At 39.7% G+C, this 144,179-nt stretch overlaps 8 protein-coding genes and 2 long non-coding RNA genes across 15 annotated transcripts; 4 read left to right on the plus strand and 6 right to left on the minus strand.

The window, feature by feature from the left end:
* Positions 1-9,029: 9,029 nt before the first annotated feature.
* Positions 9,030-25,185, minus strand: LOC122048435. Its single transcript, XM_042610002.1, has 3 exons — positions 24,613-25,185; positions 13,621-13,740; positions 9,030-9,259 (listed from the first exon to the last, which is right to left on the minus strand). Exons 1-3 carry the CDS (start codon positions 24,644-24,646, stop codon positions 9,030-9,032), a joined length of 384 nt encoding a protein of 127 aa, XP_042465936.1. The 5' UTR covers positions 24,647-25,185.
* Positions 25,186-28,005: 2,820 nt separating this feature from the next.
* On the plus strand, positions 28,006-29,374 carry LOC122046269 (FCS-Like Zinc finger 8-like). Its single transcript, XM_042606879.1, has 2 exons — positions 28,006-28,799; positions 29,021-29,374. The coding sequence occupies exons 1-2, from the start codon at positions 28,285-28,287 to the stop codon at positions 29,103-29,105; spliced, it is 600 nt and encodes a 199-aa protein (XP_042462813.1). The 5' UTR covers positions 28,006-28,284; the 3' UTR covers positions 29,106-29,374.
* An 8,505-nt stretch (positions 29,375-37,879) lies between these two features.
* LOC122046271 lies at positions 37,880-48,562 on the minus strand. 3 transcript variants are annotated; one of them, XR_006130245.1, is made up of 3 exons: positions 48,430-48,562; positions 45,512-45,603; positions 37,880-38,151 (listed from the first exon to the last, which is right to left on the minus strand). It is a non-coding gene; the product is annotated as an uncharacterized LOC122046271 (long non-coding RNA). The 3 variants fall into 3 exon arrangements; XR_006130246.1 differs by lacking the exon at positions 48,430-48,562 and adding an exon at positions 47,250-47,317; XR_006130244.1 differs by lacking the exon at positions 48,430-48,562 and adding an exon at positions 46,817-46,902.
* On the plus strand, positions 41,225-44,740 carry LOC122046270 (protein indeterminate-domain 7-like). The gene is made up of 3 exons (XM_042606880.1): positions 41,225-41,602; positions 41,699-42,101; positions 43,946-44,740. The coding sequence occupies exons 1-3, from the start codon at positions 41,428-41,430 to the stop codon at positions 44,553-44,555; spliced, it is 1,188 nt and encodes a 395-aa protein (XP_042462814.1). The 5' UTR covers positions 41,225-41,427; the 3' UTR covers positions 44,556-44,740.
* Positions 48,563-60,743: 12,181 nt separating the features above from the next.
* Positions 60,744-84,440, plus strand: LOC122046272 (protein SPIRRIG-like). Of its 3 annotated transcripts, none has more exons than XM_042606881.1 (19): positions 60,744-61,385; positions 62,925-62,994; positions 63,079-63,164; positions 67,850-67,982; positions 68,077-68,133; positions 68,898-69,074; positions 69,707-69,928; positions 70,009-70,074; positions 71,357-71,471; positions 71,613-72,769; positions 72,926-73,613; positions 73,699-73,801; positions 73,884-74,983; positions 75,058-76,702; positions 76,827-79,826; positions 80,786-81,094; positions 81,189-81,495; positions 81,618-81,764; positions 82,739-84,440. In XM_042606881.1, the coding sequence occupies exons 1-19, from the start codon at positions 61,180-61,182 to the stop codon at positions 83,909-83,911; spliced, it is 10,761 nt and encodes a 3,586-aa protein (XP_042462815.1). In that variant the 5' UTR covers positions 60,744-61,179; the 3' UTR covers positions 83,912-84,440. The 3 variants fall into 3 exon arrangements, with proteins under 3 accessions (XP_042462815.1, XP_042462816.1, XP_042462817.1); XM_042606882.1 differs by having other exon boundaries at positions 69,707-69,898; XM_042606883.1 differs by lacking the exons at positions 60,744-61,385; positions 62,925-62,994; positions 67,850-67,982.
* A 135-nt stretch (positions 84,441-84,575) lies between these two features.
* Positions 84,576-87,681, minus strand: LOC122049267 (meiotic recombination protein DMC1 homolog). The gene is made up of 14 exons (XM_042610675.1): positions 87,440-87,681; positions 87,092-87,183; positions 86,945-87,016; positions 86,803-86,841; positions 86,671-86,728; positions 86,562-86,607; positions 86,411-86,456; positions 86,271-86,332; positions 86,104-86,170; positions 85,913-86,005; positions 85,755-85,823; positions 85,593-85,671; positions 85,152-85,318; positions 84,576-84,854 (listed from the first exon to the last, which is right to left on the minus strand). The coding sequence occupies exons 1-14, from the start codon at positions 87,519-87,521 to the stop codon at positions 84,810-84,812; spliced, it is 1,017 nt and encodes a 338-aa protein (XP_042466609.1). The 5' UTR covers positions 87,522-87,681; the 3' UTR covers positions 84,576-84,809.
* Positions 87,682-87,812: 131 nt separating this feature from the next.
* On the minus strand, positions 87,813-98,335 carry LOC122046275 (neo-calmodulin-like). 2 transcript variants are annotated; one of them, XM_042606886.1, is made up of 4 exons: positions 97,861-98,335; positions 97,630-97,769; positions 97,482-97,562; positions 87,813-88,167 (listed from the first exon to the last, which is right to left on the minus strand). In XM_042606886.1, exons 1-4 carry the CDS (start codon positions 97,943-97,945, stop codon positions 87,988-87,990), a joined length of 486 nt encoding a protein of 161 aa, XP_042462820.1. In that variant the 5' UTR covers positions 97,946-98,335; the 3' UTR covers positions 87,813-87,987. The 2 variants fall into 2 exon arrangements, with proteins under 2 accessions (XP_042462820.1, XP_042462819.1); XM_042606885.1 differs by having other exon boundaries at positions 87,817-88,167; positions 97,630-97,787.
* On the plus strand, positions 90,353-101,714 carry LOC122046276. Its single transcript, XR_006130247.1, has 2 exons — positions 90,353-91,329; positions 101,345-101,714. It is a non-coding gene; the product is annotated as an uncharacterized LOC122046276 (long non-coding RNA).
* Positions 98,448-101,231, minus strand: LOC122046273 (protein LONGIFOLIA 2-like). The gene is made up of 4 exons (XM_042606884.1): positions 100,948-101,231; positions 99,583-100,872; positions 99,301-99,505; positions 98,448-99,212 (listed from the first exon to the last, which is right to left on the minus strand). Exons 1-4 carry the CDS (start codon positions 101,212-101,214, stop codon positions 98,590-98,592), a joined length of 2,385 nt encoding a protein of 794 aa, XP_042462818.1. The 5' UTR covers positions 101,215-101,231; the 3' UTR covers positions 98,448-98,589.
* Positions 101,715-129,174: 27,460 nt separating the features above from the next.
* Positions 129,175-132,368, minus strand: LOC122046277 (10 kDa chaperonin 1, chloroplastic-like). Its single transcript, XM_042606887.1, has 6 exons — positions 132,130-132,368; positions 132,001-132,051; positions 131,450-131,515; positions 131,319-131,366; positions 129,968-129,997; positions 129,175-129,465 (listed from the first exon to the last, which is right to left on the minus strand). The coding sequence occupies exons 1-6, from the start codon at positions 132,298-132,300 to the stop codon at positions 129,397-129,399; spliced, it is 435 nt and encodes a 144-aa protein (XP_042462821.1). The 5' UTR covers positions 132,301-132,368; the 3' UTR covers positions 129,175-129,396.
* Positions 132,369-144,179: the final 11,811 nt, after the last annotated feature.

Below are 144,179 nucleotides of genomic sequence, written 5' to 3' on the forward strand. Positions count from 1 at the left end.
CGAGTGGTATAAACACCATCATGGTTTTGATGAAGGTTGTTATAGAATTCAGATATTAGGTCAAGATTGATGTCCCTTTCTAGGTAGACTACCGAATCAAGTTTATAATAGGCTATGGTTTTGGATACAGAGGGACAAAATTCATCCATCCACTTTCGATCCACAGATCGACATGGAAGCAGCTTGAATGTCCTCTGTTGAAATGCTAGCTCAAACTGGCGGTTTGGTAATCTACTGGAACTAGCTGGTTGGGGTCGAGAGGGAGCAGGAGCTTTGGATTTGGATTTCTCAGCTGGGGACTTAGAAGAACCCTCACCGGCTGCTTTCTTTCTAAATAGATAAAGATTTGGACACGGTCGGGGCAAATAGGAGTCCACGGGAGCCACACAGAGAGAACCGAGACAACACACATAGAGAAAATGTGAAAAGAAGCTAAAATGCTAAGAATGAACAAATCTCGGGAGGAAGAAGAGTTACCTGGGCGCCATTGTGACCTTCGGCTTTTAGAAGATGATGGGTCGAGAAGACGGGAGGAAAAGAGGGGCGTCGGCTAGGTTATGAGTCGGTCGGCTAGGGTTTTGAGATGGAAGAAGATCGGGAAGAGAGGAGGTCGGGAGGTTTTAATAAGGGGATAGTGCACAGTGTGATCTGATCGGACGGCTGTCCGAACAAAGAAATCCTGACCGATCAGGAAATATCCTGATCGGTCAGTGATCGTCCTGATCGGTCGTGGGGACCGATCAGGGATCTTCCTGATCGGTCCCTGGACCGATCAGATGTGGATCAGTGGGCTGCGATCTGTGCCGGTGTCTCCTGATCGATCCAGGGATCGATCAGTGAACCTTCTGTGTCAGGAATTTCCTGTCCTGATCGGTCGTGGAGACCGATCAGGTATCGTCAAATCTCCTGATCGGTCGTGGAGACCGATCAGGCATCATCCTGATCGGTCCCTGGACCGATCAGTGTTTGATATAATTTTCAGTAACTGAAAATATGAGCCGTTATCTATCGGGAATTTTGAAAATTTCAGAATTCAGAATCTCCCAAATCCATAACCTAGAATCAACACCCACAAGTATATTAAAAAAAATGAGCTCTTATGGTCTTAGCTTGTGTAGAGCTCGAAAGTTTCAAAAACTCAGACATTTGGAATCTTAGAATTCCAATCTCAGAAAACCTTATAAAAACCATATAGTGAAACAAGGTATTAATTAAGACCTAGGATTGCTATGATCAGTTTCAAGTTTGTCAAAATATAAACAACTTGTCAAAATATGAGCCGTTAATCAAGGCATGTTAAGTATCAATCAAAAATATCAATCAACAAATCACCCATAGTTAGACATTTTTTAGACAAAAGTCCAATCAAGATTCCTTGATTGGAATGTATGAGTAAGATCAAGGAACCAATTACACATGAATTATGTAATGGTGTTCCCCATACTCAATTAATGTCTCTTCAACCTAATTATTCAAGGGATGCATGATACATTTTGAATAATTTGGTTGTTCCTAGCATCTCACCCCATTTCTAGCAAACAAAAATATTTTGTTAAACCTTATAGTTTGTGTGAGATGTTCCCAAGTTGCCCAAAATCATTCCCAATTTCTCTTGTCATTTTAATTTGTCCTTATTGATCATGATGAAGTCCTAAGGACCTAAGGAGCCAAACACATTCCCAACTCCCTCCTTAAATGACTAAATTCATTCTCCGGAAGGGGTTTGGTGAAAATATCAGCTAGGTTTGACTTTGACTCAACATATGTGAGTGCAATGTCTCCCCTAGCTACGTGATCTCTTATGAAGTGATGACGCACTTCAATGTGTTTGGTCCTCGAATGATGGACTGGATTTTTAGTTAGGTTGATCGTGCTAATGTTGTCACATAGCACTTGTACACCCTTATAAGAAAGTCCATAATCCTCTAGGGTGTGTATCATCCACAACAATTGTGATACACTCTCTCCCATGGCAATATATTCGGCTTCGGTCGTGGAGAGAGCAACACAATGTTGCTTCCGACTCGACCAACTAACTAAAGATGAACCTAAAAATTGGCAACCCCCACTAGTACTTTTCCGATCCAATTTGCATCCAGCATAATCGGAATCGGTATAGCCTATCAAATCAAAAGACTCCGTACGAGGGTACCACAGTCCTACTCTCATTGTGCCTTTGAGATATCTCAGAATTCTCTTAACTGCAATTAAGTGAGATTCCTTGGCACAGACTTGATACCTAGCGCACATGCCCACAGCAAAGAGTATGTCCGGTCGACTAGCTGTGAGATATAGAAGACTACTAATCATGCTTCTATATTGCGTTAGATCAATTGGTTTTCCACTCTCATCATTGTCAAGGCGAGTGTTTGTCGCCATTGGAGTGGACACTTCCTTAGAGTCACTCATATTGAATTTTCTAAGCATCTCTTGAGTGTATTTTGTCTGATGGACATAAATTCCATCTCGAGTTTGTTTGATTTCAAGTCCAAGGAAGAATGTCAATTCTCCTACTAGACTCATCTCAAACTCACTTTCCATGTGAGAAATGAATTCATTCAAATAGCCCTTGTTATTTGAGCCACAAATTATGTCATCGACATATACTTGGGCTACAAAAATGTTTTCACCATCTCTTCGTAGAAATAGTGTTGGGTCTATTTGGCCTCTTACAAAACCCTTTTCTAATAGGTAAGTTGACAACCTTTCGTACCAAGCTCGAGGTGCTTGTTTAAGCCCATAAAGAGCTTTCTTGAGCTTGTAAACGTGGTTTGGAGCTTCGGTACTCACAAACCCCGGTGGTTGCTCAACATAGACCTCTTCTTTGATGAGACCGTTTAAGAAAGCCGATTTAACGTCCATTTAATAGAGCTTGAAACCTCTATGTGCAGCAAAAGCTAGCATCAAACGAATGGACTCTAATCGGGCCACGGGAGCATAAGTCTCATCATAATCGAGACCTTCGACTTGACTATAGCCCTTGGCTACAAGTCTTGCCTTGTTTCTTACAACTTCTCCCTTTTGATTTAACTTATTTTTGAAGACCCATTTAGTTCCAATAATGGTGGTCTTCTTAGGTCTAGGAACTAAGTCCCACACTTGGCTCCTTTCAAATTGACCTAACTCATCTTGCATAGCTAAGATCCAATCAGGATCGTGCAATGCCTCATCAACTATTTTTGGTTCAATCTCTGAAATCAATGCGACTTCATTAGATTCATTTCTAAAGAATGACCTAGTCCTAACCCCTTGTTGGATGTCTCCCACAATTTGATCTTGGGGATGACTAGTGGCTAACCTAGACTGCCTTGGTGTTGGCGGTGTCTCATGAGTGGTCTCACTCGGCACAGGCAAGGACTCAATATCAGGCAAAGGATCAGATTGAGTTCTTTATTGCCTTTGCTCATCAACATCAGAGTCAACTTCGACTCGTTCTTCATTTTGATCATTCAAACTTAGATTTCTAAGTTCAAATTGAATTTCTCCTATATCCCTTGGTTGATCATTTAAGTTAGGGATTTCTTCAAAAGCTACATCAGAGGACTCTTCAATCAATTTAGTCCTATTGTTGTAGACTCGATAGGCTTTGCTGGTAAGAGAGTACCCGACCAGTATCCCTTGATCAGCCTTAGCCGTGAACTTCCCAAGATGATCCTTGGTGTTCAAGATAAACTCCTTACAACCAAACACCCTAAGATGTTTAATTGTAGGCGGTTTCCCAAACCAAAGTTCATGGGGAGTCTTTCCTAAAAACCTATGTATTAAAACTCTATTTTGCACATAGCAAGCTGTATTCACAGCTTCAGCCCATAAGTAGCTCGGTAGTGAGTACTCATTGAGCATGCTTCGTGCAGCCTCTTGTAGGACTCGGTTCTTTCTCTCCACAACCTCATTTTGCTGTGGGATCCTTGGAGTAGAGAACTCATGCCTATATCCCTTTTCTTGACAAAACTCTAAAAACCTATGATTTTGAAATTCCCCACCATGATCACTTCTAATGGTTTTAATTGTTATCGATTTTTCATTTTCAGTTCTTCTACAAAAAGAGATAAAAATATCTATAGTTTGGTCCTTATGTTTCAAGAAGAAAGTCCATGTGTATCTAGTAAAATCATCAACGATTACCAAGCAATATCTACTTCCATTCAATGATATTACACTACTGCAATCAAATAGGTCCATGTGCAATAAATCTAAAGCAGTAGATGTACTTACAGTGCTTTTACCTTTATGAACACCTTTTGTTTGCTTACCCTTTTGACATGCATCACATAGTTTGGTCTTGTGGTACTTGATGCTGGGTAAGTCTCGCACTAATCCTTGGTTGGCCAACTTCTGGATGTTCTTCATGTTTACATGTGCCAACCTTCTATGCCATAGCCAAGACTCTTCTTCTTTCGACATGAAACACTTAATCAAAGCATTAGTAGCACTTTTAAACGATACTTGATAAATATTATCAACCCTTGTGCCTACTAGTACCGTGTCAAGTGTGTCAATGTGTTTAACCAAACATTGACTTGAATGAAATTCAATTGTGTAACCCGTATCACACAATTGACTGACACTTAGGAGATTAAAAGTCATCCCCTTGACTAGAAGGACATTCTTGATATGGAGACATTCGGATATATGAATGTCTCCAACTCCTACAACCTTAAGGTTACCATTATTACCAAAAGACACATTACCTCTACTTTTGTTTTGAATGGTTGTAAACAGTGATCTGTCCCCGGTCATGTGCTTGGAGCATCCACTATCAACAAACCAAGTTGATAGATGCTCCCCCTTGACCAATGCCTACAAGACACGGAAGATAGAGGTTTTAGGTACCCAAATCTTGGGACCTAATGCTTCTACAACGAAAGACCTAGGAACCCATGCCTTGGTCATACCTTTCCTAGTTCCATGAGCCCTAGAAACATGTGATCTACTATGTTGAGTTCTAGATATTAGAGAAATGAAACTCGACTCCTTGGGTTGGTACCCTAGCCCGGCCTTGTTGTAGACTGCCCTTTGGGCATTTAGAATCATGTCTAGAGTCTTAGAGCTAGTTGAGAATTTCTCAAGCATTTTCTTGAGTTTCTCAACCTCACCCTTTAATGCCTTGTTCTCATCCTCAAGGACTTCTAGATGTAGGTCATCGACCTCATCTTCCCTAAGGGTCCTTAAGGTTTTTACTTCTTCTTTTAACACTTTATTTTCTATTTTCGACTTTTTAAGCAATGTAGATAGGTGAGTGATAGTCTTATAACACTTTTCTATATGAGAAGAGGTTACCTCTTCATCATCCGACGATGATGAAGCCGCGGTTGAAGCGTCGCTCGAATCTCCCTCACTTTCGGAGTCGGAAACCTCCCTTGCCATGAGTGCTAATTGTCGTGTGCTCTTTTCCATCTTCTCTTCTTCCTCCGATGAGCTTGATGAGGACTCATCCCAAGTGGCCTTGAGAGCCTTCTTCTTCTTGCCTCTTTCCTCCTTCTTTTTGGCTCGTTCCTCCTTCCTTTTTAATTTCGGACACTCGCTCCGAATGTGTCCTTTCTTGCTACACTCATAACATACAACATTAGATTTATCAAAATTTTGATCATTAGTTTTACCTTTTCCTTTGTATCTTCGGCTTCTTCTCATAATCCTTCTTACGAAGTTCGCCATCTCACTTGATGATGATCCACTTTCATCATCGGATTCGGAGGAAGAGGTGGATGAGGAAATCTCCTTTTCCTTCTTCTTTTCCTTCTTCCTTCTTCCCTCCTTGCTCTTTGGTCCTGCAAATAAAGCAATACCCTTCTCTTTTTGACCTTTGTTAGCAAGCTCATGAAGTTCCATCTCACAGAAAAATTCATCTAGTTTAACAATGGAAAGATCCTTGGATACCTTGTAGGCATCTACCATAGATGACCACAAGGCATTCCTAGGAAAAGATTTAAGAGCGTACCTTACTAGATCGCGATTCTCCACTCGTTCGTCCACAGAGTGTAGACCGTTGATGATCTCCTTGAATCTCCCATGAAGCTCACTTACCGTTTCATTGTCCTTCATGGTTAGATTTTGGAGTTGATTCAAGAATAGATCCCTCTTGGCAATCCGAGAATCTCGAGTTCCCTCTTGGAGCTCGATGAGTTTGTTCCATAGGTCTCTTGCGCTCGAGAACGGACCTACCTTGACGAGTTGGTCCTTGGCGATTCCACATTGCAAGGTGACCATAGCCTTGGCATCGGCTTGTGCTTTGCGGAGTTGTTCGGTAGACCATCTTGACGAATCGAGTTCCTTACCTTCTTCATCCTTTGGTGGTGTGAAACCTTCCTTGACTGAGAACCACATGGCAATGTCGGTCTTGAGGTAATACTCCATGCGGCCCTTCCAATATTGAAAATCTGCTCCTTCGAAGTAGGATGGTCGATTTGTGCTAAAGCCTTCCTTCATAGCCATCCTTGTTTGCTCTTTTGGGTGTTAATCCGAATCAAAGAGCCCCTTGCTCTGATACCACTTGTTGGGATCTTAGATGGCTAGAGGGGGGTGAATAGCCCCTTGAAAAACTTAAACCAAAACTTCTACACAGATAATTGTTAGCACAGCGGAATTAGACAACTAAAGAAAGGAAAAATACAAGCACACTAACACTAGGATTTACGAGGTTCGGGGATAACTTGCCCCTACTCCTCGGCGTGTCCGTAAGGTGGACGACTCCTTGATCTTCGGTAGATCGCACCCCGGATAACCTCCGGCTACAAATCCTCCTTCTCGGTGGAGCAACCTCCCCACAACGTCTCAAGAAAGATCTAAGTTAAAGCACGAGACTTACAGAAGCTCGGTGGCAAAGGAGAATAGAAATGCTTACAACCACGCGAGGATCAGTAGCAGAAAACAGAGATCGCAGTTCACCCGAGAGCTCAAGAACTTCGCACAACAGCACAGACTTTTTTTTCAAGCTTTCTTGTTGTTGTTCTTGTTCTCCTCTCGCTATTTTTACTGCTTCTCAAAGCCTGATCTCTGCTGTCACAAATCTGGTCCAAACTGCGCAAATCAGCGCTGCAGCCAATCCCTCTTCCTCCTTACCTGGTTCCCTGAACTCACACCAATGATATCACAGTCAACACTGGCGTCTTCTGAGCTCGAACCAATCCCCAGGAGTCAAGCAGATCGCAGCCAGATCACAGCAGTATCTGTTGATGCCTGAAATGCACCATGCGCCGCTGAAACCAGCAGAAAGACCATTTGTCGCATTCCTCTTATGAACTTAATTTGAAATTAGGCTTGGAATGATACCTGTTAACCTGCAAACTCAAAAGCTAACAGCACAGAGGATTACATCACATAAATGAATGAGATATATCAAAAGCAGTGAAGGAATCGTGATACGAACAAATCGAGTGTGTGGATCGGTCACCGATCACGATGCTGGACCGATCGAGCAACGATGCGATCGGTTCGAAAGGTTATCGATCGTAGTGACCGATCAGATTGAGTGTGGATCGGTCCACGGACCGATCCACCTCTTTCTTTCTTTGCGCTCTTCTCCCGATCGGTCTCACGGCCGATCAGATTGCACCTCGATGTGCTCGAGTGTTCTCGTCGATCGGGCCGATCGATTGAGTGGATCGGTCCACGCACCGATCCACCTCTTCTTTCTTCTGCAGGCTCTTCTCCTGATCGGTCTCACTGACCGATCAGTGACCTCTTGGACCGATCAGGATCGACGGTCTTCCGACCGATCCATGGAACTCAGTTTCACTGGATCGGTCTGCCGACCGATCCACTGATTCATGTGTCACTAGATTGGTCTACCGACCGATCCAATGTGCCATGGAATGTCCACTTAAGTCTCTCTCTGACTTAATCCGGAGAACGAGCTACCGAGCCCTCTCCGACTTCGTCCGGTCCAGAGAACGAGCTACCGAGCCCTCTCCGACTTCGTCCGGTCCAGAGAACGAGCTACCGAGCCCTCTCTGACCATTCCGTGCCAAGTCACCATACTTGGACTTTTCCCGTGCCAAGCTCCCTGCTTGGACTTTTCACCAGATGTCTTGACCCATCTGGATTTCCCTTGCCTGGCTTTACTCATCAGGACTCTCATCTAGCTTCACTCACTAGGGTTTTTACCTCGCTTCACTCACCAGGATTTCCAACTGCCTAACATCCCAGTTAGGACTTTCTCAATCAGGTCAACCAAGTCAACCTAGATTAGTAATCAATCTGAGTTAAATATCTGATACAAACTTAAATCAGTGTTAACAGCAAAACAACATCCAGGTCAGACTGTATCAACAATGTTTTGGTCCTTCCAATAAGCAACTAGGGTCTTCCATTGATCATTTGAAACACGACTATCTGGACAATCCATAGGTACACTATCAGTGGCCACAAAAGGAGCAAAATACTTTGTCTTCAAACGACTCTTGAAGTCCTTCTACTTCACTGCCACATCCATTAATACTCTTACTTTTGCCTCCGGATGCAAAGTAGTATTGTCCTGAAATAATAATATTTCATGAATATTTAAAATAATAGATTATTATAATAGTCTATCAATAACCATTTAAATAAAATTATCTTAACTTGAACTTCCTCCCAAATATCATCAGTCAAGGATGGTGGTATATCTGAGAATGATGGATATGTGAGGGGGAGCTTGGAACCATTTCTCGCCAACACACCAAGAGTGGACTGCAATTTCATCTTGTCCAAACCAACAATCTTTCCATTGTTGCCAAGGTGAACCTCCAATTTCCTTGATGTACCCCACCGTAAACAAGGGTGAGCACCACCACGACCTCTCCTAGAGCCTTCAGACGTAGAACCTATACTAGGTACTACAAAAATTTTAATTCCATTAATAGTAGCATACAAATTAAATTATAGAAGAAGAGTTGAGAAAAATATAGATAGACAAATGTATGGTTGCCTTAACTAAATAACTAAATATATGGCAGATCATAACCTGAAATTGTAGCATCATTAGTAGCAGTAGATCCTTCTTGTTGCTGATGCTCTAGTTGACATGCTTGCAGTTGTAATTGAGGTGCTTCCTATTGTGGTTGTGGTCGTGGAGGTGGTGGCGGCTGTGGTTGTGGTGGTGGTGGTGGCTGTGGCTGAACCTCTAGCTGTGTTTGAGGCTGTGTTTGCCTTCCTTCTTCATGTAGTGATTGTTGCCCGGGCATCGAACTTTGTCCAAGATCCCTTGATGATCTGATAACCCTCTTCACAATAATGTCAACCATTGTAGTGCCACAAAACTTTCTTTTTCCTCCCATGCTCCCTGTCCAATATTGGAACGAAATAACATAAGCAATTACAATTGAAGGTGCAGTGATTAAATATAATGAGGAAAATAATCAGAGAAAAAAAAAACAACAGACAAAGATGGTAAGTTTTGGAAACATGCTATTCCATCAGATACATATAGGTACACATTACATGCGTAACCAAATTTGCATGAAAAGAGACTTACATTCATATAATTATGATAAGCGTATATATATCAAGCATCTTCATTTTCATTCATTTGTCTTTCAGTTTCATTCATGTTCAGCATTATGTCAACAGCAATAGCCTCCACCCCTTGTCTCACCCAAGTGACATCTTGCTCACGAGCAATTGGGCGATCATCAAGGGGTTGTGGAAAGTAACCATCAGTATCATGGAATCTTGAGTAAATGTCAAAATTATCTCTAAGTGACATTCTCATTCAACATTCCAATTTGAATCAATCGGATCAGCCACATACCAACATTGTTCTGCTTGGCTAGATAAAATGAATGGTTCATCCCTAATATTATTACCACCATACATCAAGTGGCTAAAGTTCACCAGTGTGAACTTGAATTCATCTTCCATTTTTCCTTTCTCATTGTCAATCCAATAACACTTGAATAGAGTGTACTGAAGATCATTCGTATATCTAACTTTAATGATATGTGTTAGAACCCCATAATATATAACTTGTCCCTCATGTGGAGTTCTATCTCTTGCACTAGCAAAGCTTAAAGTGCTAGCTCTAAGCATAACTCCACTATTTTGAGTTGCCTTAGACTCTTCATAGCTCTTTGTTCGAAATCTGAAACCATTCACAATGCAAACATTGAAGCTACGAGCCCACTTGTCAGGACCACACACCAACTTTTTAACCACATCAGAGATTTGTGTAGTGGAATTACTTTGCAAATCACGTATCTGAAAGTTTATAGCAAATATTAGTTTTTCAATTAGTAACCGTTACTATATAGAGTGACAACATCCATGCAAGTTTAGTATAGCTTACATGGTTCTTAAACCACTCGTGGAATGTTTCATTGTGAATCCGTTGGATATGGTTCCTTCCCGCACGTGGATATTGCCCCGCAAGTAATGACATGTGCATTCTGTCCAATTCATTTCATAGTTAGTCCTATGAGTAGTTGTTTAATAGTAGTAGTAGTATTCGTAGTAGTAATAGTATACTTACTCTTGATAAGGACCTATTTCATCCGTGTTAACAAGCACATATCGATGTGCTTGAACCCATGTGACTTCATCTAGACATATTTGCTTGCCCTTTCCTATAAGCCGACCCATCTCGATATCTCCACCAAAATTCCGTGGAGGTCTATTTGACCTTGTTGTTACGTTATTGAGATACCTTGAGCAAAAGTTTAAACATTCTTCTAACAAGTATCCTTTAGAAATTGAACCCTCTGGATGAGCTCTATTTCTCACATATTTCTTCAATGTGAGTAGATATCTACAAATTATGAAAGTTAGACATATTTTTAGTATAAAATAATAGGTTCAAAAAAAAAAGAAATGTGACAACATATATAAGATTATTTGACGGCTAAATAAAAATACCTTTCAATTAGATACATCCACCTAAAATGCACAGCTCCACATATTAAAGCCTCTTCAGCCAAATGAATGGGTAAATGTTCCATTATATCGAAGAAAGATGGAGGAAAAATCCTCTCAAGATTGCAAAGCGTAAGTGCAATGCGTTCTTGAATGTCTTCCAATTGAGCTCTTGTGTTCACTTTCGAGCATAATTGCCTAAAAAAATTGGATAATTCAATCACCACTTGTACAACATTTTTGGGTAATACTCGTCGTATAGCAATTGGGAGTAGTTGTTGCATAAATATGTGACAGTCATGACTTTTGAGACCCCATATACTCCGATCATTCAAATTTACACGCCTTGATATATTAGATGCATATCCGTCAGGAACCTTCAAATTTTTTAGGACCTTACAGAATATCTCTTTATCTTTTCTACTCATTGCAAAAGAACCAGGCTGCAAAATAATCTTAGTGGAACCACTTGATTCTTGGGGGTGTAATGGACCCCTAACTCCCATATCTTTGAGATCACGTCAAGCATTCAAATTATCCTTTGTTTTGCCAGGAGTACTCATGCATGTAAAAAGCAAGTTATCAAAATTATTTCTCTCAGTGTGCATCACATCAATATTGTGCCGGCCTAAATTGTGCTGCCAATATTCTAAATCAAAAAATATGCTCTTCTTTTTCCAATTGTGTTCCTTTGGAATCCTTGAGCTTTGTCTCTCATAATCATCCCTTCTTCTTTTCTTCAAATCCTCTTTTTTGTACTCAGTCAAGATGCCATATGAATCTAACTGCCTTAAAGAATCAACTCCAGATAATGTTGAAGGCTTAGAATCCAATTCTATTTTGCCATTGAACGACACTTTATCTCGACGTAATCTATGGCCAATAGGCAAGAAACGTCGATGATATGCATAAGAAAATTTTTTGCCATGCTTCAACCATGTTGACTTAGTTGCATTAGCACAACATGGACAAGCAAACTCTCCCTTAGTGCTCCAACCAGATAGCATTGCATAGGCAGGAAAATCACTAATGGTCCACAAAAGTGTCGCATGCAATTCAAACATTTCATTGGTGGATGCATCATAAGTTGGTACACCCGTGGACCATAGTTCCTTCAAATCATCAATTAATGGTTGCATGTAAACATCTATCTTGTTTCCTGGACTTTTGGGCCCATCAACTAGGATAGATAGAATGAAGGAAGATTGAGTCATGCACAGCCATGGCGGTAAGTTATATACGACAATCACAACAGGCCACGTGCTATGAGCGATGTTCATCGTTCTAAAAGGGTTGAACCCATCTGATGCAAGTTCAAGTCTAACATTGCGACTATCACTTGCAAATTCAGGCCATTTAACATCAAACTGTTTCCATGCAAGGGAGTCAGCAGGATGCCTAAAAACTCCGTCATCCACCCGTTCTTTCGCATGCCATTTCATTTCAGAAGCTGTCTTTGAAGACATGAATAGTTTTTTTAGCCGCGGTTTCAGTGGAAAGTATCGCATTTGCTACGCGGCTATTTTATTCCCCCCTTCTTTATATCTAGTCGCCCCACAAATCTCACAACTAGTAAGACCTTTGTCATTTCCTCTAAACAACATACAATTATTAGGGCAAGCATCAATTGTCTCACAAGTGAAACCCAAATCATCATTCAGCTTTTGGGCTTCATAGAATGAGGTGGGAATTTTTGCCTCTGGGAATACCTCTTTCAAAAGTTGAAGAAGCATATCAATGGAAGTATCAATCCACCCGTTCGTTACCTTCAAAAGTAACAAACGAATAATAAACGATAATTTTGTGAACTTAACACATCCAGGATACAGTTCAGACTCTGCATCTTTCAATAATTCAAAAAATCTATTAGTTGTATCATCAACATTCTGTTCAATATTCTCGGGTGATGATTGAGAATCATTGTCTATATTTCTATAGACGTTAGGAATTCCCATTGCTTCATGAAGCATTCCAACCATATCATCCCTAACATTTTCATTCCCACTATGTGAAGTATCCCATCTTCGCCTACATACATAAGGTTCTCCATGGTATGTCCAATTCTTATACCCTTTAAGAAAACCATTAAAAAAACAATGCTTTGAAACCTCACTTCTGTTTTTAAAATATCGATTATCACACATGTTACAAGGGCACACAATTTGTGAATAAGAAGATTTATCCCTAAATGCAAATTCCAAGAAGCTATTAACTCTAGAGACATACTCAGCTGATTTTGAATCACATAAATCTATCCAACTCTTATCCATCAAATCAACCTAAGATAAAACACATATATACATGTATAAAATGGATATATATCAAAATAAACATAATGTTAAGCTCCAAAAACAACAAGCCCAATAGAAATTAACAAGAAAAATAAAAAATTCAACAATTTCCAGCTTGTTAACGCACCTTTCAAATTTAATATTTTAAGCCATAAATTTAAGGATTGAATAACTACATTATGCAAGAAGAGCTCACACTCTCACCTCCACAAATCAAATACAATTTAGCGCATCCAAACCTCAAAATTTTTGTGTAATGCTCAAAAAAACAAAGCCTAATCATGCTCTAGAGAATTCAACATTTCAAGTACAAGGACTCTCACAATTTAAGCTTAAGTTTCAACAACAAACAAGACTAACATTCAACTTACATCTACACATGTAAGCCTAAAAAAAATTCATGCTCGCAACAAACAAGACTAACATTTACCAAGAATCAACAAAATCTAGCTTGAACTTTTCAAATCCAAACTAGCCGACAAAGGAGAAAGAAAGGGAAAATTACCTTGTAAAAAGGGTGAGAGTGTCCTTCCCAAGCCCTTTTCTTCCTCCAGCCAAGATTTTCCGCGATTAAAAGCTCTTAAAGCGGCCACAACAAGAAGTGAAGATAGAGGAGAAGAATCAGCTAGAAGATAAAAAGAAAATTGAAAGGAAAAAATGCTTAGTTGGATGGTGCAAACTCAAATATTTGCAGCTCAAATAGTAGACATTTTAGGTGCAATTTAATTCATCCAAAATCTAAATAACAAGGGAAAATAGCTCATGTAATGCAACAATTAAAACTCCAACATTTTACTAAGTTTTCAGCCCCCCAATAATCCAAGTAATAATTAAGCCTCACGTTATCATTAACAAGCAGTCAACTAAATCCAATATTTAGCCATCAATTTCAGTCCCAAAATATCATTAATATGCACCAAAATCAACTAAATGCTGCTTATAAACAACCATGTGATTTCCAGATTTTCTAAAAAAAAAAAAAGGTAGCTTAATTCAGCCCAGGATTTAAATGTATCAACAAATTCCACCTAGATAAGGATAAAGCTCCTACATATATCATGCAATACAAGCCATTAAACATCAAGTGTCAAAAAATGGAAGAAAATGAAAACCCAAAATAGATAAAGAACAATAAGAATTGAAAGAGGGGTAATTTGACCTTTCTAGATACTATAGTCAGCAAAGTTGCGATGGGAATGGGAGGCGTACTGTGAGGGGAGGGCTGAGGGAGAAAGAAAGAAAGTGAGGGGGGCAAAGAAAGAAAGCAAATAGATGCAGCAAGGGGAGAGGGGATGATTGTGAAAGAGGCATCAGGAGAGTAGGTCACCAGTCACATGAACACCATAAGCCACAAGACAATCGTACGCCGCCACTGCTTCACCATACGCCGCAACTGCCACCGCCGTAAGCCACACTTTCAATCAATGAAACAAGAGCTACAACTCTAGTACATCCTTCTATTTCAGCCATTGCTCCACCGGATGGGAAAAGGGTTTGGGGAGGGCGAGTTCGGGAGGAAAGGGGTTTGGGGAAGGCGACAATGGAGGGAAAGAGGCTTGGGGAGGGTGAGTTCGGGAGGAAAGGGCTTTGGGGAAGGCGACAATGGAGGGAAAGGGGACTAGGGAGGGCGAGTTCGGGAGATTAGGGCTTGCGATGGTTATGTTTTTTCGCGAGAGAGAGAAACAGAGAGGGAGGCTCCTAGGGAAAATTTGGCGAGAGGGAGAAAAGAAGGGGGCTCAGGGTTTAGATCACGGTTTATCATTTGCGTCCCATTAATATCAGTCGTATTAAAAGAATTTACTCATCGCAAATATATAACTAAATACAACGGTCAATTAAGCGTCGTAACTAATCTTATTTTCGGTCGCATATAGTAATGATATATGTGATGGTCAGATATGCATAGTAAATGCTCAAAATATCCATCGCAAAAGATCTTATTATATGCGTCGCTGTATTTTTAGTCGTAAATAAAGATTCCATACGCAAAAAAAATTATGCTACCACTTTTTTGCGATGGATAATTTTATCAACGTAAATATTAAGCTTTTACGATGACAAACTGGCCATCACAATTTTGCTTGACGCAAAAGCCACATTTTCTAGTAGTGATCATTTGCTTAGTAAACTAGCATATAATCTCTAGTCCTTCCCAGGTACTTTAATATATGCTTTACAGCAGTCCAATGTCCTTGTCCAGGGTTACTTTGATATCTGCTAACCATGCTCACGTCAAAGCAGATATCCGGTCTCGTGCACAACATAGCATACATTAGGCTTATGACAGCCGAAACATAAGGAACTGCCTTCATGTCCTCTATCTCGATGTCTTCGGAGACATCTCTTTAGATAAAGCTACTCCGTGCCTAAAAGGTAGAAAATCTTTCTTGGAGTCTTGCATGCTAAAACGAGCAAGGATTATATCTATATATGAAGCTTGGGACAAGCACAGTATCTTTTTCTTGCGATCCCTTATAACTTTGATCCCAAGAATATGTGTGCATTCTCCTAAGTCCTTCATATCGAATTGTTTGGACAACCATACCCTTACTTCCGACAACACTTTGATATTATTTCCAACTAACAAAATGTCATCTACGTATAGTACAAAAAATACCACCACGTTTCCATCACACTTCTTGTATACACAAGACTCATTCGGACACTGAATAAATCCATATAACTAGATTACTTCATTAAATCGGATGTTCCAAGATCTTGAAGCTTGCTTCAGTCCATAAATGGACCGATTGAGTTTGCACACTAGATGCTCTTTGCATTTTTCAATGAACCCCTCTGGTTGCTTCATATGGATGTTTTCTTCAAGACTTCCGTTAAGGAAAGCTGTCTTAACATCCATTTGTTAAACCTCATAATCTATATGAGCAGCAATAGATAAGAGTATCCGGATAGACTTAAGCATAGCTACTGGCAAAAAGGTTTTCTCATAATCGATTCCCTCTTTCTGAGTATACCCCTTTGCAACAAGCCTTGCTTTGAAGGTTTCCACCTTCCCGTCTGTCCCTCTTTTCCTTTTGTAGATCCATTTACATCCAATAGCTTTTACACTATTTGATGGTTCTACAAGCTCCCAAACTTTATTAGAATACATAGATTCTATTTCAGAATTCATCGCTTTTTGCCAAGATACTGCATCTTTATCTTGGAGTGCTTCATCATATGTTCGGGGATCAGGTTCATGTTCACTAGAGAGTGTATCCGGACAAGAAAAGGAAGCAGACAGGTCAGACATCAGGGCAGATCCAGCAGGCATAGGCGACCGGACAGCAGTAGAGTGGTCGCAGTCGACCAGGTTAGGGAACTTCTGGGGCATCTGGTCAGCCTCAGAAGTTAAGGCGATCTTCATCAGGATGTTTCCAGCCTCCTCAGCAGACCCGAAAACAACCCGCCAGTGACATCCATTGCGCCCGGTGTGGATCCAGAGAGCACGCCACATCAGCATGCACCCTCGGACAATCAGTTTGCTATTATTGCAAACTGCCTGGGCACATGAGCAGAGATTGTTCGTTGAAGGCTCAGCATATTACTTCCAGAGTTTCTGGTCATGGATTTCATCTCAGTCAGCCAGGAAGTCAGCGAGGAGGGCACAGAGCCCAAACTTCGCATCATCAACAGAGGACAGCTCCCCCTGTAGCAGCTGCATATGGAATGCATGGACAGGAGCACCCCAGTGCCCTCATAGTACCACAGAGTTCTGTCGTGGGATCTCCATATCAGCTGCAACCTCAGCCCTTAGTCCAGTATTGGCAACCCCACCCTCTGGTTCAGTATCAGACGCAACCACAGCCACTGGTTCAGCACCAGACGCAGTCACAGCCACCAGTACAGTTAGGGATGTAAACGAGCCAAGCCAAGCCGAGCTTTGGGGTGTTCAAGCTTGTTTGATAAGATAACCGAGCCGAGCCGAGCCGAGCTTAAAATGAACCAAGCTTTTGAAATGAGTGTTCAAGCTTGGCTTGGTTTATTTTTTATGAGCTTGAGCTTGTTTGAAGCTTGGCTTGAGCTTGGTTCGTTTAGATATTATCAAGCTCTCAATTCAAGCTTGGCTTGAGCTTGGCTTGGGCTTGGTTCAAGCTTGGTTTGAGCTTGGTTTGAGCTTGGTTCGTTTAGATGTTATCAAGCTCTCAATTCAAGCTTGTTTGATTGTTTGAAACTTTTAATTGTTTGATTGGTTATTAAGATTGATAATTTAAATTTATTTATTTTATTTTATTATTTATTTAGCATATTGAAAGAGTTTTATTAATAAATATGGTTCGTGAACATTGTTCATGAACGTTGTTCATGAACATTGTTCACGAACATTAACGAGCTGAACACATATGTGTTCAAGCTTGTTTGTTTAGCTTAACGAGTTGTTCAAGCTTGTTTGTTTAATTAATCTTATGTATATTGAACGAACATAAACAAGCTCTTACCAAGCCGAACACCAAGCTTGTTCACGAACGCTTGATTCATTTACAGCCCTAAGTACAGTATCAGTCGCAATCCTCTCTTCCACCTCTGGCCCTGTATCCAGCACCATCTCCGTGGCCGGCTCCTGCCCAGATGCAGTAACCGCTGGCAGCACTACCACCTCCACCTCCGCCAGAGACTGGACGGATGCATGCGATCACCAGAGAGGATGCGCAGCGGGCCGACGGATCTGTTTTCCACGGTATGATTTCCATTTATGCCTTATCTGCTGATATGCTGATAGATATTGGTAGCTCGCATTCTTTTATATCTTGTACCTTTATGAGGGAGATTGGTAGATTATCCACTTTTAGACCGCAGCGACTGACCGTCTCTCTACCATCCGGTGATACTTTGGATGTCACCCAAGAGGTCAGAGGTTGTCCGTTAGATTTTGGCAACATGATACTTACGGTAGATCTTCTAGTACTGGAAATGGTCGAGTTTGATATTATTCTTGGCATGGATTGGTTGTCAGCATATCATGCCACTGTTGATTGCCAGACAAGGGTGGTCACATTCCGTCCTCCGAACCAACCCTCGTGGGAATTCACTGGCATCAGAGACGACGGTATATCAACTATTTCGGCGATTCAGGCTCAAAAGTTGTTGTCACATGGCTGTCAGGGTTTTCTGTTATCTTTGATTCATACTGAAGATGGCAGTAGTTCTCAACTCTCCGACGTTCCAGTAGTCCGAGAGTATTCGGATATATTTCCAGAGGAGCTACCAGGGTTGCCTCCTAGAAGGCAAGTTGAGTTTGCTATTGAGTTGATTCCGGGAACCACGCCAACATCGAAAGCTCCTTACCGTATGAACCAAAAGAGTTGAATGAACTGAAGGTTCAACTCTAGGATCTTTTAGATAGGGAATTTATACGCCCTAGTGCTTCTCCGTGGGGTTCTCCGATATTATTTGTCAAGAAAATGGATGGTACTCTAAGGTTGTGCATAGATTATAGACAATTGAATGCAGTGACCGTTAGAAATAAGTACCCCTTACCTTGGATCGAGAATTTATTTGATCAACTCAGAGGTACATCAGTGTATTCTAAGATTGATCTATGGTTCGGATATCATCAGCTGAGAGTCAAAGAATCTGATATTCAGAAGACAACATTCTTTACCAGATACGGCCATTATGAGTTTTTGGTAATGTCATTTGGGCTTACCAATGCTCCAGCGATATTTATAGATTTGATGAACCGCGTCTTCCTGAGTATCTTGATCAGTTTGTTATCATTTTCATCGATGGCATATTGGTCTATTCGTATTCCGAGGAGAAACATCCGCAGCATCTTCGCACAGTCTTGGAGACTCTTCAACGACATCAGCTATACGCAAAGTTCAGCAAGTGTGCTTTCTGGCTATCTTCAGTCGGTTTTCTGGGACACGTGGTCTCTAGCCAAGGTATTTCAGTAGACCCTCAGAAGATCGAGACTGTCACTAGCTGGGAGCAGCCGAAATCGATACAAGAGATCCGCAGTTTCTTGGGACTAGCAGGATATTACAGACGTTTTGTCGAGGGTTTCTCCCACATAGTTATGCCACTGACACGCCTGACCAGGAAAGGCATGAAGTTTACGTGGTCCGAGGCCTGTAAGACCAGCTTCCAAGAGCTGAAGCGAAGATTAGTGTCGACTCCAGTTTTGGTTTTGCCTTCTAGAGAGGACGGATTCGTAATCTACACCGACGCTTCTCTACAGGATTTGGGCGTTGTTCTGATGCAGTATGGCAAGGTAGTCTCCTATGTTTTTTGTTAGTTGAAGGAGCATGAGAAGAACTACCCAGTACATGATCTGGAGCTAGCTGCCATCATCTTTGCTTTGAAGATTTGGCAGCATCATCTGTACGACATTACCTTTGAGATTCTCACAGATCATAAGAGTCTCAAATATATTTTTCACCCAGAAGGAACTTAACCTCCGACAAAGGAGATGGATGAAGTTCCTGAAGGATTATGATTGTATCATTAGCTACCCCTCGGGGAAAGCTAATGTAGTTGTTTATGCACTCAACAAGAAGTCCAGAGGGATTTTGGCTTGCCACCGAGCTTCAATCATGGACTTGATTCAGGATTTCTTCGAGTTGGGCCTTGAGGAGCAGAGACAGATAGAGCGAGGTGTTTTGGTTACTATGGTTGCTCAGTCGTCGATCAAGATGAGGATTCAAGAGGCTCAGGCCGGTGATCAGCATTTTCAGTTCATTGGTAGCCAGATAGCTTCCGGGCAGTAGACAGGGTTCACCCAAGATGATGTGGGTATTATATATTCCCGAGGTCGATTATGTGTACCTTCATCTCACCCGATCAGGGAGGAGTTACTTCAGGAGGCTCATCGCTCCCGATTTGCTATCCACCCAGGCGGGACCCACATGTATCGAGATTTGAGACATTCCTATTGGTGGAATGGCATGAAGAAAGATATCGCGGAATTCGTAGCTAGATGTCTTATCTGTCAGCAGGTGAAGGCTGAGCACCAGAAACCTGCCGGATTACTTCAGCGGATTCCTATTCCTGAGTGGAAATGGGAACATATTACCATGGATTTTGTGGTGGGTTTGCCTAGGACACACCGAGGCCATGATGCAATTTGGGTAATCGTTGATCGATTAACCAAATCGACGCACTTCTTAGCGATCCGGAAGACTGATTCCCTGGATCAATTGGCAGATCTATATTACCAAGAGATCATCAGATTACATGGTGTTCCTTTAAGTATTATTTTGGATAGAGATCCACGGTTCACGTCCCGGTTCTGGCAGAGTCTGCAGCAGGCCTTGGGCACACAACTCCGATTCAGTATAGCTTTCCATCCGCAGACTGATGGACAGTCATAGCGGACCATTCAGACTCTAGAGGACTTGCTGAGGTCGTGTGTATTGGATTTCGGAGGCAGTTAGGAGGACCATTTGCCATTGGTAGAGTTCGCCTACAACAATAGATTTTATTAGGCTATCCAGATGGCATCGTTTGAAGCATTGTATGGTAGGTCTTGTTGGACACCTACCCTTTGGGAGGAGGTTGGGGAGGCCTAGTTGCTAGGGCCTCATAGAGCTCAGCAGGAGACAGAGTTGGTCCGTACTATCAGACGGAGGATGTCAAAGGCGCAGGACCGCCAGAAGAGTTATGCTGATCGGAGACGGAGACCCCTGGAGTTCTCTACTAGCGACCATGTTTTTCTGTGAGTCTCACCCACGAAAGGGGTGAAGAGATTTGGCCTCAGAGGTAAGCTAGCTCCGCGATACATTGGACCTTTCCAGATCTTGGAAAGAATTAGAACGGAGCTTATCGTCTGGCACTACCACTGTCCCTAGTAGGCGTTCACGATGTATTCCATGTGTTTATGCTGAGGAGATATATATCTGACCCGGCACATGTGCTAACAGATGTCTCAGTTCCTATTCAACCTGATGTTACCTATGAGGAGGTTCCGATATGGATTCTGAACCACAAAGAGCGTCAGCTACGGAATAAGACTATCCGACTGGTTAAAGTCGGATGGTAGTATCATTTTGATGAGGATGCTACTTGGGAGCTCGAGGATACAATCTACGCTCGATACCCCCATCTGTTTACCTAAGGTATGTAGGTTAATTTTCGTTCAGTATTTATACTATTATTTATTGTTAGTACTTGCTGATGGTAGATAACGAAATTTGAGGATCAAATTTTTATTAGTGGAGGAGAATGTAAAATACTAAAAAAGAGTGAATAACCATAAGGGAATTTCTCGAAATTTTTTAAAAAATTTCGGGAATTTTTCAGAGCTCGTATGACGAGTTTAAGGGGATCAAATATTGGGCCCCGGGAAAATCTGTTTAGGCTAGCTACCCCAATTTAAATAAGGAAAAGTTGAATTTTCCTTTTCATTTTCTTTTCCTTTTTCTTTTATTTTTCTCCCCTTTCCCCGCGTGCCCGAGTCGTCCCCGACACCGTCCATTCCTTTTCGTAACCGGCGCCGCACGTGACGGTTTCCTCTCCCTCACGGATAAAAATCGCTGGCCAATGGAAGCTTCGCCTATGCCAATTTCCCTCCTCTGCCCGTCGCCCCTTGCCGTGGAGATCACCTGAAATTGAGCCTCTCCCTCGGGTTCATAACTACTGGCCAAAGGCAAGCCCTGAAACCCTAGCTTTCCGCCCGAGCCTTCTCTTTCCTGCTCCGACGCCAACACCTCCCGTTTCCCCTTCTTCATTGCGTAGCCGCCACCTACTCCCGAGCCTTAACCCCCTCGCGATCTCTCCCTTGCCCTAATTTTTCTTTCCGATCTTCTGTCGCATCGACGCCGTCTCATGGAGCAACATGACGCTCTACAGCCGACGCCTCACCGAAGCTTCCTCCCCCCTGCCGACATCTCATCGTCGTGGAGGTCCTTACCGTACTGATCGCCACAGAGAGCACCAGCGATAACAGCCTTTCACTCTGCCCTAGTTTCCGATCACTGTAGTCGGTCGGTGCTTTATTGCTGGCGAACATGTGCCCTAGATCGTCGGAAGCCGAGAGCATGAGTAGGCGATAGAGAGTTGTGGAGATCTGGTGGTATGACTGGGAGGTAAGGGATTGGATCTTGATTTTATGCTCTGTACTTGTCCAATTCTGCCGTGAGCATCATTTGTGTTGGAGTGGAAGGTTATGCTAACTTGGGAATGGTGGTTCTGGTTTCCGCAACAGCTTCTTCTAATCCCGACCACCGTTTTCCGATAGCACGCATCTCCTCCTTTCCGATCAATTGAGCGTCAATAGGAGCTTTGGTTTTGGAAGATCAACAGTGGCTGTGAATTGAGGTAAGGAGTAGGGTAATGAAATGAAAATTATTTATGTGTTTGAATTAGGTATGAGGTAAACTTCATGATTAGTATAATTGATTTAGGTTTGGATTATTAATCTAATGGGTTGATTGGGGATTAGATAACTAACCCTAATTAACTATTGGATTTAATTTAGGTAGGTTGAGGTTTAGGGTTTAGGGTTTTTCCCTAAATTGTTCTTAAGGATCTTTATTTAGCTATTTATTTGAGTTGTAGCTAAATAAAAATGTATATATATTTGTGACACAGGACTTTGACACGAGACGAGCATCTCAACGTCGGATTTGGACTGGATTGGACCTTTCTATTGGAGGCGGGTACTTTGACTTATCTTTTTAGATATGTCATTTGATATGCATAGTAGTTTTTTTTAACAAGTAGTAATGATTATATTTCATATCTACATCGGTTGGTCACTACTCGATACATGTTACATACTTGTTTTTGTTTACCTGTTATGCATTTTATGTTAGTACTCACTTGATTATATATACTCATAGAGGTAGTGACATACCATGCCTGATTATGTTCAGGACATTGATTTATTTTACCTGACCTGTGTACCTAGGATATTATTTGATCCATATATTTTTTGGTACACATTTTGGTAGAGATGGATAGGATCAGGATATTTCGATGCTTAGTTTCCTGCATCATCTCGCATAATTGCATGTTGTGCGATTGTTGACTCCATTATTGTTGAGCACATCGCTAGTTATATGAATCTACACACACAACTACTCATGGGTTAGTGATTTTTATCAGGCAGGATGTGTTGCAGCAGGTTGCTCTGTCAAGGGCTCCGTTGGTCCACTCATGGGTAATGTGACGCAGCGTTGTAGTAGGACAGGGATCCCTCCTCTAGACTGGCTCAGGGATATGAGAGCATTGAGCTCCCCCACTTATGATTTGGGGTAAGGAGGATAGGTGTACTCCAACAGCATCCCTTCCACTCGATCACTCAGGAGCAGTGATGACAGAGTGCACGGTTGTCACAGCCCTACCCACTCGGTCTCATCATCGTGTGTGAAACGACTGATTGGCAGTAGGGGTGACCAGGACATGTCATTGGCATCATACGCATTGATGCATTTATTGCTTATGTTTGCTGCACTTATTTGCTGCATATTTGGTGGATGCATATGTTTGACATGCATACAGAATATCTATACCTCTCGGTCTATTATCCATACATCAGGTCCTGGTTAGTACAGATACTCCCGATTCCTTTCAGTTTGCATTTATCATTCTTATATCAGGAGACTGTATGCATAATTAGTGTTATTTGTTATTTATTTTTTACTATGCATGTCAGTAGTTACCTGCTGAGGAGTTGACTCGCCCCGTTGATATTACCATTTTCAGGTTGAGGCTGTCTGGAGATCTCCAGTCACTAGTCCCCCTGCAGATCGCAAGGATGTTTGTTTGGTCTTTTGGTTTGCTTATTATACTATCTAAACTATGTTTTAGACTTGTTTTGGTTTTGCTTTATGGATATTGTATGGTTTTTCCTTTATTTGTCGATGGGTTTTATTTGGATATGTTCTGTTACATGTCTGCCTGGACGGCAGAAGAGGTGAGTTGATTGTATTTGCATTGTTGTGATTTGAGTTTTATGGGTGTAGTTGAGTAGGATATTTGAGATGATTTTCTTATCGTTGCTTTAGTTTGGTTTGTTTACTATTATACTGCGTGGTTGTCACTTTTATTTTATTGTATATTTCTGGCCGTGTTGACCGTGTATGGATATGTTGTAGAAAGTTTCAGATTGTCACCCGTACAGGGTAGATGCTGTCGAAATTTCTTCTGGTAGAAACTCTCCCGGGACAGAATCAACAAGAGTATCATGTTCTTCAACATCCATCGCTTCGACTCTCGGACAGGATCAATAAATATAATTTTTATAGTGGGTATTTTTAATTAAACTAACCAAATTGGATAGTACAATTTAAGTTGTTCAATGAGCTTTAATTAGGAAGTGCATGCCAAAGGGTCGAGGGCAGATCCTCTGGTCCGTAATTTGCGGACCAAGGGATGGTCTACTATTATAGACCCTTAATTTGGATGGACCTTACCAACTTAAAGATGGACTCCATCTAAATCAATGATCTATATACAGTGGACCATTCCTTGGTCCGCAAATTACGGACTAGAAGATCCGGCTCGAAAGCTCCACTAGTAATCACCATATCTCCTTAAAAAAATAAATACTCACACGCTCTCACAGCTTCCAAGGAAGGCATCGGCATCAGTCGTGCCACTAATGTAAACCATATTAAGCCCTCCAATGCCAGCTCTCCCGTCGCCACCGCTCTAGCATCCTGAAAAGCCTCCAAGAAAAAGTGACAGACAACCGGCACTCCTGGTATATTCAAATCGTGAGAGTTTAATTGTTGATTAATCGATTAAATTATATATTTTTATTAAAAAAATAGATCCTGAAGCAGAGGTGGTGTTGTCATTGCCGTCTCGCCAAGGATACTGATGGAGTCAGATGCAACAGCGCCGACACGAGGTGCCTTGGAAGCTGATGCGGTGGTCGGAAAGTGGAGGAGGCGGCTCGTCGGCAACGAGGAGGAAGTGTGTGTCTGTGTGTTTGGAGCAAAGCTGTCAACACCTCAAGAAAATAAAAATTTGGGTGGACTATAGCTCAGGATAGGCACAACATGAATCCAATCTCTGGACCCATGTTAGAGAGAGTCGTATATATTCGTAACATTTTTTATGTTATGATTCAATATAAACCAATTATAAAGTCATAAAATTTTTAACGTGAGATTAAAATCATATTCATAATAAAGTCCCCTTTTTTCCATTACTTTTTCATTGGTATTTTTTTCAAAATTTTAATCACCATTTTACTTCCCCATTGTTTGCAAAGTTGTAAATAAATCAAATGTTTATAAATAAATTTAATATTCTACTTAATAAGAGTTTATTTATTTTCGTTCATGAACAAATTTAATAGTTTATGTCCTAATTATTTGCATTGAAAATTCACTTGATAACTTTTGATCATTCAATTAAAAACAAACCCTACTATCCTTGCTCTTCGTAACCTAATAATTTATTTTAAAAAACAAACCCCTCAATTTAAGGTGTTTACTTTACTTAAATAAATTACCTACCTACGCTAATGCAAGTCCCTGTAGTGCGTTGCCATGATCACATCAAGCACGAGATAAGGCTGAAGGGATGTCCCACTTTTGACTGTGACCAGTTAACGAGCCATTAAGAAAGATTCATCATTTTGGCCTTTTTCTATGTCACCAATAATTGAAGGCCATAACTCACTGTTTAATTCTCTACCTTATCACAGTTAACGAGCCAAGTTAAATTTAGCTTCCTGATATTCGAATTTATTTAATAAAATAATTAAGTGAAGCCAATATAAAATGAATGAAATCATTAAAATAGTTATTTAAACTTGACTTGATTTTTTTCATGAGCTTAAACGTTATTTAAATTTGCTCCGGACTTAATTTGTTTAGATGCTCCGTTCAATCTTATTTAATTATTTAATTTTTTATCATTAAAAATTTATTTAATTAGCTATTAAGTTTAATCATATAAATTTATTTATTTATTTTAAAAGTTTTTTAAATTATTTAGAATTTTACTTTCATAAATTTTTAAACGAGCCGAGTTGAGCCAAACCGAGTCGAGCCGAGCCGAGCCGAGCCGAGCTTTAGGATATTTAAATTTGTTTGATAAAATAATCGAGACAAGTCGTGTCGAACTTAAAATGAACCAATCTTTTAAAATTATTGTTCAAATTTAACTTGGTTTATTTTTTTTTTTTTAGCTTGAACTTGTTTGAAATTTTGTTTGAGTTTAATTTATTTAGATGTTATCGAGCTCTCAATTTAAACTTGGCTTGAGCTTAGTTCGAGCTTAATTCATTTAAATGTTATCGAGCTCTAAATTTAAATTTGTTTGATTGTTTGAAATTTTTAGTTATTTGATTGATTCCTAGTAGGATAAATTTTTAGTTATTTGATTGTTGAGCTAGTTCTTTATGATAGGATAAAGATCAATTTTTAGTAGGTGCATATCTTTAGAAAAAAACTCCTTTTATCCTGTAGTAACTTATCGGTCGATTATAAGCTAATCTCATGATTTACTTCCTTCTACGTAATCTGGAGATGAATTGTAAAAAATGTCTAGTATAAACATAATCATTTTTTTTTACTATAATTATTCATTTACTTTAACAAAATGATCAAATTTACTTATTTAACTAATTTTATGTATACTGAATGAATTTAATAAACTCTTATCAAATTGAATATTAACATTTGATTCATCTACCGTCTCTTATCATTCCCCTTAATCTTTATTATTATTATTATTATTATTATTATTATTATTATTATATTTCTCTTTTTATTTTAATTTTTAATATTTATTGCTTTTTATTATAAATTTTAACAAGTTGTGTTTTTGCAAGCCAAGTTGACACAACTGTTTATGATTTAATAATTTAAATTATCATCACCCTATAACTACTGCATAATATTGTTTTATTGGACATGTTTACAATGCCACTATTCTTTTAAGTGAGTTTATAGAGTTGAAATAGACCATTAGTTTGTCATTTTCAAATTTAAAAAAATAGAAGGTAAAAAAGGAGATAAATTTACAGGGGGCAAAACGAAACTTTCCTTTTATTTTCCAATTATTTTAAACTTTTATTACTCGGACACGTGTCCCGATCCGGTAGGCGAAGTGTACGCACATCGGTGTGTGGCCCATTGGAGGGAGAAAAAGAATAATATTACCGAAGACGAAACCCGGTACGTAACAGAGTCGCGTATCAGCCCGGTGAGAGTACCGCTGCTCGAAATTTTATTCTAAATGTCAAAATAAATACTATATTTTTAATAAACAGCGCAAGAAAAAAAAATTCACTGAGGATCTTGATCATATTAAAAATACTGTAAATCAAATTCATTATATTTCTCACATGATCTTGAATGTAATCATGTTCATGGATTTCAAAATCTAAATGGATAACTATGAATTTTTTAAATTGACAGTCGATTAATAAAAATTGACTGCGAATAAAAAATTTAGTAGAGTAATTTAAAAATTAATTGATCCACTCGATTATTTATAATAGTCTGATAATATATATATATATATATACGGAATTGCTATGCTGCGGACAAAGATCGTGCGGACCGCTGCGGACATGCTTCCTGATCGGTCTGGTGATCGATCAGGGAACCTCCTGATCGGTCTCTGGACCGATCAGGGAACCTCCGTTTAACATCTCTCTCTCTCTCTCTCTCTCTCTCTCTCTATATATATATATATATATATATATATATATATATATATATATATATATATATATATATATATATACGTTTTCATAATTATAAAACTACCACAGGCATCGAAATTGGAATTAGGGGCTCGTAAAATTTATTGATACTCCAAATCTCGAAATTAAATTTTAAATTGAATTTATTACCTCCATTAATGAATCCGAATCGGTTCGATTACACCAACAACTGTAATCGCTCCCGATTGAAGCGTAAGTTCACCGAGTGTGAGTGCATTCTCGGAATCATTGGCGCTACCCTTTTAAAACTTGCCACAGCCAAAGAAATGAAGCCAGTTGAATTAGAAACAGAGAGTGGCAATGGAAAAAGGGAGAAAGGGATGTTCTTCATGAAGCTTTGGAGCTCATTACCAACTGCTATCGACTTTTGGCCTTGGATTGTGTGAAAGATAGAACCTTTTCCCCGGGTTTCATGCTGATGTCTAAAGTGCTGCATGCTCCATTTTGTTCTGCACAGCTAGCTACTGATATTGCTTAAATGATAATTTCATATTCTCCAATCACTCCATCTCTGTGAGATCAAAGATTCATGAAGCTATGCCGAGGAGGAGCACCAGTGACACTGAAGCAGCAGCTGTGAGCCCAACTTCCATTTTGGATAGCAAGCCCTTCTCTGCCTTCAGGAACCCCTTCTTCTTCGGCAAAGACAAACACCTCTCTCGACGAAAAGGGGTGCCGATGAAGACCGCTGGCCTTGGCCTTCTTGATGCCCTCACCATTGATGAAGTCTCTGGCAAGAATTCTTCCATGCAGGATCACAGGAAGGTGGTGTTTGGGTCTCAGCTCAAGGTCCAAATTCCACCTCCGGTGGAGTTTGACATCAGCTCTAGGAACTCTCAGATGCCTCCTAATGTTTCCGGCGAGCCTGTGTTCGTTGGTTCGGAGATTGAACTGTCTGAGGAGTACACTTGTGTGATCTCACATAGACCGGATTTGAAGACCACTCACTTTTTTGACGACTGCATAGTCGAGAATCGCAGCGATGGATTCTTGAGCTTCTGCTATGGTTGCAAGAAGAAACTTGGCCCTGGGATGGATGTGTACATATACAGGTTAGTGATGATAACTATATAATTACTTTGTAAAGATCTTTCATTTATCTACATCTCATCCATAAGAATCATAAGCAAACTAACAAATTTCAATCCTTTTGAGTTCTTTAAAACGAAGAAATCTCTTTGCCAACCAGCGTAGCATGATTAAAGCACCACTTAGTTTTCCTCACAGAACTATAGAATTGTTCTTTAAGAACCATTTTTCTTAATCCTTTCAGAGACAAATCATTCTGCAGCAATGAATGCCGGTGCCAAGCGATGTTGTCTGATGAAGACGGCGAAGAAGGAGAAGAAAAGTTTTGAGTTCTAACTATCCATCTCAAAGAATCCTTTAGAAGGAAGCAAATAAATTACTACTTGTGCTTTTGGAGGCTTAAAGAGTCTGAGAAATAATCACTTGTATAGTTTGTACTACATTTTCTTGCTCTCTTTTCTATCCATTTTAAATAGGTCCTTACTAGAGCTTTTTGAGGTGTTGATTTCTTAGATCCAGAGTCTGTATGATAATTGTCCGACCGATGTACAAAGTCCAGTTTAATACTTTGTGCCGTGCATGCTAGTTAATGGTTCAAGACTTTGTTACTGAAATATTCTGCTAGTCTGTTAGGGTATAGTAATCCTCATCAAGAAGTTATTGTTTCAAGGTGAAAAGGAAAAATAAAATAGAACAAAGAATCAAGGTTGGAACAAATATTGCATGATCCACTGTTGTCATCTACAGAATAACAGAGAATGCTTTATGCCTTGCTTTATGTGATTTTGTGCTAATAATATATGCGAGTACAAATTCATGTAGAATTTCAAAGAATGGAGGATCATGCACACGACAAGAGATTGAACTCACTTACAGTGAGGCCCATGGAAGTTTGTGAGACCGCACGTGTGGCAATCGTATAGACGCATGAAGTCAATGAGTGTGACAGGAATCAAAGACATTCGAGTGTTGACCAGTAAGGTCAACATCTGAGAGCATCCAAAGGATGCAATTGATTGTTGGCTGTAGAATTCCTAAGAAGGGGAGTCCAATTAAGGACTTCTCTAATTAAATTCCATTCGATCTTTGAAACAAAAGGTTAATCGGTCCAATGACGATCTTTGGAATGCCATTTCTTAAACTCTAGTTCATTTACTTCCAAGACATTTGGAGAAACACTCTTCTTTTTTTAAAAAAAAAAAGGTTTCAAGACATTCAAACTTTGGAGAGTCTTCAAATTTAGGGTGTTTTTTATTTTGGGACGAATGTTACTGCATCTTAGAAGATTATTGTTAACAACTATAAATAATATTGTTTTAAAAGTGAGAATCTAACTTTCATCTGGACTTTACTATCAATTTGAAAATGTATGATTATAATAAAAGATAATTATGCTCATCCCATGTGTCCTCACAATCCGTGACCATATTATGTGAAGGGAGCTAAATCACGAAGTTAACTTATAGCCAACCGTCAAGTTAGCTAAAGGATGGGAGGGGTTTCTTTCCCTCGAAGACATGGGCCGTAAGGAATTGATCTCTTGTCCCATTTATAATAAATCTGACACCATAATTAATTGGACATCCCGTTGAGACATGACTTTATATAAAAAGATGCAATAAATAAAAATCTATGATTTATATTATTATTTTGATCAAGCTAAATAGCCAACGACAAGAAACATATAAAATATTTTTATATGAGAATAATAATTTCTATATTTTTTCACAGATATTTAGTTACTCGACTAATCTGGGGTGGGCGACCCAGTGTCACTAAACTACCAAGAACACAGCAGCTAACAAGAAACATATAAAATATTTTTATACAAGAATAATAATTTTTGTATTCAGTTACTTGACTAATCCTAGGGTGGATGATTCGGCTCCACATACTGGTAACCAAGTAAATCCGGAAGTACAAATGGATTTATGACGTGCGACCCAACATCACGAGTGGTTTGAACACCACATAAGTTGAATATGTCTTGTGTGAGAATCATAGCCATGTTGCAGGTGTATACCGCCCCATCACTTACCATCGCATCGAGTCCGGGGGCAATAATAATTTCTACAGTGGTCTTATACATTATGCAAACCTAACATTATGGATGATTATTTTACAATTTAGTATTTCTTCGACTGCTTAAAATTGTTGGATCGTTATGGACCAACTAGAGGGGAGTGAATAGCTCTGAAATAAAAGTTAGAAGATCTCTTGCTTTTTATTATAGAAAAGATATAATATTAGATAATCAACAATAACATAAACAGAGTAAGAGACGTAGTAAATTTATTTGGTTTGTAATTGGGGAGGTTGCTAATCTAAGGCAGTGGAATTTCAACTAGAAAGGTCTCCTTCGTTGAAGGTGAAGTAGCCTCTTACAGACTTTGATAGCTCAAAAAATAGATAAGAAAATAATTACAAGTTGTGTTTTCAGACTCCTAGCTTTAGGATGCTATTTATAGCATTCTAGAAAAAGTGAACATTGGTTGATGGGAGTATCCAAGTGGATAAAGTTTATCCACACTGTAATAGTTACGCAACGACTCTGCTTCGTTAGAGGCACCTCCGAGCATTTGAAGGCGCATGGGCTACTCTTCATCTGAGGCGCCTCCAGTTCATCAGAGACACCTTCAACACTATTCATCCGAGGCACCTCCAGTCTGATCCGAGACGCCTCTATCACTATTTATCTGAAAATAGTTAGCTTCCATTGTCAACCATTTTTGCTCTGTTCGCTTTGGTGATGCTCCGGTCGTTCAGAGTTGAGCTCACCTGAGCCCAACTCCGACCTTCTCTTCGAGCAGATTTCCTCTCCAACTTCTCATCCCTCGGATGGGTCATGCATGTCCTTCTCGTCCATCGGTGTACTCTTCCACATCTCCTCTTCCCTCTAATGCACCGAGCCCGTCGATTTCCTTCCCGTGGCATCATTCTCGTTCGCTGCGTCTTCTACTCGACTTCTTTTGTTCCTAAGTTCATGCATACTCAGACACAATAATCAAATACACAGGGTCTACCTTAACTTGGTTGATCACATCAAAACTAACATGGGGTACTTACAATCTTCCGTTTTTTGATGTGCATCAATCCAAGTTAAGATTAGGGAAAATATAAACATAATAAAGTGTTTATAATTAATTAAGTACAAGATTAAACATTTAAGACAATTTTAAGACCTCCCCTAAACTTAATATCTATCTTTTCTCCCCTGTTGATGGCATAAAAAATAATAGAAAAAATAAAAAATAACATTCGAAATTTATAAGAAATTTCCCAGGGGTTACTCACATATTATTAAATATTTTGTATTTTTATCAAAATTATTTTACAAATAAAATAATTTGTAAGAATTAATCACCATATTTTCTAAAAATAATTTGAAAATTATTTTTAAGTTATGAAAAATATTGAAAAGTTTTGTCAATGATAAACAGAAGCATTCGGGTCAAGGAAAAAAATCTAAAGAAAATACTATTTTATTTATAATCAAAATAAATATTTTGAAACAGAATTATGTATTTTTAAAATTCAACAATTAAAAATATATTTTTACTTCAAAAAATCTTGCTAGTTTTTCTGAGCATATAAAATATAATGTTTATCCATAAAAAAAATAAATTTTTGAGAATTTTTAATTATAAAAATATTATTTTTGATAAAAAAATTCATAATAATTTATGTAATAGTAAAAAAATTTTGAAATATTTTCTAACAATAGATAACACTTTTATCTACCAGAGAAAAAAATTAAACATTCCTTTTTCTGAAATAATTAATTTTGCTGACAATATAAAAAATTCAAACAAATTAAATTTCTAGCAATTTAAAAAAAAGAAAACTAATAGGTTAGTACAGATTTTGGGATTCAATATAAATTTCTATATACTAGATTAAATAGGTATTTCTAGGTATCTCATTTTTTGATATTTTTTTAATTTAACCTCTATGGTTTCTGATATACCAATTAAGTCTTCCATTATATCTAAAATTTGAAGCTCGTAAAAACTTTGAATTTAAGAATGTAGGACCTTTTCTAATAATTATATTTATTCTTTTAATTTTATATTTACACCCTTCAGTTTATCAAAATTTTCTTTTAAACATTCATAGTTATTTTTTACATTTATATACTTTGTTCTATTTTTACATAGACTCCAAAACAACATTTTAATAACATGGTATAATTGGTTGGGAGGTAAAAAAATGTACCTCACTTACCGGGTTGGACTTGTAGTTCGAAACTCCCCCTTCATCAATGGTCTCAATGCTCATTTGGAACGAGCTTTCTTCTTTTTCTTAGTGACTTGTCATTAGTGCAAGTCCAACGTATGCCTCGATTTCAGACTCTGATGACGACGATTCGTCCCATATCACCTTAAGGTTCTTGTTATTTAATCGTCTTGGCCCTTTGTCTTTATCCTTTCCTTTGCTTTTTAGCTTTGGATAGTTATCCTTGATATGTCTTTCTTCTTGGTAGTTATTGCACCGAACCTTCCTTTTGCTTTGAAGTAACTTTGTTGCTTGTTTCTTATCAAGATTGTTAGATTTAAAGAACTTTAAAAGTTTACTTACCATATAAGCTTCTTCATTTTTATCGAGCAATGATTTTGAATCCTACTCGATCTTCTTAGCTTTGAATGTTAGGTTTTGGGTTGACTTCTCTTCTTTATTTCTTATCCTGCACATCTCGATTCGTGTAATTCAAAAGTAGAAAAAAAAAAGAATTTCTAAACTACTTACCTCGAGGTCCTTGGAAATATAATAGGAGTTTACTATATATGTCCATTCCGGTGTTCTTAGGAATGCATTCAAAGCATATCTTAATGAATCCCAATTTGTTACCATATCTCTGAGGTTCGTGGATCTGGTGATCAGCTTCTTGATCTTTGCGTGTTGTTGGGCTACCATTTCTCCCTTTTCCATTTGGATGTTGCTAAGTTGGTTCAGGAGCAAGTCTCATCTTGCGAGTTTAACCTCCAAGGTTTCTTCATGTAACTCCAAGAACTTCTCTCAAAGTTGTTTAGCAGAGTCGTAAGCATCAATTCGACTGACTTCTTGGAGTACAAGTACGCTCAGCAGGTGGAATTCTACTTTCCCATTTGCTACGAAGTCATTCTGCTCTTTATTCTAAAGATGCTATTCTTTTTCTTCTCCGTGTTGATCTTTGGGTATTATAAAATCATATTGAATTATTAGTAAAATATCAATATCTGTTTAAAAAGTACCTCCATTCAGCGCTTCCATAACGCTTGGTCCGACCATCTGCTAGTTGCTTGAGTCGACGATTAGTCCATCGAAATAGTTGGGCTCTGATATCAATTGTTGGATCATCGTGGACCAGCTAGAGGAGGGTGAATAACCCTGAAATAAAAGTTAGAAGATCTCTTGCTTTCTATTATAGTAAAGACACAGTATTAGATAATCAACAATAACATAAACAGAGTAAAAGACACAACGAATTTACTTGGTTTATAATCGAGGAGATTGCTAATCTAAGATAGTGGAAGTTCAACTAAAAAGGTCTCCTTCATTGAAGGCGGAGTAGTCTCTTATAGACTTTGACAGCTCAGAAAACATATAAGAAAATGATTACAAGTTATGTTTTCAAACTCCTAGTTCTAGGGTGTTATTTATAGCGTTTTGGGAAAAGTTACCGTTGGCCGACATTGCTTGGAGGCACCTCCAAAGGCATCCAAGGTACTTCCAAGTGGATAAAGTTTTATCCACGTTGCAACGAATATGCAACGGCTCTACTTCGTTGGAAGCGCCTTCAAGCATCTGAAGGCGCCTTGGCTACTGTTCATTTGAAATACCTTTAATTCATCGGAGGTGCCCCACTATTCATCTGAGGCACATCCAGTCTGATTCGAGACACCTCTAGCACTGTCCATCTGAGAATGGTTAACTTCCATTATTAGCCATTTTTGCTCCACTCGCTTGGGTGATATCCGATTGTCTAAAGTTGCGCTCACCCGAACCCAACTCTAACCTTCTTTTCGAGCAAGCTTTTTCCCCAGCTTCTCGTCCTTCAGATGCGACACGCCCATCGTTCTCGTCCACCGGTGTACTCTTTCACAACTTCTCGTCCCTCGGATGCACCGAACCGGTCGACTCCCTTCACGTATCATCCTTTTCGCTCGTTGCGTCTTTCACTCGACTTCTTGTGTTCTTAAATCCTTACACACTCAGACACAAGGATCAAATATACAGGACCTACCTTAACTTGGTTGATTACATCAAAACTAACCCGAAGTACTTATAAAAATGACTTCTAACATGTTCATATTTCATTTTTTTCAATCGAAGTATCCAGCTCTTCGAACCGACTAATTCTAAAGATGATCGATCCGACACATGGAAGTTTACCACCGGCTATTATGGTAAATAGGAAAGTGCTCATAGAAGCATATCCATAAGGCCAAAATTCTTAGGTCCACTTCTTACGGGAGGGAAAAATCCGCTACAGTGTGCCGTAGCTGAGACTCGAACCTTAAATTAAATCCCTTAATTATTTATTAGAGGACTTAATCATTGTACTATTGCCCCAGAGGCAACCTGTTCATATTTCATGAAAAAGGAAAAGATGGATGATGTTGAATGTAATTTCTATAATCTTTCACCCATTTTACCTTCAGTAGCCTTCAGCAAAGCAAATAATAGAGCAATGGGCTTACTGGCCGGCCGAGCCACTTTATGTGCCTAGCGATTTGAATTTTCAAGCCATGGTTTATGCCATTCAGTATTTCACTGTTCAATGTGCAATTTGTTTCTAGCAACAGGTTATTAAATTAGTTTTGTCCAAAATGTATTAGCCAAATCTGAGAATGATTAGGGTTGATAGATTTGATTCTGATCTAAAGATGAAGTTGAAGATGCCAATTACAGTTCCTTAAAGTAGGAGGGATTTGCAGACGCGCTAAACAGAAAGCTCCTATAGCTTCCTATAAGGGGGATTTGCAAGCCAACCAAAGGAAACAAAAACAGCATGAAATGCTTTGCAAAAACTAAAATTAGAGATCAGATATGTAGCAAATTCACACTTCCAGTTACTTCTATTACCCTTAACTACGTGAGACTGGATGTGCTCCGGTAACTTTTGGTTCGATGATGCAAATCCTCTTTCGTTTTTTTTTTATTGACACCAACTATCCAACTTACATCAACTAATTTCGAAGAATGACTGATCCGATCCCATGAATATTTCCATCAGTCACCAGAATAAATCAGGAAACGTTTGTAAAAAGCGGCCTATCAGTTCAACGTTCTTAGTTTAACCACTAATTAAGAGAAATACATCCGTTAATTCGTTGAAATTGGAACACAATCCTTAAATACCTAAGCATGTCCTAGTGCTGCACCATTGTCCGAGAGCAATACAAATACATTTATTTAGTTGGCACTAGGTATCTAGTTTATGCCTACTAATCATGGGATGATCGGCTCGGGTCCATAGAAGTTTTTCATCCAGTAAATCAGAAAACGTTCGCACTGAGCAATCTATCAGTCCATTTTTTAAGTCAATCGCCCATTAAAATAAATTCATCTATTAATTCGTTGGGATTTGATCTGCCTGAGAAACTAAGAATGCTTGCTAAATCGTCTCTAACACAAGTACTCTTTCAACAAAACAGGGAGGAAAAAAAATCAACAGAAAATTAGAGAAACCTATTAGTTGCCCCTAAATTACAAGTTGGCAAAAGGTGACTGCACTTGTTCCAGCGCTCCCGCCATCCTGTCTCAGGGCCAACACAGAGAAAGTAAATCACGGGTGACTTCCAAGTGACTAACGCATGAGGGAAGTATTTACCTCGTTTATGTTGAGATTCGAACCCCAAACCCCAAGTTGACAGTACCTCATAACCATTAGACCGTAGCAAGGGGACACCCCCAAATTACAAGGCTTATAGTTTGGGGTTTTGCAACTGGGAAATCCTTTGTCATAATTTTCTTTTTATCACAACTTCTTCCTATATGATGTTGCAGCGTGCTAACCAGATCATCTCGGTTGTGTCAAGAGTTCCTCCCCAAAATATGACTTTGCGGCATGCTAACCAGATAAAATACAATCATGCTTACACTACTATTGTGCTCCCTAAAGTTTACATATGCTTAAACCCCCAGCTAGCCATAGATGAGTGGCCAAATTGCTCTGATGAAGCGAGAGAGAGAGAGAGAGAGAGAGATGGCCGGAGATTACTAAAAGCTATGGATTTGTCCTAACAAGCAGAAAAAGGTTGAGCCAAGGTTCCACTAGAGTGATATTGCAGCAAAAATATCACACCGAAATGGAAGACCACCAACTGTCGACATTGGAGAACGAGCGTCCAGTTCGACTGCCTCGGGCAAGCAGAGCTTACAATTTTTGCCCAAACCGCATCCTGATTATTAAGCAATGCCTACTACCACCACCTACAATCTAATGCAAAATTTAACATCTTAAGGTTAAGAATACCTACACCACCTAGCGTCAAAGGTTTGCAAACAAAGACCCATGAAACTAGGCATGACTATTTAAACTTCTCCCATATCTTACTGCCAAAAAAAACTGCCTTTCCACCGCGTCAATCTCGTTGGTCAGCTAAACTGGCAGAGTGTACATCAAAAAAATTGATTAACTAGGTCAGAAAACATCAAAAGACCACCCACAGAGAGGACAATTCCTAAAAACTTACATATGCTGTTTCCCAAACTTCCGAGTTTGGTAATTTATCTAAGTTTCCAGAAACAAGATTATTTTGGCAGTCAGGATTACATTGTTCGTTGCTAGAAGATTGACCGAACCCCTTGTAATTCAGTCATGGTTAGAAAGAGCTATACTAAAGTTGAAAAGAAAAACACGTACAAGATTAATCGAAGCACCTACTTAATATCAGTAATGCCTAAAAGCTAAGCTTGTAACAAAGCTATAGGTGCTTCTGAAACTACTTGTTTTGGGGTAAGCATCTCGCTATCTTGGGCTAGAGCGATGTAATTCTGAGCTCTCTTTTTGATCAAAGCTTTGTAACTGAACTATTACTTAATTTAATTTGGTGGGTACAGCTTACCAATATTTCTTTTTCAAAAAAAAAAAGGCTAGATCAAAATGAGAGAACCTGCCAACGATGTTTAATATTGCCCTCTTTAGTAATGAACACAAAAATTCAAATGCAAATTAATAAGCAATTTGCTTGTCCTACAAACAATAACCATTTATATTCCAGTCTCCTAACGTAAGCCTGTGTAATACGCTGATACGCTGTGTTTTAAGATTAAAACGGCAGTGTGCCCACTGGTTCTGAATCTCTCTGGTTGAATTGGGGTAGAAGCCATTTCAGTCAGAATTTTTGCATTGTTCGGAAGAAATTGCTTTTGCTTTTGCCTTTTTGATTCCTGAATTAACAAGTTAAACCATCTGGTTTGGTTCGGTTACAATAGAATACTGATAGAGCATCAACAAATTACATACATATTGATCATGGTCTGTTTCTGATGCCCAAAAACTTGCTTAAACATAAGGTTTCAGCTGACTGACAAATATTAACAAAACTGCTAATTAGGTTTTAATTAAACTTATGGTTTAATTAGACAAAAAACATACGTGCTTAAACATAAGGTTAAGATAGAATGCAAGCCGATAGACTAATAACCACGCTATTAATTAACATACTTTATACTTACATATCAGTGTGTGTTTGTGTGTGTATATAATTTTGATTTGTTTTTAACAGAGAAGACAAAACACCAGGGGCTATAGATGCCTCTCAAAAGTATCTGCTGTGCATGTTCCACTGTCTGCTTGCAACTCAATTTGTAATTTTATTTCTATATTTAAAAAGATATAAATACACTTTGCCTGAAAGAAATTGAATACTGTGAAGTGTGGACCACTACCCACCTACGTTCCAATCATACAGAACCATGTTATATAACTCAGACGATCTTAATGGTCATTTTGCTCTGTGTATGAGCTAGCCAGTAATGAAATGCCATTTAATGCCACCCACTTGTATTCATTCCATGATGTATTTCTGTTCGAGACTAGTACTAAACTACTAAATCAATTATGATCATTAAACCGAATTCATGCAAGCACATATTCAGAGCACAAAATATTCCAAAGAAGAAAAGAATAAAGAAGCAAAACCAAGAATTTAAAACCAAATCCAGAGAATGAAAAGAGAGGTCTAATCAGTGAAGCAATAGGCACTAAATTGTAGTTGAGGCAAAAGATGAGGGATTGATAAAAAGGAAATCTGAGGATCACAATCAATGAGCAATAATGGGTGTTGTGGCTATAAGAAAGGCTGTGGAGTGAATACTTAGAGCAAGCTTTTAAGCCAATTTTTTGCATGGTTCAACGTAAGCACTATATGCTTTCATTATCGATTTATTCCAATTAAAGCATCTTTGGTGTTTATTTGATACTTGATAAGACATAAATCAAAAAATCCTCCAGTTATGGACGACAAACAAAAGAAGAAGAAAGAGAAAAAAAAAAGTAAAAACTGAATCAAAGAGATGGATTCCCTGTGCTTTGTGGGCGTAAACCTCATCTACATCACTTTATAGTTTATTCATGAATCCCTCTCACATTTTTATTAGTTCTCTGACTGCTTTGCAGTCTGAGTCATCCTCTAATGTCCCTGACCTTCTCTGATCAGCCTTCAACCGTAATTATACCCCTATGCTAGTATTAGAAAAAGAACACTGAGCACTTGAGAGCACAGTTCCTAGAACCTCCCTACTCCCCTCTTGTCTCTCTATCCTGTCTTTTTTTGACACGAGAGAGAGTTGAATAATTGGAAAGTACTCATTGACACACCTTGAATTCGGGACTTCAATGAAAGTTTTCTTTCTTGTGTGACCAGCATTTAGTGAAAGGGTTTGAGGAGCAGGGCAAATGGAAACACCGAAGGCAACTTAAGAAAATCCCATTTCACGGGATTATGACATGGTAGAAATCACAATGGCAGTATGGCACTGTATATTTCATTATCATTAAAGAAGTATCAAAATTATCGAATAAATATCTTATTTTTTATTTTAATCCAATATGTTTCCTTCAACCAATTTATCAATTTAAGAAAAAATTTTAACCGAACAAGACGTTTCAGATGAGTTTTGGTTTGTTTCAATTTAACCAAAGACATTTTACAAACAATTTACAAATCTACTGAGACAGTAAAATTTATTGTTTATAAGACAACCAAGTTGCAAAAATAATAAACTATGCTTCTATTATGAATAATAATAAACTTGTAAAATGGCAATAAGAAAATCAGCTCGTTTAAAAAATAAGACCAAGAACAAATAAGATCACATTCCAAAACTGGCTATATAGTTTATACTTAAATAAATAATCATTTTAGTAGTTTGATAATTTTCTAAATTTTCAATATTATTTACTGCTTTCAAACTAAAAATATCTGCTCCTAGTTTGCACCAACTATAATTCAAAAAAGAAAAAAATCTAATAGCGTAATTTTATTCCTTGAAGTTCATCTCTTTTTCTTTTGCCGCTAGATATCTTAATGACCATCTTTATGTTACTGCGTCGAAGCCCACTTTTAGTCAAAGTTTTCTCTTACTCAAGGTTCTATTTGTTGATCGTTACTCCCTTCTCGAGGTAATAAGGTAATATCCTGTGTCATCAAGTCTCTTCTCTCTCCCTATACCTGTGGTCCTTCGGTGTCTCCAAGTCATTTCCTTTCTTTCACAAGGTCGTCTCTATCGCCAAGTCTCCTTTGAGCATGTTACTATGAATTTGTAATCAAAATGAGGTATGCTGATGAAATTGTTATAGTTTCACTACTATCATCATCAAAGGGAAAATATAGGATTCAAGATTATTTTTTTCTTTTAACCGTGTCATTTGTAAAACCTATTTGTTTAATATAGATGACTAGGAGAAAATTAATGTTTTATTGAAACTGTCTACTTTTAATTATTTACTAGTATAAGGAAACTATATAATTTCTAGATAAATATAACCCTTTTAACGAGCTATTTTAATACTGTCCTTATTTATAGAGCATCTCGAGGAGAGAGTTTTATTCCGACACAGCAGTGGTGAAGAGCTTGAGAAGGATAGAACATCAAAATAGTGACTGTGGAGATGGCCACAGGGAAGAGGTCAGTGACGCCAAAGAAGAGGTCAAGAAAAAGAAAATTGAATAATTCTAATATTTTTTAGCACTGTAACTAGTTTAAAATATTTCGGTAGGCAATAAAAAATTTTTGCTGTTTGTTTTTCTTTTTGCACGTAACAAGTGCAAAATAGTTGGATAGCGATATCAAGGATAGCAAGGAACAAATAGGGTATCTCTTACATAGTTTTTTCTTTAAAGGATAAACATCTATTGGATGATAATACAAACAAGCCAGTAATTATAATTTTTCCCTAATGATATTACGACCCTTAGCTTCTAACATGCCTTTTCCGATTCTATAACTTAGTGCCTCCAATCCCACTCCGTTCAGCGTATCCTGATAAAGTTTGGGTGGGTTTATTCTCTCCAGCTCCCTTCACCATCTGAGCCTCTTTTTCTTCTACTCAGTTGGAAGCTTTGGACTTAAGATAAGAACAGAATAGAGACTATATACCACCACTATATGGTCCCTTTTCATTCCCACCATTGGTGATAGAAAACAAACAAGAAGACCTCTATGTTCTTATTAGAAACTATGTCAAATTCCACCTCCATCTCAGAAGAAGCCAGTGTTTCCTCGGAGACAAGAGTCCATGACCACTTCAGCTTGAGCTCTTTGCTTACATCCATATCACCTCATCAACAGCCACTACCTAAGACCAAGAAGAAGAGAAACCAAGCAGGGAATCCAGGTAGAGTCCTTAAAATATATCAACTAACAGCATGTATTCTTGGTTGTTCTTAAATTTCTGATTTTTTTGTTTGTTTTTTTGGTTTTTGTTCCAAAGACCCTGAAGCTGAAGTTGTAGCCTTATCACCTAACACACTGATGGCCACCAATAGGTTCATTTGTGAGATATGTAACAAGGGTTTCCAAAGAGATCAGAATCTGCAGCTGCATAGGAGGGGGCACAACCTACCGTGGAAGCTGAGGCAAAGAAGCAACAAAGAAGGAGCTACAAGGAAGAGGGTGTATGTTTGCCCAGAGCCATCTTGTGTGCATCACCATCCTTGCAGGGCTCTTGGAGATTTGACAGGGATCAAGAAACACTTCTCCAGAAAACATGGAGAGAAGAAGTGGAAATGTGACAAGTGCTCTAAAAGATACGCTGTGCACTCTGATTGGAAAGCCCATGTTAAGACCTGCGGAACAAGAGAATACCGATGTGACTGCGGCACCCTCTTCACTAGGTTTGTGATATTAATTATGATGTTGCATAATTCAGTTTTTTTCCGCCACCACAAGACTCCCCCATCACATACTGTCACTCTAGTCCTCTCTCAAGCTCGCTTTATTTCGTTCTCTTGTTCATCTTGATCAGTTTTAAGGCATTCTTCTTTTCGTTATACTTCCTTGCAAGAAGAATGAATTTTTCTCCGTCTTGAACTGTATAGAAAGAGATAAAAAATAACACGCATAGGATATAATAAAATTGTTGATTTTATAAGATTTGATTGTAGTTGTTGTTCTAATAGTAGTAGAATTTAATAAAATTAAATTAAATTAAAGAAGAAAAGTGGGGTTTTTAACTACTTTTAACACAATAAGTCATATATCGTATGTTTTTAGGAGAATTCTTCTCATCTTTATCATAATGCATATAAGAAAGTATTCATATAAATAGCAGAAATCTTAATTAATTGCTGTATGCCAGTGTTAGAGGTAATGCATGGCTTTAGCTGACAACCATACAGTATGATTGTCATGTCTCAACCACGTGTTCACTTGCATGAATCTTTTTGGTTTCACCGGTAAAGTTGCTGTAAGGCTGATAAACAATTAAACTATAGTTTATGAATAGTCAACTGCTCCTAAAACGGGTTAAAGGATTAATTTTGAACGTACATGTATTCTCGAAAAAAAATTCCTCACATCTCCTAATTAATTTAACAGTCAATTATAAATTAACCTAAATTACAATTTGAGAACAAACTATGAGTCCTAAAATGAACATAATTAAATTTTTTTACTCCAATGAATGGTCAACTGCTCGATATTCGATGCCTATGACCTAAGTGAAACTCGTGATCTTCTGCGATATAATTTGTACCTAAGAATATATATCCTAAGCTATGCAATATTGAGGGAAAATTAGAAACTGCGTATTGTTTGAGTATATGTCAGTTCATGATGGCACCCATATCTACTAATCTAACCATAGGTTTTACGCCTGTAGTACCACAAGAGAGAAAACCAACCTAAAGTATAGATTAGGCCATTGTGGATTAGCCACCAATTGAGATCTTAGCTAGATCTCTTCTGTTTTGGCATCAGTTTAGCATTTTATGAATTAATGAAAGGAAAAGGAAGAGAAATCAATATTCAGAACCAAGGATAGATCTCATGGATCCGAAATTTGTTTCACTTATTATGAGTTTTAGAATTTTTTTTCTTTGTATTTGAGTAGAAAAACTAGGTCAACAACTAACTTTTTGGAGAAAAAATCAACTTATAATTTAGTTTATATGAAACTCATAAATCATAGTGGGTTGATAGTAGAAAAATAGCAACATAATAATAATAAGACTATGAAAAGAATTCTTAGAAAAATATTGGTAAATTTTACATAATCAAAATATTAGAAGCTTAGCCTATATATATATATATATAGAAAAATCTTATCGAGTATATCTACATCAAATACAACAAATACAAATCGACAACTATACTTTACATTGGAACTCATGGCTGATCCGAATATAACTCTATCTCTACCTTGTATAGAAGAATAGTCATAATATATTAAATATCTCTCTGTATATAGGTGTATTTTTTTCTCAACCTTTTGTCAACTGAACTGTAAGAAATATACTCAGTGCACAGCCAATGATAAAGGAGAGAAAAATGTAATAGAATTCAACCTTATAATATCCTCTTTTCTTATAGCCATACTAATCTCCTTCATTGGAATCAAAACAGGAACTGAGCAATTAAATGATATGCATAGTGTACAGCTTTTATCCATATATCCAACTCCATGATAACTTGATAAGCTGATAACCGTGCATGGTATTTATACTTTCATTTCTTGCAGAAAGGATAGCTTCATCACCCACAGAGCATTCTGCGATGCCTTGGCAGAAGAAAGTGCACGAGTGATGGCCGGCGCAGCTGCCACCCCTACATTCCCACCACTGCATCAGCCTCTCTTCCTTCCCTCATCATCCTCCTTCTGGGACCCCTTTACCGCTGCTAACGCTAACTTATTGATTCTTAATCCTAGCCCTGACGACTGCAATCTCAGAGACTTGGAGGTAAAAAAGCCTGAAGACAACTTTCCTTCCCTCCTTCACCACCTTCCCACCAACCCTCGCCCTTCACCTCATCTCTCAGCCACTGCGCTGCTCCAGAAGGCCTCAGCTATGGGCCCCATAAGTATGACCAACACCTTAAGCGGCCCAGGTTACACTGATGCAACTGCCGGAAGCACTGTCGCTGCCAGTTCTTCCTCCAACGTCCAAGACCTTGTGATGTTGCAGAAAACCAGTGATGGCTGGACTAGGGACTTCCTTGGCGTAGCAGCCGGAGAGTCTGGGAACGATGAGCTACTTCTGGATTTGGTGACTGCTTCTCCATGTGCCCCCATGGGTCACCCAAACAAACAGTTCGCTGGGTTCCATCCGGTGAGCGGAACGTGGAACTGAACCTACTGGCATTCCCCAAGTCCAGTTTTCTTTTGATTTTAATGCATTACTATTGTGCTGCTATAGTATTAGTTGTCGTTATAAATGCTGTTGCTTTGCCCCTATTGTTAATATCTTTATCTCACTGCCATCAATGAGTATCGTTGGTATCGACCAAACTTAATTATATTTATATTGGGTCTTCATACAGATGGACTTAAAGGTTTAAGTAGATGTTTACAAGAATTTAAATGATTCAGTATGCATATTCAAATATAATGTATGATGGTATACAGAAAAAAAAAACACGAGGGTTTAATTAGCTTGGTCAATTAAGCTTTTTATAAGACCTTTCAAACATTCTGTTATGAGCAACTTGTTGAAAAAGTTTAGTCGGGAGTTAAAACACTAGAGTGAACTCCAATAATCAGCGGGCAATTAAAGAATCTCTATCCTTATTTCGGTATTGGTTCTGTGGGACAATTAAAGAATCTCTATACTATACACACACACACTGAAACCAGTTTGAAATTTCAATTTGTTAGACATCCCCCTGCTAGCTAGTTGTTAGTTTGAATTATCTTAAATTGTTGGGAACAAATGTAATCTGGAATATACCACAAACTCAACGAGTTAACTAATTGCAAACTTCATGGAAAAAGCTTGCTCAGGAGATTAACTATTATTCGGATCATTAGTATTAAAACTTTCTGCGAGCAAGAAACCAATGGCTTTTGCTCAAAGCAAAAAGGTGAAGTTTTAAAATGTTTGAATTCAATTTATTGGGATTAGAAAGAGGCAGGTGGCAGGGAGGACCAAAAGGCTCTTCAATTGTCCCATCAGTTAGTAGGAAATGTCAAATAGTGTCTAAAAATAGTGGAAAATGCTTAAGAGAAAAGAAGAAAGGGCACTGTAAGAAAAGTGGACAGGAAATGTCAACGCGTGAGGAAAAAAGATGTTCACGGATGCATACATACCTCGGCCAACTGAATCCTCCAGTCTTTTTGATCACTCTGCTTTCTCGATTTGAGCTCTTATTGGGATTGGAGGAAACCAATCAAGACGCTTTCTGAAGAAAAATGCACAAGTATTACAGTCGGATTGATAATCATCAAATTGTGTAAAAGATAACGATTAATTGTTAAAAAAGACGATGAAGATCAAGCTTAATCAGAAACATCGCTTTGGCGGTTCAAAGATTTTCAGCATTTTGATGTTAACATACCGTTCTGCACTATGTTGTGAGGAAGAAAACTAAATGTAAATTTGTTTACGTTGAGACAGGTTTGGCAACTCTTTCAAACACAAATATCGTGCTTAATTAAGTTGCTTGAAATATTAGAATGTCTGTGAAAGAAAATTCCAAGCCAACCTTTAGTCTTGGTTTTGTGATCAGCCTGAGACCTCCATTGTTTAAAGACCTTAATCAGGGCACTTCAAATTCCCATCCCCAATCTTTCCCCAGATTTGAAATATGTTGAAGATAACCCTTCAACAGTTCTATTAATCAAAGCATCTTTTTTTATGAGAAAAAGAGAAATTATATCTTTCTTTTTTTTGTGAGAAAGGAAAGAATATGGAGACTAGCTTAGGGATTCATGTATTTTGCATGAATAGAGAGCAATCTCTGACCAACTTTTCAAAAGATTTTTGTGAAGGAAAACAAATGCATGTGAGATGCCGGTTAAGAGTACAATACAGTCATCTTGCCTGCTAAAAAAGCCCGCTCTGGTCATCCTTTTCCTTTTTTTTTTTTCCTTTATTCCTTTGCTTTTTCACAAGTAGACAAACAAAAAGGCTCTCTCGCCAGTGCCTCCCCCCTTGGGCTTCCAACTCTGAAATCCCATCTTCCATGACCTAATTATTATTCGCCTTGTTCTTCTCCTTCCTTTGGATCATCCCCATCTCCAGGCTCATTTACTTTTCTCTTTTCCTTCGTTTTTTCAAAAAGATAATAACCCAAAGACCAACCAGTCCAATCTTGTTACCTTGTTCGTGTTATGAGAACATCATCCTACTATCACATCGCACCAAGGAAATGAAACACGACTCCTGTCTAAAGCTTATTAGCTAAGAGACCGATCTCGTTCACTTTTCAGTGTTCTAAACAAGTAAGAATAGCACAACAAAAAAGAATTGCTAACTAGAAATTTATAGGTGCCGCAAAATCGTTCAAATCATCCTTATCCAATGGAATTTGAAACTAATGCCTCGTACTTCTTAAGCAAAAAAAAAAAAAAAAAAAAGGTAAATATACTGAAAATGGTCCAGGGCGGGCTCACAGTTCCTAATGGCTTTCACAGTCGTCCGCTCGCCAAGAGTGAAGGGCCGGTAAACAAAGGTGCTCATTTTGAGATCCGAGTAAAACAATGGACAGCTTGGGAGATGATTGATGAAAAGGATGGCGTGGGAGCCAAGGCCCACTACGGATCATTCTCCGTATTCTAAAGCTCTCAGCAAATTGAAATCAAATTGAAATCAATGTTCTAAGTGAATTCTATTTCGCGACATTAGATCAAATGCAGTCAGCGAGACCGTCCATCACGCTTTACTCCATCATGGAATCATCGTTTTCTAGCCTAAGGTTTGCGGAGCACAAAGCCATTTTTTAGCGGGAGGGGTTGTGAAAACACCTAGTAAAGCATAGCCGATACGACAACCAATTGCAGTACAATTAAACTAAGATTAGGTCAGATGAAAGTAAGATCAACCGACCTGCACTTGTCATCTGATACGATCGATGGAATGCGCCGGAGTCTAGCGGAGCGGCCGCCGGCCGGCGTTTGAAACTAATGCCTCGTACTTCTTAAGGAAAAAAAAAAGGTAAATATACTGGAAATGGTCCAGGGCGGGCTCACAGTTCCTAATGGCTTTCACAGTCGTCCGCTCGCCAAGAGTGAAGGGCCGGTAAACAAAGGTGCTCGTTTTGAGAGCCGAGTAAAACAATGGACAGCTTGGGAGATGATTGATGAAAAGGATGGCGTGGGAGCCAAGGCCCACTACGGATCATTCTCCGTATTCTAAAGCTCTCAGCAAATTGAAATCAAATTGAAATCAATGTTCTAAGTGAATTCTATTTCGCGACATTAGATCAAATGCAGTCAGCGAGACCGTCCATCACGCTTTACTCCATCATGGAATCATCGTTTTCTAGCCTAAGGTTTGCGGAGCACAAAGCCATTTTTTAGCGGGAGGGGTTGTGAAAACACCTAGTAAAGCATAGCCGATACGACAACCAATTGCAGTACAATTAAACTAAGATTAGGTCAGATGAAAGTAAGATCAACCGACCTGCACTTGTCATCTGATACGATCGATGGAATGCGCCGTGCCTCAAAATCGTTCAAATCATCCTTATCCAATGGAATTTGAAACTAATGCCTCGTACTTCTTAAGGAAAAAAAAAAGGTAAATATACTGGAAATGGTCCAGGGCGGGCTCACAGTTCCTAATGGCTTTCACAGTCGTCCGCTCGCCAAGAGTGAAGGGCCGGTAAACAAAGGTGCTCATTTTGAGATCCGAGTAAAACAATGGACAGCTTGGGAGATGATTGATGAAAAGGATGGCGTGGGAGCCAAGGCCCACTACGGATCATTCTCCGTATTCTAAAGCTCTCAGCAACCACCGAGTCCCACCAATCTAATTTATCAAATTGAAATCAATGTTCTAAGTGAATTCTATTTCGCGGCATTAGATCAAATGCAGTCAGCGAGACCGTCCATCACGCTTTACTCCATCATGGAATCATCGTTTTCCAGCCTAAGGTTTGCGGAGCACAAAGCCATTTTTTAGCGGGAGGGGTTGTGAAAACACCTAGTAAAGCATAGCCGATACGACAACCAATTGCAGTACAATTAAACTAAGATTAGGTCAGATGAAAGTAAGATCAACCTACCTGCACTTGTCATCTGATACGATCGATGGAATGCGCCGGAGTCTAGCGGAGCGGCCGCCGGCCGGCGTCGCTTTGTTTCGCCCCTCTCAGAGTCGATCCAAATAAGGACTGTTCATGAATCACGATGCATTGCTGTTGGGTTTCAATCAGAATGAGCCCATGCTTTGGTAGGCCAAACCACTTGAATAATGGGCCTTCTAAGTTCTCGCGGGATCATTATCCATAGGAGCCCCTTTATTATTATTATTATTATCATTATTAATAATAATAAGTTCGTAAGTTTTTTAAAAAATAAATAACAAATTAAGAATAGTTTTTATAAAAAAAAAGGGTATTATGCAAAACTAATGTCTTTCGTGTGGATGACAAAAGATGAATTACATATTTTATCTCTTTAAAGAATAATAGGTAATCATATTTTAAATACATCTATCGATTAATTTTGATATAGTTTTTGTCCACTTGGACAAAATGAATTTTTCAAACATTTTGATGATCAATAGCCGTATATGGAGACTAAAGATGATCTTGATTAATCCATTTAAATAGTTGAATATTTGGATTAAAAAAAAATCTTATCTAAGATTATTGGATATATGATGTCAACTAAAAAAAACTAGTCATATCTAGAGTTATCCCACGAGCTAACACAATTGATTCATGTAAAGATGTTACTATCAATAAATCTCAGGTTTATTTTTTTACGAATGTGAAATGCCTAGCTCATTGCCTCAACTCCTTTTTGCATGCTTTGTTATTGCTGGGTAAAGTCCTCATGATTTACCTCCCTTACAAATAGTGGGGACACCTTGGAGGGGTTGCCGAGGTAACAATTTCACATTTTATTGTTAATAGTCATATCTCGATCAATTCCCAACAGATGCGGAATGTTCTGTTAGTTGTCTCAACCCCTCTTTGCAAGGGCGTAGCCACATATATATATATATATATATATATATATATATATATATATATATATATATATATATAATATTCCAAGTATTAAATTTTAAAATTAAAATATATAATAATAAATGGATGAACTAGATTATAAGATACGAAGTAAGGAAGTTAAATTAAAATTGAATCGGGTTTGAACTAAATCTAATTGGTGGATACGAAAATAAGGATTATGTTGGTTTAAATCAGGATTAATTTGAAGTTGAGTTATGACCAAACCAAATTTAATGTTTAAATAAGTTTGATTGATTTAAAAGGAATTAGGATATTTTTGACAAAACCTTTCATTTTTTTCTCCCTCTCCTCCTACGCACATTGCAACCCCTTCGTCCATTCCTCGATTTTTTTTTTCTTTTCTTTCTCTTCTTCCCCATTTGCTTCTTCTCCTCTTCTCCAATGTAAATAAACATACAATTTTTGCCACTCCTCTTCTAAAGCACAAGAACTCTCTTTTCTTCTCCTTTCTCTTCTCCGATAAACAAGAAATGCAACACCAATTGCTGCTCTCTTCCAACAACAAGATTGAGTATATTCTTCCTCTTCTTGTATTTTTTAGGGTTTTGTTGACACCACAAGAATAGTCATGTTTTATCTTACCTTGCTCTCTTTGTGTCATTGTCGAGCTCACTAAGAAATTGCTAACGATGAAGGTAAAGTTCTCTTTTTTGCTTCTTTCTCTCTATCTTATATTTTTAAATTTTCTCAAAAATAATGGTCTTCCAAGAGGAGCAAGTTATTTCCTTCTTCTTTTATAAATTTTTAAAAATTGCTCCTCCTGATAAAAAATCCTAGCTACGACACTGCCTCCTTGCATGCATTGATGTTGCTAGCTGAAATCCCCCTTTGATTTATCTCCCTTATAGACAATTGGGGGGGGGGGGGGTCATTTTGGAAGAGCCGCCAAGGTGATAATTTTACATTTTGTTGTCAATAGTCATAAACTCTCTTGGGGTACTCAACGGGTGTAAAATATCTCCTTGGATGTCTAACCTCTCTCATACAAAAGGTCGTCGTGCTAGGGCAAAATGTCACTCATGATTTATCTGCTTGTATCTTGCTATAGGGTCGATGATATTGGATCGCTTGGCACAAGTGATATCACATTTTACTCCAATAGTCATAAACTCGCTCCCGTGGATTAACGCAGTTGATATTTGAATGAGTGTTTGCTCCAATAAGTCTTGGGGTCAATTTTCAGTGGATACAAAATACCTCGTTGGATATCTGACCCCATGTAAAGGGTTGTTACAATCTAGCAAAATGTCACTTGTAATTTACTTACCTATATCTTGTCGTGGAGCCAACGACAATTGTAGGACCATTGGCACGTGAGGAAAGGGGGGGGGGGGAGGTGAATCACATGTATTTTGAAAACTTATCTTTTTCAGTTTTATAAAAGTCAAGTACACAGTGGAATAAATAAAAGTTAAAAACATAGAATGTGGTCGATTTACTTGATTCGAAGCTTTCAACGACTTATACTCTAAGACCTAGGTCCTTTGGACCTATCGACGGGTAAACCATTAATATTCTGTACTAGTAAACTCCTAGTAGAGTAATCAAATACAACAATAAAGAGAGAGAAAAGTATAGCAATCCTACACTTTTCTTTTACAAGTTTAAAAGATATGTGATAAATGAAATTGTTACCAACACTTAGAAGACTAGAATTTGATCGAGCTCATGTATTGGTATAGGTTTGCTGGCAACGGTCAGGCGTAGTAAAGTTGCAACAGTTGAAGAATGAAGTGGCAAAATGATAAAAAATGAGCATTGAGAAGTTGTGTATAATTGGTTGGACGAACTCTGCTTTTAAGGAGTGTTGAGGGCACCTCCAACCCTACCCAAGGCGCCTCCAATCTCAAGTTTGATCTTGTGAACTTCGGCCTCCATCATCTCCGAAGCTTGCGATTTTTATCCGCGAAAGGATGCCTCTAACTCACTCCAAGCCGCCTCTAATGCACTTTGAGGCACCTCCAATGCACTTTGAGGCGCCTCCAATGCGCTCCAGGGCACATCCACGTCACGAATGTTTATCCGTAAACTTTATCTCCTCGAGGGAACCTCTGCCCTATCAAGGGTGCCTCTGCGTACCTTCAAGGTGACTTTATGCACCTCCGAGGTGTTTCGAGCATTGTTCATCTGAGGCTGAATTTTACACTTAACTCTTACAAAGATTCATTAGTCTAAATAACAAATATACCCTACAATATAAAGTTAACATAATAAAAATAAGATAATATTATTAATTAGATCCTGTCCTACCAAAACTAGAATCTAGTCACGACCTCAATTTAGACATATGAAATGGCTATAAGCTAGACCAACACCTACAGTTCCACTGGGACTCGTCCTCACTAGATCACTCTCCTCCAATAACTTACCATTTGCAATCACTTGACTTTTCTCTTAACCCACCAAGTCTTCCTGCCAGTTGTTAAGTCCATATACCCAACTGGACTTCAGCCAACTATCATGTCTTGCAGATCTAGCTAGACTTCTTGCCAGATATAAGGTCACATCTCGACCTATCTAGACTTCGTGCTAGTTATCAAGTCCTCAGATCTAATTAGGCTTCGACCTGTTGTTAGATCCTCTAGACCTGTTAATTCCTACACACTCAGTAAAAATATCAGATTACACAAAATCTAACTTGAACTATTTGTCAATTATCAAAACCAAAGTTCAATTATTGGTGTCAATTGCACTAACAATACTGACTGCTTGGTGTAAGCGATATCACTTTTTACTCTAATAGTCATAAACTCGTCTTGTATGGATGATTGCCCTAATAAGTTTTAGGGTCAATTCTCAGTCAGTACAAAATATCTCATTAGATTTCTAACATCCTTCATACAAAAGGTCGCTGCATTATTACAAATGCCCCCATTATTTACCCCTTTCATAGAGTGTGGGGTCACCTTGGAGGGACGCTATGGTAACAACTTCACCTTTTGTTTCAATAGTTATAAATTTGTGCCTCCACAAATTGGCGTAGTTGATACTTGCATGAGTGGTTGCTCCAATAAGTCTTGGGGTCAATTTTTAACGGGTATAAAATACTTCACTAGGTGTTTAACTTCCCTCATACAAAGGACCACTATGCTAGAAAGTGTAAGATCGCTATGGAGGGGTCACTAAGGCGACGACTTTACATTTTGCTTCAATAGTCATAAACTCGCTTTGGATATATATTGCCAACTATATATATATATATATATAAGTCATAAATTAGCAGAGTTATGATGTAGTAGTTAAACCTTCCAAATAGCTAACTAGACATTTAGAATTTCAACTGTGGGATACTATAGGGATTTTCCTTAGTGGGATAATAAATCTAAAAATGCTCACTGTTTGGATGGGCCTCCGGGTTTACCCTGATGGCCAATGAGAAACTTCCGAGGGGACCAGGCCAACCACCTCCATGATTAATCGATTTGAAGAGTTATATACCTGGATTCACTACAAGAATTCGGACTTTTAGCAACGCATAGCACGGTCAACATCGCAAAATATGACCTTTTGGCGATGTGTGGAATGTTTCGCGTCGCTAAAAGATAGAACATTAGGAGGGAATTTTCTCACATTTATTTTGTATCATTTAGCGACGCATTAAACAATATACATCATCAAATGAAGGCCTTTGGCGACACGCACATCACTCCACGTCGCTAAAAGATAGCGCAAATTTTAAACTTCCGAGGGGGCCAGGCCAGCCACCTCCATGATTAATCAATTTGAAGAGTTATATACCTGGATTCACTACAAGAATTCAGACTTTTAGCAACGTATAGCACGGTCAACGTCGCAAAATATGACCTTTTGGCGATGTGTGGAATGTTTCGCGTCGCTAAAAGATAGAACATTAGGAGGGAATTTTCCCACATTTATTTTGTATCATTTAGCGACGCATTAAACAATATGCATCATCAAATGAAGGCCTTTGGCGACATGCACATCACTCCACGTCACTAAAAGATAGCGCAAATTTTACCTGAATCATTTGACGACACGACATAGAAAACACACCATCAAATGTGACACTATGGCGACGCATTCTGCACTCAATGTCACTAATAGTAGTGAAAATTTTTCTCACCTCAAATTGTGATTATTTGGCGACGTAGATACATTAATCGTCGCTAAAATAAAATTTGAGATTAAAAATTTTCCAAAATTTTTATAAATTATAAATAAAAATAAATATCATTTGAAAACGCATTAGAAAGAAATTTATTAAATAATTAATATTTAAATTTATTTTAATAAATTAACTGCTCGTATTCTCTTTTAACAAAATTATAAATCAAAATAAATATCATTTAAAAACAAATCAAACAAATTATTAAATAATTAATATTTTAATTTATTTTAATAAATTAACAGTTCGTATTCTCTTTTAACAAAATTATCAATCAAAATAAATATCATTTAAAAACAAATCAAATAAATTATTAAATAATTCTTATTTTATTTTATTTTATTTTATTTTAATGCATTAAAACCCTACCCTATTCGTTCACGCTAAACCAAATTTCACCCAAAAGCCTTCTTGTCTGTCGATTTCTTCGTTCGTGCTTCTCACCATTGTCGATTTTTCTCTCCTGTGCATCTTGCTCGCCGAGAATCTCTCTCAACAGGTAAACCTTTTCGCCTGCCGATTTCTTTGTTATTGCTTCTCACCATTGCCGCGATTTCTTCTCTCTTGTTCATGATACTCCATGGCGTCCCTAGCTTCTCTACAATTCTAAGACATCCATGTCATCATCAAGCAAACTCAGACCTATGCTCCATTTATTCTTGTCCTTTCTTTTCTTTGGCTTTTAATCAATGTCTGAACAGTGATTCTAAAGTTCTTCAATGAACTGAGGAACAATGACAAAGAAAAACTAAGAGAATTGCCTAAATTCTAATCTATTATTGTTTTCAACTAGAAAACAATATGCGTCTATTCCGATCCTTTAAGCTTTTATAGATTTAAACTTAAATGGTTAATTTGTCAATCTATCTGGAAGCTGAGTCAACTGATCTTTAAGCTTTTCATTATGTTTGATATTATTTTATCAAAAATTGTTCATAGAAAGTAATTTTCTTTTATAGGATTTTCTCTTTAATAAATTTCATTTTATTTTATCCTTTAATAAACATGCTTGTGTACAGATTAGATGTTACCTGCATCTTAACTTTTTTCAATTGCTTTATATATATTTTGAATTAGCTCCAGTTTCACAAAATGACGGTTGACAAAAGTTGGATGAGTTTGACGAATTGAATCTCTCGTGAATATAAAAATGATGTTCGGATGTTTGTAGCACGTGCTGTTGAGTACATCAATGAAGAGGGGGAAAATAAGATGTCCATGTAATAATTGTTTGAATCATCGGCTACATCCACCAGGCTTAATAGAGATACACCTAGTACGATATGGCATACAACAATCATACAAAGTGTGGGATTATCATGGTGAGCAATATGAACATCCACCAATAAAAGCATGAAGATTTATCTAATACTGATACCCCAGATGAAATGACAAATGTTCTAGCTGATTTGACAGGACCAGTAGAGATTGGAGAATCCAGTGAGCCTATTCAACAAAAAGGTTTCCAAACTGAGAATTTCGATGATATGTTGGAGGAAATTGAAAAAGAACTATATTCTGGATGTGTAAATTTCTCGGCACTTAATTTCTTGGTAAAATTAATGCATGTGAAAGTACTCAACAAGTGGAGTAACAAGTCTTTTGATATGTTACTTAGGTTAATGAAGCAAGCATTTCCTCAAGCAATATTACCCGACTCACACTATGAGGCAAAGAGAAAGCTCCGTGAATTGGGACTAGGGTACGAGTCAATCCATGTCTGTGAACATGATTGTGCTCTTTTCTGGAAAGAAAATGTTAGGTTTGAGAATTGTCCTATATGTGGCTCGAGTAGATGGGTTGATAAAAATGCAAAAGGGAAAAAGGTACCAAAAAAGGTGATGCAATACTTTCCCCTAACTCCTAGATTAAAGCGTTTGTATAGTTCTAGGCATACCGCAAAAGATATAAGATGGCATGATGTTGAGCGACCAAAAGAGAATGGTGTTTTAAGACACCCAACAGATGGTTCTACTTGGAAGATGTTTGATAATAAATTTTCAGTATTTGGCATGGATCCTAGAAATGTGCATCTTGGTTTGGCAACAGACGATTTTAATCCATTTGGCAGCATGAACACTACTTACAGTATGTGGCATGTTATAGTTGTTCCATATAACATGCCACCTTGAAAGTGTATGAAGTCTGAAAACATGATGTTGTCTTTATTAATACCTGGACCGACATCTCCTGGAAAAGACATGGATGTGTTCCTTCAGCCACTTATAGAGGAGTTAAAAAAAATTGTGGGAAGGTGTGAATACTCGAGATGCAGTAACTAGTGATACTTTCTTAATGCGTGCAACAGTTTTGTGGACCATCAATGATTTCCCTGTGTATGCTTTAATGTCTGGATGGAGTACAAAAGGGTATAAAGTATGTCCAACTTGTAATGAAGAAACTCCTTCAAAAGGCATAAGGAGTAAGATAGCTTATATTGGACATAGACGTTTTCTTCCTCTAAATGATCCAATGAGACGAAGCAAACAATTTGATGGTCAGACGGAAACGAGATCTCCTCCTAGTGAAATAATTGCTAAAGAAATATTAGCTCAGTTAGAACATGTGCATGTTGGTATTCCGGGAAAACATAAGCAATATGGAGGTATAGAGCGCAAGCGTTCTCCCATCGAGCTTAATTGGTCGAAAAACAGCATATTTTTTCAGCTTGAATATTAGCAAGACTTACCACTTTGACATAACTTAGATGTAATGCACATCGAGAAGAATATAAGTGATAATGTTCTCAATACGCTGTTGAATATAGAAGGAAAATCAAAATACACGGAAAAGGCAAGATTAGATCTTCAAGACATAGGGATTAGGAAAGAGTTGCATCTCTATAAAGATGGAAATAAATGGAAGAAGCCACCAGCAACATATACATGAAGGGTTTAGGTCCATTACCTAAACTATCTGTAGTGGGTGGTTCTAGAGCCACAAACATCAGTTCAAAATATCATGATGATTATGGAAAATTTGTAACTATGCAGAAAACAATCGATGAACAGAATCTGACTATACGTGAGCAGCATCAAAACTTTGAAGCATTATTGCACCAACTTCAACAGGTCATTCCTGGCTTCTCATTCCAGCCTCCACCAACATGCTCTTCAATTCGACCTCCTCCACCACCTCTCCCGCCTCCATCATCGACTATGTAGTTTTTTATTTTGCAACATTATGTAATGCACATTTCACTACTTATATGTTCTTTTGGATAATATTTGACTAGTTGTGTTTATGTTTTAAAAATATTTGACTAATTAATAGTAAATTGTACTTTTATGATGTATTTTAGACACATTATAATGTTGTGACTGAATGAGCAATATATTTTGTAATATATAGACTGCGTCACAAATAATAAAAGAAAAAATATAGCAAAAATACATTTTGTGACGCATTTCATGTGTCGTGACATGTTAGAACCTATTCACGACGCATAAAAGAAGGTGTCGCCAATATTAGCGTTGCGAAATGACATCACCTTTGGCGACGTAATAAAAGAAGGTGTCGCCAATACTTGCGTCGTGAAATGTTGTAACCTTTGGCAACACGTACCTTAATGCGTCGCCAAAGATCATATTGACATTTGCATACGAACCAATTGCGACGCATGCTGGCGACGCATGTTTGCGCCGCAAAATGTTCTGCGACGCATTTTACATACATATGGAGACGATAAAATGTGTAGTTAAAAGTCTGAATTCTTGTAGTGATTATAAAAGAAAATTAGTCATAAACTCATGTCCCGAGGCTATGGTACAGTGATAGGGCATCCATGTAGTCTCTCAAGCTTCCATGATTTGATTCCTAACTACGGCGCACTGCAAGATATTTTTCTCTCGTGGGATGATAAGCCTAGGATATTGGACTGGTGGGTCGTCTGCTACAAGCGCTTCTGGATTTACCCTAATGGTCAGTGGAAAATTTACATGGGGTTAGACCGGTCATCTCCAAGTTTAATCGGTCCGAAGGGCTAAATACATGGTACTAGGTTAATAATAATAATAATAATAATGATAATAATAATAATAATAATAATAAACTCATCCTAGGGCCTTGGTGTAGCGGTCAAGCACTCCAGCCATTAATCAGACATGCAATGCTCAAATTTGAGTCACGTCGCATTGCAGGACATTTTTCCTCAAATAGGATAACAAACCTAAGGACATTGGACACTCTGGATGAACAATCGCGAGTATTTCCCAATTTACTTGGTGGGTGGAATGTGAAGTCAGACACTCTACCCCAAGATTAAAAGAATAATCATAAGCTCATTTTTTTTTTATAATTTAGGTATTCAACTGTTTAAATCGACTAATCCTAAAAGTGATTGATCTGACCCACTGAAGTTTTTCATTGGCCATTAGAGTAAATTCGAAATTGTAAACAGCTCGTCGCTCCGCAGCTAGAGTTCCAAGGTTGCCTTCCCACTAGAGTGAATTAATCTGCAGTGCGTCTCAATTAAGGTTAACTAGACATCTAAGATTTAAATATCAGTTGTGACGTATTATAGAACATTTTTCCTCCAATAGGATGGCAAACCTAAGGACGCTAGCCGCTCTAAATAGACAATCGTGAGCACTTTCATATTTACTTGTGGGCGAAATATGAGACTGGACTGTCTACCCCAGGATTAATCAGATGGTAAGATCTAGATACTAGATATAAAAAAATAGTCATAAACTCACAATAAAAATGGATTAAGAGTGAGAGGTGGATTGAGCTTTGAGTACAGAAGGAAAGAAGGAATGAACTTTAATAGACTAAGTAAAAAAAGGTCAAATAACTTAAGTTCCCCTTATTAATATTCAAGTAGTAGTTTGCCCCTTATTTAAAAAACAACACCTAACCCCCTTTGATCTAAAGTAAAAAGGAAACAAAAATCATAGATGACCAAAACAACTCATTACTTTGCTGACCTAAATCCTAATTTTGAATGTTGAAATTATTTTAACTGAAACATCCTTACTAAAAGGTAACCTCAGACTTCTAGATAAAAAATGAAAAACAAAAACAAAAAAATCTCACGTGACTGTTGAAAGCTTAACCTTAACTTGAACTTTTTGGAAGGTGAAGCTATTGAAGTCTTATGCTTCTTCTATTTCATCTATCCACCAGAAGAACCCACATCTGTCATTTTCTACATGCAAATGATAGTTGACATCCATTAGATGTTTATGATTTTGGGTGATGTGGTATATTAAGATATTTGAGCACTAACCTTGTAATCACAATAGCCTATAAACATCTTTCATGGATTTTTAATGTCTTTGATGTGAGTATTAATGTAATTTTGTCACACCAACACTTCACTTCTATTATATTGTATGCCACATTTGATGACGAGGAGGAGAATTTTAATGATGAACTTTGTTCCATCTTCATTTGATTTTGGTTCATCAATTTTAAATTTTGACTCTTTTTTAGTTTAATGAGAGTAGTGGAATGAGTTTTGGGATAATTGTCTTCTGTTGCTACTTTTTGTTGTTTATATTGGTGTGTGTATAAATTTTATGAGGATTTTTTTTAGGAACAAGTGAGATTTTTGACCTATATATAGATCAAGTTTAGTCAAGCTTAAGCTTTCAACGGAATGATCGTGTGAGATTTTTTATTTTTAGTTTTCATTTTTTATCTAGAAGTCTTAGGTTACTTTTTAGTAAAGATGTTTCAGTTAGAATAATTTCAACGTTCAGAATTAGGATTTAAGTCAGTAAAATAATAAGTTATTTACTATTTTTTTATATTTTTGACTATAGGTTAAAGAGGGTTAAGTGTTGATAAAAAAAACAGAGGAGGGCAAATTGCTACTTAATCGGGAAAAAATTTACATAGATAATTATACTTTTATCATTATAATATTAAAAAAAATACAATTAAGTATTAAACTGGGCTAGGCTAGGCTAGGCTAAGCCCAGGACAGCCCGGTTTAAGATCCGTTTCTGGCAATCTCCCCCGAGGCCATGAGCCCATGACCTCGTTGTGTAACTCACAAGGTCGCGTCGCAAACTCACAATTGTGGTCACTGCGGGAGGATTCCATTCCCTTGTTCAGGGCATAAGGTCTTGTAATTAGTATCGACGGCCCGTGCATTCGGATTGATAGTACTTACACGCTAGTTAATATGATCAGCTTCAGATGTCAACCGCCGTTGTAAATTGTTTACATATTCATCGAGCTAGAGACACTGTAGTTATTAATAATGTCAAATATTATTAACAGTTTCTTTTCCACAAGCTACGGCATGACTCCTTCAAATTAGGCATCCTTCCACCGTACACTAATACAACAGCAATCAAACCCCACAAAAATTATATTTAAAGTCAGAATCTACGCAATTGAAGAAGATGGGGTGATGATTGTCAAGCAACTCAATTAGACTCGGTGCAGGAGGGCATGAGGCGGTGCGAACAAGTCAAACTAATGGAGCAGGTAAGATATGATTCCACCGCCCTTTTTCCTTAAAAGCGTGCTTAATCTGCGCTCTACTTCAATCATCTCCTTCCAATTTGTATTATTAAAAGAAAATAAAAAGAGTTTTGTCGTGTAAATGCATGCCTTGTTCTTTGACCTCTTCCATTACTCGCATGGAGGTCAGCTTCTTGGGTTTGTTCCATGCTTAATCGCTTGGAAGATGAAGACGTACGATGAGCTGAATGTTTGCAAATAATTTGCTAAAGAACAATATTTGCCACCAGCTTCATTAATTCCACACCAAGAAATTTCCGCCATAGGTCCATTTCATCGCGCCCCTACGCAACGAGACTTGACTTGTTCTCGCCCGCGGCAATAGCAACCTCATCGATCCTAAGTTCTAACCTCTGGTCGCCACTCCAGAGGAAGAATTCTGGATCCGCTCCAAGCGCCGTGGGAGAGTTTTCAGTCAGCGTGGATCGCGAAGGCTTACGCGCCATGCGGCGGTAAGAACAGCAAGTGGGGCGGCGGGGCCCACGCAGGAGGGGGAGGCCTGCACGTCCCCTGCGCTCGCCCCTGCCCGTGCGGCGACTTAGGTCCCGACTTAAGGTGCGGTGGTCAGCGTGGAGCGGGTGGAGTGGGTTGTTGGATCGTCGTTACTTGAGTCGTGGCGAGAGGCTAGTTGGAGTTTCCGCGTTGCCACATGGCGGCGTTTGCTTTCCTACGTGGCGCCGTGGTGTACGGCGATTATGGAGCGGCCCTCAAATTTGGAGAGGGGAGGGGAGGGGAGAGAGACGAGGCAGAATAGGGGGAGAGCGAAGTGAGAGAGGGAGAGACGACGAAGACGAAATCGGTCGATCCACCGATCGCGATTGGCGAGAGAGGACGAGGAAGCTCTCCCATTTTGGACATGGTGTTCCTGAATCCCTGCGTCCAAATGGCTTCATTCCACCCAAAGAAGTCGGCCAAGCCAATCGGTGCCCGCCTCAAGATTGAGAGTTGCTGACCTGATTCCGATCGATTCCTGGAAGGAGGAGGTGGATAGATCCTTCCGGACCATCTGACGACTTGGTCGTTGTGTTCCGTCTGTTCTTCTTGCCCTCGCTGCGGTTGGATCCGTTGAAGGCGTGGCCGGAAGGGTACGTTGGGATCTAGGTGGGATTGGATCTAGGATCAGGTTTGGCGGAGGGAGCGCGGGTGGTCCGTGCGTCGGATGAGGACCGCCCATGTTCCAGTCGTCAAGAAAAACAATGAAATGGTCGTCTTTGCTTAAAGATCTCAGGGAGAAGGTCGGGCTTTCTGGGTCGCAGCCGCCGTCGGAGTTCACCTATCCATCCCCTTCTTTCTCCCCTTCTGTTGAATATGGTGGCGCTGGCACAACTGAATCGGCCCCAGCGTCTGTGTATGGATCGCCCGTATCGTCCCCTGCAAGGTATGAGACCAACTTTCGTCTCCGATTAACAAGTTGTCTCCTTTTTTGTAATTTTTATGTAATGCTATCGAATGGGGCATTTTTGTTGAAAAAACCTTTGCTGTCAAATATGCTACTTTTGTTTCTCAGTAATAGCTCGAATGTCTGGCATTAGGATTCGCGACATTAGGATTTGCCATGTATGATTGCACAACTTTTGGGGAAATAATAGCTGATTAAAGGGTTGAATGGAACGTTTTCACAGACAGAGTCCTGAGAGAAGCATTGCCTCTTTGTAGTAATGCACAGAGATGCAGAGACAACCTAACTCTATAATTTTAGTAACAAATAGCTGGTTTATTGAGCATGCTTATTGCTTTCATTAGTGATGCAATCTGAAAATGAAAATTGTGATATTGCATAAATTATTATCTACAACCACTTAACTATATTTGTTTTGTCAAATTCACTTTTGCCACAAAAACAATGTGTTGGCATATAGCAAGTTCAGATTGACTGATTGGAAAAATTTAGAAGCTTATCCATCCTCCTGCTAACATCTGGAGCTGCTTTTTTTGTTTTTAATTTTTTTATGGTAGCTATAATGCCAAAAACAAACCCAGAGAATAAACAATTAGAACCAAGAAGATCCATGATTTCCCTCTTCTCATATTTTGAAATGAAATTGACATTATGTCTGTTTTACATGAGAAAAGGCAAGAGTTGGTGGAGAAGCAATGAAATAAAAACCTTGATTTCCAGACTCCTCCGGTCCTCCCATACTATGGTTCTGTTCTAATTTTAAAACCCAAATTTTTGAATGGAGGAAATTATATGCATAACCAAAACTCCTGGAAGATTTTCATCATCCCCTTGCTTCCATTGCACTCTTAACCGAAATAAAGTTAATCTAGCAATGTTGAATTATTAACAGATATTCTTTGTCTGTGAAACTATGATCTCAGTAGAATCTGAATCTGTGTTCTGGATTGATGCTGAATACTTCTACTTTTGAACTTCAAATGCCTCCATGATACTTCATTTTATGCTATGTGGTAGTATAATTTTCCTTCAAGCTAAGGATGCTGATTCAGGATTGATACAGATTTTTTTTATTTTTTATTTTTTATTTTTTGCACTTCAAATGCCTCCATGAAAGTTCTTCATCTTATGCTATTTGGTAGCATAGTTCCCTTTCAAGCTCAGGGATGCTTTTAGTATTTCATAAAGAAAACGATGTATCAAATTATAAATCTTATCTTATGTTCCGAGATAATCAGAACTGGATAATTTTACTTATTAAACACATTCATTAACCATTTTAGGTTAAACATATGCACACACATGTATAAAATTTTCAAAGGTGATAGTTTTCTTTTTTACCTCGTTGTTTGTTTTTGTGGGTTCTTCATTTCCTTTTGTGAAAACAACTTATATATGTCATTTGGTTGACCCTTGAAATTCTACTTTCATAAGGTTGCAGTTGGTGTTACTTTAAACAGTCAAAATGTGTTTATGTAGATTGCTTACATTTGCACCCTTGTTCTTCTATAACTACAGGGGAAAGATTGAACTTGAATTGGAATTCAAGAAGTTCTGGGAAGAATTCCGCAGTTCCAGCTCTGAAAAGGTTGGTAAAAGGACTTTCATGCTTCCTGCAGTCTCAAAGATTTTCGAAGGTATATTCTCTTATGTTGAGAGTTCGCTCATGCAGGAGAAAGAAACAGCACTGGATATGGCTGTAGATGCATTCTGTAGATTGGTTAAGCAGCAGACTGATGTAGCCCAGTTAATTACCAAGTAAGAGATTTCAAATATGCAGCTGTATAACATAAAAGTTTCACATTTCTCTATCACAGTTTTATTTTAAGTAGCTTCCATATATTTTTCTTAATTATTTATGTTATTCACCTGCTTGAAACTTGTTTGGATTTAACTTTGGTAAAGCTACTATGTGTTCCATGTATTTTGGCAAAAAAAATTGATTTCTAAGTTATTTTTGTTATACTTCACAAGTATCTTCCTTATTCACTTAGGCTTTGGACTATGTTAGTGTGTTTCATCGATACCTGAGGAGTGTAAAACCCTCAAGTCATCCGCGAATAGGCAATTCAAGGAATCACGTGCGCTATCATTTTTTCTGAAAAAATTTCTTCTTGGTTAACACCTTTTTCACTCTTGTAATAGTAGCAGTTGATATATGCTTCCAAATCATATCCAATGATTCTATAATCTTCTTTTTTGAATATATTTAAAAACCAGGAATCTCATTCCAGTCCACTCCACATCCACACTCATCCCAATCAGCAACACAAACAATACGTCTCATAATTCCTTTTTCATCATTTTTCCAAATGAACTTCCTTGTTTTACACCACTTTCATACTTTTTCACCTCTTGTTTGCAGTTTGCTCTATTCTAAAACCTTTTGGAATTTTGAGATATTTCCAATTTAATCTGTCATTGTGAGACAAATCCAAAATAATTGATTTAAGTACATGATATTAGTTGAATCCATGCCTTAATATAGTCATAATAGCTGCTAATATTTAGACTTTAGAGAGTTACTAATTGGTAATACACTACTATTGCACATGCGATGTTAAATACTTTCCAAAAGAAAGTTTGAGCTTGAGGCATCCCCTTATTCATGAAATTACATATTTGCTGGAACAACTCATTGCAAGATAATTGCAACCCTTTTCATCAAATGTCTTATACTGATTATGCACACTGCGGTTGTGAACATTAAACTTGGTTCTTGTCTGACTCATAGGAATTGAAGTACATTGGAAAACAGACCAGTGGTGCACTTTCTCATTGTACCATGATATATGCCTGATCAACTAACCATCCTCATCATCTTTAATATCAAGTTGTATTAATCCTAATTGTTTGACCACATGAATTTATCCCTCCATTAATATCTATACAAGATTATGTCATTATCAGGTTTTGCTGTCTCAACTGTATAAGGTAAGCTACATGAATCTATGCAATGTTACATCATTTATAATATTCGATCTCCTGACTCAGTTTCAGCTACTTTAACTAGAATTATTGTCGGTCTTCTATCCTTTACACTTTATATCATCTTGACTTATATTTCTCAATGCTATCGTTGCTAATCCTAATTGCTCTTGCATGGTAATATATTTGAATTCTTTAGTTATCATACTTATCCTTTGGTAACATTCCCTTCACTACTACATTAGCTATTTGTACCTATTATTTCCTAACTCAGTACACTTTGATCAATAAACTATGGAAGGATGTATCTCTTATAATTTTTTCATTTTAATTACATAAAGCTCTAAAAGCTCTACTCTGTCTCAAGTTCTCAACTACCCACTCTATCTCTATTTAAGATATTTGAAAATTTTGATAGAAATTGAGAAACTCAAAGTTTTGTTTATAAGAATATAACATGATCAATCATTGATGATACCTCTGGTATGACCTCTCATTTCTAATGAGTAGGCCATATCTACTTGACCTCATTTCAAATTAGCAAATTACTTATGTGTTTAAAGACCTCAGGCTAAAGGATCGACCTTCTGGACTAGGTTGGCACCTTTCTGGAGCTAAGTAGACGTCTTTGGCTAAGGTCCCTTAGCTCCACTCTAAGCTCCTTGAGCTCTCCCTTTTGAGCACTTTGAGCTTCTTGAGCTCTCTCCTCTGAGATATCTGAGCTCCCCAAGCAATCTGAGCTACTGCTCTGAGCACTCTGAGCTCCTCCCTGAGCTCCCCATGATCCGTATGGGGCCCTCCACAATCCATGCCTTTGCAATTCATGGCCAGTAACCAATGGCTAACATTGAGGGAGGCAGTAGAAATTAAGGAGGTTGTAGGGTTATTTTCCCTATCACATCTATAAATATCAGGTATGTCTACCAAAGAGGACTAGATTGACTCTCTCTTATTTCCATGTTCTTTATTATTCAATACACTATTATTGACTAAGTATCAAAGGGGCTTTTCCATAGAACTCTAGCGCTCTTTGATGTTTGCTCCTTGTGCGTAGGATAAACCTCGCCGAGGAGACCAGATCACCCCTCTACCTCAACATCCAACACAACAGCAGATTTCAGCAACTTCAATTTAATTAGTTTATCTAATAGGAAAAAGTACATCCAAGTAACAAAGATGAGAATCCTAAGATGGATGCTTGAGGTTATTGATAGAGAAAATAAATTTACTACTATTAGAACAATTAGGTGCAACTAGAACAAAAGATGAAATTATGGAGAATATGATAAAGATGATATGCACATGTTCAAAGACTACCAATATATTCTATAGCACAACAATTTGAATTTTTGAAGCCATTGGGTGTATAGGGAGCAAGAAATGAAATCTCATGTTGTTTTAGTTAGAATGGGTGAATCTTGTTGTCGTGTTGGGCAATTCAAATTGTTACTGCCTTGACGTGGGAATGTGTACCTCATGGTATCAAACGAGACTCTTCATGCATCGACTAATACCAACCTAGATAGAAAATCTTCCAAAACATGGAGAATTTAAGAAGAGTAAATTAGGTACAAGATTGCAAGGATAAGTGGAGAACAAATCTTAAAAAGACCCAACTAGGTGGAGAAGCTGCAAAAGTGGGAGACAATCAACATTATAGTCCGTCTCAATCAGGAAAGGGGAGGGGTGCAAATTCATGTCACAAAAGAGAAGCGCAAAGAGAAGGAAAAGTTGAGGAATGATAAGCGGTGTCATAATTCACCATAATTACAAATGAGAAGGGAGGTTGTTTGTTTCCAAGGAGAATAGTGTTAGAGCTTGTGTTATGAGAGCAACCTCATAGCATGTATATCCTCGTATAGAGCAGAAAGGAGGTGTGGATCACAAATTCACATAAGTTGGGTTTTCAAATATTAATAACGTTTATATTAATAAGTTGTACCTTAATGTTTATAATTTAGAATATTAACAAGTTTTATAATTTTACTTTGATATTAATAGGGATGAAGGGATACTTTTTTTTTCATGGTGTTTATTTTGTAGGTCAATATAGTGCTTATTTTGTTATAAAGTGACGCAACGGAAACTATCACCTCCTTTGATTCACCCTCGAATGCCGGAAAACGATCTTCTACAACCTGTTGATTCAAAAGAGAATACCAGGAAATAAGGGAAATACCTTGGAACAAGGAGATGATGACTCAAAATAGAATTAAACCAAAATTGCCTTACTTTAACCCAAGCATATGTTTAAATAGACTTAAACCCTAACCCAAAAATACCCCTAAACCCTAGACTCGAAAAATAATAAAAATTATAACAAACAAAAGATTAAAAAAAATATTTAGAGCCAAAACAAGCTTTGTCCCGTGGTTCATCCCGAGTCATAAATTATAGACTCTACTAGTTTGCTCTGTCGTTCTGCATCATACAATTAATTTGTTTTTCCTGTATTTTATCGTTAAATGTAAGTTAACTAGAGTTTTAGTTGAAATATTTGTAGATCAATTTTTGACTCTTATCCATAACATTCATTTTCATATTAGTTGATATTCTCTAATAAGATATTAATTGAGATACTATTATTAGTAAGGTAGATCAAAATATTTAATTACTTTTTAACTTGTTTTCTCTCAATTTCAATTTAATTTACTCTTAATTGTTATGGTATATATTGAAAGTAAGCAAACTAAATGAAAGGATAGTAAAAGAGTAAAATCCATTTTGTATTTTTTTGGCACATTTTGATGTGTACCAATTGTTAATAAAATTTAATAAGGGCAGCCCGGTGTACGGAGCTCCCTCTAATGGGGGTCCCGGGGAAGGATCTATTGTACACTGCGTTACCCTACTTTGCAAGAGGTTGTTTCCGAGACTCGAACTTGTGACCTCTAGGTCACACGGCAACAACTTTACTTTGCGCCAAGGCTCCCCTTTTGTCAGTACAATTCAATACCTAAACAATAATGTTTTAAAGAAATCCGAAACTCTAACATGAAATAATACTTTTAGATTTTTATTGGGAGACCCAAAAAAAGTATTTAACATGATAAAAAGTAACTTAAAACTTTGAATATTTTTAGAATTTTAGTATTGGGTTCAATGGTAGGATAAGAGACATGCACCCGACCTCAAAATAGTTGGGACTATGGCTAATAAGTTTGTTTGCAGAAGAAACTTTTCTCTCAATATTCTTAGATCCTATTTTCTTATAGCATTTTAAGATGCCACAAAAAGATAGCATCAATTTAAGAATTTGTTGAATTTAGGGACATATTGTCAATTGTTTTAGTGAATTTTCATTTCCTGACTTGTATCAAATTGTGATTATGTACTAGTTCATTTAATTTAGTGGTGTGCCTAGAAGTTGATATGTACAATGAGTTTTGACAGAATAGTCTCATATCCTTCCTAATGTGTGGTTGAAGTTATATTTTGATAACTTCTTGGTGAATAAAGCATTGCAACACAAACCAGAGTAGGTCCTTTGAAATAATCTCTCATTTCCGTTACAGGTTTGTAGAAGTACACATATTTTCTTTTGTTGTTGGGAGGGCCTTTGTAACGGATGTTGAGAAGCTAAGAATCTATAGCGAAGGAAATTCTTTGTTTGACACAAACATAATAAGTTTTTTTTCTGAAGTTAAGGTTTGTTGCTGCATCTTTTTCCTATTTATTGTGATTTCATTTTCTAATACCTAAAAGGTTTCTGTGCTTAAAGTAAATTTGCTTTTTCTACCAGGATGGGCTTACTCGTGGTTCTAATTTGTTATATGCTGTAGAAGTTCTTGTGACAGCGGTATGTCTATGTTCTTGCAATTAGTAAATTGCTTTGTAACTTTTGACTTTGTTTCTACTTTTATTGTTTAATGATCTCTTCTGTTGTTACCTTGTCAGAACATTTAATAATTGTCTGTCAAATGGGAATTGTTATTGGACGTTCCAAACACTAAAAAAAATAATCAATTTTGATCATATTGGTAGGAATACATTGCCAACCAAAACTAACCTAGAGAAAAATTGTATAAAGTAAACGGATATAACTAGACGAATAAAAGGCAACTGAGTCCCTATTATTAGGGATCAGCTCATAAAACAAACGAATACAACAGAATTTAGACAAAATTACAGACAGAAGACTCTAGAAATTCAATTGGCCTAACACCTCCAATAAATACTAAACATTTTCAAGATACCTTAAGTTGATTAAATGATGATTGTCTGATATTTTAATATTTTATGATGTGGATATTCAAGCATATCGCCTATTCCTTTGTAATTTGATATGTACGGGAGTAATGAAAATGATTTCTATTGTTATGTAATTTTATATAGCTGTTTAATACTTTAATTTTTATAAGAAATTTTAAAAATCATTTTCCTTGTTCAGAACTATGCACTTTATCCTTTTTTTTTGGCTTCATAAAATATATCAGTACCCTGAAACTGTTGGAGCTAGATTGAATTGTCAGAATTTATTCTTAATATACTATCACTAGGTATGCACATAACACCTCTTTATCTGTATTTACTCATAAGATACAAAACTTTTTTTATTGATAGGCACTTGACAAGCAATCGCTGTTGGACTCTGGCATTTTATGTTGTCTTATTCACATTCTCAATGCACTTCTCAATCCTAAAACATCGAAAGGAGAAAATACTGATAGCTTGGAAGACCCGAAGAAAAGTGAAAAAAATGCAGATGATAGAGATGCTTTTCAAATTCGACAACTTGAGGTAATCTCAATCTTGTCAATATGCTAACATGTTCCTAATTTATTGTGTTGTATGACCTTTTCGTGGAAATAGATTCTTGCTGAGATATACAGAGCTATCTAGTGTAGGGGATCTGCTCCATTTTTTTGTCAGTTTTCTCTTTATAGTTTTCTGATAATTTCTCCTACCTTTTGACAAATCTTTCGATAAACGATCCTGGTTTGTGCAACATATCATACGTGCAATTTCTTTTAGTCTTCTTTAGATCATGCTCAAACTGTACTTTCTGGCTATGTAAGAATATTTTAGTAACTCATCTTACTTTTCATTTTTCAGTAAAATATTTGTCAAATAGTAAGTTGCAACCCTGGAATACTGAACTTATCTTCAATTATTCAGTTAATTCCTGCAATTGTTGGATTGAAACTCTCTTATACTTATTCAGCTTATTCTTGCAATTGTTGGATTGAAATTGTCATATAATTTTTCAGTTTATATTCTTGCAACTGTTGGAGCTAGACTATGGGCAAATTTTTATGAAACATTATTTTCTAGAGAGTCAAATTATGATGACAGTTTAGTTCAGTGTGCATGCTCATTACCTATTTTTTAGTGTAATCTAATTGGCTTGTGATTAATTTATCCCCATTCAGATAGAGGGAAGTATTGTACACATTATGAAGGCATTAGCAAGCCATCCTTCAGCAGCACTGAGTTTGATTGAAGATGATTCGCTTCAGCTTCTCTTGCATATGGTTGCAAATGGTTCTTTGAATGTATTTGCCCAATTCAAGGAAGGACTTGTTCCTCTGCATACAATTCAACTTCATCGACATGCAATGCAGGTTTTGTTCTTTGCACATGCATTGTTTAAGGTCTAACATATTTAACTAAGCTCTGCAATTTGCATATCTATCTTTATGTTAATCTTTCATGTTGTTTCGCTCTTGTACAGATACTTGGTCTTCTTCTTGCCAATGACAATGGAAGCACTGCAAAATATATACGCAAGCATCACTTGGTAATGTAGTTTCTTTTTGAATTCTTGATGCAAGGGATTGCATTATCTCAGACTGGCTAAAGGCATATTCTCATATATCAAGTACAAATGAAATTTTATGTTTGATTCATGGTTACTTATTCAAATGCAGTGGGACAATAGGACAATTATTTCACTATCATTGTTTCCAGCAATACAACAGTCAGCCTTATTTCCTCTGTTATCAAATTTAAATTTTGATGGCGTTGATACAGCTGAATGAAAGAAACATAATGATCACATTACATAAAGAGTTGAAAAGAGAGAGGATCATCAAGTGGTAAGGCACCTTTTCAGTTAACACTGATTCCACTCTCATTGTTGACCTTCTTCTAAACGACCATTGACTCCACCCTCGTCTATTTCAAGCCTTGAAACAAGAACAGTTCTTCTTAGGCCCATGGATTGTCAGCTTCACTCTCATCATTACCTCCAATTCCGAATCTATATAAGGCAATATTTCATCTTCTACACCAGATTTCTCCTTCTCTAACCTGCCCACTTCTATTGAGTAACAGAAAATTCTTCCTTCATATATTGGGTTGGGTGCACTTTTTGGTGGGTTGGATTTAATCTTTGTTGTGTTGGTTTAGATTTAATTTTAACATGCCAGATTTGGTTTATAATGACTTTCTTTCTTTTTCTAGAATCATATAAATTATGTTCAAATCAAATCATATTGAATCAAATTGAATAGGTGTGATTCCTTTACATCAGACTCGCTTCAAATTGTACAAATTGGAATAGTGAGTCATATGGTTCTAACAATTATAAATGAGGGACTTTTGGAAATGTTGAATGACAGCTAATTGTGGCTTCATTTAACACAATGCTGTAATGAACTACTAACTCATAAATCTTTGGCTGGTTGGAATATGTTGTTTAGTTTCAAGAAATAAGTGGATGAGAGTCAAATTAGGAACCCACAATTTATGGTGTTTGCATTTTAGTGAAAACAACCGCAAATAGTTGGGACTTGGGACCACTTGTTATTGGATTAAAATTGAGTAGTGATTAATGAGTTGGTATAGTAGTGACTTTTAGATTTTTGCACCATAGGAGAGTGTGGTGGGCATGACGTGGAATTGGTTGTCATAGCTAATGTTGTATCTACTTGAGAAGAAGGGAAAGCAATCACTTCTTGCATCTACTTTCCTAGAGATTACCTTCTTTAAGTTTCATTATTCATTTTAGCACTCTTGAGAAAATTTTTGGTTGGATTTGATGTCTGATCTTATCAGGTGCTTTATGTGATTGTGTTTAGATAAAAGTCCTTCTCATGGCTGTAAAAGATTTCAATGCTGAAAATGGTGATGCTGCTTACACCATGGGGATAGTAGATTTGCTACTTGAATCTGTTGAATTATCATATAGACCTGGTAATTTTAATTCCAAACCATTTTATTTTCCTGATGTGTTTTCTCAGATTCAGCCGTTTACTTGTTGTTTTTCTGACTGTAATGGGTGCTTAGTAATTTTTAGACAGTTAATTTGCCTTTTGCCTTTATCTGTATCTGCAGAAGCTGGCTCCGTTAGGCTCAGGGAAGACATTCACAACGCACATGGTTATCAATTTCTTGTTCAGTTTGCTTTGACTCTTTCTAGCTTGAGGAAGGATCAGGTTATTCGTCCAGTCAATTCAAACTTTCTACATCAAGCATCCTCCTCTCAATTGGATGGTTCTGATGCAGCTAATAGTTCATCACTTCTGGAAAGCCAAAGTGATACTTTACCATCCCAACTTTCTCCAGCATTGACAAGGCTTCTTGATGTTCTTGTAAATTTAGCACAAACAGGTCAAACAGAACCTACTTGCGCAAAATCTTCAAAACATTCTCAGAGTAGGAGTGCAAGCAATAGAAGCTATACATCTTTTGATAAGCAAAATGATGAGGAAAAAGGTAATGCTAAGGTTAAAGATCTTGAAGCAATTCAGATGCTTCAAGATATTTTTCTGAAGGCAGACAATGTTGAACTGCAGGCAGAGGTGTTAAATAGATTGTTTAAAATATTCTCATGTCATCTTGACAATTATATGCTCTGTCAACAACTGCGGACATTGCCTCTCTTCATTCTTAATATGGCAAGTTTCCCTGCATCATTACAGGAGATTGTTCTTAAAATATTGGAATATGCGGTTACTGTTGTAAACTGCACTCCTGAACAAGAATTGCTTTCACTTTGCTGCTTATTGCAGCAGCCAATTTCATTTAGTTTGAAACATATTATACTAGCCTTCTTTGTTAAACTCCTGTCATTTGATCAGAAGTATAAGAAGGTTCTCAGGGAAGTCGGTGTTTTGGAGGTTCTTCTAGATGATCTAAAGCAAAATAGGTATTTTTCTGGTCGAGAGCAGCAAAACAGTATTTCTAGTGGCTTAAAGACCAAGTCAAATACTGCAAGCTTCAAGAGACACATTGACAACAATGATATTATTTTTACTTCACCAAAACCAGTAGGTTCTGCATCAGGAAAATATTCTGTATTTGAAGATGAAGGTTCAATATCTGTAGCATGGGATTGCCTTTTTTCTTTGTTGAGGAGAGCTGAATCCAACCAACAAGCCTTCCGAGCTTCCGATGGGGTCAACATCATTCTACCATTCCTGATATCTGATCATCATCGAGCTGGTGTTCTTCGTCTTTTATCTTGTTTGATCATTGAAGATGCTCTTCAGGTATATTTTAGTATCTGGTTCTCCTTAGAAGGATGAATGTCTCCACTTGGGACTTAGTTAATGCTATTCCTCAATTTTTTTATCTTTATAGAGATTTGGAATATTAACCAAATTGATTCTTTCATCTCATTAGTTGAATTTTATTTATCTTACTAGGATCATCCAGAAGAGCTAGGTGCACTCATTGAGATTCTCAAGAGTGATATGGTAACAAGCAGTTCTGGATCTCAATACAAACTTCAAAATGACGCAAAATGTGACATATTAGGTGCACTTTGGCGTATCCTTGGGGCAAATAATGCAGCACAGCGAGTATTTGGAGATGCCACTGGATTTTCATTATTATTGACCACATTACATGGCTTTCAGAGTAGTGAACTTCAAGATGTTCAATCTTCTCTGAGTGTTTTTAGTTTTTTGATGCGAGCCATCACTGCTGGTGTATCAAATAACCCTGTAAATAGATTGAGACTCCATGCCATTATGTTGTCCCAGACCATTTATGACCTACTATGTGAATCTGGTTTACTCTGTGTGGAATGTGAGAATCAAGTTATCCAGTTGATGTTTGAGCTTGCACTTGAGACTATTCTCCCACCATCTTCTGTGCTTGGGGAAAATTATTTTTCCTTCAACGCATTAGAGGATGATACAAATTCATTTCTGACCACCTCTCTTGGTATATCTAGGATTGAGGGAGAGCGGATATACAATGCTAGTGCAGTAGCTATTCTGGTACGCTCTTTGTTACTCTTTACTCCAAAAGTGCAGTTGGATATTCTGAAGTTTATCGATAAGCTTGCTCGTGCTGGTCCATTCAATCAGGAAAATTTGACTTCAGTTGGTAAGTAAAAAAGTGTTCTAATATTTCTCTTGTTTTATTACGATGATGCATGAATTAATATTACCATTGGTGGAGAATTATTTAGGATGCATTGCCATCTTGCTGGAAACAATTTGCCCATTCCTTGAGGGCTCTTCTCCTTTGCTTACCCATGCTTTGCGGATCGTGGAAGTCCTGGGAGCATTTAGGTTTGTGCACTGAAGAGTTTACTTGTCTTTTTACTCATTCTTGACTAGCTTACTCTATTAATATATTATGTTTTCACAATAGACTGTCTTCTTCTGAACTTCGAATTCTTGTGAGATATATTCTTCTATTAAAGACGAAAAGTTCTGCTAATCTTCTTGTTGATATGATGGAGAAATTACTTCAAATGGAAGACAGTAGGTCTGAGGGTGTTTCTTTAGCACCTTTTGTGGAGATGGACATGAGCAAAGTAGGTCATGCATCCATCCAGGTGTCTTTAGGAGAAAGAACATGGCCACCGGCTGCGGGGTATACTTTTGTCTGTTGGTTTCAGTACCGAAAATTGTTTAAAAATCTCTCAAAAGAATCAGAGCAAGGATCCAAAACTGGATCTAGCAAAAAAAATGCCTCTGCTGGACAGGTGTTACGCATATTTTCTGTTGGAGCAGTGAATGATGGGAGCACATTATATGCAGAGCTCTACCTTCATGATAATGGTGTTTTAACTCTAGCTACAAGCAGCTCTTGCTCTCTGTCTTTTCCTGGCATAGAACTGGAAGAAGGAAAGTGGTATCACCTTGCAATTGTTCACAGCAAACCTAATGCATTAGCTGGACTCTTTCAAGCTAGCATGGCATATGTCTACATTAACGGAAAGCTGATGCATACAGGAAAGCTTGGCTACTCACTTTCTCCTGTTGGTAAATCTTTGCAAGTTACTCTTGGCACACCAGCAGCTCATGCAAAAATCAGTGATTTTTCATGGAGGCTTCGTTGTTGTTATCTTTTTGAGGAAGTGCTTACTTCAGGCAGTATTTTTTTCATGTATATTCTTGGTCGAGGGTACAGGGGATTGTTCCAGGATACAGATCTACTAAGATTTGCCCCAAACCAGGCCTGTGGTGGGGGCAGCATGGCCATCTTATATTCTTTGGAGTCTGAGTTGCCTGTTACTTCCAATTCACAGCGACTTGATAACTCTGTAAAACAGGGGACATATAATTCTGATCGCAGTGGGATTGTTTGGGATTTGGAAAGACTGACAAATTTTTCTCTACAGCTGTCTGGAAAGAAGCTCATCTTTGCTTTTGATGGAACATCCTCAGAAACATATCGAGCTTCTGGAACATTGTCCTTGGTCAATCTTGTTGACCCAACATCTGCTGCTGCTTCCCCTATTGGTGGTACGTCACCTATGAATGATACTTTTTCTTTTAATGCAATCTCACTTAATATTCTTATTAAAGTTGTTTGACAGGTATACCACGCTATGGTCGTCTTTCCGGAGATGTCTATATCTGCAACCATTTCGTGATTGGAGATAGTGTACGTGTTGTTGGGGGAATCCCTGTGGTGCTCGCTCTTATTGAAGCTGCAGAAACTAAGGATATGCTACACATGGTGTTAGAGTTACTTGCATGTTCACTGCATCAAAGTCCGCAGAATGTCAAGGATATGCAAGCTTTAAGAGGATATCATTTGCTGGCACTTTTTCTGCAACACAAAATGTTATTGTTTGATATGCATTCTCTTGACATATTCTTCCATATTGCTGCATGTGAAGCCTCCTTTGCCGAACCACAAAAGCTTCGAGCAAGCAGGACTATTTACCATGCTGGAACCTTACCAGAAACTAGTATTGATGATCTTTCTTTGCCTAAATTTTCTGATGATTTTTCTTCAGTTGGATCACATGGAGAAATGGATGATATCTCTGTACAAAAAGATTCATTTAGTCTTTTTTCTGAACTTGAAAATACTGAGTTGTCTGAGGCAAACTCAAACTGTATTGTTCTTTCAAATGCTGACATGGTTGAGCATGTACTTTTAGACTGGACATTGTGGGTGGAAGCTCCTGTTCCAATTCAAATTGCACTTCTTGGATTTCTAGAACGCATGGTATCAATGCACTGGTATAGAAACCATAACTTGACAATCTTACGCCGGATTAACCTGGTTCGGCATTTGTTAGTTACCCTGCAACGAGGAGATGTGGAGGTGATTGTTTTAGAAAAGCTGGTAGTATTGCTTGGTGTTATTTTGGAGGATGGATTTTTAGCATCTGAGTTAGAACTAGTCATCAGATTTGTTATTATGACCTTTGATCCACCTGAACTGACTCCAAGGAGTCATATTATTCGGGAACCTATGGGAAAGCATGTTATTGTGAGAAATATGTTACTGGAGATGCTTATTGATTTACAAGTTAATATTGGTTCTGAAGAGTTGCTTGAACATTGGCACAAGATTGTCTCATCTAAGTTGATTGCATTTTTTCTTGATGAAGCTGTACATCCAACTAGCATGAGATGGATCATGACCCTTCTTGGAGTTTGTCTCTCTTCTCCTACATTTGCTCTCAAATTTCGAATAAGTGGAGGTTACCAAGGATTGTCACGGGTTCTTCCAAGCTTTCATGACTCCCCTGAAATATACTATATCCTCTTCTGTTTAATATTTGGTAAGGATGTCTATCCAAGAGTGCCTGAAGTCCGTATGCTTGACTTCTTTGCACTTTTGCCAAATGATGGAAACTTTGGCGAGTTGAAATTTGTGGAGCTCTTAGAAACAGTGGTTTCTATGGCAAAAGCTACATTTGATCAATTGAGTATGCAGTCAATGCTTGCACATCAAGAGGGTAAACTATCACTTCTTAGTCGTAGCTTAGTTGCAGAGCTTGTAGATGCAACAACAGACACATCAGGTGACCTACAAGGTGAAGCTCTATTGCACAAAACTTATGCAGCACGGTTGATGGGTGGGGAAGCTGGGGCACCTATTGCTGCTACTTCAATTTTGCGTTTTATGGTTGATTTGGCAAAGACATGTCCACCATTCTCTTCTGTGTGCCGGCGTGCGGAGTTTCTCGAAAGCTGTGTTGACCTATACTTTTCTTGTGTAAGGTCTGTTGCATGATGTTCTAATTCTTGAAGTACATTTCATTTTTGGTTTTAATTCCATTTCAAATGATTAAGACTTATTCATCTATCATTTTTCTTGGATTATCCTTGCTATATTCTTATACAGGGCTGATTGTGCATTAAAAATGGCCAAGGATCTTGCAGCTGTGGCAGCAGAGGTGAAGAATGATGTTGATGATGATGAGGGCTCGGAGAACTCATTCTTGAGCTTGCCTCTGGAGAATGCTCAATCTGTGAAAACTTCCATGAGTGCTGGAAGCTATCTTCAAGAGCACAAAAGTACTAGCTCAGGGTATATAGGTGGGTCTCCTAATCATCCTTTTGCTGATGTTGATCTTAAAAAATCTTTTAGTGAAGAAGGTGGCCAAGCTGTTCAAAGTCCTGATGCACAGATTTTTAGTCAGATGCCTGTTGCTTATACTGCTACTGAGCTAAAGCTTCTTGATTCCAATGGGAGTGAAGTTCCCAATCAAGAAACTGATTCACTTAGTACCTCCTCCATCAATATGCCTAGTTCTCCAGCTCTTTCAGACAATTCAAACACAAAATCTGGAGCAACATCCACTGCATCTCCTGTTCTTGCTTTGACATCCTGGCTTGGCAGCACAAGTACCAGTGATTCAAAAGTGAAATTAACTGCTACTCCATCCATGAGATCATCTTTTTCATTAAACGATGAGTCATCTCCTGATTTACATGAATCATCTGCTACAAGCATGTTCTTTCCTATAAATTCAAAGCTATTACTTGAAATCGATGATTCGGGTTATGGTGGTGGTCCTTGTTCTGCAGGGGCCACTGCTGTCTTAGATTTCATTGCGGAGATTCTTGCTGATATTGTCTCAGAACAACTGAAAGCAACCCAACTTGTGGAAAATATTTTAGAGTCTGTTCCACTTTATGTGGACATCAAGTCTACTTTAGTTTTCCAAGGATTGTGTTTAAGTAGATTGATGAATTTCCTTGAAAGGCGTCTCTTGCGTGATGATGAAGATGAACAGAAGCTTGATAAGAATCGTTGGACAGTAAACCTTGATTCTCTTTGCTGGATGATTGTAGATCAGGTGTATATGGGATCTTTTCCAGAGCCAATTAGCGTGTTTAGAATTTTGGAATTTCTATTGTCGATGCTACAACTTGCTAATAAAGATGGACGTGTGGAAGAGGCTGCCCCTGGAAAAGGAATTTTATCTATTGCTAGGGGAACTAAGCAACTTGAGGCATATGTTCATGCCATTCTTAAAAACACAAATCGTATAATAATGTATTGCTTTTTGCCTACATTTTTAAATTCCATTGGTGAAGGTAATCTATTTTCAGTTTTGAATTGTCATTCTGAGGGGTCCAAGGGGTTATCCTTCGACGGAATACAAGATGAGTCTACTGTTGACATATGCACAATTTTGCAGCTGTTAAGTGCTAACAAGCGGCTGATACTCTGCCCAAGCAATCTTGATACTGATCTAATTTCTTGCCTGTGTGTAAATTTGATTGCGCTTCTTAATGACAAAAGATCAACAGTTAGAAACCAGGCAGTTGACATTATCAAATACTTACTATTGCATCGTCGTCCTGCAGTTGAAGAATTTCTTGTGTCAAAGCCAAACCAAGGGCCTACTTTGGATGTTTTGCATGATGGTTTTGACAAATTATTGACAGGAAACTCCTCTACATTTTTTGACTGGTTTCAGAATTCTCATAGAGCCGTCAATAAAGTCTTGGAGCAGTGTTCATCTATCATGTGGATGCAATATGTTGCTGGGTCAGCAAAGTTTCCTGGAGTGAGAATTAAAGGGATGGAAGTACGCCGAAAGAGGGATATGAGTAGAAAAGCACGGGACTCATCAAAGATAAATATAAAACATTGGGAACAAATATATGAGCGAAGGAATGTTCTTGAATCTGGTCGAGATTTAATGTCTACAGAACTAAGAGCTATTCGCCAGGATAAATATGGTTGGGTTCTACATGCTGAAAGTGAGTGGCAAACCCATCTTCAGCAACTTGTTCATGAAAGAGGGATTTTTCCTGTAAGGCATGCGTCTGCGCAGCCTGAATGGCAGCTATGTCCTATTGAAGGTCCATATAGGATGCGAAAGAAACTTGAACGTTCTAGACTAAAAATTGATACAATTCAAAACATCCTTGCCTGGAGTTTTGAGCTAGAAAAGACAGATCCTGGAAATGAAAAGCATGAAATTGCTGCTGATACATCTGGATCTGAGTCAGACTCATACTTTAATTTATTATCAAATGGAAATCAGGGGAAAAACTATGATGGTGCTGACCATGAAGACATTTTAGTAGAAAATGATGGTTCCAAAATTGAAAGCTTGACATCTGTGCAGATTGGGTGGAATGATGACTTCTCCAATATGCACCAACCAAGTGTTCAATCTGCCACAGAAGTTGGTGGCAAGTCGAGTTCGTTCTCTGTGCCTATGACATATGGCAAAAGATCTGAACTAGGATCCCCCAGGCAAATATTTTCATTTAAGGTTGATGAGGTGAGAATTTCAGAGGATAAACAAGAGAAGGAACAGCTTGACAATGGTGAATATCTCGTCAGGCCTTTCCTTGAACCTTCAGAAAAGCTACGATTCAGTTATAACTGTGAACGGGTTGTTGGACTTGACAAGCATGATGGTATATTTCTTATAGGAGACTTTTGCTTATACATCATTGAGAACTTCTATATCGATGATTCTGGATGCATTTGTGAAAAAGCAAGTGAGGACGATCTTTCAGTGATTGATCAAGCATTGGGTGTGAAGAAGGACACTTCAATTATCAGTGAGTTCCAAGAAAAATCTCCTTCAACATGGGACATGCCAGCAAAGACAATGGCTGGTGGAAGAGCGTGGGCATACAATGGAGGTGCTTGGGGAAAGGAAAAGGTTTGTAGTACTAGAAACTTGTCACACCCATGGCACATGTGGAAGCTTGATAGCATTTGTGAACTTCTGAAACGAGATTACCAGCTTCGTCCTGTTGCTATTGAGGTATTTAGCATGGATGGCTGTAACGATCTTCTGGTTTTCCATAAGAAGGAGAGAGAGGAAGTCTTCAAAAACTTGGTCGCAATGAACCTTCCACGGAATAGCATGTATGCTTCTTTCCATTTGGTCTACTATCTTACAAGTGTTTGGTAGCATATGCATTATTTATTAAAATTTTGCTATATCCTTTTTACTAGTATTCTTGTTACTATAGATCTTACTTTAGACTGTAATTATTGACTAAGAGTAGCATTCTAATATTATGGTGAAAATATGTTAGCTCATGTTGCAAGATAGTAGCTTCCATCTTTTATCCAGAATTGGTTTCAAAATTATAGGAAAAAAAGGGTTATCTGCATCTTTTGTTTTGGACAGGTTAATATTTTTGGTTAAAAAAAAATTATGAGCTTTCCCATTCTATGTGATTTTCTGAGTTATGCTATAATATCTTTCTCCTTTATTCTTATAGGTGCTTTTGATGTCCTTGTGAATATCTGTTTGTTCTTTTCTTTCACATTGTTAACATCAGATCTAGAACTTTTTGGAAGAGGTGATTCGCAGATTTCATGTTAGAATTTACTTTTGATTGTCTGAGCGGAACATTAAGGTTGGTTCTTCTAGGAATTGACATAGATGTTATAACAAGGTACAGCACAATTCTTGATGTATGAAAAAAAGAGAAATTTTCTCTTTCCTTTTTCTGGGCAGCAAGGTGTTTGTGGGAAAATTTCCTGCAATTTTGTTCATTCTAAATGGATATTCAACTTGTTAATTTCTTTTGTGGTTGTGAAGATGTTATGTTTTATTTCTCTGTTCTTATCTGCCATTACTTCAACACCTAAAGTCTTTTCTAGTGGTCTAAATTTTCATTAATTGCCGTTGTTCTTTTCTTCCTAATGTGGTTGTGTCATTTTTCTCATGCTTCCATTTGAGCATAATTCAAATGGAGTTGAAAATAATGGTGAATTTTTCTCTTCAACCTGTCATAAGGTTGTCTTCTGTATCTCAATTTATAGTTCCTTGGCATCGAAAGGAGTAAAATGCTCATACATTAAAATGCTAACAGGTTGGACTCAACAATATCTGGGTCATCAAAAAAAGAAGGCAATGAGGGAAGTCGCCTTTTTAGGATCATGGCAAAGTCCTTCTCAAAACGATGGCAAACTGGAGAAATCAGCAATTTTCAGTACCTCATGCACCTTAACACTCTTGCAGGACGTGGGTACAGTGACCTTACTCAATATCCAGTATTTCCATGGATTCTTGCAGATTATGTAAGTGAAAATCTGGATTTGAAGAATCCTCAGACATTCCGAAAACTTGATAAACCAATGGGATGCCAAACAGCAGAAGGAGAGGAAGAGTTCAAGAAACGGTTAGCCTGCTTTACTTTCATAAATTTGGTTTCCCTCTCTAGAAATATCTGAATATTCTCATTTTCTGTCTTATTTTTCTTCTGTATGTTTCAGTTATGAAACCTGGGATGATCCTGATGTTCCCAAATTTCACTATGGTTCCCATTATTCCAGTGCCGGAATTGTACTTTTCTATCTTGTTAGGCTGCCACCATTCAGCGCAGAAAATCAGAAGCTACAAGGAGGACAGTTTGATCATGCAGACCGTTTGTTCAATAGTGTGAGGGATACATGGTCTAGTGCAGCTGGGAAAAGCAACACATCAGATGTGAAGGAACTAATTCCAGAATTCTTTTATATGCCTGAGTTTCTTGAGAACCATTTCAACCTGGACTTAGGAGAGAAACAGTCAGGTGAAAAGGTATTATGATTGGTCAAGTACCATCCAGTTATCTTTTCCATTGCAGTACATCTATCTGCACATACTGTCATTTTCATTCTTGCACCCGCGCTTTGTGAAAGCTGACATGAGGCTCTTGTTAGGTGTGCAATGTTGTTCTACCCCCTTGGGCCAAAGGTAGCCCTAGAGAATTCATAAGGAGGCACCGAGAAGCTTTGGAATCAGATTATGTTTCTGAAAATCTGCACCACTGGATAGACCTTATATTTGGATATAAGCAGAGAGGGAAGGTGGGTATCTGTTCTGAAATCATAGGTCCTGTTTTATTGTCAATGCTGTCACCATCATCTGTTCTAAGCCTTGATGCTAACATATTTATATAGCATGATGCAAAAAACCACTGGATAGACTTAATGGCTGAACAAGATCTCCATTTGCTCATTGCAACTGGTTAGAGGACATACAATAACATCATCTGGAAGAACTCGCTTTGCCCTCCTAGCCATTCTGACTATAAAGAAATTTTTTTACTCAATCCAAAATAGGCTTTATAGCTGAGTTTAATGACTGTTGTCTCATTCTCACCTATTCTGTCATCTAATGCTCTATTTTCTGGGATTTTTTTTTCATTAATTTGATATTCACTGAACTTTTTAATTGCATGTCTAATGAGATTCATCCCATTTTAGATTCTTTGATCCACAAGTATTGTGTTGACAAAAGCACTTATAACCTGAATTTACTTTTGAAGACAAAAGATACATGTTATCTGATTGTTGGACCTTTTTTATTTGTCATACATATTGCTGGCATCTCTCATGCTTTCTAATTTGATTTGATATGATTTAACTTTGAGAGACTATAATAACTTTGGATAAAGACCAATTCTCATTGATATTTCTGTCGTATATAAATCATGGTGGTTTCAGTTTCTTCAGAATTTGCTAGTTATTAACTAGGCTTTAGATTACCATGTGTCGCAAGGTCTTATTCATTAGAATTTATTCAAAACAACTGGCGTTTCTTCCATTAACATCATTGACCTCAATGTATAGATGGATAATTATCAGAGATATTTGTCGTCTCCGTGAAAGAATATGGATAAATTTGTGATAGGTTTTTCTTTCTTTTATTTACAACATGGAAATGTCCTCTTAATATTCATTAATGCAACTAAGATACTATAGAAAAGAACTATTTATTTTGTCTAAACTTTCTTATTTGATGAGTTCTTATGGTGCTTAGTGATGTCAAACTCTTACAGGCTGCCGAAGAAGCTACTAATGTTTTCTATCACTACACGTACGAAGGAAATGTGGATATAGATTCAATTACGGATCCTACTATGAAGGCCTCAATCTTAGCCCAGATAAATCATTTTGGTCAGACACCTAAACAGTTATTCCAGAAGCCTCATCCTAAGAGGCGAACTGACAGGAAAATTCCCCCTCATCCTCTTCGGTACAGTTCCAATCTTGTTCCCCAGAAAATTCGACGATCTTCTTCTTTTATATCTCAGATTGTGACATTCAATGAAAAGGTTCTTGTTGCTAAGGCAAATAGCGTAATTAGACCAGTAACTTATAACAAATATATATCATGGGGCTTTCCCGATAGAAGCTTGAGGATACTTAGCTACGATCAGGATAAACTTCTCTCCACTCATGAAAATCTTCATTGCGGAAGCCAGATTCAATGTGCTGGTGTCAGTCATGACGGTCAGTTTCTAGTGACTGGAGCAGATGATGGTGTTGTTGCAGTTTGGAGATTCGACAAGGATAACCGATTGAGTAATGGGAGGGCCCTTTGCGCTCATACTGGAAAGATAACATGCATCTATGTCAGCCAGTCCTACTCTCTTATCGTGACTGGTTCTGACGATTGTAGTGTAATTTTGTGGGATCTGACTAACCTAGCTTTTGTGAAGCAGCTTCCACTGTTCCCTGCACCGATATCAGCTGTCCATGTGAATGAGCTCACCGGAGTTGTGCTGACTGCTGCTGGCATTCTACTTGCAATTTGGAGTGTGAATGGAGATTGCCTCGCAGTCGTCAACACCTCGCAGCTCCCTTCCGATCTTATTTTGTCAGTTACAAGTGTTACACATTCTGATTGGCAAGATACAAATTGGTTTGCGACTGGCCACCAGAGCGGAGCGGTGAAGGTTTGGAACATGCTGCATTACTCGACAGACGAAGCGAACACCAGGAGTAGGCCACCAAAAACCACCACTGCCGCAGGAGGATTGGCTTTATGTGGGAAGCTACCTGAATACAATTTGATTTTGCACAAAGTGCTCAAGTCCCATAAGCATCCGGTGACAGCACTTCATGTTACGAGTGATCTAAAACAAATGCTGAGCGGGGATTCAAGTGGACACTTGCTATCGTGGACCGTTCCAGACGATAGTTTGAAAGCTTCCGGAGGCCTAGGATGATTATAGTTGAGTCAATCTGCTAAGGCTTTAAGAAAGCTCGGGTCCATGAATCTGTGACCTAATTTTGATCACTGGCTGACCACTGTTTCGGTAGGGCAACTGTCTGTTTGCCTACATTGAGCCTTTTGGACCATCACAGAACAGCATGCCAATATTTTGAACGGAGTTTATGGGCTATGACGATAACTGGCAATAAGGCAACCGAGCTTACAAATAGCAGTGGCTTAGCCAACATTTTCTTTCGTTTTTTTTGGTGGCATTGCAAGCAGGGATGCTGCATTCTGATCCCCATGCACTGTATGCTGTTTTTTATACCTGTTGTGGTGTAAATAGGCGATAACAGGTCATTCCACATTACGTTGTATAGGACATGCAATATGCATAGAATACTTTTGGAGGGGGGAGTGGGGGTGTGTAATAGGTTTTTGGGGGTGTTTGTAAGTGAGGAAGGGGCTTCATATACGTTAATTAATGACATTGTTTTTGTTGTTTATTATTCCAGAGGGTGTAATTTTCCACCCATTATCCACCTCGATGTTTGCTGTGGATGATTGTTTGATGTAGCCGTAATTTTCTACCCATTTCTTCTGTGTGGTATTTTAAAATAATTATTGTAAAAAAAAATAGAAATGGAGCGATAGATGCAGCTCAACAAACACTAAAGTACCTAAGAACGGAATGGATCGGTTAATCCGAAACGCAAAATAACAAAGATATACTATTATGAGTATATACTATTTCTTTCTCCTGGACAGATATAAGCAGCAAAAAAAAAAGAGGACACTGTTTATGTTCTATCCAAAAATTTTAAAGAGCAAGAGCAAAAGCGTCAATAGAAATTAAACTACTTCTTTAGGCTATCTGTCCGCTAGAGAGAAGATACATGCCTTGAACGTTGTCAATCCTTAGCGTCCGCAATGCCTCCTGGAGTTATCTGGAAAACGTAATCCTTGGGTCAAAGATATCAACAGATCATTCTTCATTTTCACCATTTGCTTTCAGCAAAAAAGGTAAAAGATTTCATAATAAAACAAATCAAATCAGTTCTTTTGATATTTTTAAGTAGCTGAGCCTATTATCTCTAAAAGGTTTCGACATTGAACATGCTTTAGTACCACTATTTGACGATCTAGTTTTACAATTAATTCAGTCGAAACTCTTATCTTTTGATATTGTTAATAGTTTCATAGATTTGGAAAAACCAAAAAAATAAATAAAGTTGTATAAATTTGAAGGATATGGCTTCAGCCTCTGGAAGATTGGGAGCGTCAAACATCTTGCAGACGCGCTGCTCGCCTTTGCCTTTCCTCAGCATGAGTCGGATGGTGACGGCGTGGGCAAGCACATGACCTCCCGCTGGCTTCTTAGGATCCGATATGAACATACCTCCTCCAGGATCAGCAATTACTAACAATAACAAAAAAGAAATACGAATTCTGACGATTATAAAAAATCAGCATCGATGAACAAATATGCTTAAGACAAAAATTGCTAGTTATATTTCACATTTTCAACACAAACTGCTTGTTATTAGAATCCATTTTGGCATCTTTCTATCGAGCAGGGAATTAATACTAATTGCACGTTAAAATAATATATAATATTTTTTTAAAAGAAGATTTATTTGCCCATAAAACGCAAATCATTTATTAAAAACACATGTCGAGATCCGAAATCTAACCTTGGTTGGTTATGAAGACTGCCACATTGAACTCCTCGGCGATCTTAATCAGGCGGGAGAGCATTTGCGCCAATTTTTGCTGCAAAAGAGGGGTTGAAGAACAAGACAAAATATAATATGAGCTTGTGCTGTGTGACTGTGAGATGAGCGCATTAAGCAAACCTGGCGCTCGGCAAGCTCGCCGCGTCCAGAGAAGTCGACCCGGAACAATGCGATCACGGAATCCACAATCTGCAATCCCACACAGGCTAATTCAAAGTTAACAGCGGCAGGTGATTAAAAAACAAAATGAAGGCATAGTTTAGGGTCCAGTTTTGGACCAGAAGCCTGAAGGGCTCTTCGGACATCTTGGCGGCGAGGCCGAGGAGCAAATTGTACTGGTGCTCGTAAGTATAGGCACGCGCGTATATGATCTGTTCTTCCAACGTGCACAAATGAATCGGGATTAGTCATTTTTATCTAAGCATAAAAAAAGAATTTAAGGAGGTGAAAGAAGAATTCTAGGCCTTGCGTTATCAAGAACGGCCCCCGCGTCCATCCCAAACCTCTCTGCAATCGGCACGATCCGATCTGGACGGCTGGAGATTCAATCAAGGAAAGACGTGGACATTTCAATTGTTGTTTACCTCCAAACCAATCAATCACAGAAGATAACTTAATTGGGGATCAGAAGGATACAAAGTTCCCTCGGTGTCGATATACGCGACCTTCCCGTTGCCTCCGTGCATGTGGATCGGTAGCTGTCGAGAGCAAAAATGCCGAGTGAGTCATAAGAAGAGGAAATCTCCAGTGTGTTGAATTGATCAAATGACATGCACCTGCGTCGATACGCAGAGCGTGTGCGCCAATTGCGTCTTCCCTGATCTGCTCGATTTTTGGTGGACAATCACGACTCAGTTTAAGTTGCGTTATACTAGGAAACAGGTGGAGCGAAAGGGAATAAAGATCAGTTGCATAAAAGTTTCGAACCGGAATTCTCCAAATGCCTCAGTGATTGAGAGGGTCTCGATTCCACCTGTTTAATTTCAATCAGTGTTGTGATATTTCTGTTTAGAAGAGGGAATATTTTTAATATTACCGCCAAGGAGTTCATCCAAAGCCTGGCTCCCCGTAGTAATTCGAATCACCGCCTTTCTCTGTGGAATAGAGTAAGGTCAGCTGGAAATATCGGCCGTTGAAATGTCATTCAACGGATCGGATGTGATCTTACCCTGAGAAGCAGATCGCTTCCGGTTACGTACCCCATGTTCTGCGATTCGTGAACCAGGGAAATGGATTGAATAGATCAAAATAACGACGCGAGTTAGAGCGATTCAGACAAAAAAAATGGAGATGAAGGAAAGGTGCCTAACCACGAGCTTCTCAGCAGCCTCGCAGATCTTATCCACCTTGGCTTCGGATAGTCCCTTGATCCCCGTTAAGTTCTAGAAAAGATGCGAAAATGGTGATTGATTGCTCAATGTTTCTAACGAGATCTGAAGCACAAACATAGATCTAACCTTTTTCGTGTGCATCATTAGACCATTGCAAGTGTAGATCCCTGAATCCTGGAGCTTCTTAATGTCGCCCGCGTTAATCCCTTGCGAAATCACTGCAAGCCCCACTCAATCGATCAAATTACAGAGAACTAGCAAGCGATTCGAGAAAGCCAAGACAAAGCAAATCTCCCAGCGAGACCAGAATATGATCGAACAAACACTCCTACACCAACCCATCAGATCCAAACTAACTAAGGAATGGATGATCAGAATCCGAACCCTAACTGTTCCAACAAAGCGACGAGCTAAACAACGATCGATAAAAACCAATACCGGCAAAACGAGAAAGATTTGCGGATCCGAACTTACATTTGTCGATCGATTCGAAGAGCTCTTCTTCATCTTCATCTTCCCGGTCCACCAGCTGCAGTTGGCCGTGCTCCTCGATCATCTTCTCTTTCCCAGAGCCGAAACCCAACGCGAGAGGTGAGAGACGAAGGAGAGGTTTTGAATCTGACTCCGATTTAAGAATTTTCGAGCGACTTCCGACCTTTCAGCTATTTATAGAGCTGGACTGCAGCGCTCTCCTTCAAACCAGTTGATTCGGGTCTTCCACGTCCGTCCGTTATTTCCCGCCAAAACGAGCAATTTGAATATAATTTTGTATTGAATAGAACACACGAACATCAAACAAGCCAGACAAATGAATGATAAAAACAAAGAGCATAAATAAAATGTCAACCAATCAAACACACGAATTTTGAAGCTCCATGTCGATCGACAACATGCTGATGACCAAATCAATGGTTTTTAAGTCACTAACAGCAAACTAAGTAATTCCACACCATCAAACAACATGTGAACCATTTATATCGAAACAACAAAAATATCTTGATATCATATCAGAATGCTTCAGTTCAATCAGAAGAGGTGGATGCCTGATTTGCAGAAGGCAGATTCAGTTGCCACCCTCCCATTACTCGGCTGAATTCACGAAAGTCCACGTGCACATCGCCATCGAGATCGACTTCCTTAATCATCGCCTCAACTTCTTCATACTGTACTTCTTTACCAAGATTGCCTATGACACTCATGAGCTGCGTGCAGAATTTGTAATTAGCAGACAGTTCTTGATGAAATTGACAAAAATCTTGCATTTTAATTGACTTTGACCTAAGACCAGTCCTGAGACATGTTATCGGAGGGCGACAGATAAGGACCCCCGATTTTTAGGGTCCCTAAATTTGATATACATATATAATATATATTATATATAATTAGATTGATTTAATAAAAATCTAAAAAATATATTTTATTGAATTATTTTAATAAAGGTCCATAAATATATATATTATTGAATTATTTTAATAAAGGTCAATATATATATATATAATTTAAGAAAAAATATAAAAAAATACAAAAGAAAGAAAAAAAGGAATGTAAACTGATACGGTTAGGTCCTGATGGCAAAGTGATAATTATGAAGAGAGGGAAGGGCAAGATGGTCATTACACTGTATAGGGCATTAAAGGGGAGAAGGTGCATTGTTGAGAGGGAGGCTGCTTCGTGGAATTGACTCCGCCGCCAACAGTTGCTTCTTCCTCCTTCTCACTCGAATCCCTCACCGGCGTCGACGCCGACCGCCGCCTATTCTCCTCTCCCTCTTCTCCTTGCAACGCTACTAATGGACCGACCCGCAGCCAACCTTTCTTCCTCCGGATTCTCTTCGCGACGTCACCACCGGGCCGATCTCACGACGTCGTTACCCGCGCTCCTCGTCGCCGGGCAGATCACTGCCTTTCCTCTCCTCCTCGTTGCGCCGCCGCCGGCTCGTCCTCACTGCGCCGTCGCCAGGCAGACCACTGCCTTTCCTCACCTCCCTCGCCGCTGCCGGACCGACGGCCTCCCTCTCCTCCTCCCCGCGACGTTGCTGCCGTCGGACCGGCCATGACTCCTCTCCAGCTTTTCCTCGCGACGCCATCATCAGATAGTTCACAGTCGTTCCTCTCCTCCGCCTCATCTCTTCTCTCAGCCAGCACCACCGCCTGGCTGACCACTGCCCTTCTTTGTTTCCTCCTCGCTGCGCCGTCGCTGGGCAGACCACTGCCTCTTTCCACACCGATGCCATGGTGAGCACTACTGTTGACGCCAGCAGCCACTGCCCTCTTCCTCATCTTCACATGGCGACCATCGGCTTCGAGCACCCACAGTTGGCTCGGGTCGTCGCCCTCCTCCATTTCCTAGTGCACCCTAGCAGCAGTCGTTGGCTGATCCATGGCTTCGTTGACGGCACAGCGGTTGTCATGCTCTGATCCACACTGTCGTACAATTTTGACGTCGATCCGGTATCCGATCCACGCCGCCGTGCGCTTTCGGCACTGGTCGAGCCTTCAAGCCATCGTCGTATTTCGTCCTTCGAGAGGTGGTTGTATTTCGACTCGTGTGCTTATGTTGTATTCTTGTCTGTGTACTGATGTTGTATCCCGGCTAGCGTGCCGATAGTTTATCCCGGTCTGTGTACCGGTGTCTTATCCCGGTCTGCGTACCGGTGCCTTGTCCCGGCCTGCATCCCGGTGCATTATCCCGGTCTGCGTACCGGTGCCTTATCCCGGTCCGCGTACCGGTGCCTTATCCCGGTCCGCGTACCGGTGCCTTATCCCGGTCCGCGTACCGGTGTCTTATCCCGGTCTGCGTATCAGTGCCTTATCCCGGTCTGCGTACCGGGGGTCTTATCCCGGTCTGCGTACCGGTGTCTTATCCCGGTCCGCGTGCCAATATTGTGTCCCGGCCTGCGTGCCGTTAGTACCTCCCGGCCTGCGTGCCGGTGCTTTACCTCGACCTGCAGTTTGACTTCCGGCCCCGTGCCACGTCCTGCTTCGCGTCGTCAGATCCAGCTCTACAGCCTGATCAAAGTCAGCTACTCTTCCGGGTCGCGACAACTCGAGCCGCGTCCCATCCGAGGGCGCCCCCTGGGCCAGGGTACGTTCTTTGTTCATATTCTTTATACGCCTTTTATTATTTTATGGCTTAGTCGGGTACTAATATATTCGTTGGATCTGCCTCGAGTATCGGGGTACCGGGGGTCGGGTCAACCCGGTCGCTAGATGCAGGTAGCGTTGACCAGAGGACTTCTGAAGACTTGGTCAACACGGGAGTCATCTCAGCACACCCCCCTCCGGGACGTCGCGACTTCGTCAACATTTCATCCACCTCACCCGACGGGCCGTCTGACTCAGCTTCCGGACGGGATCAAATTTGGCGCCGTCTGTGGGAACACAACAGCCTGTTCTGGAACGTGAAGATGGACGACGTCGGGAGGTTCTATGCTATTATCACAATCCCGGAGGATCTCGATGCACATATTATTTTCTATCCTCACTCCACCGGTATTCGGGAGTCGAGGGATTGAGTGGAGCTTCAGTCGGCTAACAGGTTAGTTTTTCCGTTATGTTTTTTCCCTGACTCCACGGGTATTCGGGAGTTAAGGGATCGAGACAAACCCTTAGTCGGTTGGTACGACTCCCCGATCAGGTACGATTACAAGCTCTGATCTTTTTTTACGATTATAGGAACTGTTATATTTCCCTGATAAAAGAGTAAGAGCCTAGTTCCTGGATCAAAGACTAGAGCCTTCAATTTCTGATCGGACACTAGGGGCCCAGCTCCCCGCTCATACACTTGGGACACAGCTCCCCGCTCATACTCTAGGGGCACAGCTCCCCACTCATACACTTGGGACACAGCTCCCCGATCATAGACTTGCAGTACCACTTCCCGATCAGGATCTAGGGGCCTCGTTCTTTGATTACGGGCTAGGGATCTTATTCTCCGATTAGGGACCAGGGGCCCAGTTCCTCGATCATGTGTGCTACAGGCTCTGCACCCTTCACCATGAGGCTCTGCATCCTCTTACTGTTATAGTCTCTGCACCCTTCATCAGGGGCTCAGCATTCTCTACTACTATATGCGATTCATTTTATTATTATTATATGCTTTGCATTCTCCACTTGTTTTGTAGCCTCTTATGTCTACAAGCTCTGCTTCTTACACTCGCGAGGCTCTGCTTCCTGCTATTATTACGGACTCTGCTCCCTCATATGGCTATGGACTTCACTTCCTTTGACAGTCAAGGCACAAATTATTCTCTCCCTGACTCCGCGGATATTTGGGAGTCAAGGGATCAACACTATTTATCCACTGACTGTATGAGCATTTGGGAGTTGAGCCAAGCCAGCCAGTTGACGTCACTTCACAATCAGGTATGATGAAAGCTCTATCTCCTCATGTTGCTATCGGCTTTGCTTCTATGAGCTTCAAGGCTTAGCCTCCCCCGTTCGGGGTTGAGCTATCGCCACGTGGCTCGGACCAGAGTAGTACCACCAGTCTCAGATATGAGTATTGCTAGCGATCTCTCGGTCGGAGGGTCAAACCAATCCTCAATCGGACTTTCAGACCAATTCCCGGTCGGACTTTCAGACCAATTTTCAGTCAGACTTTCAGACCAATTCCCGGTCGGTCTTTCAGATCAATTCCCGAGCAGGTCTCCAGATCAAGTCCTGGTCGGATCTCTAGATCAATTCCAGATCAGGCCTTCAGATTGCTTTTTTGTCAGACCTTCAGATTGTTTCTCGATCAGGTCTTCAGATCAAGTCCTGGTCAGACCCCCATAGCATTTTTTGATAAATTCCTAGTCAGATTTCCAGATCAATTCCTGATCAGGTCTCCAGATTAAGTACTGGTCAGGCCTTCGGATCACCACCCGGTCGGGATTCCAGACTCTCGCCTCAGTGCGAGTTATAAGTGAGCATTGCTCTCACGCGCAACCCCCCAACAACCGAGCTGCTCGGTCGGCTGTCCCAGACTCTCATCTCAGTGCGAGTTATAAGTGAGCTCTGCTCTCACGCCCAACGACCGAGCTGCTCGGTCGGCTGTCCCAGACTCTCGTCTCAGTGCGAGTTATAAGTGAGCTCTGCTCTCACGCCCAACGACTGAGCTGCTCGGTCGGCTGTCCCAGACTCTCGCCTCAGTGTGAGTTATAAGTGAGCTCTGCTTTCACGCCCAACGACCGGCAGGTCGGGTCCCAGACTCTCGCCCAGTGCGAGTTATAAGTGAGCATGCTCTCACGCCTCCAGACTCTCGCCTCAGTGCGAGTTATAAGTGAGCATGCTCTCACGCCCAATGACCGAGCTGCTCGGTCGGCTGTCCCAGACTCTCGCCTCAGTGTGAGTTATAAGTGAGCATGCTCTCACGCCCAACGACCGGCAGGTCGGGTCCCAGACTCTCGCCCCAGTGCAAGTTATAAGTGAACATGCTCTCACGCCCAACGACCTCTCGGTCGGTGCTCATCACTCACTCGCAGCTCTGTATGACACTCGTCATACTCGCTTCACTCGCCGCTTTGCTCGGCACTCATCGTGCACGCTTCGCCGCTCTGCTCGGCACTCATCCTTAGAGCATCCACATCAGTTTCCCTATCACTATATCTAAAATTTAGGGTAAATAGCTCACTATATTAAATTTAGACAATCACTTTTCACTACACACTACATCAACTACCCTAAAATTTCCATTATCTTCAATTTTTTATTATTTTCTTCTCTTTCTTCTATTTTTTATTACTATATTTATATAATGAGTGGAAGGAGAGAGAATGAGTGAAAGGAGAGAGATTGAAAAGAAATATTATTATATGTTTAGGGTAGAGTTTTCATTCCCTAAATTTAGAGAATCACTATTCATCAAATCTAAATTTAGGGAATAGATAGGGTAGCTGATGCAAAGGTTTTTTAGTTACCCTATTCAAAATTTAGGGTAAAATCTTTGGATAGGGTAGCTAATGTAGATGCTCTTAGCGCTTCGCTTACCGCTGTGGCTGGGTCGGCACTTATCGCTTACTTGTCGCTCTGCTCGACATACTCGCCCCGCTCGTCACTCGCCATTCGTATTTCGCTCATCGCTGTGGCTTGTCCGTTTACTTGACCACTCACCGGTACCACTCGTCTACTCGCTTTACGCTGATCGACCTATCGCTTAAAGACTTTCTCGGCTGTGCACTTTACATCGCTCGCCCATCGTCTTTCGACCTGCTCGGTAGTCACCTTATCGCCCGGTCGATATTTTTTCGCTAGGTCGTGACTTATTGCCGCTCGGTCTGCACTCGCTAGGTCACGCTCACGACTTTGCGTGTCCATCATTCTCTTTATGGCCAGATCACGATTTACTATCGATCAGTCGGCACTCGCTCGGTCACGCTCTTTATTGCCAGGTCGTGATTCACTATCGCTCAGTCGGCACTCGCTCGGTCAACACTCGCTCGGTCACGATCATAGCTTTGCTCATCCATCATTTTCTTTATTTGCCCGGTCGCGTTTACGGATTCACTTGTCCCGGTCGCAATTTACTATCGCTTGGTCGATATTTTTCTCGGTTGTGCTCATTGCTCTGCTCGTCCAGCCGTCTCGATTACTTGGTCGCGATTTATTGACGCTCGGTCAGTATTTTTCTTAGTGGTGCTCATGGCTCTGCTAGTCCATCAGTCTCTCTATGGCTAGGTCGCGATTTACTGTTGCTCGATCGGCATTTTTCCAAATTGCGGTTACTCTTGCTCAGTAGTCATTTTCTCGGTCGCGCGTTTGATACCACTTGCCCATCGTCTCTCGACCCGCTCGATTGTTTCCCTATCGCCCGATCGACATTAGTGTTTTACTTCTCGCTTGGCATGTACATAATCGCTCGATCAATCTGCTTAGCATCTCTCGACCGTCTGCTCGATATCGCTCGACATTCGCCAGATCGCTCTTTCGACACTTGCTCGATGTCTTTTGTCGCTCGGCCAACGCTTATTCTTTTCGTTGTTCTGTCGGTTACTCGTCATCACAGTTACTCATTTGATGTTATATGACAAACCCGCGATGTGACTTTGCATTCAGTAGCGATTTTATTTTTCGTTTGGCTGGGTCTAGTCAGTCGGACTTGCGCCTCCTTCGACTAGACTTGAAGGGGAGACTTGTGATACGGTTAGGTCCTGATGGCAAAGTGGTAATTATGAAGAGAGGGAAGGGCAAGATGGTCATTACACTGTATAGGGCATTAAAGGGGAGAAGGTGCACTGTTGAGAGGGAGGTTGCTTCGTGGAATTGACTCTGCCGCCAACAGTTGCTTCTTCCTCCTTCTCACTCAAATCCCTCACCGGCGTTGATGCCGACCGCCGCCTATTCTCCTCTCCCTCTTCTCCTTGCGACGCTACTAATGGATCGACCCGCAGCCAACCTTTCTTCCTCCGGATTCTCTTCGCGACGTCACCGCCGGGCAGATCTCACGACGTCGTTACCCGCGCTCCCCGTCGCCAGGCAGATCACTGCCTTCCCTCTCCTCCTCCTCGTTGCGTCTCCGCCGGCTCGTCCTCACTGCGCCGTCGCCGGGCAGACCACTGCCTTTCCTCACCTCCCTCGCCGCTGTTGGACCGACAGCCTCCCTCTCCTCCTCCCCGTGACATTGCTGCTGCCGGACCGGCCATGGCTCCTCTCCAGCTTCTCCTCGCAACGCCATCATCAGATAGTTCATAGTCGTTCCTCTCCTCCGCCTTATCTCTTCTCTCAGCCAGCACCACCGCCTGGATGACCACTGCCCTTCTTTGTTTCCTCCTCGCTGCGCCGTCGCCGGGCAGACCACTGCCTCTTTCCACACCGACGCCATGGTGAGCACTACTGTTGACGCCAGCAGCCACTGCCCTCTTCCTCATCTTCACATGGCGACCACCGGCTTCGAGCACCCACAGTTGGCTCGGGTCGTCGCCCTCCTCCATTTCCTAGTGCACCCTAGCAGCAGCCGTCGGCTGATCCATGGCTTCGTTGACGGCACAGCGGTTGTCATGCTCTGATCCACACTGTCGTACAATTTTGACGTCGATCCGGTATCCGATCCACGCCACCGTGCGCTTTCGGCACTGGTCGAGCCTTCAAATCCATCGTCGTATTTCGTCCTTCGGGAGGTGGTTGTATTTCGACTCGTGTGCTTATGTTGTATTCTTGTCTGTGTACTGATGTTGTATCCCGGCTAGCGTGCCGATAGTTTATCCCGGTCTGTGTACCAGTGTCTTATCCCGGTCTGCGTACCGGTGCCTTGTCCCGGTGCCTTATCTCGGTCTGCGTACCGATGCCTTATCCCGGTCTGCGTACCGGTGCCTTATCCCGGTCCGCGTACCGGTGTCTTATCCCGGTCCGCGTACCGGTGTCTTATCCCGGTCTGCGTGCCAATCTTGTGTCCCGGTCTGCGTGCCGTTAGTACCTCCCGACCTGCGTGCCGGTGCTTTACCCCGACCTGCAGCTTGACTTCCGGTCCCGTGCCACGTCCTGCTTTGCGTCGTCAGATCCAACTCTACAGCTTGATCAGAGTCAGCTACTCTTCCGGGTCACGACAACTCGAGCCGCGTCCCATCCGAGGGCGCCCCCCTGGGCCAGGGTACGTTCTTTGTTCATATTCTTTATACGTATTTCATTATTTTATGGCTTAGTCGGGTACTCATATATTCGTTGAATTTGCCTCGAGTATCGGGGTACCGGGGGCCGGGTCAACCCGGTCGCTGGATGCAGGTAGCGTTGACCAGAGGACTTCTGAAGACTTGGTCAACACGGGAGCCATCTCAACACACCCACCTCCGGGACGTCGCGACTTCGTCAACATTTCATCCACCTCACCCGACGGGTCGTCTGACTCAGCTTTCGGACGGGATCATAAACAATTCCGTTGTAGATTTTATTTCTTGTACAATTCTTTTTTCATTAATTTGTTTACAGAAGTCATAAGACTGAAGGGTAAAGTATGAATACTAAATATTAATTTCCTCCCTTCTTCTCCTTAAAATCTTTTCTAATTAAATCAAAAAAGTTTATCATCCAATTGAAATTTTAGTTTTATCAATATCATCATTCATCAATATATAAACTTACAACGTAAGTTTCTACTCATTTATATTTTTTCTTATTGTCAATATTCAATATTGATTTTTAATATTATATTAGAGTCAATATTTTATAATTTTTCTTACCGATTTAAAAGAATTTAAATAAATCATCCCAATTTAATCATCATAAAATAGATTATATCAATTGCTTCAAGCACAAACCAAGCTTGATTATTCTTTAACTATCATTTTCACTCCTTGTGTTTATTTCATTATTAGCTTTGTTGCTGGTTTTTTGATGTTTTATTTTTACACTTGAAATTTGTAGTATAAATATGTTTCCAAAGAAATCTCAATCTTGGAGTCAGAAAAGAAACAAAAGAAAAAGAGTGGAACAGATTATTAAAATTCACAACGATGTTCTTCGTAAGTTTTTTAAAGCTAGCTCTTCAATTAAAGATTCAATTGATGAATTACAAAAAGAAAGTTAAGAAGAACTAAATGGTCATACAACAAATGAGCAACAATCAACTAATCAAGAAGAACTAAATAATCATGCAATCAATGAGCCGGAAGAATTGAGAGAAAATGATGATCATAATCATGCAAAGAATGAGCAGGAAGAATTGAAAGAAAATGATGATAATGATTTGAATATAAATGACTTGACAATTTTATAATGCAGGATCTCCTGGACTATTTTTTGTGGTCCAGGGGTGTGTCACTCGTATTTGCGGCCGGATCGTGGCAGCGATCCGGTCGCAAATGGTTGCGATCTCTTCCTGGGTTCACCGTCCTCACCAGCTTATAGTTTTTGTTCGGAGCGAGCGATCGGAGGTTGCCCAGAGGACATCCTCATTCGGCGCCTAGTAACCTGACCACTTATCCACCACCGGAGGGCTGCAGGCAACCTCTGGCCGCCCGCTCCGAACAAAAACTATAACCTGGTGGGGACGATGAACCCAGGAAAGGATTGCAACAATTTGCAACCGGATCACGACCACGATCAGACCGCAAATACGAGTGACACATCCCTTCGACCATAAAAAAATGATCCAGGAGATCTGTGCTCCAATTTTATGTATTGAAAATGAGATGTTAGAAAAACTTGATTTTGAAGACCTTATTGATGATTTTGCTTTTTAAAATACTATAGATTTTTTCAATGATTATCTCATACTTTTTTTTTATTTGTAGGTATTATACTTTTTGGAAAAACTTAGGAAACATATTTTGTACCGTATTGCATTTTTTGATGAATTTTCAGAAATATATTTTGTATGAAGTTTATCATATTTTAAAAGAAATATATTGATTTTTAAATTTTTCTATTAAACAATATTCAAATTATATGTTAGTAAAAAAAAAAAAAATCCTATAGAGATTTCTTTTTTCTTTTCACCTCAGGGCCCCCAAAAGTCAGGGTCGGCCCTGCTTTGACCTAAAGAAGGTGGTTGTTAGTTAATAGATCAGATCTTTGAACATTAGCCTAAGAAGATTATCATTTACCTCATTGGGAGAGATTAATCCGTTGTTATCTTTATCAAAAAGTTTAAAGGCTTCTTTCAGTTCCTCCTCAGCATTAGCCTCCTACAAAGGCAAGATTTTATGACAAACAAATCGTTAATCCCAACAATGTTAAGCACAGCTAAATTACCGTAATCGCGTTAAAAATTATGTCCTGAAACTCATTTAACTCAATGGTTCCATTTCCATCTGTGTCCACCTCCTTGATCATATCCATCAGGTCTTTTCTGGTTGGATGGTAACCCATGGATTGAAGGACAGACTCCAGTTCTTGAGGCGTGATGTGGCCTATCACATTCTCAAATCAAAAGAGGAAATAAAGGGAGAAAGATGTCGATGACAAAGCCAAAAAAGAAAGTACCATCTCCGTTCCTGTCGAAGAGGGCGAAAGCCTCCTGGTGATCAGCTAGGCATGCCAGGAAATTCTTTTCTTGAAGAGGATCCATGAAGGTCGTGAGTAATAAAGTTTAAGGGAAGGGAGATAGTTTTTGCAGTCAGTAGTGACGAGTGAATAAGAATATATAGACCATTGACTGAAGTTTCCATGAAATAGGATCCTACAGGGGGAAGAAATTTCTCTATCTCCGTAAGGCGAGCATATACTAATTTGTATTGGATTTCTCTCGAGTTTCTAGGAAGGTAAACAAGAGTGTTTTCTCAAGCTAAACACGGAAGCTTCCCGGTGGCTTCCGTGAATCGTATTGGGGGTAACAAATTGATGGGTTGCACATGAAATTGTATACCTCGCAGTTAGTTTGATGATACTAGAAAATTATGAACGTGTTATAACGTTGGGCGTGCCTGTCGACGATCGCACGCTACGGTTTGAGACATCGACAGACGTCAGAGACCCACCGCATTTGATTGTGTGGGCTGGTGGGGTGGGCTTTGCTGCTGCAGCCCGAGACAAGGCCACTTGCCTTTGTCACGCACTTTGACAGTTGCGAATTGACAACAGGCCCATGCTCTAACCAGCGTGGCCCACGAGTTGGCTTGTTACTTATGTGATGGTTACAACCTTGTTACATCGCGTCCGTTCAAAATGGATCCAAGCGCTGCGTTTCGGAGGTGAACAAAGGCGAATTGGGATTTACAGGTCGAGCTTGCGGCGGGGGAGGCGGCGGCGGCGGGAGGTGGCAGCGGCGAGATCGTGGATTGTCTCCGAGACGAGTTCCTTGAAGATAAGGCGCTCGATGTGGAGGATGGCGTCGGACATTTCGGCGCCCGGCCTGGTCCAACCGTCGGTCAGCCCTGCGTTGATGTCCTTCCGGACCGCGCTGACCACGGCGGTGTCCTCCACGTTGCTCTCCTCCTCCTCAGCTGCCAGCTGTTCGCGTATGCGCTGCAACTCCGTCCAGACCTGTCGCAGAAGCAACTCGTCGCCCCCGGCGAGACACGCCGGCGAAGAGGGAGCGGTGCGGGAGAAGGCTTCCCGAGAGGAGACCCGGCGCTTTCTGTCGAGGATCTCGGCCACGGTATCGAAGACGAGGCGGCGGTGGAGGCGGTCCGCCTTGCACGAGTTGCCGGCGTGGCGCTTCTCCAGCATCGCGTACACGGCGCCGCACGACTCCTTGTAGCGGTGGCAGGCGCGGACGACCTCGCACACGTAGGCGTAGTCGTGGTCCACATCCTCCGGCCAGATGTCCACGTCTCCGTCGTTGGTCGATTCGGTTGAGGACCATTGCGACTCCTCCCACTCGTCCGTTTGCCGATCTGCAGATAGGAGCGCATCAGCATTCATGGTCGAAGAAAAATGGCGGAGGACGAGTAGTTGATCGGGGGAAGAGATTGTGGGTCATACCTTTGAAATCGATGCATCGCTTGCTGAGCGGCGAGGGAGAAGGCGAGCCAAGGAATGAGAGGGAGTCAAGAACGGAGACGGGGCTCGGCTGCCGGTCCACCACAGAAACCTTCTCCACCCCGGTGAACTCCGCAATGCTGTCGACCAGCTTGTTGCATCGCTGCAAAACAGTACGCCCCGATCTGTACTCCTCCGCCAGCGATCTCTGTGTCGTCAAAGCCACGTAATGGATTTACAATCGCGAGTTGATTCGCGTCCAACGAGGACAAAAAATAGTTGTACCTCGAAGTCTAACTGGGAGGACGCACTGCCACTGCTCTCGGAAAATGTGGCGAAGGTATCGTCCTCCGCGGGTGAATAGTTCTTCCCTACTGGGGATGGATCAGCTGTTGGTCGTTGAGTCCCCGGCGATCGAAGCGGATCGGACCCCGATCGCTTTGGGCTGCGTTTGGGGGAAGACACCGGAGAGATTGTTTGTGGCCGCAGCGAACTCTTCTGAACTGCCGCATTATCCGGAAGCCGCTTTACCGGCGAGCTTAGGCTCTCAGGCGATCGCAGTCCTCGATTCCTTTGCTCATTCCTTCCACTGGTCGGGCGATCGACCGGCGTGGGCTGGCGGCGGATAGGAGGAGGGCTCTGGCGACTGGCGCCACTTCTGGGCGGAAGCCGAGGCGGTTTGGTTGCTGGATTCATGATCACGATTGGAGTTTGAACAACATCGCTACTGCGTTGGTAGGCAAAAGGATTGCGGCGGTCATTGACCAAGTGAGAAGGGTTGCGGTGGAGGAGCCCCTTGAGCTGAAGCGCCTCCAAAATCTGCTTTACGGTTTCCGTGCCCTTCGTCGAATCGTTGAATCCTCGCATCCGGAGCCACTTCTCGATCTCGCCGTGAAGTGCCCAAGACTGTTTCGGCTCGGGGAAGAAGTCCTGGACGTCGAAGATCTTCCTCTGGAGTTGTGGCTTTGCCATCGTCAAGTTAGTGAGCTTGAATTTAGAAACGCTGATCGACTTAAAGAATTCCTCCGCAGATATTGGCTCAGATTCCGCCGTCGCCGGAGAGCCGGAGTCAACGCCGTGGCACGACGGGTCTTTCCGAGCGCGTGCCTCAGAGGCGGATCGCCGGAGCTCGACCCGATCAGGAGCAGATCCACCTTCCCGGTCATCGCTCGAAAGGCCGTCGAGCCCCATTAGCCTCGCGACGACGCTTGGGGACCGCCTCTGTTCCTCTCCCGCTTCGGAGGCGTCCGTTGGGCTCCCGGTGCTGACCGACACAGCCGTACGGATCTCTCGCGGACGGATCTTACCCTTGGAATCAACCACCGCGCGGCTATCGAGAGAGAGCCTCGGAGAGTCGCGGATCGTCCTCCATGAGGTCTTCCCTTCGTCAGCGCTCTCGAAGGCCTGGAGCGGCAGGGGAAGAGACCGCCGCGCAGGAGTCTCCCCCGAGACGCCGCCCATTTCGGAGGAAGGGCGAGCAATCGACGGCGAAGGAGGTGGAAGATGGCTCTCCTTGAAGACCGACAATGCCGACGAAGCCTCCGACTTGGCTGACGGCGAAGCCGACCCAGCCGTCTGCAATTGTTCATTCAACGATCAGAGAAAAAAAACAACCACACCACCGAAAACACTCTCCAGCGACCATCTCACCGAGGCTACGGGAAGGCTGCGGACGGAGAAACTACGCCTCCGGCCAATGAAGCCGCGGTCAAAGAGATGGAGGAGCCCCGCCATGCACCCCATCTGCCGCTGAAGGCGCTGGTTCTCCACTCCTCCTCTGTGGCTGACGACGGCGGGCGTCATCTCCGTCAGCGCCACCGTCCCCCTCTCCTCTTCCAGGTCAGATCTCAACCCCCGACGCCAACTCACTCCGCTCACCCATACACATGCGAGCCCTGTGCGTCGGCTCGCATTCATTCATCGCGACTCCCGCTAAAGGCCTTTAAAAGTGGCGTTGGGCGAGTCGATGACGAAAATGCCCCTCCCATTAAAAAAAAAAAGCGTAACGGCGGACGCATCCACTGACGTCCTTTCCGTTGTGGCGCAGGCACGCCACGTTTGTTCGATTTAGAAGACGCATGAAGATGCCGATTAACAAATGAAGCCAACGAAGATTTTGAATGGAGTCGGTTGCACCGCTGAATTAAGATAATTGCGTGATTAGGGAATGGCACTAACGCGAACCACGAGAAAATGGCGTCGCGTCACCGCAGCACGTGACCGCCGAAAGGGAAGGGCGAAAGTATCTCGCTAGGCGTCGCTGTCGCACCGCGTCCGAGAACCTGAAGTGGGGCACCTTTTGGTGTCTTTTGTTCGCTGCCTTTTTTTGTATCTATCTTTTTGAGCTTTGTTTACGGGTAAGTGAGCTTTGATTGCCAATTGATTGTACCTATCAACCAACACATTCTTCTGCTTAAGTTGAATTTAGCAGAATTTGTAACCCCGATATTCATATCGAACTGTTCATCACTTGATATTTTTTTTATTTATCCGATAGAAAATTTTTATAAAACTAATTTGATCATCCAAGTTGAATGTTACATGATTCATTACTTTTTATACTTAAGTCGAATTTGAATACCTTCTACAAATTTTCTAACTATTTGAATTTATAATATTTTATTCAAAATTAAGATATGAATAATTTAAAGGGAACTCGAATTTGAGTCCTTTTGAATTTTAATTTAATTTCTATTTGAATCAAGTTTGAACCATTCAAATCGAACTCAAATTTGAATTAAAATTATTTATATTTTTGAATTTCAAATTTGAATGTTACATGTATTTTTTGAACGCGAACTCAAATATTAATATTTTTATAATATTCTACTCAATTCGATTCCTTTACATCTTTAAGTTGGACTACACTCACTTAGTCACCGACTACCCTCACTTAGGATGAAAAACAGTACTATGGCTATCCAAACTTTGTCCGATTGATCTTCTCAAGACAAAGACGAAGAAGATTAGGAGAGGGATAGCTGTGAAATTTATCATTCTATTGTGCGGTGCAATACTTTGTGCATTCAAATTTCAAGTGAACCAACTTTTGGAGGAAAATGCTTCTGAGAAAATATTGTGTGTTCTTAGTCATTCAATTTATTAATTCTAGCTAATCTTGTTGATTTGGGCTAAGGTTGTAAACTAGTCAAGCCGAGCTAAATTTATAATATTCAAACTTATTTAATAAGGTCTTCGAGTCAAAGTCCAGATGAGTTTAAAATGAACTAAAGTATTGAATGATTGTTCACTTGATTTGGTTTTATTTTTTTAAAAGCTTAAAACTTTGATTAAAATTATTAGTGTAATCATGCCCTAGAAATTTCAATATGTTGAGTCGTTAACAATTATTTAAGTTTACATTAACACGTTAGATCTAATTCAAGTTATGAGTGTACAGGATGGAAGAAGTCCAAGGTCGGTGATCGAATTCTTGGCAAGAAGAAGTTCTTGCATGTTGAAGACTGAAGGTAAGACAAGAGAAGTCTAAGAAGGCCGAGAATCAGATTCTTGGCATAAAAAAGCATTTATAGGTTGGAAGACTAGAAGCAAGGCAAAAAAAAAGTCCAACAAGGTTAAGAACCAGATTCTTGGTATGAAGATCCGAAGATAAGGAAGCTTCAGACATAAAGTCTAGGGAATAGGAAGTTCATCTGACATGAGGTACTTGGGATCGATTGAGTTTATGGATGAAAATCCTATTTTAGGATATGCCAAACGATTGGTAAGTTTGTCAATCGATTAAGTAGCTAAAACCTAAATTTCAGAAGCAAAAGAATGTATCAATTGTTTGACTAATCGATTGAATAATCATCAATTGATTGAATAATCGATTGAAAAGAAATTTTGCGAGACTAGAACGTTCTCGGATCGATTATTTGATCAATTGGGAATTCCCAACCAATCAATTGAGAAGCTACTCGCGCGAGAACATAAAGGTCCTGGATCGATTGGGAATTCCCAATCGATCAACAGATCATTTGAGAAGTCACTCGTGCGAGAATAAAAAGTTTCCCCATTCGATTGGCTAATCAATTCAGAATTTTCTACGTGAGAACAGAAAGCTCGAACTGCAAAAAAAATAGGATTACCAATAGAATTTTCTATTGTAATTCTATCGGTATAGTCATTTAGTAACAGGATTATAACGAAAAATAGTTGTCGGGAGGTAATTTGTTGCAAACGGATTTATCGACTGAATTTTAACTCAGTCGGTATATATCGATGGAATTTATATTTTCATAGCAAAATTTATCGACGAAAATAATGTTTCCGTCGGTAAATCACGTCGAAAACAGTGTTTTCGGTAGTAGTGGTTACTGACAGAAACTCTGTTTCTGTCAGTGTTTGCCGACAAAAACGTTATTTCCATCGGTATATAATTTTGTAAATACCGGCGAAAGCGTTATTTTCGTTGGTAAACACCGACGAAAACAACGTCTCTGTTGGTAAACCATTACGATAATTACCAATGAAATACCGATTCTGTTGGTAAAATAAAAAAATTACAAGAAAAATATTATATTCATTTTTTACCCAATTTACAATTCATATATACACTAAACCATCATAGACGATGACATTTCATACATACAAACACATACAAACAATCACATTCACACCTTAGACACCTACAAACACATTTCATATATCCTAATAATTCATATGTATATTTTATACGATCCATACAAACATAAATAAACTATAATATCCATACAAACAAACTATCTAATATAAATGGAAACAATCATAATCATCTAAAACAAACAAAATCTTAACAAATCACAATAATAGAAACAAACTAAACTATCTAAATATCCATATATAATTCCAAATTTATAGAATAGATATTTAAATACGTACCATGATAGAAAATACTCCAAATAATACATTTAAATATAATAGATAATCCTGCATAAAGTAAAATGTGATAGAATATGATCATATTTATGAATACAATAAAATTTTATAGTGATTTATATATAACAAATTTTGATATCTGGATAGAAATGAGCAGATGCTGATGATGATGAAAATAATCAATATGTCAATAGGAACTCTTGAAACATACAATAATATAATATTTAAAAATATACAGATTAAATATCAAAATAAAATAAATATATTTTTGTAGTGCTACAATGAAATGGTGAAACCTAAAAAAAAATATGCTGCATGCCTCAACTATTCATGATTAGATCTCTCAAATATACTCAAACAAACAAAGAAGAATATTAATAATTAAAACTGAGTGGGAAGAACTACTTATAAAAGGATGATTCCTCCAAAACTCTGGTAAAGACTTCCTTTAGAAATCGTTACAAGCACATTCGTCAAATATGCAAGAAAGTAAGTGAGAGCAATGATCTAAAAAAGTATAATGTTTAGCTAATTTTAAATGTCAACAAAAAAAAAAGATACCTAGATCATATTTTGGATATCTACTGATGGTGGTGAATTGTTCTTGAGAAGTATAATACAATTAGAGGTGAGCAAATTATAATTAATATCAAAATAGAATAAATATATTTTGCATGTTTTATAAGTGATAAATAAAAAAAGATAAGTGAGTCTTGTGGGTCTTGAGTCTCTTGTGATTCAAGACGATGCAATGCCTAGCTCCATTGAGCAATGACTGCTTGCATTTTGGTAAAGACACCATTATTTCTTGCATCCTGATCGGTCATCCTCTATTTCCATTGTAGACAGAGCGAAAGAGAGATGAAGGTGGAACGAAGCGAAAGAGGCATAACATTGAATATGCAACAAATTTTGCAGATGTGATAACAAAGAGCTTATTGTCTGAAATGCATGACTAGATTACTTCACTTGCAGATCTCATTAGTTTTGGTTGCTTGTTGGACTTTGATGAAGATGTAGTGAGCTACTTATTGAAGAACAAAAATCTCTAGTTGTTTCTTGAAGACGAAGAGTTTCTTGAGTCCTTCAAGCAACCAAAATTAATGAGCCCAATAAGTGAAGCAATATGGTCGTGCATTTCAGACAATAAGCCCTTTGCTATTACATCTGCAAAATTTGTTACATATTCAATGTTGTGCCTCTTTCGCTTCGTTCCAAGTTGTTTCCTGAAGACGAAGTGTTTCTTGAGTCCGTCAAGCAACCACAACTAATGAGCTCAGTAAGTGAAGCAATATGGTCATGCATTTCAGACAATAAGCCCTTTGCTATCACATCTACAAAATTTTTTGCATATTCAATGTTGTGTCTCTTTCGCTTTGTTCCACCTTCATCTCTCTTTCGTTTCGTTCCACCATCATCTCTTTTTTGCTTTGTTCCACCTTCATCTCTCTTTCATTTTGTTGCACCTTCATCTCTCTTTTGTTTCGTTCTACCTTCATTTCTTTATAAGAATATCTTCATCTTATCCTTTTCCCAATGGAATAATCTGGTAGCTTTTGAATCTAAAATCATTCTAGAGGATAGTGTCAGTTTATAACTAACTATGTTGGATGTTATGTTGGATTAGTACCTAGTTTGGATTTTGGCTAGAGGATAGTGTCAGCTTATAACTGTTGTATTCTATAAGCAATAATACAGTAATGTATTTGCACAAAAACAGTTAGCATGCAATAAACAGATAAATAAAAGAGCAGGGTTAGAAAATAGTTATCTGGGGTTGAAGCGTCAGCGTGCCGACTGTCCTTAGAGAATTTATCGCCGTCCCACGGTGCAAAGGCTCTATGGCAAAATCCTCCCAAGATCCGACAACCACTCGTGACGATCGTAGGTGCACTCCAAGACGATCGTCACACTCGAACCCAACCTCAGATCGCACAGACCAAGCCTCAGGACTGTAAAACTCGGGAACCATAAAAAGACCTCAGATCACAGAGAAGAGATGAGAAGAAAGTAGGAATAGCTTGAGTGAATAAGAGAGGCACAGCGCCTCCCCTTTTATTCACTATGAAGAGACTCGAAGCACTGCTTCGCCAGCGAACAAACGCGTCGCTGTTTCGTCTCCTGTGTCCTTTCCTCACGCGGGTGTTGGAGTGTATACTGAAAGCCTAAGATTTTGTAAACATTTGTTTTGAATAAAGAATCACATTTGGTCAAATTATCTACATTTATTTGTAGTTGTTCAATTAATTTATATTGTAGATAACATAGCATGTGGTGTCACATGCAGAAGATGATGTTATCAGTACCTTATAAATTATAAACAGTAGCTCACGACCAAAATGGAAAGGAACAAATCATTAGAAGGTCGTAGTGTAATTAGGTATTAGTTTATCTTGACTGTATAATTACACTAGTACACTTAGAGTGTATTAAGTAGGACCATTTGAGGTCATTTCTTTTATACTGACTTTATAAAGGAACAAAGACCTCAGTTATTATGGAAGTGTGTGCTCTTAATCCTAATATAATAACAAGCACATATATTTGATATTTATTTCTTTAATTTATCAATGGGTGAGATTTAGTTCGATGAATCAATAAGCCCGATAAATTGGGAAATGATATCACTTATAGTGTGTGTTGTTGATTATAGAAGGAAGCTGTGTCCTAGAGATACTAGGTTGATAATGTCCTCAAGAGGAGCTCATAAGGATTGTCATGTTAAACCCTGCAGGTGGACTTAGTCCGACATGATGATAAGTGATCCGGCGGTAAAAATCCGGAACCCCATAAGGAGTCAACGCTGAGGGGAGGTCACAAGGTCCAATGGCTCGCCGGAAAAGGGCGAGCCGACCGGACTCAGAAGAAAGGAAAATCTGATAGTAAAAGGCACCCTGGTAGGGACCAGGGGTCCGACGCTCAAATAAAGCAGTGCGTAATGACCGAGCGGAAGGAGGTGCCGCCCGGACGGCGCAAAGAATCAAGGCCGCCCGGACGACGTTCATCGCCCGCTCGGCGGGCCGGGCACCCTAGTCAGACGGTGGGTAAAAGACGGGGACATCTTCTGACAGCCGTCAAGTCGTATGGCTGTGCCATACTTCTAGTCTGACAACGGGTGGTCCTGCCGTCCCATCAAAGAACATGCTCGGACTGTGGCAGCATGGTGTCAGGTAAGATCTCTGACAAGTGCATACCGTGGTATGGGTTGCTGACACGTACGCACCTCAGTGGGCGTGCATCGGTTCCTTCTCCGTCTTATATAAAGAGGCTATTACTTCGCCAAAGGTACGTAGAATACGAATTTGGCAGCCACTTTCTCCAACACTTACCTGACTTGAGCGTCGGAGGACCGTCGCCGGGACACCCCTCCCGGCTCGGTTTTGTTGCAGGTTCGCCGGAGCACTCGAGGATCCAGTAGAGAGCGCCACGTGCCCAGCATCCGCTGACTCTTGATTCGGACAGGATCAAATTGGCGCCGTCTGTGGGAACGCTCCTGCATCCGATCGGAGACAATGGACGAGGCTGGACGACAACACACGGTGACGCTTTCAGCAGAAGAACTCGATGCTCTGGTCGAGATGAAGGCCGCCAAACTCATGGAGCAAAAACAAAAAGCATCCGCCGAGCGGGCGGAGCAACAAGCAACATCTGCGTCTGGTGGCCGAGCGGAAGCACCTCCAGCCACCGTCGCATTCCATCGGACCTTATTTCGCACCCCTGCAGCCCGGAGAGATAGAGGATCTTCCTCAGATGAAATGCCAAGACGGGATGACAGGAAGGGGAAAGCTCCCCGAGCGGACTCCTCCCCCGAGCGGATCAATCGCCAATTTTCGAAGGCTATCCTACGAGACCCTCTGCCCAAGCACTACGTGCCTCCGACGATCGGCGAATACAATGGAACAACAGACCCGGATGATCATCTGGGTAAGTTCGACAATACAGCCACGCTCCATCAGTACACAGATGGAGTAAAGTGTAGAGTCTTCCTTACCACCCTCTCGGGATCGGCTCAACGGTGGTTTCGGAGGTTGTCGGACGGATCCATCACGAGCTTCAAGGAATTCCGAACGGCCTTCCTCCACCACTTCGCCAGTAGTCGGCGTTATCAAAAGACAAGTGTCAGCTTATTCGCCATCAAGCAAGAGCCAAGAGAATCGCTTCGAGGCTATATTCAGCGATTCAACCAAGTGGCGATGGATATCCTCACGGCCACATCGGAGACGATGATGAATGCCTTCACACAAGGCCTTGTGGATGGGGACTTCTTCCGGTCGCTCATCCGAAAGCCGCCCCGAGATTATGATCACATGTTACATCGGGCCAACGAATATATAAATGTGGAAGAAGCGCAAGCCGCTCGGAAAAAGGAAACTCCAGCCGAGCGCGCACCTGTTCATGCCGAGCGGAAACAGCACACCGCTCAGCAGCCACCCAGAGGACCGAGGGCCGAAGCAATTCGATCCCCCCACGACAGATCGCACGTACAAGAAGTGGCTGCCGCTCGGCCCAAGCCAAAGAAGAGGTGGACCCCTATGTTCTGCAAATTCCACCAGACGGATACGCACAACACGAGGGATTGCCGAAGCCTTCCCTTTGTGTCCAATCCTGTTCCCAGGAAAGCCGAACGACGGTCGCCTCCCATCGACAGGAGACGTAGGACTCATGAAGCTGACCGGACCCGCACCGAGGGGCGACATCAGCAGACACCCGATCGGCACCGATCCCCAAGGCAGGAGAATCGCCGGACGTCCAGAGAACGGTCACGACCGTCCGCTCGGGAGGAGGAAAATAAGAACAATACTTCCCGAGGCGAGATCAACGTTATTGCTGGTGGGCCGACCGGAGGAGATTCCAACCGAGCCAGAAAGGCGGGCGTCCACGCGGTCGGCTGCAGCCAAGAGCGGGCAAGTGGACCGGAAATCACTTTCGGACCCGGGGACTTAGAAGGAGTAGAAGTGCCCCACGACGACGCGCTGCTCATTAAAGCAGTAATAACAAATTACACCATTCACCGTATATTTGTTGACACAGGGAGCTCGGTCAACATCATATTCAAGAAGGCGTTCGATCAGCTGCAAATAGATCGAGCCGAGCTGCTGCCCATGACGACCCCGCTCTACGGGTTTACGGGCAACGAAGTTCAGCCGGTCGGACAAATCCGGCTAGCCACCTCGCTGGGAGAAGAGCCGCTCAGGAGGACAAGGACAATAAACTTCGTGGTGGTCGACTCTCCCTCATCCTACAACGTCATTTTGGGACGACCGGCGCTCGGCGAATTCCGAGCGGTTGTCTCAACCTTCCACCAGAAGATAAAGTTCCCTGTGGAGGACAAAGTAGGGGAAGTGCGGGGAGATCAGCTAGCAGCTCGGCGGTGCTATATAGAGATGATCCGAGCAGAAGCTTGTTCCGCTCGGAAGGCGCCCCGAATTGAGGTACACGCCATAACCGAGAAACCTCCTGCTTTAATTTATGATGAAAAGGAGGAAGTCCAGATCCATCCGACCCGATCGGAGGCCACGACTTTTATCGCCTCTGATCTGGAGAAAGAACAGAAGGAGAAGCTGATTCAATGCCTCCAACGAAATCATGATGTCTTCGTCTGGTCGACACATGAATTACCTGGAATTTCCCCAAGCCTAGCGCAGCATGAATTGCATGTCCGACCGGACGCTCGGCCAGTGAAGCAGAGAAAAAGGGACTTTAGCGCCGAGCAGAGTGCCATTATCCGGGCGGAGGTGGAAAAACTTCTGAAGGCCGGCCACATACGCGAGGTGCAGTTCCCGAGCTGGCTGGCCAACGTAGTCTTGGTCTCCAAGCCGGGCGGCAAGTGGAGGGTCTGCATCGACTTTCGAGATTTGAACAAGGCATGCCCCAAGGATTTTTATCCTCTGCCCCGGATAGATCAGCTGGTGGACTCCACGGCCGGCTGCGAACTAATTTGCATGCTTGACGCTTACCAAGGATATCATCAAGTACCGCTCGCCCGGGAAGATCAAGAAAAAGTAAGCTTCGTAACTGCTGACGGCACATATTGTTACAATGTGATGCCGTTCGGATTGAAGAATGCCGGAGCCACCTATCAACGCTTGATGAACAAGGTGTTCAAGGAGCAGATCGGGAGGAATCTGGAAGTTTATGTGGACGACATTCTTATCAAATCCGTCCGAGCGGCCGATCTTTTCAAGGATATGGAAGAAACCTTCCGAACGCTGCGCAAATATGGAGTCAAACTAAATCCCCAAAAGTGCCTGTTCGGAGCCAAAGGAGGGCGTTTCTTGGGGTATATAGTGACCGAGCGGGGAATTGAAGCAAATCCCAGCAAGATTAAAGCACTGCAAGACATGCCGCCCCCAAGAAATACAAGAGAAGTGCAAAGGTTGACCGGTCGGATAACCGCTCTATCGAGATTCATCTCCAGAACCGCCGACCGGAGCCTGCCATTCTTCAAGATCCTGCGCAAGGCTACTAAATTCCAGTGGGATGAAGAATGTGACCGAGCATTTGAAGAGTTGAAGACATATCTTAATTCTCTACCAGTGTTAGCCAAGCCGGTCGGGGGTGAGTCACTTTATATGTATCTGTCGTCAACTGAGCATGCTGTAGGCTCAGCACTTGTGAGGGCGAACGGCGAAGAACAGCCGGTGTATTTTCTAAGCCACATTTTAAAAGATGCTGAATCTCGTTACACTGGGCTCGAGAAGTTGGCCTTTGCTTTAGTTCTAGCCGCTCGGCGCCTGCGACCGTATTTCTTGGCTCATACCATTATTGTCCGGACGAACAGTCCACTTGGAAGAGTGCTGTTGAATCCAGAAGCGTCCGGACGGCTTATCAAGTGGACGACAGAATTAAGTGAATTTGACATCCAATATCAGCCCCGCTCGGCGATTAAAGCCCAATCCTTGGCTGATTTTGTGACCGAAGTGCAAAGGCCAGAGCCGGAAGCTATGTGGAGAATATATGTGGATGGATCCTCCACTCGGCTTGGAAGTGGGATCGGAATATTACTACTCTCACCTCAGGAAGAAAAGATGCACCTATCCGTCCGGCTAGATTACAAAGCTACTAACAATGAAGCAGAGTATGAGGCCCTCATAGCCGGATTACAGGCAGCACGGCATGTGGGAGCAGGTCGGGTGACACTCTATTCCGATTCGCAGTTGGCCGCTCAGCAACTTTCCGGCACCTTTGAAATCAACTGTGTTCGGCTCAAACTCTACGCTGAGGCATTTGAAAAACTCAAAGCTACTTTCCGAGAGGTGCTTATTCAGAAGATTCCCCGAACGGCCGATGAGTTAGCCAAACTCGCGAGCTCAATAACGCCGGTCGCCATTCAACAACCAATTGAAAAAACGCTGCTGGTGGCGCATGTCGACCGGATGCAAGGCCTCGCGTTTCCAAGTGACTGGAGGACACCTATTATAGAATTCCTCCGTTCGGGCACCACACCATCCAATGAATATGCAGCCCGGCTCCTCAGAAGAAGAGCCGGTCGGTTTACACTCATCGGAGAGCAGCTTTCTGAAATGTGTAAGCCCGGAGGACTCAGCTTACATCCTCCAGGAAGTACATCAAGGATCATGCGGGGGTCATCCGGGCGGACGCTCATTGGCCAAGAAGATCCTCTTGGCCGGATACTTTTGGCCAACTTTACAAACAGATGCCGCTCGGACAGTATCTACATGCCTTTCATGCCAGAAGTATCACAACTTCTCCCACCGACCGGCAGAGGAGATGAAGGCATCAACCATCTCATGTCCGTTCGATCAATGGGGAATGGATATTGTGGGTCCATTTCCGATGGCGACCGGGCAGAGGAAATTTTTACTAGTGGCGGTAGACTATTTCTCCAAGTGGGTGGAGGCCGAGCCGCTGGCAAAGATCACTGAACAAATGGTTAAAAAATTCATCTGGCAACACATCATTTGTCGGTTCGGCATCCCTCGCCGACTAGTGTCCGACAACGGGCGGCAGTTCACAGGGAAGATGTTAGAGGATTGGTGCAAAAGCTACGACATTGAGCAACATTTCACGTCCGTGGCCTATCCTCAGAGCAACGGTCAAGCTGAAGTCGCCAACCGGGAAATTCTTCGTATTCTGCGCGCTCGGCTCGACCATTTGGGAGGGAGTTGGCCGGATGAAGTGCCGAGCGTCTTGTGGGCCATCCGAACGACGCCAAAAGAAGGGACGGGAGTCACACCGTTCCATTTGGTATATGGCGGTGAGGCTGTCATACCGGTCGAAGTCGGCGTTGAGTCAGCCCGGATCCAGAGCTATGATGATGACAACGCCGAACGAAGAAACATGGAGCTGGACTTGGTAGAAGAGGAGAGGGCAAAGGCGTCCGTTCGGCTGATGGCATACCGTCAGCGGATGAAGCAAAACTACAACCGGCGTGTAATTCCCAGATCGTTCCAAGTCGGCGATCTTGTCTGGAAGAAAGTCAAGCCGGTCGGCAACATCGGCAAGCTTGAAGCTCCATGGGCAGGCCCTTTCAAAATCATCGAAAAGCTCCGCTCGGGCGCGTATTATCTGGAGGACGAGGACGGACGGCAGCTAGATAGGCCGTGGAGCGCGAACCACCTCCAGCCTTACCGGGCAGGGTGAAAGGTGTATCACTGTAGATCACCCTGTGTATTTCATTTTTCGACTAAATACTTGAAATGCAGAGATGAAAAGTCAAAAGAGCGAATATAAGGCATTATCATCGTAAACAGAAGGCCCCCGAGCCGATCGGCCGGGAGGTTTATATCCGAGCCGGGAGCTCGAAACAGAAGGCCCCCGAGCCGATCGGCCGGGAGGTTTATATCCGAGCCGGGAGCTCGAAACCGAAGGCCCCGAGCCGATCGGTTGAAATGTAGAGATGAAAAGTCAAAAGAGCGAATATAAGGCATTATCATCGTAAACAGAAGGCCCCCGAGCCGATCGGCCGGGAGGTTTATATCCGAGCCGGGAGCTCGAAACAGAAGGCCCCCGAGCCGATCGGCCGGGAGGTTTATATCCGAGCCGGGAGCTCGAAACAGAAGGCCCCCGAGCCGATCGGCCGGGAGGTTTATATCCGAGCCGGGAGCTCGAAACAGAAGGCCCCCGAGCCGATCGGCCGGGAGGTTTATATCCGAGACGGGAGCTCGAAACAGAAGGCCCCCGAGCCGATCGGCCGGGAGGTTTATATCCGAGCCGGGAGCTCGAAACCGAAGGCCCCGAGCCGATTGGCCGGGAGGTTTATATCCGAGCCGGGAGCCGGCGTCTATAAACCCTCCGAGCGGAAGGCCGACGAGCACCGTCGTTAAAGATCGAGAGCCGCGCCGATCGGCTATAAACCTCCAGGCCGACGAGCACCGTCGTTAAAGATCGAGAGCCGCGCCGATCGGCTATAAACATCCGCGCCGACGAGCACCGTCGTTAAAGATCGAGAGCCGCGCCGATCGGCTATAAATAACCGCGCTATCGACCCCCGACGATAAATATCAAGAGACGTGCAAAGGATGGTTAATCGGAATTAAAGAGGCAAACAAGTTTGCGCGCTGAGCGGTTGATCAGGCGCGTAATGAGACATTGAAGATAATTCGTTTGTCTGGCATAGCGAGGTGCCGAGCGGAATGGTTATAAAGAATACTTAGTAAGTTCTTGCCACAATAAAAGGTGAAAGGAACAGAAGATCATCTATTACGCAAGCTAAAAAAGTCATTACAGAGATAGTTCGGGCCGAACGGCTGGAATACAAAAAAGTTTATAAAAACGCTCCTCAGACATCAAAATCAAAGAGAGCGTCGGGGATGGTGTCCATCACGCTCGCTATATCTTCGGGGGGGATGGTCACCTCGGCAAACAAGTGACCTTTGGTCTTTAGATATCCCACCGCCGCCTTGATCGCCTCCTCGAACGTGAGGGATATCTTGTCAGTGAACTTCTCTCCGAAGTCCTCCGAACAAAGGAACGCTTTCCTCACCTCGTCAGAGCGGGCCTACTCCCCCTCCTGGTATTCCTTGAGCGCGGCATGGGCGGCATCGCTGGCGGCTTGGAGCTCGGCCAGATCTCCGTCGAATCTTTGGAGATCCGCCGAGCGGCCCTCCTTTTCGGCGGCCAACAGGGCGTCCAAGTCTTTGATGCGTTGTTCCAACCCCCTGATCTCCACCTTCATACGGTCCATATCATTGATGGCCTGTTGCTTCCGAGTGGTCGTCGTTTTGAGCTCCTTCTCTCGTTGCTTGATCATCGTTTCGAGCCGAACGACTTTGCTCGCCGAATCGTTAGCCCTTTTCCGTTCGGCATCTAGCGATTTTTTGGCCTTCGCCAGAGCGGCAGCCGACTGCCCGTTACCCCCAACGGTTTTTTGTTTTTTCAACTCGTCCTCCAGCTCGGCCAATCGATTGCTAATAGCGATCTGCTCCACCCAGTTCTACCAACAAATGTCCACAGGTTAGAAACCTAATTCGAATATGCAAATAAAGAAAAGGAGAGCATACCCCGGTGGTCTGTTGAAGGTTGCTATCGCCGAGCTGCCCGGGAGTCATCTTGGCTATGCGACGCCGAGCATCTAGCCAAGCTTGGGCAAGAGGGCCCGTCAGAGTAATCTGCTGCTCGGGGACCACTGGCCGGTCGGCAGCAGCCATGTACGCCTTTGAGGGGAGGCGCAGAACGATCTTTATCAAGTTTTGGCCGCTCGGCTCGCTCTGAGAATCAGCGGCCTTATCGGACGGCCCACCGGCAGAAGAGGAGGGAAGCTCACCTATACGCCTGATACGGCACAAAGTTCTGGAAGGGCTGGACGGCGGCACCTCCGAGCTGGCCCTCGGAGAGCCCTGAGGAGTTGGGGTACTCTCGAGGGAAACCGTCCCGGATAGCGCCGGTGCGCCCGCGCTCCGCTCGGGCAGTGGCTCATCAAGATTAGAGGCAGGGGCAAAGGCAGGGGCAGATTCTGGTTTTCGACGCTTCCGAGTGCGTAGCGGCACATCATCGGCCGAACGGCCCCCTACCTCAGCCTCGGTAGGAGGTTCCAGGTCACCCGCGGCCTCATTGTGAAAGGCAGGGACATCTGAGGCTTCGGGGACAGTTGGTGCCCCCTCACTTTCTCCACCGGTCGGATCGGATGGAGCAAGGCCCCGCTCGGCGGCCTCCTTGTTAGTCACCTCCTTAATCTGAGCAGCTTTCAGTTTGAGCTTCTCGGTAGCCTTGGCACGCCACATGACTTCAGCTGCAGAAGCAAAAAATAAATCAGTTAGAACAAAACAAATGGGAAGATAAGGAAACTTACTCATGCTGTAGGGCAGATCGGCGGGGATAGAAGACAAGCCGAATATATGCATTACTCCCGGAAGGAGCATCTCGTCAATATGATAGCGCTGACCGACTAGCCGTTCGGCTGCATGGAGATAGTCCGCGTCACCTCTAAACTTGCCGAGCTCCGGTTGCGCGGGCATAGCCGTCTGCCACTTGGTGCGGAAAATCGGCCGCTCGGGAAAACGTATATAGAAAAAATGCTCCTTCCAATGTTTGTTGGAGCTCGGCATATGATCAAAAAGCACGAAGCCTATCCTAGACTGGAAAACAAAGGTACCCCACTCGGCTTGCTTGGGATAGTAAAAGTAATGGAATATTTTTGGGTCCAAGGGGATGTTGTTCAGCTTGAACAAAACTATCACTCCGCTCAGCAGCCTAATAGAGTTGGAAACTACCTGGCCGAGCGGAATGCGGAAATAGTTGCAGACTTCTAAGAAAAAGTTGTGAGGTGGAAAACGCAGTCCGGCCAGAAATTGGTCTCGGAAGAAAAGCACTGTGTCGGACGGCGGTGCATGAGGCCGATCGGCTGGTGTGGCTAACACTATTTGGTGGTCGGTCGGCAGGTCATAAGTCCGGACGAGACGCAAGGCGTCTTCCTCATCAAAACGGCTCTCCATGGTCGTGTACCATAGACCTGGAGCTCCGCCAGTCGACTGTGAAGTGCTAGTCATGGTCAAGGGACGAGAATATAGGATGCCGAGGGAAGGGGTGAGCAAAGAAGGGAGAAGAAGCCGATTGAAGGAAACGGGTAACAAAAAGAAGAAAGCGCTGGGAACAAGAGAAAAGGCCTTACAAACAAAGAAGATGATCGACGAAGGGCCGAGGTTTGCCGAAGAGTTGAGGGGCGAGGTTGCCGGAAGAGAATACGAGCAGAGAAGAGCCGGAGAAGAATGAAGCAGCGAGGCGGCGGCGGAAGCGGAGCCGCAAGCTTTATATGGCCGCCCGGAAGCAACCTCCACCGTCCGATCCAGGTCGTCGATATCGAGGTTGTCATCGGATCGTCCGTTTCAAACGGCGGCTGTCCCATCGGAAGTGACGTAACCGCCATACTCTGACAAATGTACGGTCGCCACGTGTCAGCCGGGTACTAGCCGCATTTAATGAGCTCCCCTTACCTCGCGCAGAGCACGTGATGGGTAGTATGGGAGAACAACGGACATCGATTCCCAGAAAATACAAGGCATGGACAAAGTATCGCCGGACAGACAGATATCGCCGCACGGATGAGCATCTTTATGCCTGGCCGAGCGGCCTAAGGCAATGATCATTGTTCGACAGATCGGCAGTCCAGTCAGTCGGACTTTGCCTCCTTCGACTAGACTCGAGAGGAAGGCAAGTGATCCGGCGGTAAAAATCCGGAACCCCATAAGGAGTCAACGCTGAGGGGAGGTCAAAGGGTCCAGTGGCTCGCCGGAAAAGGGCGAGCCGACCGGACTCAGAAGAAAGGAAAATCTGATAGTAAAAGGCACCCTGGTAGGGACCAGGGGTCCGACGCTCAAATAAAGCAGTGCGTAATGACCGAGCGGAAGGAGGTGCCGCCCGGACGGCGCAAAGAATCAAGGCCGCCCGGACGACGTTCATCGCCCGCTCGGCGGGCCGGGCACCCTAGTCAGACGGTGGGTAAAAGACGGGGACATCTTCTGACAGCCGTCAAGTCGTATGGCTGTGCCATACTTCTAGTCTGACAACGGGTGGTCCTGCCGTCCCATCAAAGAACATGCTCGGACTGTGGCAGCATGGTGTCAGGTAAGATCTCTGACAAGTGCATACCGTGGTATGGGTTGCTGACACGTACGCACCTCGGTGGGCGTGCATCGGTTCCTTCTCCGTCTTATATAAAGAGGCTATTACTTCGCCAAAGGTACGTAGAATACGAATTTGGCAGCCACTTTCTCCAACACTTACCTGACTTGAGCGTCGGAGGACCGTCGCCGGGACACCCCTCCCGGCTCGGTTTTGTTGCAGGTTCGCCAGAGCACTCGAGGATCCAGTAGAGAGCGCCACGTGCCCAGCATCCGCTGACTCTTGATTCGGACAGGATCAATAAGGTTGAGTGGTACTACTCTTGGACTAAGATATTAATTAAATGAGTTGTCAGTAACTCACTTAATTAGTGGATATTCGATATCTTAAACACAGGGAGACTAACACACTCATAATAAGAAGGAGCCCAAAAATATAATTTGGGATTGGTGCGGTAGTTCAATAATAGTTCTCTAGTGGAATGAATTATTATTGATAAAATTAAGTTGTGTGTTCGGGGCGAACACAGGATGCTTAATTTTATCGGGAGACCAAAACCAATTCCTCCTCTCGGTCCCTATCGTAGCCTCTTATTTATAGAGTACTATACCCACCTTCTATACCCACCTAAAGGGGGCCGGCCAAGCTAGCTTGGGAACCAAGCTAGGGCCGGCCTAAGCATGAATTGAGGTGGCCGGCCCTAGCTTGAACCCAAGCTAGAGGGGCCGGCCATATTAAATTAAAAAGAATTTTAATTTTAATTTTTATTATGTGGAAGATATAATTTATTAAAGAGAATTAAAATTAAAATATCTCTCTTGTAAAAGATCTACAAAAGATTAAAGAAATAGATTAGATCTCTTTCCTTATTTGTAGATTGGTGAGATATTTTATTTTCTCTTTAAAAATTATTCACATGTTGTAAAATTAAAATTATGGAAATTTCTTTTTATCAACTATGAAGAGATTTTTGAAGAGAAATTTTAATTTTAAAATTTCCGGAAACAAATTAGGAAGTTTTAATTTGTTGATTAAAACTTGTCTAATTTACTTCCTTTTGATGTGGCCGACCATTAGAATTTAATTGGGGAAATTTTATTTTATTTTTCTCAATTAAATCATGTCAAGGAAATTAAGAAAATTTTATTGTAATTAAATTTCCTAATTTGCCTAGGCCAAGGAATATAAAAGAAGGGGTGAGAGTGCCTTCATGACACACAACCTCTTTTATTTCTCTCCCTCTTTTGTTCCTTGGTGTGGCCGGCCATCATCATCATCATCCTCTCCCTCTCTTCCTCTTGTGGTGGCCGAACCTCTCTCTCCCCTTGGAGCTCTTGTGGTGGCCGGATACTACTTGGAGAAGAAGAAGAAGAAGGAGAGAAAGCTAACATCTCTTGGAGCTTGGTTGGTGTTTTGATCTTCTTCCTTGGTGAAGCTTTCTTATTGTTGGCCGAACCTAGCTAGGAGGAGAAGAAGGTGGTTGATGGTTTCTCATCTTGGAAGATCGTTGCCCACACAACGTCCGAGGTTAGAAGAGGAATACGGTAGAAGATCAAGAGGTTTTTCTACAAGGTATAACTAGTAATTTTTCTTTCCGCATTATACTAGTTATTTTTGAAAATAATACCAAATACAAGAGGCTTACGATTCTAGTATTTCGAATATGGTTTTCGATGTTGTGTTCTTTTATTTTATTTTTCCTTGTGATTTGATTGTTCTTTTCGGTTAACCTAAAGTTATTTTAGGAAATTAAATATTAGCTTTCTATAAAAGGTTTTGTCTAGTCGGTGGTGGTTGCTCCCATATCCAAGAAGGTCATGTGCCTCGCCACGTCAGTACTGGGAACCAATTATGGAAATTAATATTTAATGGAATTAATAACTTAAGGTGACTTGGGTCGAACGTGTTAAGTTCCGCAGGAGATCCAAGTCAAAACCTAAAAGAACAAATAGATTAAGTTTTGGATCAAACGTGTTAAGTTCCGCAGGCGATCCAAAATTTAATTTAAAAGAACACATGGTAGCTAGGAAAAGATTCAGACCTTTGTACAAAATTTTTGTACAATGGAACCTCTAGGTTTTCCGAGTAGCAACCAACAGCGGGAGTGTCGCTTCGCCTTCTGAGTCTGGAGGCTAGCAAAAACGAACAGAACCGGAGAATCAAACCAACTGGTTTGGTTCAAACCGAACCATACCAGAGACTGGCAAAAACGGACCAGGCCGCCTGCAAGTGCGAGGCCCACGAGCTGGAGATTTGCACCCCCCTGCGCGCGATAATCACGTGCGTCGCGCCCGGTTTATGGATTTCTGACTCGAACCCCCGAACCCACTTGATTTGGGCTTGACCCGCGCATGTGTGTAGGTCCACCCAACTTTGCTAAGCAAGGATGGAATGACTCCATATATAAGGTCATTCCAACCTTCTTTGCTTAGCAATGTGGGACTACATGCATACACATATGCATTACAAAAAACAAAGAAATAATTTGAATTTTCAAAAGAATTTTTTTTAAAACAAAATTCAACAATAACTAACTATGTTGGATGTTATATTGGATTAGTACCTAGTTTGGATTTTGACTGCATCAGAAGATGTGATAACAAATTAAATGAAATCAAATAACCAAGGTCATAAAGGATTTTGAGGTTCACCAGCCGATTGATACTTAGTTCATGAGTCAATAAAATATCATATCAATTGAACAAAGCATGTGACCCAACACTTAATTTCTTGTTAGTATAATAAAAATTAGAATCCACAACCAACTGCATAGCCTCATCTAACTACCATGTAAACCCCCACATAAGGGAAGATGTGTTGGTTCACACGAAGATAGTCTTCTCCAAGATCACACCTAAAGGATGAAGGATGAATTAAAAGGCACAACTATACAGTTGGACAAAACATTACCCTTCTATTATATGTATCTAACAAAATATTATATAATTTCAACCTCTATTTTCATGATATTATTGAAGCTTGATAATACGTAAAGAATATCGAGATGGGTAGTTTGTTAGATAATCAATATTAACAACTAAGAAATAAAAACTCAAATATCAAAAGAACAATCTCATCAAATTATACATGCATTTCTACTAACTGAACTATAGTATCCTCACTCTTCCAGCTGCCTATCTACCGTGACCTGTTGATTAATCCTTTCGTGTTGAAGCAGAGCCATCGACTACTTGATGGCGGCTGACACAGCGGTCGGTCACTTGCTGGATGTTCCAATGGCCGACACAGCAGTCGATCGCTTGCTAGCGGCCGACACAGCCTCGCGATCGCTTGCTAGCAGTCGGCACAGCTGCACAGTTGCTTGCTGGCGGCCGGCACATCCACCAACATGAGGCTGGCGGCCGGCAAAGTCGTCAGTAGCGCTAGCGACCGGTAAAGCTGCCAGTCGCCAGCCGCGTGCTGGCAACCAGCAAAGTTGCAACTGTGTGATAGTGATCGGTAAAGTCGTCAGCCGCGTGCTGGTGATCGGCAAAGCCGCCAACCGATGCTGGCAACCGGCAAAGGTCGGGAAGGGGAGAAAAATGCTCGGGAAGGAGAGAACTTACCCGAAGATCATCGAAGTGGAGAGATCATGTCGGGATCGCCGGAGAGGAGAAAGATGAGCGCGCAAGACGAAAAGGACCAGTGTCGTAATTTTATTTTCAGAATTACCAACAGAATCTAATTTTCGTCAGTAATCTCCGACGAAAATTAGATGTCGTCGAAAATCTCGTTATTTTCCTGATAATAAATAGTTTCTATTATTTTATTGATGGAAATTTAATTCTGTCGAAAATATTTCCAACGGAATGAAATTTCTATCGGTAATATTGGATATTACTGATGGAATTAAATTTTAGTCGAAAATATTAGAATATTACTGACGGAATAAGATTTCGTTGGTAAACCTGATTATTTTTGTAGTATTCAATTGATTTGTTGATCGATTGAGAAGATTTCTTCATGAGAACAAAAGGTTCATGAATAGATCAACCAATCAATTAAGATGGGTAGTCGATCAAGGCTTGATATCAATCGATTGAGATTCAAAATGAAATAATCTCAGTCGTCGATCTGGAGTTGGTAGTGCTTAATGGGCATGCCAAACATGCTTTAATTGATTGGGATCTTCACCAATTGATTGGCAGCGATGAAAAAAATGAGAAACAACCAGATTTTGAAGAGTTTAAAAGGGGAGATTTTGACACAACAAATACTACGGTTCTATTGCTATTCTCCTGTGAAGCTCTCGTCTTCAATCCTCAATCAATAAAGAGAAGAAGAATCAATCACATTGTAATCTTTTCTCTCTTCTTCTTCTTGTTGTATTCTTTTGAGAATTTCTTTGAAAGTTCTGTTGTAAAAGGTTTCTCCACCTTCGGTTTATTCCGAGAAGGAGAAGTTAATAGTGGAATCTCCAACTACTGGTGTGGGCACCTGGATTAGTCATTTCAAGAAGGTGGAGATCAAGTAAATCAAGTTGTTAGCATTATAGGATTCTAAACTTTAAGTACCCGTTGCAAAGAAGAAATTGAAGAAAGTTATTCACACGCCTCCCCCCTAACTTTATCAGTCCTAACAAAAACTTGGTTCGTTTAGATATTATCGAGCTCTCAATTCAAGCTTGTTTAATTATTTTAAACTTTTACATTTTAAATTATTTGATTGATTATTGAAATCGAGGATATAAATTTATTTTATTTATTGTAAACTTTTTTTTTGTTTATTTAACATGTTAATAAGAGTTTTATTGATGAACATTATTCACGAACGTTATTTATAAATATTGTTCACGAATATTAACGAGCTAAACATATATATGTTCAAACTTGTTGATTTAGGTTAACGAGTTGTTTAAGGTTGTCAAAATCATTGATTTTATGTGTATTGAATGAACATAAATAATCTCTTATTAAACCAGGCACCAAACTTATTAACGAATATTTAGTTCATTTATAGCCCTAGATTTGACCAACTTGATGAGCTTGACTTATCTGCCTATCATGATCAATCGGACTAACTTGATTAGCCTAATTGATCAAACTAGTCACCTTGCTTGATTGATTGACATGAACTCATTTTAGTCTTTTTTTTGTTTAAATTATCAAATGATGACTTATTAAATAGTATTATGTTCTTTAAAACAACTTCATTAAGGTATAAAATGATCCATTTATTAAAACGAGTGATTGCACTTCCAATTTTGTAAAGTAAATCATAAGCGATTCTCGTTTTCATCTCATTCCACCAATCCTTCAAAAAACTATGTTTATTTAGAAGGGGAAGAATTTGAAGGGAAATAATGAGAAACAATGTGAGGGAGATGTTGATGCAATTTATTACCGAAAAGGTCATAATCCTCACTTTGAGAGCCCTTCCAAAGCTGAAGATACATTAACCAACACTTTGGCCCTTTGTATAGATCGGATGACTCACGATGTATTTCACATTGAGAATTGACTTCATAATTTATTATAGCAATATGATATGTAGGTACCAATATATCAGCATGTGTGTGAGGACAATATTGATACAATTTATGATCTTTGATAAGAAGAGAAGAAAGAAGGAATAAAAGATTCAACATCTCCATTGTTCGTCTCTTTATACGATGTTAGAAAGTTGGTTAAGATGACGAGGAGAAGCAATGATTGTGGGCTTGTAAATGATGAGCGATGACGACGAATGAACAAACCAACAATACGATGGTTGGTTGAAGACGTATGATGATGGATGGCAAGCTGTTAATAGTGTTCGTCCTTTTTCCCTCTGTTAATATAGACGAAACAAAAAATATTTAGACCTTATTTCATTGGCAGTTTTTTTAATCCTTAATTTAAACAAAAAATAAAAAAACGGTTAAAAAAACAAATAGGTAATTTTTTTATTAGAATAGTAAAAAAAAATGACACTCCTTTTTATTAATCATTAAATTAAATCATCTATGTAGATAAATGTTCCTACCATGTGTCCTTTCTTTTTTCTCACTCGCACCCTGACACGGTACAGCAACACGTGTCAATAACATAGCTAGACCATCCGGTCTGGTAATGAATTAGGAATCTACCGTTGAAGATTTGTTACAGTATATTATTATTAATTTTTTTTTAATAGATAGTAATCTAACTTTCAAGATGGACATTTATGTATATTTTTTTAATTTATCCTAGCTATCGATCGAAAATTTTCATAAGACTAGATCAATCATCCCAGATTCAACATTAACTGACCTGATTAATCATTTGTTTTTAGTAACACGTGAGATTAAACAAACTTTACAATAGATTTTTAATTGTAAAGGCCAGTTGTTGGGTGAATTGCCACGAGAGTTTCTAGATTTATTTAGTGGATGAATCGGGATAGGGCCGCATAACTACCTCTCGGACTAGTTAGACACAAGGAATAGACTACTGGGTGAATTATCACGAACACTTCCAAATTTATCTGATGGATAAATCGGGATAGGGCCACCTGCCTGCCTCCCACACTGGTTAGACGCATGGAATAGACACATGGAGGGGGATAAAATCTCATATTGAGAAAATTCCCTACGGGAATTCACACCAACAGCCTGCAAGCCAGCCAGCCAGCCAGCGAACTGGAACCAAAATGAACTCCAAGCACATGATTTCCAACCACATTCCAAAGACAAAGCAGTTGGAACATGGAACTCAAAAGTTTGAGAGAGGGGACCGTCCTAAAATGGCTCGAGAAACGCCAATCCTCATCTTACTCACCTTAAATCTGGAAACCACCCAATTCCTACAAAATATTTTTGCACTACACTATTGTGTTTGTTAATCAGCTGGGACCACAACATGCATGCTCACTTCATTCCTGGTTACCCATCGAGCATCTCTAAGCAGGAAGCCAGCTGTTGGAAATCAATGTCCTTAATGACGCCGTAGAATTGGTGCAGCATTTATTGGGCGATCAAGCAAACGGAGAGCGCCATTAGGGTTTTTTTTTTTTTTTTTCACACTCGCTGTATATACTCATCATTTTATGTGATGCATATTTATCAGAGGTAAGGGGTGTATTTCTTATTTGAATTAATTATATTCAATTAAACTAAGAGCTAACCGTTATTCTGTCCGTGATCACCACCTCGGTCGCAACTGGCTAGCAGTGTAGCTAGGTTTGTTGCGACCAAGGTGATGATTGACTAGCTCGGTCCCACTGTCAAAGGTCTTTGATCGTGCGACCGATTTGATCGTGTGATTTACCATGTGGCAAGAATTCCTGAGCTATGCAACCAGTCTAACCGTGAGACCAGAGGTTGCATTCATGTAGATCGTTGCGGCTGTCAGCCACACTGGAGAGAAAATTTTTACATTTTTTTAGTAAAAAAATATATATATATATCTTCTGATAAATACTATAATGTGCAAGTGTAGTAGTATGCCTTTTAATAATTTTTTAAATCTATTGCATCCTTCAGTAAAGTGTTGTTTATGTACATAACCTGCTGCTGAGTAATTTTGAAAATGATCAAATCCGATGCTATGAAAATTTTTGAAGGATAAATTTAAAAATGCTCAAGCATAACATTTAAAATCGAAGGAAAATATCCTATAGTATATCGTAATGAAAAAATAAAATAGTGAATATTTAAGAAATTACTAAGTGTCACTATCGTCCAGAGGACGACCAAACCAACCAGCTGCTTGGGGATTGTTACCGGTGGTCCATGTTTTTATCTGTGCGGAGATGAGAAGACTAGCTCCTCTCTCCTTTGCAGACGGCAGACACGCGCACCATCGCCTGTCTCGTGGCTTTTCAATTTAATTTTCCGTCGCAATTAACACGCATATGGACAATGCAAAAGAGACCAATTGTGTATCGTGCTTTTCCACGTTCCTCTGTTATCCTCCCCTTCGCAATGCTGCAGCTCTCTCCCCTCCTCGCCTTCTTGCTATCTGTCATGTCGTCTCTTTGTGTGCCTCTCGCACATGGAAGGATAAAGGGAAGGAAATCGTGGCTTTCCGTTGGTAGATAGATCTCTCGGTCACATGCAAGTCCATGCAGACACCAACAGCGTCCACACAGCGTCCCCTTGGCTAGCTGCTGTTCTGATATCCCTACAAAGGAAGCTGTTGGCCGAGTGTTCCTCACATGTCCGAACGTCTGAATATCTGTCCTGACGTCTTGGCTCAAAAAATTGAATCAGGACATCCAGACGAAATCTGGACGTCCGAACAGGGATATCCAAGACTACGTAAGATAAAGGTGTACAGGATATTAAACCCTATATAAAATTTTAATAAAGAATATCTCAAATATCTCTTACCGTGTATCCTTATATTATATGAAAGGGTATATATATTATATAATCGGTTTATAATAGACGGTCAAATGACTAAGGTAAAAATGATTTTTTTTTTTACCATGATACCCTAAGGATTTTATGTCACACACCCGTGAACATTTAATTTTTTTATTTGATTTTTTTTATATTTAATATTATAATCCAACTTTTAAATTCTAAAGATAAAATCCTGAATGATGTATCCATAAACAAAAAAAAATTATTTATTTATTTAAAAAAATTAGTTCTGTTAATAAAATTTTATCTTTAAAATTTAAGAATTGAATTATAATATTAAACATATAAAATATTTTAAATAAAAAAAATTAGATGTACATAACGTAAGGTATAATCTGCCTTGTAATGTAATCAAGATTATATTAAAATTTTGTAATCTAGATTACAAAGTAAATACTATGTAATCCGATTACATTACGAGGTCATTGCTTAACTAAATTTGAATGCCAAATATACTTCTAGTCAGCCGTCACCTCCCGCCATCGCTTGTCACCCCCATCGTAGGCCGCTCATCGCACTGCCCGCCCGTCGCCGACCGTCCACCGACAACCACTCGCCGCCACAGCAACCAGTGGCGACGATCGTTAGTTGCCGGTGGCTGCCGCAAGCTTCGATAGAGGTGCAATGACCCGTCGGTAAAAATCGTAGGATATTTTTGTCATTTTATAATAATATGAATTACATTACTTATAAAAAATAATGAACACCAAACAAAAGAATGTAATCATCTTGTAATCAAAAATTACATATATTATATTACTAAACATAATAATGTAATCAAGATTACGTTACATTATATTACAAATTTAATTAGATTATAAATTTCATTACAACGTAGCCATAGTGTACGGTATATATACACGTACCATGAGCAAAGCTGGTGAGATAAATGTGGCCAGCACAAACACGGAGGACAGGAGAGAAAGGCACATCTCCCAAGTCTGTACCATCTGAAATAGCTCCCATGTTCTTTCCACCATACCCTCTGTTAATTTTCTAGCTGGCGTCTTCAAAAAGCTAGGAGTGTTAACTAGGTCGGCCGCTCCTGATTCAGTTCGGTCCCGCATGTTGAACTTACACAAATTTTCACTATGTTCGAACTCTAGACTACACATGGCTAGTCGAACCATGCCTAATCCAACGTGTTATGATTTACAATAATTGATCAAAAGTTAGCTTACGTATTTCTTATTTTATCCTTTCAAACAATAACTTATTTTATCCTTTCAAACAATAACTATTATGGTGATACATTCAAATATGGTAATTCTCACATCTTACCCTGCCAATTCATTTATAAACCAACACATAAGAAAATAAATTACGAATAACTATTAATCATTAGTGTAGTGATTAAGACATGAAAAAAGACAAACCGAGTTTCCCATGATAATGATGATGCATTCAAAGAACAATATCATTGTGATGTTGATTTTTAAAAATCAATAATATTATCCTATGATTTATATATCATCATAGTGCTGATTTTTAAGATACAGAATCATTTTAAATATTAACACCATTTTCTTAGAGTTTGTGCGGTATTAAAGTGATGTTAATTTTTAAAAATCAACATCATATTTTTCAAATATAATACCACAATGATCAATTATCGTATGATTTAAGGTAGAACTCTATGTAACCTTTGAGACATGATTGAGTTGACTAGTACAGGCAGAGTTATTACCATAGAACAAGGGTTCGAATCTCGACAAAGTCAGAAATAAAAATCCTTCCCTGCATTGGTCAACTATAACTTCTTGATTTACCTCCTCACATATGATCGTACGATCAACTATGTGAAACTGTTGAGATGATGAATTTCACCTTTACTATCAAAGGTAGAACTTTACGTAATCATGTCCCATCCCGATAAATCTCTACTTTTAGGCACTAACATCCTATTGTTACAATAGGATATATATACAAAATTATTGTTTGGATTGGATTAGATTATATCTCACTTTTCTCTGACTTTCTCCGCAATTTATGAAAAGAACTTTTGGCTTTGTGCATGAAATAGAGGGGAGCCCCAGGCTACTGTGCTTTATCGGAATGAACATGGAGCTAGCGCCATTAAAGTGGCTATTCTATAGGTTCAAATTTTTAAACGAACAATTATTCAATCAGCCAAAACAAGTGAATTGAAGCCTCAACATCATATAACTAACATTCGAATCAGAAGATATCCATTTAAGCCGGTATCGACCCCATAAACTAAGGAAATTAAGAAGACAAGTTTTATAGCCAAATGAGCTCGCATGATAAGTTAACAGATGACGAAGTAGCTATTGTTCAAGCGATGCTGTGATCGTTATAAGAGCTACTGGCTAATAGTTATAGTGTACACGCATGAACATTGCAAAAATCTAAACGCCATCAAGCAAAATATCTAACGGATGGGCATGCCCCAATATCTACTACACTATTTGGATAACTGCTTCTACATGTAACATGTTTCAATGAGCAAGGGCAACGTATCCATTTCTTTCCTAAATTATTTTCGGGCAAAATTTAAAAGGATACCCATTATTTGGCAAATGTGTCTCTTTTTCAATTAAAATCAAATGAACGCCTGATTTAAAATAAGCTATCTGAATTACCCCTAGACTAATTTTAAAATTTAGATTGTAATAGCCACTACTAGTTGCTACAACATATAGCAACTGGTATTAACTGCTACAATATATAACAACTAATTATTAACTTTTCTAACAATGTCATTATTTTATATTGATTTTATTTATTAAAAAGTGATAATTGGGTTAAAACAATATTTGATGACACTTATTACATTTCAAATAAACATCATCTTACGATGATAGACTATATAGAAACTAATAGATAACTGCTACAATGTATAACAATTGATTGTTAAATCCTAAGATTGCAAACTTCTACGATAATAACATTATCTTATGTTGATTTTACTTATTGAAGAATGATAGCTTAGTTCAAATAATATTTCAATGAGTAAAATAAACTAAAAAAATTTCATAACACTTAATTCATTTCAAATAAATATTATCTTACCACAATTGTAAAAAAGCTGGCAGATGCTGCTGACTACTAACATCTACACATTCTAAGAGCTATCTATTTTAAACGCCCATCTAACTTAAAAGAAAAAGAAATATCCTTACCATTTTTTAAATGATAAACATCCTTTTAAATATTACCCAATCTTTTTTATTTTTAATATTTTTATTAATTATACCAAATTGTTGAGAAACATCATCTTTAATAAATTTAAACATGTTAAAGAATCATAAATATTTATTTCATGTCTCTTTTAACCTTTATTTTTTTTTAAAAAAAAATAAAACTATTATTTATAACAAATGTTTACTAATTCCCAAACCCATAAGTGAACCTAACAAAACAGAAGTAAGAATATAATTACCTTATTATTCTTATCAATAACAATGATATCGACATCCAGTACGACTTCCATTTAAATGCAGAATGCAGGTAGCAAATTTAAATATTCACCGCATGACCGGATAACAAGAATGATTTTTTGCATTCAAAACATGCCGAAATTTAAATTTATAGAGGATGATACAAGATAGCAAATTCAAATATCCACTCCGCTAAGATAGCACAAGAAAGGCCTAATTTCTTACCCGAGAGAAACAAATAACGCCTCATTATCCATCAAAAAACGTAAATTTTATGTTTTAATATATCTTCATTAATTTTCTCAAGTCACCCAACTCCTTCCAATAATCATCAAAAAACAATCCATAAAACACGATACAAAAAGAAATGAAATCATCATCCAGCATATTAGCATCGATGTCTAAGTAGATGAGTATCCAAAATAATTGGTTTTAACTGCTAATGGACTCCCTGAATGATATCAAAACATGCAAAATTATTTAGAAATCCATCTATTCGACAACAGCTAGCAGATCGCCAGATTTACAAAAACAATGTTTGACCTCCGTTCCCAAGTCCACCTGTATCGAGAATTATATCAGGACTAAGTTCCTCTTATGGATAAGAATGTCAGATAAAGCTCTAGATGTAGCTCAAGATTCTTGACTTATCATACTAATTCAAATGATTTGTACCAAAGAGCTGCTTTACATTTATATTAGCTTAGTTCCGATCAAGAACTCTCCCACATAATTTTGATTTCTGACCTTCTTAATAACTAAATTAGAGGGATACACAACCAAGGAAAGCACTCTTAATATAATAATGCTTCTCTGGTCAAAGTCTACTTTTCATTTCAGAAAATGATTTCGACAACTGATAAATAATGAACTAGTGAATATAAATATTTAAAGATGACACACAATCTTTAATCAAATAAGTTGAATTAAGTATAATTAAAAAGTGAGGTAACGTGAAATATAAAAAAAAAAAAAAAATTGCCCCCGCTAAGCAAGTCTATAAAGCATCAAGCAGATCTCAAATCAATACAACAAAAAGTTACACTGTGATGATACCACATACCTCGTATGCATTAATATCCGAAAAAAGAACCTGCAAATGAAAGAGGCGTCGTCAGACAACCAGGAAAGCAGAACAAGGAGAGAGAATTTCCAATAGTGAAGAAGAGCCAAGGATTCTACAAATTCAAGCAACATTTGTTCATATTCAAGGTAATGTTTGAGATGCCAAAAGATAGTATCTGAAGCTAAAAAAAAGTGATCCTTAAATGCATGGAGTCAGCAGGAAAGAAAAAGAAAAAGATGAATAACAAGGCAAAGTTGCTTAAAGAAGAAAGAGCAAACGTTTATATTTCTGTGGAAAGAGATACATCAAAGAAGTGGGCAATAAAAGGGAAAAAAAATGATTGATCAATCGATTCAACAGTAGTAATCTAAAATGGCCATGGCATCACAATGCTCATTCAGGCAAAGAAGCATCAAATGTAAATTTGCCAAGGAAGAAAGTAAACCACTATCTTGCTAGGTGGTTCTATGAGGCAGACATTCCATTTCATGTAGCCTCTCCACAATATGATAGAGGCAAGCAATATACTCTGAGTTGCAAAGATCCAACACCTTATAAACTAGGTACACCTTTACTTAAGAAAGAAGAAGTGACTGATTAAAAAAGATTGGCAAGCTCATATGAATGCTTTGAAGAGAACTGATTGTACTTTTATAACCAATTTGTTGACAGATAAGAAGAATGAAAGCATTATGAATTTGCATGTAAATTGTGAATTAGGTATAAATTTTTTAAAGTCCATTGATGCATATTTGAACTCCCACATAGTCGAATAAATAAAGAAGGTTAGGGAAGGGAGTACTGCTAAGAGATTTTTAAAAGAGGGGCACCCACACATATTTTGGTGTTCATGTGCTGCTCACACTATTGATTTGATGCTTAAAGAGATTGGTATATAAAATATATATAAGAAAAGGCAGCAATTCTCACTGTTTTTGTATACAACCACTATAAGACTTTGAGCATGATACACCACTTTATTCAAAAGAAAGATATCATAAAAGCAATAATCATAGGCAACTCTTTTCTCAGGTCATATAAATGCAAAGGGCAAAGTTAAACGCAATGCTAACTAAGTAAAAATGATAATGATCTATAGCGAAACACGCTCAAGTTCGAACAACTAAATTACTAAATATACAAAGTTGGCAAGAAAAGATTTTTTTTTATGGCCAAGCTTATCCGCAATATTATATCTAAGATATTTGCCTTGACAACAATATAAAATCAAACTCATTGATAGAAAATATTACATTTATCTTCAGAAACAATTACTTCATGCACTTATGAATTTAAGCATCACAAATATTTGATTTGAATAAGCATAATAAATGTACTAAAAAAGTACCTTCTTCCCAGCTTCGACCTCAGTGACATCAGAACCAACTGACAATATCTGTTAAAAGCATTTCATCTTAGAGGATAGTCACTTGTTGGCTAACATAAATAGCATAAGTAGACGAATTTATTGTTTCTTACTTCGCCCATTAAATAACGTTCAAATTTAACAGCTGACTTTGGAAGTAATACACCTCCAGCAGATTTCTGATCAAAGAACTTGACCAATTAGCATGAAGAACAAAATAATAGCACTGAGTAACAAACTTAGCATCTTGTTGAATTTACAGAAGAAATTTGACGGTGCTTTCTCTTCCTCCTAAATTCCCCATTCCTATGGCACAAGCTAACAACTAGTCCCTATAACCACGTAATTTTGCATATACTTATTCAAAACTAAACGTTAAAAAGAGACAATTCTGACAATTATAAGTCCGTCAACATAATCAAATTGGGAAGCTGGTAGAAATATTCTGAAAGAAGATACAATTTTCGAGTTCAAAGATTAAATTGCAATTCTTGTTAAAACTACCTGCCACATCCCTATATAAAGTGCAATCTTCATCTTCGATACAGAGCAAAATTAAGAACATAAATTATCATCATAGAGAACGACGCTGCCAAATCTTGTAGTAGCTTAAACAACGGGAATATAAATATAAACCAGAGACGGAAAAAAAAAAGAGAAAAACCTCAGGAAGCTCCTCTAGACGAATAAGGACCCGATCAGCTTGCGGTGCCACCTGAGATCGAGGTACAAATCATAAAGGAAGTGAGTATCCGACGGGATCGATTCACGAGGGAGAGGGAGAGACAGAGACCTTCGAGGGTTCCCATTTAACGGCGCAGATACCAAGCGCGGCACCGCTCCTCCGGGAGGAAGGAAGGCTCCAGTGGAGGGAAGAGCCACCTAAGCGAAGAGATGAAGGTGAAGTGCGGGAGGAAGAGGGGTGAAGGAAAGGCTTGACGGCGGTGAGGAGAGAAGACGACATGGTCGAAAGTCGAAAAGCTCTAACCTAGAGACGATAAGATGGTGCTCCAGCTACGATCCGTGATATAAATCTCTCTCCGAACCACCGAGAAAACTTAAACAAGACTTTGTTTTTTTATTATTATTATTTTGATGTCTAGATCTCTCCCAATTGATTTTAAAAATTATTTTTTAAAAGAATTAAAATAGTTTTTAAATATTTTTTATTTTAAATTATTAATAATAATAATAATATTATTATAACACCTATTTAATTCAAGGGAAAATTTACATGCAATCCCCATTGACAAACACAACTTTGCATGCACTCCTCATTGGAAAAAAAAAATCTTTCTTTTCACTCCTTAGTCTAATATACTTACCTAATTGCTTCTTATATTTTAAGTATAAAAAGTCTAAAAATAAATATAAATCCTCTTAAATTCAGTACATTAAACTAGAATCTAGTATATTTTCTATCAAATTGAGTACGATTCTTTTTCCACCTCAATTGGATGGAAAATATACTAGATTTTCTTTAAATGGTACTCAATTAGATGTAAAATATACTAAATTTTCTTTAAATGATACTCAATTGAATGAAAAATATACTAGATTTTTTTCAAATGATATTGAATTTAGGAGGAATTATATTAAATAGGAAAAAAATCATACTCAATTTATTAGAAAATATACTCGATTCTAGTTTAAAATGCTGAATTTAATATAAATTATACTCATTTTTAGACTATTTATACCTAAAATATATGAAGGACAATTTTAATTAAAAATATACTCGAATATACTAGATTTTCTTTAAATGATACTCAATTGGATAGAAAATATACTAGATTTTCTTTAAGTTATACTCATTTTTGGACCTTTTGTACCACAAAAATCTGAGGAGCAATTAAGTCATAATATTTACATAAGGGAGTTGAAGCAAATAAAACTTTACATGCAGAGAGTGGAAATAAAATTTTTTATCAATGGGGAAGTTCTGATGGGGGATTTTTCTCTACTTTACTCTAATTCAACTTAATTTAAAATATTATACATTTATCATTTTATATTAAAAAAATCTAATTGATTTATTTAAAATTATTTAAACTTAATTAAAATTTATATAAATGATAAAAATTACTTTAAAACCAGTCCAATTAATAACTAAATATTAGTTATATTGTTGTAAGTGTTATAATAGTATAACGGTTAATTAATAGTTGTTATAATAACATTAAAATAAAAAATATGATGAAATATTATTAGGTGTCCTTTTTTACTTGCCCTTTTAACTGCTTTGATCGATTGTATTAAGCCATCCGTAGGAGAAATGTAATCAGTAAGGTGGATCGATTGTTATCTCCTCTTAGGTTTGATTTGATAATTAACTGCTACCATTAATTACTTGAAATATAAGGAAAAGAAGGTGCGATGAACTCACAGGGTGTTTGAAAATTCATGCACTGATAGTTCGATTCTCACATTTGGCATTCTGGATGTCTCGAACTATAGATGGTGTTGGGTTGGATTGTGGATATCTGTACTTTTCGAATTTACTTTATAGTACGCGAAATGTTTTTATAAGGTTGAGTCTATAAATGATCTATTTTCAAGATTAATTGCATCATGAAAATTGAATATCTGAATTAAAAAAATATATATAACAATAATCACTTAGTGTCACATATGTGTCAATCCTAATATATTTTTTTTAATAAGGTATTCAATTTTTCGAACTGATTAATACTAAGCTAATCGGTTTAATCCTACGAAAATTTTCTATCGACCATTAGAATAAATCAGGAAATATTCATGAATGCCCATCTAAATGGTTAGCATTCTTAAAATTATCATCCCACTGAAAGAAAATATCTGTAGTGTGTAGCAACTATAATTCGATCTTTAAATACCTGATTAACCATTTAAAAAGTCTAACCACTACACCATTATCCAGTACAATCAACCCCTGATACATCAATAGTAACTATAGTTGACTCCTTAAACAAGCCACCACTTGATTATAGTCTTGAATTAGCATGTGAAAGTAAGAAAAAAACCCTAAGGTATGTACAATTTGTTACTCTCGGCATGATGCAACAGTTAAAGCGTAATTGAGATTTTTCATATTATTGAGGTTTTATCCTTTGTTAGGGCATATTTGACATTGCACTTAGTGAAAAACTTGGATTGGGCGGTCATGGGCTGAAGTATTGTTATGAGGCCACAAGTGCACGACTACGTCGTCAGTAATAAAAATATCAATCCCACAAAGACTGTTGATTAAACACTAGTTAATTTTGCACAGCAAAATTCTTAAACAAACGTAAGGTTGGTTGGAAGAAAGAGAGAGGATAAGAGAAAGATTAAAGAGAAGGAGAGAGAGAAGGAATAAAAGATGATCTTGGAAGGGAATGAATGATATATGCTAGGATTTCGGTCTTGTTACGATATTAGTGAATGCCCCTATGCATTGTTCATCTACCTAACTTCATGCTTACACTCGTGTAGAGATTATAACTAAAGCCCAGCACAACCCATGCGTAGGTTGCACCGGAGAGCCTACCCAAGTTCTAACGCCATTAAATAGAGATGTAACCTAGAAAGTTCGGTTAAGAGGGAATTCCTCATACGCTCCTAGATTACACTGTCACTTCCTAACGACAACACTGGAGTATCCACTATTAGAATGTCCTAACAAAAATTAGCCCTCATGTTAAGATCTTTTGACTCTAGAAAGTAGGTAAGTATCAATGTCCTTTGTCACTAAGGGCATAATATGTCAAATTGAATGAGTATCCTCTGTCACTAAGGATATCCCGATTATCTAGTCTAGTAGCAACCTTAAAATAGAGATAAACCTTTCATGTCTACATGTTTATACCATTGACACATTTCATCAAACATATAAAAGGCATAACACATAGAACATGTAGTAAACACATCATTACATAGGAAAATGTCTAAATACAAGTTTATACATCAATATCATAACATAACTACTTTCTACATGCTAGATCTAGAGATCTACTCCATTACAAGGGAGATACAACAAAGAAACAATAAATAGAACATCTACAACTTAAAACATGAATTGAGAGGTAAGAGAATGTTTATCCTTGAAGCGTGGTGTCCTTGGAGGTATTCCCTTGCTCTGGAGGTAGACGGATAGGTGAAGATTGGCGAGGATGAAGCCTAGAGCTCCCCCAAGGGGGAGAACCCTTCCCTAAGATCCAAGATGGATATAAGATCCCCAAATAAGTAAAAAGGGGAGAAAAACCCTTTATATAGTATTAGGCACTAGCCTACCATGGTCGTGTGAAACCACATGACCACAGTCTGGTCCGATGGTACAACCATGTGTATTCACATGGCCAAGGTCGACTCCGACTCCGGAAAATCCACACGACTAGAGTCTACCTTGCCTCTAGAACACCACATGGTCGTGTGAATCCACACGGCCAGGATTATCTTCTTCTCTGCTTTATTTCATGGTCGTGTGGAATCCACACGGTTGGGGTCATCTCCTCCTATGGTAAGTGGCACGGCCGTGTGGATTCCACACGACCAAGCCTCTTTGTCTTCGTTTATTCTCTAAATTATCTATCAACGCCGTTTTCACTCCAAAAGTGCATCCTGTCAATAAGAAAACACACAAAAAAAAAAAAAAACAGATCTCCAACAAAGAAGTGGAAATATAATATTACAATGAAATAAAGTGCAATAAACATAGATTATACTCATGGAATACAAGTAAATATACGTCAAAACAAGCATAAAAGTGTATATAATCTATGCATATTAAGTATCTATAGGCGGAAAAAAGCCCACTAGTTTGCCTTCACGAGAAGAGTACTGATTCAGTGTTGGATGGTCTTATAGGCAGTGGTGTAGCTAGCATTGCAATCAGACGGGGTGAATTCAAGACGGTGAATTCAAGCCAACCATGGCTGAGGGTACGCTGCTGAGGTCATGCTCGGCCTCATGACCTCGCTGTGAGGCTGCAACCAAGGAGAGACCTCGTCATGAGGCGGTCGTCAAGCTGTCACTAAGAGAGGACAAGGAAGGGGAGACGATCGAGCATATCAACGGGATGTGTGTTGGTGTCAGAGATCGGAGAGGAGAGGAGCATGCCGAAGATAAGAAAAGATGTTAAAAATTGGAGACAATCAGAAAAGAAGATTTCAGGGCTCCAGGAAGAAAATATTGGGAATGAAACTCTAATTAGAAACTCAATTAGTAATGGAAACTTAATTTCGCCGCTAAAATAGCGACGGAAACTTAATTCCATTGTTATTTTAGTGATGGAATAAGTTTTGTCACTAATTAATAGGTTAAATAAATATAAAGACGAAATTTATGACAGAATTTAATTTTTGTCGCTAAATTAGTAGTTGTAATTTATTTTGATTGCTAAAGCGACAATAATTAAATTCTGTCGTTAATTACATATTTCCTTGTAATCAATTATATGATGAATCTATCAATGTAATAAATTATGTGATTCAATTGATCAAACTTTCGAATAGTTGTCAATGAAACTGATTGCCTTCATATAACAAATCAAACATCAAATATACGGAATACCTCAATATCTATAAATACTGACATATTTAACTAGCAAACAAAAATATCAATATCTAAAAATTTAACACTATGACTACGTTTGGTTAGGGGTAAGGTACTCAAACTTATAATGTAATAAAATTTATAATATAATGTAATTAATATTATATTACTACATTGGGTCAAAGAGTTGTATACTATGTATGTAATCTTTGATTACAAGGGTGGTCCCCTCAGGATGGTGCGATGGTTGAGACATGGGGTGTTGCCATGTTAGGTCATGGGCCAAAACTCAGCAGTCTGAGCATGCTTTCCCCCATGTCTTGTCCACTAGACCAATAGCTAGTAGTCACCCATGATTTACCAACTCCATGTTAGCTCAGGGAAGGTTAGCGGGGGCACTAAAGGCGAGCAAATTACCTTTTTTTTTTTTTTTTTTTATCATTTTTGATTACAAGAGTGATTATATTCTTTTGTTTGGTATCCATTATTTTTTATTAAGGAATGTAATTCATATTATTATAAAAATGACAAAAATATCTTAGGGTTAACGATTAGAAGGACTTCTTCAATCCCCCAAAATCCATCCACTCTGTGCACTTCGAGCTTCTCCTGTGTGTGTTTAGTAGCCTGAGTAGTTCGCTTACCTTCTCCTTCATCGGTGCAGAGCACCCGACCTAGACAAGAATGAGAAGCTTCTAGAAGGCCCTGACTTTGATGGCCTTCGTGATGCGCTCGCCTTGCTTCTTGTTCTTGTAGAGCTTCCACAACACTAACACAGTGAATTGCATCGCCATCTCTGACACCCGCAACATCTTCTTCACCAGCACCAACACCGCCTCCCTACCGTGGTTGTAGCCTAGAGTGTTGTCCAACACCCCTAGAGCTTTCTCGGCGGTGCTCCTGTTGGCGTCGACAAGGATCTTGAGTAGTAGGGGGCGATCCCCGATTCTGAAACCCTAGTCGCGATCCTCTCATGGGTCAAGACTAGGTAGAATGCCACCGCTAGGGGCCACCTTGGTGGTCCGCGATGAGTCGGCTTCTCGATTAGCTTCAGTAGTGCCTCGATTATCCCGTCTATCCTCGCGAGAACCTTAATCCACTCCAATGAAAGAGAAGAGGTTAGCTTTTTGAAGACTAGTTCCGCATTGAACCTCGCATCAAAATCGCCAGATTCAAGGAAGGAGACCACGAAAATGAGTGACTTGTTCTATCTGATATGCCGATATGTTTCTTGATCTAAGGGGAGAAATAAGGCTAATGTGGAGAGGATTTCCTCATCAACCCAATTGCTGAAGAGGGTAGAGAGGATGTGGTCGACACTGCCCTTTGTCAAGCATCTCCGATTGTGCTCGTTTTCCTTTGCCAAAGCTTTGATTTTTCCGACAAATTCGTGGAGGTGAGCGCGGTCTCTACGATGACTGGCGAAGGGTTGACCTAGGTCGAGATGATCATCCTCTCAGGAGCCCACACTATGACATTGCTCACTACGACACCTCTCCAAGCGGCTGGACTCAACATCCCTGGTGTTGGAGGTGGAGTATGCAGCGACTAGACTTGGCTGGTTTGATCGAAAGAACTAGAGGGGTATATTTAATATTTAAATTTGAGTTAAATATTAGGCTTAGAATGTAATTGGATTACGTGTTATTAGCCTTATAATTCATATTATAAAACTTTATTACCTTTTAGAATTCAAATTACATTACATTATAGCTTTAAAATTGTACAAAATAAAGTAATCATTCTTACAATGTAATTTTTTATTACATTACAAGACTGATTACCCCTCACCACACTTAAATCTGTAATAGAAAGAGATTAAGTAAGAAAACTTCATCTCAATAAAAAAAATGTTTATTATAGAGCATCGGGGAAGCAACGATGGCAGCGCTGGTAGCAAATGACGGTGGCATTGGCAACAATAGTGTGTGACGACAGCTACAACAACATGGTTGGCAACGACAACGACGTGCAGGGAGGATTTTGATGGCTAAATTAGAGTTAGAGAAATAATAAAAAGGGGATTAGGGGAGGAAGAAGAAAATACATGATAGAGAAAAATAAGGTTCAACTCACGAAAAAAATGTTTGGTTGGTGGATTCTAATTGAATTTTTGTGAAAAGGTTAAAAAAATAAAATTTATAATTAGGTCTCTGTAATTTTTTTCCTAGTGTATTATTTTTTTTTTTTTCAAATTCCAGGGGTGCAACTGTAACCCCAGTCTCAATGTAGCTATTTCTCTGCTTATAGGGACGATGAAGATTATGGAGGTCGATTACCGATGATTTAATACTGTGCTTTTGTGATTTATCCAGACACTACAAGAAAATTCTTAATCAATAACAGTTAAAAAGATAACGGTTTAATACTAAAACCATTTTTTTTTTACCTTTTTACAACTATTTTAACAAAAATCGTTATCTTTGAGTTTTTTTTTTTAATCAAAGACAACAGTTTATGAAAAATCGTTGTCGTTGAGTTATTTTTTGGGGGGGCTACGACAATGATTTTTTTAAAAACATTGTCTATGTGCACTTATTTTGACGTTACGATAATGATTTTTGAAAATCGTTGTCTATTAAGTGTTGTTAAATATTGTTATCTTTTTCCTTAGCCACTTTTTCCCCTTCGCTATTTTTTGTTGTCGCATCCCCCCTGCCTTCTTGAAGCCTAAGCTTTTTTGTCCATGATCTTTGCGCATTTTCCTTTCTTGATCTCTCCATGATCTTTATGCTAGCGACCCCCTCTCCGCGAACTCCACTCCACCTAATCTCTCCTTCGAACTCCTCTCTGTCTAACCCCTCTATGTTGAATCCCTCTCCCGTTGAACATTGATAAACCCAATTGTATCGTGAATTGATATCAAATAATCATCGAACCCCTCTAAGCTAATGAAGCATAGGGAATGACTCGAATTGTCTCTCTCAAGGAGTGTAAACAATGATTGAATCTTAGGATCAATTTATTATAACATGGAGTTTTGGAGTTGAGTTGAGTTCTTAAACTGACAAATGAAAAGTAAAGCAAATAATGAGACTAAACCTAATGCAATTTAAGGAAACCCTAACTAATCATCAACAATGAATCCACAATGTATTGTCACCCTATGTTATGAAAATCATCATCAACGAAATTAAACTAAGGAATAAAATAGCAAGACAAATATAAAATTAAATCTTATGCAATAGAAGAAATCATATCTATCTATTAATCATGAACCCATAACATACTGTCACTTTATGACATGGATTACATCATTAACAGATCCAAACAGATTGGCAACTAAACAAGGAATAAACAAGATCAAATCAAACAATTAAGATTTTTTACAATCGGATAACATCAAAATAGAAACAGATTCAGATCTCCATCAGTGGAACTAACAAACATTCAGTTGAATTAAAGATAAGAAAACATATCCAAACCTTTATCTAACTAAACTAATTCAAGTCTATAAAACTGAATAGTAAAGGAAACAGAAACTCGGCTCGAAATTGCAAGAATCGAGATGCAGAAATCAGAAGAGGAAAATAATGAACCAAGGTGAGCTGAGAATCCCCAAGCACTTATTGATCTTGACAAAGATATCAAGATCTTGCAATCAGTGAAGAACCGATCAACTCAGATATATGCAGATACAGTGAAATGAAACAGAAATCTAGAATCAAAAGAGGAAATAGAAAGAATTGCCTCTTGCCATTTGGTTACGGTTGGAGCTTCACAGGAAGAAGATCACCGGCTTGAAGGAGAGGGAATCAGGATCAAACCTTCAGATTGCACTACTTCTCAGCTTCTTCTTCTTCGCTCAGGAATCATGACCAAGCTAGAGATCAGATGGTTGAAGTGGCGTCACCGACGGTAGAGAGGATGATGACCGGAGGAAAGGAAGCACCCTTGACCTCACTTGCTCGTCGGCGGTGGAAAGAAATGGGATCGCTGGAGCAACTCGCGTCCGCCTCTATTTTAACGTGAGAGACATTGATGAATGAAAAAGAGCATTGTACCTTCTCATTTAAATTAGATCTGAGATCTGAATCAATGGCTAAGAATGCTTCAGATCTTATCTAACGATTGTATGATCACTTCAGATTTGGATAAGAAGCTCCCGATTTTGATCAATGGTAGTGATCTACCCTCTCTTTGACTTGGATGGGACAAATCTTTGATAGATGACTTAGATATTCTCGGATATTGAATGAACGATTAAAATTGCTCTAGAGTTTGATATTCCCATCTAAATGCAGATTTGAGCCCAACTTGGTCTGATTTGACTTGGATCCATGATCCCTTGATGTCTACAAAGAATATATCCAAATATTGGCATAAAATATCGTAAATATAAGATAATTTGTAATTAAGTCTATAAATAAAAATAACTCATGAAATATGATATAAACACAGAATTAACACATGAGAAGATCAAATGGTATGCTTATATAAATCAAAATATCATGACCAAATGATAGTTATCAAACATCTTCGTCAAACCACCCACCTTCACTACCTCTTCGTAGCGGGCTGACTCAACACTCTTTGTTCCCTCTTTGTAGCAGTCTGACTAGGAGATGGAATAAGCAGCCCCTTTTACAGCCACACTCACCTTCTTAGATCCAAGTAAGTAGTTCCTTCTCTTAGCTTATCAAATCACTGAAAGTCATGGAAGAATAGGATGCTAATCTATGGTTTTGGTATTGCAAGTGCAAGTGGATGTATCATCCTACAACTACTAGCTAACCATTTCTGTTGGGATGTATATGTTGGTTGAAACTCGGAATATCATACTGGTTCTCCTGTACAAAAATTTTGTACAAGTCCTGAACCTATACTAACAACCTATTGTGTTCTTTAGAAATTAAATTAGGAATCGCAAACGGAACTTAACATTATTGATTCCAAATTTAACTTATCTGTTCTTAGTGGTTTAGACTTGGATCGCAAACGATGTTTAACATTATTGATCAAAACCCACTCATGTTATAAATTCAATTAAATATTAATTTCTAAAATTGGCTTCCAGGACTGCATGGCGAGGACTAGGCCTTCTTGGGTATGAGATCATCCACCGCCGCCTAGACAAAGCCTTTTAAAGAAATTTAATATTTAATTTCCTTATATAACCCTAGGTTTAACCAAAAAGAACAATTGAATCACAAATTTGAAAGAACAAAAAAAAACACAAACTCGAATCACAAATTCGGAACCTAGAATCATATGCCTCTTGTGTTTGGTATTTCAAAAACTATACAAAGAAAACTAGTATGATGCGGAATAGAAATTACTAGTTATACCTTTCTTTGTAAACAACAACCTCTTTATCTTCTACCGTATTTCTCTTCTTATCTCAGACGTCGTGTGGACGACGATCTATCGAGATGAGAACCACCCAAGCCCTTCTTCTTCCTTCTTCCAAGATTCAGCCAAGCAAGCTTCTCCAAGAGATTATAAGTCTCGGCCACCAACCAAGCTCCATGGAAAACTAGGAAACAAAACCTCCTTTCTCTTCTTCTTCTCCAAGCTAGATCCGGCCACCAAAACAAGCTCCTAAAGGTTGATGAGGTTCGGACACTAAGGAGGAAGTAAAGGAGGAGATGGAGAGATCATATGTCTGGCCACTACCAAGGAAGAAAAGAGAGGGGAAAAATAGAAGAGAGTTCTTAAGGTGAAGACACTTTTACCCCCTCTTTTATATTCCTTGGTCTTGACAAATAAGAAAATTTAATTATTATTAAAATTCCCCTATATTCTTTGCCTTTGGTTAATAAGGAAATTTTAATTAAAATTTCCTTTAACCCTTTATATGGCCGGCCACCTTCAAGAGCTCCAAATAAGGAAAATTTTGTACACAAAATTAAACTTCCTTATTTGCTTCCGAAAATTTTTAAATTAAAAATTTTTCTAATAATTTTTTCCTTCATAGTTGGTTATAAAAGGAAACTTTTATAAATTAAAATCTTTCTATTAAAACATGTGGATGATTTACAAAAAGGAAAGTTTTCTCTAAAATTAAAATCTTCCTTTCAATCTACAAATAAAGAAAGACATCAAATCTTTTCTTAATCTGAAACTATAAAAGGAAAGATTTAATTTTAAAACTCTCTTTTAAAATCATGAGGATGGTTTCATAAAAGGAAAATTTTATCAAAAATTAAAATCTTCCTTTTAACTATAAATAAGGAAAGATATCAAAACTTTCACTTAATCTTTTGTAGAAAGTTATAAAAGGAAAGATTTATAATTTTTAAAACTCTCTTTTAAAACCATGAGGATGGTTAAAAAAAGGAAAGTTTTCTCAAAAATTAAAATCTTCCTTTTAACTACAAATAATGAAAGATATCAAACATTTCACTTAATCTCTTGTAGAAAACTATAAAAGGAAAGATTTAATTTTAAACTCATTTTTAAAACCATGGCTTCCACATATGGAAAGATTTTAAATAAAATCCCTTTTATTCTTTGCATGGCCGGCCACACCAAGCTTGGACTTCAAGCTAGGGCCGACCACCTTGACTTGGCTCAACCTTTGGTTTGGTCGGCCCAAGCTTGGACTCCAAGCTTGCTTGGCCAGCCACCTAAGGTTGGGTAGGAAAGTGGGTATAGGTGGGTATCACACTTTATAAATAAGAGGATACGATAGGGACCGAGAGGAGGAATTTGTTTTGGTCTCCCGATGAAATTAAGCTTCCCATGTTCCCCCCGAACACCCAACTTAATTTCATCAATAATAATTTATTCCACTAAAAAATTATTATTGAACTACCACACCAATCTCAAATTACATTTTGAGCTCCTTCTTATCATGAGTGTGTTAATCTCCCTGTGTTTACGATGTCAGATATCCACTAATTAATTGAGTTACTGACAACTCATTTTAATTAATATCTTAGTCCAAGAGTAGTACCACTCAACCTTATTGTCGTGTCGGACTAAGTCCACTTGCCGGGTTTAACATGACAATCCTTATGAGCTCCTCTTGGGGACATTATCAACCTAGATTATTAGGACACAGTTTTCTTCTATAATCAACAACACACACTATAAGTAATATCATTTCCCAACTTATCGGACCTATTGATTTATCGAGCTAAATCTCACCCTTTGATAAGTCAAAGAAATAAATACTAAATATATGTGTTTGTTATTATATTAGGATTAAGAGCACACACTTCCATAATAACTAAGGTATTGTTCTTTTATTAAGTCGATATAAAAAGAACTTACCTTAAATGGTCATGCTCAATACACTCAGAGTGTACTAGTGTAATTTATCAGTCAAGATAAACTAATACATAATTACACTACGACTATTCCAATGGTTTGTTCCTTTCCATCTCA

The sequence above is a fragment of the Zingiber officinale genome, chromosome 2B, assembly GCF_018446385.1.
Source record: "Zingiber officinale cultivar Zhangliang chromosome 2B, Zo_v1.1, whole genome shotgun sequence".
Classification (NCBI taxonomy): Eukaryota; Viridiplantae; Streptophyta; class Magnoliopsida; order Zingiberales; family Zingiberaceae; genus Zingiber; species Zingiber officinale.

Coding starts and splice junctions, on each gene's coding strand:
- LOC122048435 (XM_042610002.1), bottom strand. CDS start 24,646: ATGCCGATGCCTTCCTTGGAAGCTGTGAGAGCGT. Junction 13,741..24,612: donor CTTGGAAGCTGTGAGAGCGT/GTGAGTATTTAT, acceptor TTTATCTTCTAG/CTGATTCTTCTCCTCTATCT. Junction 9,260..13,620: donor ACTCTCACCCTTTTTACAAG/GTAATTTTCCCT, acceptor AATATTGGACAG/GGAGCATGGGAGGAAAAAGA.
- LOC122046269 (XM_042606879.1), top strand. CDS start 28,285: ATGCCGAGGAGGAGCACCAGTGACACTGAAGCAGCAGCTGTGAGCCCA. Junction 28,800..29,020: donor ATGGATGTGTACATATACAG/GTTAGTGATGAT, acceptor TAATCCTTTCAG/AGACAAATCATTCTGCAGCA.
- LOC122046270 (XM_042606880.1), top strand. CDS start 41,428: ATGTTCTTATTAGAAACTATGTCAAATTCCACCTCCATCTCAGAAGAA. Junction 41,603..41,698: donor AAACCAAGCAGGGAATCCAG/GTAGAGTCCTTA, acceptor TTTGTTCCAAAG/ACCCTGAAGCTGAAGTTGTA. Junction 42,102..43,945: donor TGCGGCACCCTCTTCACTAG/GTTTGTGATATT, acceptor CATTTCTTGCAG/AAAGGATAGCTTCATCACCC.
- LOC122046272 (XM_042606881.1), top strand. CDS start 61,180: ATGTTCCAGTCGTCAAGAAAAACAATGAAATGGTCGTCTTTGCTTAAA. Junction 71,472..71,612: donor TGAATTATCATATAGACCTG/GTAATTTTAATT, acceptor CTGTATCTGCAG/AAGCTGGCTCCGTTAGGCTC. Junction 73,802..73,883: donor GAAGTCCTGGGAGCATTTAG/GTTTGTGCACTG, acceptor TTTTCACAATAG/ACTGTCTTCTTCTGAACTTC.
- LOC122049267 (XM_042610675.1), bottom strand. CDS start 87,521: ATGATCGAGGAGCACGGCCAACTGCAGCTGGTGGACCGGGAAGATGAA. Junction 86,608..86,670: donor TTTGGATGAACTCCTTGGCG/GTAATATTAAAA, acceptor GAAATTAAACAG/GTGGAATCGAGACCCTCTCA. Junction 86,333..86,410: donor CGCTCTGCGTATCGACGCAG/GTGCATGTCATT, acceptor TGCTCTCGACAG/CTACCGATCCACATGCACGG.
- LOC122046275 (XM_042606885.1), bottom strand. CDS start 97,945: ATGGATCCTCTTCAAGAAAAGAATTTCCTGGCATGCCTAGCTGATCAC. Junction 97,788..97,860: donor CTTCGACAGGAACGGAGATG/GTACTTTCTTTT, acceptor AGAATGTGATAG/GCCACATCACGCCTCAAGAA. Junction 97,563..97,629: donor TAATTTTTAACGCGATTACG/GTAATTTAGCTG, acceptor TTGCCTTTGTAG/GAGGCTAATGCTGAGGAGGA.
- LOC122046273 (XM_042606884.1), bottom strand. CDS start 101,214: ATGAATGCGAGCCGACGCACAGGGCTCGCATGTGTATGGGTGAGCGGA. Junction 99,506..99,582: donor CCTCCCAGTTAGACTTCGAG/GTACAACTATTT, acceptor TTGACGACACAG/AGATCGCTGGCGGAGGAGTA. Junction 99,213..99,300: donor GCGATGCATCGATTTCAAAG/GTATGACCCACA, acceptor TCCTATCTGCAG/ATCGGCAAACGGACGAGTGG.
- LOC122046277 (XM_042606887.1), bottom strand. CDS start 132,300: ATGTCGTCTTCTCTCCTCACCGCCGTCAAGCCTTTCCTTCACCCCTCT. Junction 132,052..132,129: donor TTAAATGGGAACCCTCGAAG/GTCTCTGTCTCT, acceptor CCTCGATCTCAG/GTGGCACCGCAAGCTGATCG. Junction 129,998..131,318: donor AGGTCGAAGCTGGGAAGAAG/GTACTTTTTTAG, acceptor TTTCATTTGCAG/GTTCTTTTTTCGGATATTAA.